The sequence below is a fragment of the Mya arenaria genome, chromosome 7, assembly GCF_026914265.1.
Source record: "Mya arenaria isolate MELC-2E11 chromosome 7, ASM2691426v1".
In the NCBI taxonomy this organism is placed as follows: Eukaryota; Metazoa; Mollusca; class Bivalvia; order Myida; family Myidae; genus Mya; species Mya arenaria.
The window spans coordinates 53,312,486-53,425,895 of record NC_069128.1 but is presented as its reverse complement, the minus strand read 5'-3'; the positions used below and the strand labels follow the sequence as shown (position 1 = coordinate 53,425,895).

At 32.8% G+C, this 113,410-nt stretch overlaps 1 protein-coding gene across 1 annotated transcript; it reads right to left on the bottom strand.

Annotated features, from left to right (window-relative positions):
* Positions 1-11,129: 11,129 nt before the first annotated feature.
* On the bottom strand, positions 11,130-95,488 carry LOC128241247 (cardioacceleratory peptide receptor-like). The gene is made up of 8 exons (XM_052958193.1): positions 95,424-95,488; positions 94,048-94,108; positions 15,077-15,212; positions 14,626-14,823; positions 13,786-13,925; positions 13,274-13,433; positions 11,946-12,074; positions 11,130-11,362 (listed from the first exon to the last, which is right to left on the bottom strand). The coding sequence occupies exons 1-8, from the start codon at positions 95,486-95,488 to the stop codon at positions 11,130-11,132; spliced, it is 1,122 nt and encodes a 373-aa protein (XP_052814153.1).
* Positions 95,489-113,410: the final 17,922 nt, after the last annotated feature.

The window sequence follows — 113,410 nt, the reverse complement described above, 5'->3', positions numbered from 1 at the left end:
GCTATTTTAAACTCTCTGCATGTACACGACATATATAATGATTGAGATATTCGATGTGCAAATAATTATGTTTTATTATGCCATAATGGCCGTCAATTTTATGATTACTTAACGTTTCAACACATGACTAAAACTACAAATTAGTGATTTATTATCGATATTGTAAAGGCAGTTTGAGTTTTTTTATTCTATTTTTCTCTTGAATTCTAAGTAAAATGACCGGCATTTTATTATTCTGATGACGAATCAACGCTTTTGCAATACCATTTTTAATCAATGTTCGTTTTTTTAAACATTACCTACAACCCTTTCAAACGATACAAAAATTGTACGGGTGTTCAGGGTATCAACAGTTAACATTGTTGTGCATAGTGTGTATTCGATAAACAAATATTATTTTTTTACCATTGAGTCATTTTTAATACATTGTTGATTATGTTGACCACGTAAAATATTGGTATAATTTAAAAGGGTGTTGCTTGTGTATATAAATAAACAGAAGCAACAAAAATTACAGATACAGTAATGGTTGTTTTTATTTGTCCAACTGAAATTAAACGTGAATTGTTTAAAATTTAATTGCTAAAATAACGTGTTAAGAATATATTTTTACATTTCTTCATATTCCTTCCCTTCTTCTTTAACCCTTTCAAATGTAACGAAACTAATATTGTGTCACAAGACATATCGTATTGAGATAAGTGTGTATTAGCTATCTATAGAAACCGTTACTTACCTGGTTGAACTCATTGGCAAAGTACGTATTATTTTCCTTCGTAACTGGCTGGTCCAGCTCACTCGAAGTGTTTGTTGTACATAATGAAGATTGATAGGGATCCACTTCCAGTAATTCGTTAGCTATCTATGTTTTCTTTTATATTTAACTTTCGATCAACTAAACTTTCCAATGGAAACAATTCCACAATTGTAATTTTCTATTATATAAGTAAATACTCAAAAATCATCCGATTACAACTTATTGTCTGCCACAAAAATGTACATATGACAGAACAGTAGCGTTTATGTGTAGCGTAATTTATTACGTTAAACACATTGCTCGGAAGGATTTTCCTAAATAAGTAATGCAACACCGCCTATTGTCTTCCATATAGATGCACATCTATATTAAAAAACAGATTATCTTTAATTTTTAGCGTTAACGAAACGCGATAAACACATTGGTCTGGAGTATTTTCCCGATCATCTGTCGCACTTGAATTATCTTAAACACTTTTTATACAGAATCTCAGAAAAAATGTATTTACCAGTTACATAATTTGTATTTATAGTTTATTCAACAAATGAACATATGCTTATATTTTAAACTGCTTTTCTGTGTCGCAAATCAGAGAGTCTAACCAAAGCGAATTGTTCAAGAAAATGGTAAGATTTCCAATCAACATATGCATTGTGAAAACTAACGTCTTTCTTATATTCATAAAATTATATTGACGTCAATTGGTAGTTTTATGGAGGGGTTTGTTCAAAGCTTTGAGGGGTTATCATGAAGGACTTTCATGAATGACTTTGTGTTGTTTGTTTGTAAAGGTAACGGGATCGACCGAGGATGGAGCTGATGAAAAAACAACAGGTGTGTTACCATCCCTGACCGAGACTGATCCATATTGTACTTGTCACATATGGATACTGTACGAGTCCATTGATTTGCTTTTATGTAAATTGAATCTAGTTATACGTTTTTTATCCGAAAAGTTCCTAAACACTCCTAGACTAGTTCCTAGACGTTAAAAACCATTGTTTTTTTATGAAATTATAACTGTATAAAATAAACTTGAAATTATATCTCAAACAGTTATCTGCAGTCTAGCAAATCAACAAATATGCTATATATTCTAATTTTAACTGTTGTTTTGTGACAAATCATTTTCACAACCAATAAAACATTCTTGAAATAAACTACGTATTAAATTGCACTAGAAGACCTAATGTACTCATCATACATAAACATGAATATTTGATTATAATGCCGATGTGTTTTTGTTTCTTTATTTCATATTATATTGTTTAATTAAACTTAATAAGTATCGGTTAACGGTTGTCAATTCGGAGTTACAATCCACTCTTTCTTAACAAATCTCAAAAAAGGAGGTCGTGTACTAAAGGCGAATTATACAGTTTTACGTATTATATATGTACCTAGATAGACATGAAGTACTCATTTAATGTAATGATGTTTCTGACTGTAGGCATGTTTTATATCAAATACCAAGCACGATGTTAACAATACAATTCAATTCATTGAATGTACATATAAATAACTAAAACATATGGTTACTGAACGATTCCTATTATAGCATTTTTAATGGGTATTACACATTTAATCCGAGACCACAGTTTTGCCAATAAATGTGTTTAAGCATACTACATCACAACATTAACTACCAATGCTTTTGATAGATATGGTTTAAATTCGTTTCTGATTGCAGAAAATATCTATAATAGTTTCTTTACTGTACGCACATATTTGTTTCAAATCCTTGTTTGTGGTGCTTGAAATGTCCTACCGACATTGAACGCGTTTCTTCAGTTTATTGATTTCAACTTAAGTTAGCATGATTTTCCATTTCATTTAATTCCTGCCTTTTATTTGCATACTTTAAGCGTATGCTTCCGGTAAGGTTTAGAATAAACTGTATGAGTAATTTGCATTTGATTTTATTTTGCACTTTAAATTGTACCAATAGCATAAACGTTATCAGCCAGCTGATTTCGTAGGCATGACTGTTTTGTATTCATAATGAATACAAATCCGTTAAGGCAAATAAGTCTAAAAAAAATATATGTTCTGTTCTTATCTGTTCTGCTAATAATGTATGAATGACTTGTCAATAGCTAATACCATTTTAATAGTTATAGTTCACACATGATATTATGCATATACAATGAACCCAAGCAAATAATTAATCACTTAAATCATCGTTGCTACCGTCATCTGTTGTTTTTTTTTGTTCAAGTCGAGCAATGTCGTGGAAGGAAAATCTGCCATTTTCTCTAAAACCAAGAATTAAGTCACCTGAGGTAGGGTCATGAAAAAATACAGCGAACTTCTTCAACCAAAATAGTCACTGATTTAAGCAGGATGAAGTTATTCCTTGACAGCCTTCGAACAACCAAATATAAACCGAATACCACTTGTATATCAACCGCTTAGTGGGTTTTGTGAGATTCTTTAACTTTGAGGAGTAGTCATTTATTTCTGCAATGTCAAGTATATTTTTGTATAGCATAGTGTTTAGGAGTATTTCCTTCCTTTGTCCATTTCAGTTTGCCTGTTTTTCGGCATCGTTGTGCAAAAGATGAATATTTACCACACAATTCGGAAAACAGTTATCTATATATTAAAGGAAACTTGGTACATATGATGACAGAAACAATACGCACTTGAATAGCAAAGCTCATAACTTTCGCCTGTATCAATGTCGAATTTTACCAATGGTAGATTGAAAAAAATCACAGTCCAATGTGTTCGATATTTGACGCTCTTGTTGTTTACTTACATAAATTCGTTGACGAGACGTATTGTATATCAAGCTGCATGTCAGCCACCTGTACTTTTATTTTAACAACAAAATATTCCCAATTGAACTATGAATCCAGGTGCAATTAAGGTATTGATCAGCTTTCATAATTCTAAAAGCTTATCAGTGCCAGTCTTAAATTCATATATTGAAACAAAGCCCATTAGCAGTGACAATGCAAATTGATATATTTAAACAAGGTTTATTGCATTTCGTTTGTAGCATTTTAGTCTTCACACATTAGATGGACCAGTTCTGTTGCATTTTATATTAAATAAACTGTACTGAAACACCTCATTGTTATCATCCTTATTCATTTGATGCTTTACTTGTTTCTATAATGAGTCTCCCATGTTCGTGGAATTTCAATAAGTGTGCGATTACAACTCTCGGACATTAACTTAGAGGAGGGCTTTAAAAGCAAGTGATTTGTTAAATAAAGGAGACTGTTTTGATCAATGTATCTATCAAATTGTGTTTGTTGTAGATGATGTGATTATTGACCGATTGTGCCCCTGGACCTAGTATCGTATGATTGTGTATATTATATAAATTCTTCTGCTTAACTAGGCTTGAAATCTGATCCCATAAAATCTCTCCCATTTCATGCACATCCACAGGTCTCGGACAGAATAACTGACAAATTTGACACATATACTGGCTTATTTCCGGTTCCTATTCCGGTTTCAGGTTGGGTTTGCTTTGTTAGTAGACAAAGCAAGATTAAAATGAGGAAACACCTGTCAAGTTTTGCATATCATGGATATAGCAATGATAAGTTTGTAAAGCCTACATATTTCTCCAATTTTACCTGACGACAAAACGCTCATTGAACTCGATAACTATATTCATAAATAATGCCGACATACGCATTATTAGTTTAACGTACTAAACACCTCCTATTAGATCAGAATATGCCCACCATTGGAAAGCCAGATACCGTTCTAGATAACCGCCTTACACTCATATCAATCTGTATTTAGACAATGTTCTAGATAATCCCCTTACCCTCATTATAACCTGTATTAACACAACGTTCCGGATATGCCCCTTCCGCTCATTATAACCAGTATTATACAAACGTTTCGGATATCCTCCTTACACTAATTATAACCTGTATTAAAACAACGTTCCTGATGTCCATCTTACATACATAATAACCTGTATTAACAAAACGTTTTAGATAACCCACTTACACGCAGTATAAACTGTATTAACACAACGTTTAGGATAACCCCCTAACACTCATTATAACCTATATTAACACAACGTTTAGGATAACCCCCTGACACTCATTATAACCTATATTAACACAACGTTCCGGATAACCCCCTTACACTGAGTATAACCTGTATTATGACAACGTTGCGGTTAACCCCCTTAAACTCATTATAACCTGCATTAACACAACGTTCCGGATATTCTCCTTACACTCATAATAACCAGTATTAACACAGCGCTCCGGATATCCCCCTTACACTCATAATAACCTGTATTAACACAACGTTCCGGATATTCCACTTACACTCATTATAAACTGTATTAGCACAACTTTCCGGATATCCTCCTAACACTCATAATAACCTGTATTAAAACAACGTTCCGGATATTCCCCTTACACTCATTATAAACAGTATTAGAACAACATTCCGGATATCCTACTAACACTCATTATAACCTGCAACAACACAACGCTTCGGATATCCCCCTTACACTAATTATAACCTGTATTAACACAACGTTCCGGATATCATCTTTAACCTCATAATAACCTTTATTAACACGACTTTCCGGATATCCTCCTTACACTTATAATAACCTGTATTAACACAACGTTCCGGATATCCCCCTTAACCTCATTATAGCCTGTATTAACACAACGCCGAGGATATCCTCCTTACACTCATAATAACCTGTATTAACACAACGATCCGGATATTCCCATTACACTCATAATAACCTGCATCAACGCAACGTTACGGATATTCCCTTTCAACTCGTTATAAACTGTTTTAACACAACGTTCCAGATATTCCCCTTACACTCATTATAGCCTGTAATAACACAACGTTCCGGATATTCTCCTTACACTCATAATAACCAGTATTAACACAACACTCCGAATATCCCCCTTACACTCAGTATAACCTGTATTAACACAACGTTCCGGATATCCCACTTACACTCATTATAAACTGTATTAACACAACGCTCCGGATATCCTCCTTACACTCATTATAACCTTTATTAACACAACGCTCCGGATATCCTCCTTACACTCATTATAACCTTTATTAACACAACGTTCCGGATATCCCACTTACACTCATTATAAACTGTATTAACACAACGTTACGCTCCGGATATCCACCTTACACTCATTAAAACCTTTATTAACACAACGCTCCTGATAACCACCTTACACTCAGTATAACCTGTAGTAGCACAACGCTCCGGATATCCCCTTTCCGCTCATTATAACCTGTATTATCCAAACTTTTCGGATATCCTCCTGTCACTAATTATAACATGTATTAAAACAACGTGCCTGATGTCCACCTGACACTCATAATAACCTGTATTAACAAAACGTTCTAGATTACCCACTTACACTCAGCATAGTCTGTATTAACAAAACGTTTAGAATAACCCCCTTACACTCATTATAACCTGTATTAAAACAACGTTACGGATAAACCCCCTTTCACTCAGTATAACCTGTATAAGCAGAACGTTCCAGATAACCCCCTTACACACAGTATAACCTGTATTATCACAACGTTCCGGATATCCCCCTTACACTCATTATAACCTGTATTAACACAACGTTCCGGATAATCTTCTTACACTCATAATAACCAGTATTAACACAACGCTCCGGATATCCCCCTTACACTCATAATAACCAATATTAACACAACGTTCCGGATATCCCCCTTACACTCATTATAACCTGTATAAGCACAACATTCCGGATATCCCCCTTACACTCATTATAACCTGTATTAACACAACGTTCCGGATAATCTCCTTACACTCATAATAACCAGTATTAACACAACGCTCCGGATCCCCCTTACACTCATAATAACCAATATTAACACGACGTTACGGATATCCCCCTTACACTCATTATAACCTGTATAAGCACAACATTCCGGATATCCCCCTTACACTCATTATAACCTGTATTAGCACAACGTTCCGGATATCCCCCTTACACTCATTATAACCTGTATAAGCACAACATTCCGGATATCCCCCTTACACTCATTATAACCTGTATTAGCACAACGTTCCGGATATCCCCCTTACACTCATTATAACCTGTATTAGCACAACGTTCCGGATATCCCCCTTACACTCATTATAACCTGTATTAGCACAACGTTCCGGATATCCCCCTTACACTCATTATAACCTGTATTAGCACAACGTTCCGGATATCCCCCTTACACTCATTATAACCTGTATTAGCACAACATTCCGGATATCCCCCTTACACTCATTATAACCTGTATTAGCACAACGTTCCGGATATCCCCGTCTCACTCATTATGACCCGTATTAGCACAACGTATTTATGCACAATGTCCCGAAAAGCCACCTTACAATAAATATAACCTGTATTAACACAACGTTCAGGATAACCCCCTTACACTCATTATAACCTGTATTAACACAACGTTCAGGATAATCCCCTTACACACATAATAACCTGTATGAATACAACGCTCCGGATATCCCCTTTACACTCATTATAACATGTATAAATAAAACGTTCTGGATAACCCTCTTACTCTCAGTATAGCTTGTATTAACACAACATTCCAGATAATCCCCATACACTCATTATAACCTGCATCAACACAACGTTCCGGATAACCCTCTTACACTCAGTATAGCCTGTATTATACCTATCATAAATCCAAACGAAATGCATATCGCAAAATACTGAAGTCCTTATTCTACTCCTGTGCAATACGGCCGTATTTCACTCTTATGACGTCATGTAATAACAAGTACAGTTGCACGATGTTAAAATGACGTTATAAAACAAAATAGTACGTCGTTTAAATGACATTTACTATGAAATCATGTGACTTTTAAGAAATCGGCATGCGTCTTGTGAAATCCGATTCCGCAAAAATACACTCGAGTCGAATACAACCCCCGGATCAAAACGCAGTACTAATAACCCAATTGTATTAACACAACATTCCAGATAATCCACTTACATTCATTATAACATGTATTAACACGACGTTCCGGATAATCCACTTACACAAATTATAACCTGTATTAACACAATGTTCCGGAAATCCCATTTACACTCATTATAACATGTATTAACTCAATGTTCCGGATATCCCCCTTACACTCATTATAACCTGTATTGACACAACGTTCCGAATAATCCACTTACACTCATTATAACATGTATTAACACAATGTTCCGGATAATCCACTTATCCACAGTGCAGTAAAAGCATTTAAACTGGACTACAGGTTTTTATAACGATCGAATTTGTCAGTTAAAACTGACTTTAAGTGCATCCTAGCAGGAGTAGAGAATGACAACATGAATGAAATGAATGCATTTACAGGGATAATCGCTGCATAATTTTTGGTGTGAATGACAATCCTGCACAAATTCCGATGGTTGTAAAAGGCCAAAATAACGAACAGTTTGATTCGAATGTTTAACATCGGTACTATGCGGGAAACAATATTGCTCTGTATGAAATCCATTGCGCGCGAGCTCATTAACCGGAAAATGAGTAATAAATGACAATGGCACGTCAAGCTCAAAACCGGATTGAAATAGGACCTTACGGCTGGTTGAAAAGTTTGAACCGCCAGTGAACTCGAGTTTTCAATAAAAGAGTGCTGAGTAAAACTAAGTGTTCTGTTAAAATAAGAAATTATGTCAAGCATTTATATATTTAACACAAACGTTTCAGTATGTTTTTTGCATACATAATGGATTGCAAACTTAATAATATTGTTTATTTGGTTATTTTGTTGAAATTATGTTGGTCCTTTCTACCAATGTCATTATATTATAAGGAAAAGCTCTTACAGTAAATCATTGTTGAAGTAAATACCATTCTTTTCAACTTAGCACTAATAAGACATGTTTGATTTCTCATTCTTTTCAGATTGTAACTATTTTCAGATGTATGGAAATGACAGAATAATTTACAATTAAAATAAGTTTATGTGATTTTTTGTAAGGACCTACTATGTGTTAGAACACAGACTTTTACATTGGAAGAAGCAGAGTACAAATGGAGACTATTAGCTATGTTCACGTTGTTTATGAAAACGTGTGTTGTGATCTACGTTCATTCTAAATCCTGAATTTAATTAATGAAATGAAAAACGAACTTACATTCTTATGATATATTCATGAAAGGATTTATCAGGGAGAGGGAAACGTTGGTTTATTGATGTTTTCAGTCAATCAACGAATAAGTGAGGGCGTCTTTTTTGCACAATTGGTTAACCAGTTTCAGATAATAATCCATTAGAGCTAGATAGTTCTTTTTTGCAGATGTAAAATTGTAATCAGGTGTTAATGAATAACAACAAGGTTTTTTTTAAGAATCTGCATGGATATTAGAAAGAGAGATAAGCCGGTAGATGGCACACACTTGTTGCAAAACTGCACCGGGATAGAAATTATATATCATGTAATATATTCAAAACAAATTTATTTTTTCTTGAAAACCACTTGGTATCAACACTATTTGCACAAGCCATACTGACCCCCAAAAGCAACCAAATTGCCAGTCTTCACAAATCATCTTATCCTTACTCGTTACATTTATTTAACTTGATGATGTAGCGCTTTAAAGAGGTTTAACACGTATATATTCTACAATATCTGAATTTTTTGGAAAATTGTTTTTAACAAATAAAATTTAAAGTTTATCGGAAATATTGACAAGAAATAACTATGCCTTACGTTTTTATATAATACAAACATGAAACACAATGTAACAATAGATAGATATTCATTTTCAAATACACTTCACATTATTTAGGTGCAAAATCTATTAAAACAGCATTTTTAATGTAGAATATTATTTCTACTGTGCATGGCTTACTTAATAGAGATGACAGTATTCGTTTATTAAATATTCTATGAAGACGTAATCCATATGAACACACTACAATATTAAGCAAACATATTTTTTATAAATATTTAATGCAAATCTCTGTTATAGAATGACATAAAACAAATCCCTCATTACATAGTTACTAGCATAACTTAATACAAAACCTATGTAAGAAATAAAGGTATATCTCTGACTTATAAGCTTTCAATTTAATGTTCTATTTGCACACAGTCTCGTGAAAATCAATGTTCAGTGCTTTAAAATTGATATGCATTCTATCAAATTTATCTTCGAAATCAGTATCATGCGTTTTAGAATATGACACCAGCTAAAAATTTAATTAAATATAACTATAAATTTCTATCTGTGTTTGAATGAGTATCCATATTCCAGTATTGAAATTTCGAATGAGATAAGCCGACTCCAGTATCGCTGTTTGCATGAGTTATGCCGACTCCAGTATCGCTATTTTGATGAGATACACAAACTCCAGTATCCGTGTTTGGAAGAGAAACACCGACTACAGTATCGGTGTTTGTATGAGATACGTCGACTCTAGTATCGGTGTTTGTATGAGATACGTCGACTCTAGTATCGGTGTTTGGATGAGATACGTTGACTCTAGTATCGGTGTTTGGATGAGATACGTCGACTCTAGTATCGGTGTTTGGATGAGATACGTCGACTCTAGTATCGGTGTTTGGATGAGATACGTTGACTCTAGTATCGGTGTTTGGATGAGATACGTCGACTCTAGTATCGGTGTTTGGATGAGATACGTCGACTCTAGTATCGGTGTTTGGATGAGATACGTTGACTCTAGTATCGGTGTTTGGATGAGATACGTCGACTCTAGTATCGGTGTTTGGATGAGATACGTCGACTCTAGTATCGGTGTTTGGATGACGAACGCCGACTCTAGTAGCGGTGTTTGGATGAGAAACGTCATCTTAAGCATTGTGTTATGATAATTCACACCGAAGCATATATCGATGTAAGGGTGAATACTTTAGTATAATTGTAAGAGTGAGTTACACCGTCTGAAGTATTGGTGTTTGGGCCAAATACACCAAATGAACTTATCGGTGTAAGCTGAGTAACGCCGACTCATGGATCGGTGTTTGGATGAATTTCGCCGTCTCAAATATCGGTGTTTGGATCAGTTACGCCGATTCAAGTATCGGTGTTTGTATGAGTTTTGCCGATATAAATATCGGTGTTAGGCTGAGTTTTTCTTGCTCAAGTATCGTTTATTTTTTATGATCTATGCTAACCTAAGAATCGCTGTTTAGCCGTCTTACACCGCCTCAACTATCGATGTTTTGATCATTTACGCCAAATTCGTGCATAGATATTTGGATCAGTTACGCCAAGTAAGTCTTGAAACGACTCCGGTCTAGAGTAAAGCACCAAATAGTCTAGCTTAGAATTAAGAACGTTGAATAATTTTGAGCATGAATAGTGTCTATATAGCACGTGGCGTATGGGGCGGGGAATTGTATGCGTGACGTTTCTTAAACATTCCTGTGAATATGGCCGTGTTAAACAGCGTGTAGATGATTGGGTTCGCGGCTGAGTTAAGGGGCGCTAGACTCTGGATGAATGTGCTGATAGCGATACTTCTCTGTGACATCTTGATGTGACCGAACACGTACAACAAGTCCCAGATGAAATATGGAGCCCAACAGAATATGAACACTGAAACAGAGAAACATAACACTTTATTCAAGTATTCCTCCCTTAACGGCGATGGAATAAACCTGCAGTGTTTTACTTTCGGAGAGAATGACTAATCAAATATATTTTATTCAAATTTTGAATTTTTTGACGATTCATCGAAATTACTATTCTTTTCAATTGCCTGTCAAAATCAGCATTTGGAATATAGCTTGCGATAACGTTCTTCACAAACACTCTTTCAGAAAAGAAATGGCATTACATTTGCTAAGAAGAAAAATTACATAACATTTACCGTACCCCTGAAATGTATAAGAAGTAATTCTTTCAAATATTAATAAAAGGGTTTATATCAACAAACTTAAGGCAAGCAGTAGGAACTTTACTAGGTGTTTTATTCTTGAATCGAACTTCACTAAAACAGAAAATTAATGTGAAGCACGAACTTATTTGTTTTATTTTGTATGTCCTATTCAGTACCGTGTTATTAAACATCCGTTCAGATGTTATGACAAAATGTTCGCTGTGCTTATTGCTCCAGATACGTGGTTCATTTATGTTAAAAAATGAACTCTTCTTTCCATTATACATTTTCAAGACTTACCTAATACTATAACGAATGTCATTTTAATCGTTTTAATTTTGGCCTTCGGAATAACTCCTCTTGAGCTTGAAGCTCCCATTGCGGCTTTGGAATGTCTATTGGAACCCGTAAAGCGGACAGTGATAGAACCTGGAAAATGAAATAGTGTTGTACGATTTTGCTAACACTTTATGAACGCATTTTGCTGCGTACCATTCAAAGACGGTGTGCTAAACATGTATTATGATTAGAAAACATCGATATATCGTAGCCTAAAATCATGCTTATTGTGTTGCCGTGTGTATCTCTTTCACTGTGTGCTTGGCGGTTGACTTCTGATCCTCGTGACTTTCAAAAACACAACGGTAGGTTTTGTCCCTGTAGTTTCCATTCAAAAGTTACAATTAATACGAAACACAAATACACGTATAAAATGTAAAAGAGTGAAACAACCTCAGCTCGATAAAAGCATGCATTTTTGTTGCGCTGTTCGTTGTGTTTATGTATTGACACTGACAAATGGTAACTGATATCTATTAGGTTTTGTTTACGTTTGTTTCTACTTTGATTCCAGGATCTTGCCATACCATATTGACCTTGTGGCTGTTTATTCAAACAACAAAAAGGGTAAAATTTCTGCCTAAACGAACATTCATATGTAAATAACTAAGTAAACAAACACACGTTTTGACAGCTTTATTTCTTATTTTCTAGAAATGTAAGATGCATTTCTAAACTTCTAAGAACATACTAAGTGCATTTAATGAATGCATCAAAGAACTCGTTTTATGTGACACAAACAGTGATAACATCAGTCAGAAAGCCAGCGTTCGATTTAATATTTCTGTTATTGCCATGCCCTAGGCAATGATGGGAAAACGCAGACACCATAAAATGAATTTGCTTAATGATACATGGTTGAAACATCAATTTTAAACCGACTTATAGTGCATTTTTTGCGTTGTTTGTAGGTATTCTCGTTCCCTTACGCCAATGTTTATATAAATGGGCGTACTTACAAATAGTACAAACTACAGCAACACGTACAATAGCAAATACTCGTATGAATACCCACTTCTGATGCACAACGTACGGGCTCAACAAACACTTTAAAAGTCTAACTACGCCGCACAATAACAAACAACCTCAATCAAAGCCGTATTTTAACATTTCTTAACATCATTTTGAAAGCTTAATTGCAACCCAAAGACATGTTTAACACAAAATTGAGTACACGAAACCATAGTTGTAGAAAATATAATAACAAATGATAACTATTGAGTTTTATGTAAATTTGAGAGTGAAAGCTTAGTTCATAATCCAATTGTTTGTTAACAATAAGTGAATACCTGATTTTGAAAGACTAGATTTCTCTGCGCAGCGCCTAGTGTCGGGGGATTTAAACTTGCTGGATTTTGACCAGATGACCACGACAATGGCGATGTAGCAGCTAGCGATGATGATGGCGGGAATTATCAACACCGCGAATGAAACCATGGTTACATAGATCTGGAAATGATAAATGCAAACAAACTTGATATATAAATATGTGCATCATTTTAACATTATCAATGTATCGTATTTTCAGTCGTTACTTCGAATATCTAAGTAACAGATGGCATCCAGTAATTATGTGTTCTTCCCTAGTATGTTTTTAATCTTTAATACTAGAAATCATTTCATTCTACATCTTTGCCAAACGAAATTAAAGTAAAGCACTAAGATAATCTCACTTTACGGCTAAGATCATTATTGGTAATGTTCCAGATGCTTAATCTATAATGCGTTTGGCAAACATCATCAAGGTGGATTGTGGTGCCTTGAGCTGGAACAATATAAGAAGTAGTTAAGCTGTATTTACCCGCCACACCCATGGTTGTAGGTCTATCCAACATTGTTCCTTCCCGTCTACAATGTCCATTTCTGACATGTACAACATCGGGGATGAAAATAGAACAGCAAAAAACCAGGCCAATCCAACAAGTATGCGGCACCGCCTCTCTTGAATAGAGAAAAAAATAATAATTGACCTGTTTTTAAATAAGATTGTTACCTTATGTTTGGTTTGGTTGCTTCGTTTGAAATGAGTCTTTGACCTATCTAAAACATTGAAAATGTATCTGGTAATAACTATTGTAAGATGTATATTTCAACTGAAAAGAGGCTAGACAAAAAACTAATTTAATTACCAGTATCCGAAAACACTATGTTGTATAATTGTCTTCTTTAATTTTACAAAAACACGTTTCTTTCTGATAAAAGTCATCAAATAAAAACGAAGGCAAACTTTTTAAAATGTTGTTCGTCAATTAAATTGCCCAAAAACTTATAATAATGATAAGGAATGGAAACAAATACTTCAAGCTATATTGAAGACTTAAGCACAGTTATAATTTCCAGTTTATCGTGCAGAGAACAGAGTCCCTTTTAATCTTAAAGAAGCAATGTAGGACACATGTTGTCTACATTATTTAGATCTTGACTGCCTAAGCGTTCATTATTTGATGTGATTTCCGCAAGCATGTTGATTCTAAATAGTCCAACTGAATCTACGTTATATACGTCCACTTTCGTTAAACGAATATTTGACAATCAGTGATGTAAAATATGTTCAAGATATATTGCATGTCACTATGACTCCAATATTACATCTGACATATGCTTTGTAATCTTGTATGTGAACATGTTGCAACGTGCTTACCGACATTGTTGATATTCATTGGTCTTGCAATTGCATCCAGTCGATCTATAGACAGCGCCACTAGAGAGTAGGTTGCACCAAACGTAGCTACACATTGAGCAAATTTGACCACCTTACAGCCAATGTAGCCCCCGTACCACGTGATTGTCACCTTCCAAATGATGTCTGTAAGTACCAGGAGACAGCCAACGGAAAGGTCTGCAACCAAAACGGTTTAAACATTTATATGCCAGTGAGACCAATATACTTGCGACAACTCTTTGTCAGTCGAGATGGACCAGAAGGCTCGTGATATGCCGAAAACATCTGTTTACTCTCTATAGCCATAAAGAATTGATAATGACATGAATAAAGGCACTGTGCCATTTATTTATTGGTACTATGATTAGCTATGTAGACTTACTGTTATTGCCCATATATTGCAATACGTTAACTAATTGTTTTAGTGTACCTGCACACACTAGGTTGATGATGAACACATTCATACGTGATCTGCGCTTGCCTGAGGAAACAATGCCGGCTAGGATTAGGAAGTTGCCGACCACGATCGTTACAAACAAGATACATAGAAACATCAGCTGTTCGGTCTGAAACAAACACAAGAATGGATCATTTCAGGCTTTAAGCTGCTTAACCTTATATATATATATATATATATTTAAATATATGTAAATCGTTACACAATGTTACATCGGACTATCTGCTGCTAAACCTGAAATATGCGTTGTAACTCGTTACGAAATGTTACATTAGACTATCAGATGTTTATTCTTAAATATACATGGTAAGTCGTGACAACGTGTTACACAGGATTTTCAGCTTATAAACCTGAAAAACGCTCATTTATCAGAAAAAAAAGGTGTATAATTAATTGATGTTTAATTGAAAACCTTTTCAATTTTAGCAAAATGATGTCATACAAACCATGACTTCATATATTTGTCCAAGCACTTCGTGAGTTCATTTTATTTTTGTTCCTATTGAACAAGGTTTATTAGCGTGAAGCGGTGAAATTATATCTTTATACACTCAAAGGTTTCACTTTTGAATTTATGACAATATGTTGTAAAGCTATTTTTAAAATAAACATCGCAGATGTTCAATATTTGTACATAATATTTATAATGATTTACGGTTTTCCAATGTATCTGGATTGGTTACAGGTCCAATCGATTTAAAACAATATCTATAACCCTATGTTACACTTGTTAAGACAATTGAATTATAGATTTCATATCGTGGAACCCCCAATCAGAAACATAAACAGTTCGTCCTCAGACTATCAGTATTCCAATCGAATAGCTACTGGACAATTTGTCATGAGATCAAGTATTATACAAAGCAATTACTTTTGCTCACGATGCAAAAATAATATCTATTATGGTAAGGCCTGGCAATTCGATCAACCCATAACGAACCACTGTATTAAGTGCAGAGGTGCGGTTAAACACCGTGTTGTCATAATCCCAATTCGTTGTAGACACAGAAAATAGTATCACTTATAATACATGATTGCTTTGTGGTTTGAGATTTTTTGGTAAAGTAATCATATATTTTGTATTATTTCTATCATTTTGTACTTTCAAAGGCAATGCATTTTTAATTTTTAATGTAGTTTGGATTTTGACATTAGAAAGGTATTTCTCTTTCAGGATGGAAAATGCATGTGTTTGAAGCAAGTTTTATCAAAACATGTCGAAGGAGATGTAGGAGGAGATGTAGGAGAAGATGTGGAGGAGATGTAGGAGAAGATGTAGAAGGAGATGTAGGATGAGAAGAAGGGGAGAAAATAAAGGAAATATAGGGGTAGATGTCAGAGGAAAAGTAGGAAAAATTGAGACTTTGGATGGGAAGTAGGACGATAAAAAGGATGACATGTAGGTAGAGATGTAGGAGAAGAAATGGAATTATATATTTTACGAAAACGTTTAACGAAAGTAGCCTGATAGCTAGATAATTATCGCGACTATTAGGTTGTTTAACGATGCAATTTGCGAACGTTTTCAGGTAATATAACGACAGGGATATGTCACCATGACAAAACAAGTGTTTGTTCGCAACCTTGTTTATAGGCAATCTATGCTCAGCAACGTAATGCTCTACTTCGCACTACTTTGTTCCGTGTAATTATTGTAGGCGGTAAAGAGTGGTTAGGTTAAAAAACTGAAAGGTTGTCTAAAGAACGTCTTCTTTGTAGTCAGCTGCGAGGGCATCACATGTAACAAGTAGGATCATCTGAAGATTAGCAACGTAGTAGTGTGATGCAAAAAGTATATTTCTTTACAGACTTTTAATCAAATCCTGTTTACGGTCTATCTAAATCAACGTTTCCGTGTCGTCAATCTAATAATTACATACATCAGCCTACACTTGACATTATTAGCTTTGTATGACGTATAGGACAATTAATCATAATTTGCCTATTTTCCTCCCGTTTTTTTTTACGAGAGTTAACATGGAAAATTGCTTTATTCTGTCTCGCTTTGAGCTACATTTGCATCTTGGATGATATATAGATGTACTATTCATGAAAATAGCATACGAAACTTGCCTACGCAGTTCCTTCGTGTTTAAATTAATAATAAAATATTTCAATAGTTCTTTATGGGTATTGACAAACGTAACACGCAGTTTAAGTGCACCGTTATTTATATGAAAAACTACAGAAACAATAACATTAGTCGAAAGTTAAAGTAATGGTCAAGAAAGTAGTTCAAGTCAAGTCAAAATAGTTGTTTATTTGGTTATCAAAGGGATCGGCCCATAAAAAAGACATGTAAAATTAATACAATTGAATGTAGGTAGTGAATTATATGACTAATGACAATGAACTGGTGTGCGTGCGTGCGTGCGTGCGTGCGCGTGTGCGTGCGTGCGTGCGTGCGTGTGTTTGGACCAGTTTGTATATAATAATTGAACATATTTACATTTGTCCTTATATTTATACTTATATATTAAGAAAACTTGATGTACGATGCATTTTATTCTGATATGACAAGTGCGACGCAATGTAAGGGTTAACGACGTTTCAAAATTGGCCATACATTTAATAGACATATACTTTCGTTTTATACATTTTTCTTCAAACCAAATCGAATCGAGGCTCCGTTTGCGAAATATATTGATCGTTATAATGTGATGCAAAATATAGTTTCGGTAATGTGCATGATGGAAATGTACCTTAAGGTATCCAGTTATAAATGCCATTACCATATTTTACTCAAAAATGTATTTTCTATGAATCTCTGATGGATCAATGTCCACTTTGGTGGCCATCGTCCATCATTGCAATAATGGTGTATATAGAAAACAGCTCTGGTACATAATACACGTCTGACACGTACTTCGTAGTTTATCGTTCGTTATATTACAATTTCAGTCAAGAAAATGTATTGATATGATTTCAGAAATATCCAGCAGACTGCGCAAAAAATATATATGTTTTTCATGCAAAGTTCTATATACCTCTTCCTCAAAAAAGTGTAATCTTACTTGTTTATAGACAATGTACGTATCAGTTTGAAGCAGTTATGAGAAACAATTGAATGAATATGTATGCTGACTACATAAAAAAATGGTAAATGACTGCGGAAAATGAGGCGTTAATATGAAAAACAGTTGCTGTGTAATTGTTTAAAAAGATATATCAGAAAAGGTTATACAATAATCAGACGTTGTCCGAGAATAAATCAGGGATATAGATATATTTACGGAGGTAATCAACCTTTACATGCACAGACAGACATAATTCTATAGGAAACAACTTTTATTGGGTAGAAGAAGTGGTTTCTTAAGAAAGGCGAACATGATCTGGTCTCGTAAAGAGGAAATTATATGAGAGGGGAAGTTTCGAGATATCAAGAAAATCCAGCCCAATCGCAATAAAACAAAAATGTACAAGCCTATTGTTTGATTTAGAATAAAATGTTGTGACTTCCTTTGAGGTGTCCGATCCAAAATTATGCTACACGTTTAATATTACCACCATTGAACGTAACATTAAAAGCCTTGTTATATGGGCATAATTGAAGGGTTCACGGCCAGTATTTAATATTGATCCCGTCCTTATGCTTAGACATGCTTCAGTGATTCCATTCATCATTGTTGTCACCTAAACATACAGGCCAATCAAAACGCGTACTTTCTAATCCTCATTTTAAATTCAATCTAAGTTGCTTATTGAATAAGGCCCCAGGTCAATAGTTTAGATCATGTCTTTATCCTACATTGTTCACATTTGTTTTCCACATGTAAGCGCTTCCAAATGATATCAACAACATTGAGGAGATATCGGGCATTTTGATAATTTCCTTTCATCAAAACACCGAAATTGCTTATAAAGGCGACGTTATGATAGGATTAAGATTAACTATACCAATTTAATGATTATAATTTTTGTATAAAGGCATAACCATGGTTGTTGTATTTTATATCAAGGATTGCCGATCAATTCTCAGCTGCGATGCGTTATGCTCACACTCATTCTCTCTGTGTCAGATATCTTGTATCATTCAATCTCTGTATTATTATGCAAATCCTTATGTCCCTATAACGGAACATCCGGACAAGCTTGACTAATACAAATGTCTTAATTCCACCTGCTTTCCAGTTCAAGATAGGAACTCATGCATTCGTTCATAAGAAATACACATTTTACTGCGTCCATGCAAATCTTTGATTTTCCAATTAAAAGTGTTAATCAGCGGCCATATTCTCCTTGTAAAGTCACCTTAACTAACAAACAACAACCTTTCAATTTGCACGTTCAGAGTCAAGCGCCTATTGTCAATATGGCTTGATTATAAGTGATTGAAATAAATATATCCATGAAATAAGTGTTCTCCATTGGGAAAATATATGTCACCTAAGCGCTTATGATTTCCTTAATATCAGGCTGACTAAATGATATTTTATAATGCAATGTTAACATTCTCAAAAATGTAATTATAATGTTTGCCGCGAGAAAAGCCAGTAAAACAATCGATACATTTATAAAACTAAGTTACAGTCTAAAGATCAGATATCTAACAAACTGTTTTTAACATTTTCCAAAAAAAGTTCTAGGCTTATCAAAATTAAAAGGTTTTTTAGAACAGTTGAAAAATATTGGTATACAATGTGATATATAACTGTAAAACTAACGTAGGCAGTCTGTACGGCTTAATAATGAATAACTGAAATAATTATCACTATACAATAAATGTTGTCCATTTATAAAATGTATATCAACTTAAAGGCTTACTCGATATAATTTCATAAGGGAACGCTAACATTCTCGGAATTGTATTTTGCAAGAACTACAAAGTGATATGATTCATAAAATGTCGTTACAATCTTTAGATCTGCTTCCGTTTGCTTTGAATTTTAATATATCATTGATATTAGGAAAGTGTTTAAGTCATATAATTGTCAATATCCATTATGATATTGCATTACAATATTAGATAGACAAAGCTGTATTTCCCTATGATCGTGGTCATTTTAAAAATGCAGGAACGAAATTCTTTATTATTCAAGCATTTCTGAATATGTATATATTTTTATTTGCAAATTACAAAGTTAAAAAATAAAACGAACTCTTTAATTGCACTCGCAATAAACAATTCATATGAATCTTAAAGCAAAAGACATAACAATATTTATGCAAAACGCTACAGAAACAAACTCAGTAGCAAAAAGTTTAAACATAAACCCGGTTAAATGGCATTGGGTAAACGCCAAAGACACAAAATCACAAACAAGAAACATAGAAGAACAGCAGAAAACCCCACAAACAGCACAGTGCATACATACTTTATATAAAAAATAGGTTTGTTTATCAAGAACTGTAGGTACCGCTTTGTAACAGTCAGTAAAATGTAAATTTACTTGGTGTTTAAACCAGTTTAGGTGCACAAACCTCACTCTTATCCCAACAATCCTTAATAAAGATAAAACGCAAAAGGTAAATCTTATCAAAGTATGCATTAACTTGAGGAAACTTATCTCATTACAAAGACCTATTGAAAATAAACTGGAGTTAAGTTTTTGTTTATTATAGTACTCGAATGTCAACAAATAGTATACCAAACAGTAATGCGTCCTTCTTCGTACATATAAAGTCGGTTGGTCCATATACATGTTCGGTGGCAGGCTGACCGGTCCTTGGTATGACACATATGATCCTCAGTGGTGGGTAATAGTTCTTATCGTTCATCGTTACATTAAATAGACGTCTTTAGTTATAATAGGAGAACATGCACATGGACATATACATCGTTAACACTATTGGTTAAGCGTACTATTAAAAAACACGAGCGATTTTCGGTGAGGACGTCTTGCTTCTTTAGGTATATGAATAACGAAATGATGTATTTTTATGATGATGATGATGATGATGATGATGATGATGGTGTTCTTTTAATAGGTTAAAGTGTCGACGAAGGATGGAGATTTTGTTTTATAACTATTTAAGTACAGATTGGTTTATGTATCGCCCAAGGATGGGGTAAATGAATTAGTTGTTTTTTTATTTAGACAAAATAAATAAATATCATCAAAATTTCTTAAAAATACTACCAAATGCCAGATGCACTTTATTTTGTAGTATCATGTCTCTGGTCCTTTGGGACTAGTAATGTTGTCTTGATGATATTAAAAACGAAAAAAAATAAACGCATTCAGCCGATCCTAGAGGTCTCCGAAAGTGTTGCGCAGTTCATCAATGTCAATTAACTGTTTCAACCAAACCTAGATTGCTGGTTTCATACTGTGTATGTATTGTATGATTTCGGATAATCTGGCTCCAAGACTGTATCATATAAATCACTGCTACATCAAGATTCTATATTTTTTCCACAGATACCGACATCAAACGTGACTCTCCATTTGCATAAAACTGTTATAAAACTCTGAAAGAGATAATATATTTAATATTAGTTTTGATTTTTAAATATGGTAATTCATTTTTGAATGTTAACATCTTAAATTTTCTAAAAATACCTCTTTTTTTCCATGTTGTACATGCATTTGAGAGAATAAAAAAATGACTTCAAATACTTTCATCAGAGCAACTGGTGCTAAAACGGCATTGACCATACTCTAAGCAAGGCATCATTAAAGACCGGAATGACTTTCTTTTAATCTACAGTTCATGATCTACACTTAATAGTTGAATGGACTTTCTCGACATAATTGAGTTTATTGATATATTCAGCAATGAAAATTATATAGCACAGGTTGTTTTATGCTTCTTGTTTTATCCAACTAGATGGTTACGAAAACTATTCGTAAAATGATAGTTTTGTCCTAAAATATTTCTATGTTTCCTTATAAAATATAAGCAAACACACATTCAAAGTTGGGCATAATCAGCTGCAATTAGGGAAAATATGTTGATATGCAAGTATTTTTGATAGTTCGATTATAACATTTCACAGATATATCGCATTACCTTAGGAGGCAGTCGTTTCATTATTTAAAAGATGTCCTCTGTTAGATTATCTATGTTATAATTATTTCATTGTAAACGGTCTCTAAACTCTTAATGATTGTAAAAATGTTCAGAAAAAATAATAACATTTTATTGCAAAATTAATGTAGCTAATAGGAATTCATTGAATATTTTATTGAGGTAAATCTATCATAAAAATCAACGATGTGTCGCCTGGGTGCCTCGATACCTCTATTTTGGTTGGTAAAAGTCGGGGCGAAATAGCAAGAACCAGTCCCCAATTTCTCAAAACATCTGAAGTCACTTATAACAGGATTAAGATAAACCCACTATTTTTGACTTTCAATATCTTGCATTTTTATATACTTCTGTTAAATGTGTTCATACTTAAAATAGTGATTTTTGTTATTATTATCACAATCAAACAATTTTTATTTATAAACAATCACTATAAGTATGTATTTCTGCTAATTGAAATAAGTAACTTAAGCCTGTTAAGCTTAAGAAGTTTAGACAAATTGGGGCCTGTATGTACGTTCCCTTAATCTGTTTATATATAAAAAAAATGTTGTTTGTTAAAACACTGCTTATATCTGGTGTATGATGACAGGTAAACAATAATGGCGGAAATACGAGGGATTGAATTGATATGCTAGTACATGTTGATTATTTGCTAAACACTGCTATGACCTCTATCGAAACTAAAACCTACCATTACAATAGCCACCTGGGCCAGTATTCAATATTGACCTTATCCTTATTCTTAGACATACCTTAGAGGTTCCATTCAGCTTATTTGTCAGCTAAGTATACAGGCCAATCAAAACATTTATTTTCAAATTCAATTGCTTAAGTTGTTTAATGAATACTGCCCCTGGTATGGAGATTTTATGAGGCAAACTAAGTTTTGACGATATACAAAGTGACATGAATATATAATAACGCCCTATGACTTATTCATTCAACAGAGCTTAGTAAAAACATGTCAAGTGTTTGATTGGTCAATCTCATTTTTCATCATTTTCAATAAAGACATAGAGGGTAATTGTTTGCTTCAGTGGAATATTATAATACATTTAAACATAACATACACCGAGTTAACTCCAAAAGTTATATTTTACGAGTGGCTTATTACTAAAATTGATATAAACCTTCTTGTTAATGCATATTATTAGAACAGTGAAATATCACAGATTAATCTTTATAAACAACTGGAAAGCAAAACATAAATGGTATATCGTTTAACAAACCTGTATATATTATACAGTGGAGTGCAATCCTCAGATACAGAATTTATCTATGATTTATTTAATCAGTTGAACTTTTACCCGACACAAAAGTTCTACGATACATGCCCGGTAAACAACCTTTTGCTAGTGTTCGATTTGTAAACATTACCGGATTCATGTTGTTGTGTATATTTGGGACATAACTATCGTTACTAGTAATCTAGATTAGTGAAGGCATTTTGTTTTGATACTTGTTCGTGTGAAATATAGTTTACATGGACATTTTGACGTGTATCAGGTTGTGTTTAACAAATTATATCGACACAACGCTAATTCTATACGTTAGACGAGATATATTTGAAGCTCGTGAACTTAAGGATAACCAATCTGTTAACGTATTAAAGACGAACCTATAGATAATTTATTCATCATAAAATGTAATGGTTTTCAGACATGATGTCCGTTTTATATCAATTGTGGACAACACTACATTGCTTAAAATACAATTTTGTTGATTAAAAGTATATAAAATAGATAATTTCATGATAAATCCTTAAGACACATGTAACATAGTAAAATTGCATTAATACAGTGAACCACTTTTTCACAAAAGCTTACTAAAACAAAAGTGTGCGGCGTCTAAAGATTCATTTTAATTGTATTATAATACATTTAAGAGAACTATGTAGCCATGGTTATTGTACTTTATTTCAAAATATTTGGCTTTGATCTATTTGCCATTGAACAAGGTCGCAGTGATGTAAATGCACTCTTACAGAAAGTGTTTACTCAAATATTCACACATAGTTGATCAAAACATACTATAGACTTCCTTATTTAGAATAGGGGAACGTACACAAGGATACATTCATCATACAAATTTTCATATTGTGAATATAAGTATATAAATATAGAAATATTCATGTCAAAGAGTTGCTGTTAATATGTAAAGGTTGCAGTATCGGCAAAGGATGGATGTTTGGTTATACAAACAAATGTACCATCCATGACCAACACGGACACATGAGAATACTGAACGAGTCTTCTAATTCTTTTATTGATTAGGGTATACCACATTGTGTTGGAGATGCACAAAAGCCAACGTAAAAAGCCATTGTTTTTTAGCATTATATAACTGAATAAGATTTAAAAACAGCCATATGAAATGTTAATCCTTTTGTTCAAACAAAACATTCAGTAAAACAGTTTTAAAAAACACTTGCAAAATAAGAATTGACGTTTTACGCTAAATCATGATTTGTGTTTGGAAACTCTTTGAAAATCAAAAAGGTCAATTAAAGATAATGTTTCATTAATCATAAGGGCTCTGAAGCAATTACGTTCGCATAAATTCCAGGCAACCCCGGGCAAGTCATTTAAAACTGATAAATGTTAGGACAAACAGACGATGACACATGAAATGCCCTAACTATTAACCATCTAAATAATTATATATTATCTTGTTCATAATATATTATCTTGTTCATAATTTATATCAATTCGTATTGCTGAATTTGTTTTCATATGTGCAATAACTGATGGTCTTTTCTATTGTATCAATTGATTTATGCACATGCGAACTACATTACCACGGTCTTTGTTATTTAAAAGAGTGTTTTCTGTCTTACGTTGACATGATCGTTTTGATATACATGCACACTAACAAGAAATGATTGTTCAAATACCAAATAACAGTTTGTGACTACATACTAAAGACTTCTTTATTTAGAATATAGGAGCGAGGACGAGGACATGTAAACGATAATAGAAACTATGACGGCAAAGGTTGTTTTTATGTTTGGGTTGCAGTATCGCCCTAGGATTGGTGATGTTTTGTAATAAAACCTAGTGTTTAACCATCCCTGACCGATACGGACACATATGGTTACTGCATGCGTCCTTTCATGATGATTTGTTAAACAAAACAATACCACAGCGACATGGCGTTTATCCAATACACAATACTAGTGTCTGTATCGAGATATGTTTACCATAATATCCTTAGTTAAATTCAAACCAATTTAAATCCATCTGTTTGTGGGTTCTTATTGTTCGAATCCTCAGTTTATATAACTTTACCTCAGTGTATATACAAGCGACAAAGGGACGTTAGCAAATACTTTAATAGAGTAATTGTGACGTAGTGAGTCCTGTAAGGATATTTACTGTATTGTAAACAACCAAGAATATCTTAAACAATCTTTTATTTTTAAATGAGTACATTTACATAAACGGTTGTTTACAGAAGTATTGCAAAGTTGTTTTTGGCGGCTTGTTTAAATGCTTTTTTCATCGCATTTTTGACCCTCAACCAAACTCAATTTCGGTGACTTGATTAGGCTTTCTCTGCAAATTGTTCAGATGAGGTCAATGAAAATCAGCATTAAACCGAAAAAGGAAAAGCAGCATGTTGACACCGTCTCAATTTGATTTGAATTCAACTTCAAGTAATACTTCCTCTTATATAAATAATCTTATTCCTTACAAGGACGTTGGTCGTTGTATTCATATTTAGTATCAATAGGAGATGATTTTGCTGAGTTTGTTACCAAACTCAGAATGCGTTCAATTTGAATCAATACTACCCTAAACCTACCATATAAATTAAACAATTAGTCTGAAGTGCTGTATGTTCAAATATAGTTGATATGCATTTACTGTTACTCACACATATACCTATAAGACCAGTTTCTTGCGTCATAGCGCGAACACGAATGATTGCTATATAATATGGAATGACAAGAGAAATTTTTCACTTTTTGAAATTTAAATTCGCTTTCTCATTCGAAGTCAAACGTCAGCGCAGCCAGGGCTGGGAAACAATTCAAATGAGAACATATCAGAATGCCGCTACACTTTGGAAAGTTTTCTAAAAAAACACAATTAAGGGTCATTTAATATCCCTTTGAAGCGCATCACCAATAAAGTAAAATGTTTATATTGGTGTAAAATTGGGAAATTGCAATTTATATTCCTCGTGAACACCAAAAAGTAAATATAGCTATTATACACAAAAACAAACAATTATCCTCTTATATTTATCTAGCTCCTCAATCTTACCGCTATTTTAAACTCTATGTTTGTATACAAAATACATAATGATTGAGATATCCGATGTTTTCTTATGCCGTAAAGGCCGTCAACTTTCAAAGGGTCCTGTGTACTGCTTGCTTCAGTCAACACATGACCCAAAATACATATTACTGATTTATTACCGATACAGTAAAGGCATTTGGATATTTTTCTTCAGTTTTTAACCTAAAGTCCGAGTGAAATGACAGTCTTTTTTAAAAAGTGAGGACAAAACAGGGCTTTTGCAATATTATGTTTCTTAATATTTTTTTTTTATTTTTCAACTCTACATAAACCACTTTCAAGCGATACAAAGATTGTATGGTTGTTCCCGGCATCAACATTTACATTATTATACATAGTATATCCGATACACAATTAATTTTGTTTTACAATTGAATCATCGGTAATACTTTAAATTGGTTATGCCTGTTGACCACGTAAAATCTTGGTATCATGTTAAATGGTGTTGCGTGTGTAAATAAATAAACGGAAGCAACACAAGTATAGATGTAGATTTTGTTTTTTTGTATTTTTCAGTGTATTTAGAATATATCTTTACATTTCTTCTTATTCCATCACTTCTTCTCTAATCCTTTCGAAGGTTATCAGAAGAATATGGTGACACAAGAAATATCATATTAAAATAATTGTGTATTTGATACCTAAAGAAACCGTTACTTACCTGGTGGAACTCATAGACTAAGTTCGTATTATTTTCATTCGTAACTGGCTGGTCCAGCTCAATCGTAGTGTTGTGCATAATGAAGATTGATAGAATTCCTGTGATTCTTTAGCTATTTATGTTTACTTTTATATTTAACTTTCAAAGGGCATCTGTACTTCCCAATGGAAACAATTCCACAATATATTTTTGTAATTTCCTATTATATAAGTAAATATTCACAGGTCATCCGATTACAACTTATTGTCTGCCACAAAAATGTACATATAACAGAACAGAAGCGTTAATGTGTAGCTTACTTTATTACGTTTAACATATTGCTCAGAAGGATTTTCCTCAATAAGTATTGTCAGTTAATGCAACACCGCCTATTGTCTTCCATAAAGATGCACATCTATATTAAAAACATATTATCTTTAATTTCTAGCGTTTATGTAACGCGATAAACATATTGGTCTGGAGTATTTTCCCGAAAAGCTGTCGCACTTAAATTATCTTAAACACTTTTGATACAGAAACTCAGAAAAAAATGTATATACATAGTTTGTATTTATATTTTATTCAACAAATGAAAATATGCTCTTAATTAAACTGCATTTCTTTGTGGCAAATCAGAGAGTCTTACCAAAGCGAATTGTTCATGAAAAAGGTAAGATTTCCAATTAGCATATACATTGTGAAAACAAACGTCATTCTTATATAAGTGTATGCATAAAAATAATATTGACGTCAAGGTGTTTATTCACACTTTTGAAGGACTATCAAGAAGGACTTTCATGACGTACTTTGTGTTGTTTTTATGGGTAACGGGATCGGCCGAGGATGGAGCTGTTGAATAAACATCAGGTGTGTTACCATCTCTGACCGAAACTGATCCATATGGTACTGCACGATTCCATTAACTTGCTTTTATATAAATTGAATCTAGTTATACGCATTTTATCCGAGAAGTTCCTTAACATTCCTAGACGGTGAAAACCATTGTTTTTTATGAAATTATAACTGTATAAAATAATTTTGAAATTATATCTTAAACATTTAACTGTTTGATAAAGCGAAACATATAGTATCAAAGAAGTATACATATCTTCAAACATAAGCATTGACTCTGTCTGCTTAATCATATTTTGTGGTTTGAAAGGCATTAATATACATTCAATTCAATTTCAGATAATGTTTCATTAATCATTCTGGCATAGCAGCACTTATTTGCGCATTTCTGATAAATTCCAGGCATCCCCGGGAAAGTCATTTAAAACTGATAAATATAAAGACAAACTAACTATGACACATGTGATGCCCTAATCCTAAGATATGTAAATACTTAAAAGAGTGTTTATATTTCGTTGATTTGTAGTGGTGTTTTATTGTTTTAATTGTGTAATGAATTAAGATTAAAAGAAAACACCATGACACAGAGTTCATTAATATAAAATGTCATTTTATTTATGAATTCAATCTTTTTTCGTTTTGTTTCATAATTTTATCTTTATGTTGTTATTGGTTTGTATTAGTGTTTATAGTAAGTTTACCTTTGTGTTTATAACGGACGATGAAATATATATTGGAAAAACAGGTATTGTTCATCTTATTTTCTTGTGTACGAAATAAACTGTAAATATTAATTCTATAGACCATTAATGGTTAATATAGATGCATGAACTACTATAGGATAATTATGAAGGTAGTATACAACATAGTTTAAGCAAATAAGTTGTAAGAGATGGCACTTTAAAATTAAATTGTCACATAATGAACCACTTATTGCCAGTAAATATCAGATCATTATAAATTGCTCAGTAGTCAATAATTGTTTAATACTCACCATAGTAATGACCTAATTATGAATCGTTTAAATCGATTCCAATGCTTTGGTCGGTCGAACTATCAAGAGATGCTCCAATTGTAATAAATTCAAATACCATTTTTAGTGTAGGCGACAGCAGTTAATTCGTGTTGACAGCAGAGGTAGGCGTAACAATGTAACAAGAAGCAACTTAGGCTGTATTTTATTTTCAAGAATAGTTAAATCAATTCAAATAACCCATAAGGGCCGGAAAATAAATAATTCCGGTGTGGAAATTGTTCTCGTTTGCATCGGAAAAATAACTACGTCCTTTTTCGACTCTTGTAATTCACAAAACCAAGTATGTACGTTTATTATAATATGTTTCTATACATTCTGCAAGATACTATATAACTTAATCAACTATACAAATTGATCAACATTTGTTTAAAATACATTTGCATTCAAATACAGATTTGATACAGTCGATGCGTTTACTTTGTTGTGTGTATGCTCACAGCAGACGCCAAGTTACCCTGCGACAAGAAGAGTGCAGATAAATCATAAAGCAATTCAAATTAGCATACGCCATCTTTTGCGCGGTAAGCTTCACATGTATGATACAACTTTTTTACTTCAACCAACACTCGTGATTTAATGTATACATTACTCGCACTTTGTTAAAAATTATTTGGATGCAGTGGGTGCAGTAACGGTATTATATATATCAGATATTATTTATACTTCAATGAAACCTACATGGATTCAACCGGTAGTTGAACATTAAAATATACACTCTGTTTAGGGGTACAGGTCAAGGGACAAAATGACAATATTTGCCTCTCAATCGAACGGCCTTTCAGCAATTGAGAACATATTCCGAACGCAACATCTTCGGATATGTTAGGATCGCGAATCATCATGTATTATATAAATTTAAAATTGTTTATCTTGTTAATGTATGTATTGTGTCAGAAGGACAAAATAAACTTTAATAAACATGTTGAAAAGAGGTCGTTTGTGATTTGTGGCCATTAGCGTTTCTAGTATACGTTAAAAGTGATATAACGTTTCAACTATAAAGTGATTAACATTTCAAGTAGTCATTAAATACTAAACTTAATAACGAGGTTTCTAACCTGATAATAACAAGCCTTTGCCTTTTTAGCATTTCGATGAAATGACCACAATTGTGATATTGTATTGATATCATGAATCATCCTTTCTATCCGAAGATTTAAGGTTTCCGTTCTGCAATAACTTAAATGCCTTTCGACCCCATAATAATTTGGTGCGATATGGATGGTTAAATTTGAAAAGGAAAGATATGTCAATATAAGACCGATAATAATAATACAACCACGATGTTAAGGCCTTGAAAGAGTGCAAATATGTTTTTAACAATATCAATTAGAATGAAAAACAAAACAAAATATGTAATCAAGTTTCTATATTTTGTTTTCATTATTTGAAACATAGTAGTAATCAGTAGAAAATACCCGTTTGAATGATACAAACATTGTAAGGGGTCCTCAGGCATCACATTTTCACATCACGACCAATGGTATGATAAATGTAAATCGTATCTATATGTATTGGAATTCTTAAAGAGCTTAACTAAATAACGCACACACGGTTAACCATATCATACATGGCGTCATGGCAAACGTGTTTACGTTATATGAATAACTGCACATTAATTTTTCAGATCCGCGGTATATAAACGGATTTTAATGGTTACACCTATAAAATATATCAATGCGCGTAAGCATGAAATATAAAAAAGACCATAAACTATTATATCAATTGTTTAAGACTTGCATAACTTGTTGGAGCATACTGTTTACTACGTAAAAAGTGTTATCGTTCCATTCGTTTTTTTAAACAATTCCTTAAAATGTTTTTTTTTTAATCTTATTTGTTATACTTGGTTTAAAGCAAACCATTTTGTAAACAGTATGGTGCAATGTATATATTGTGGTGTCTATGCATATATTGTGGTGCCATTGTATAATATTGTGATATCAATGTATATATCATGGTACTAATGCATATATTGTGGAATCAATGCTTATATTGTGGTGCAAATAACGTTTAACTTAAATTAAATTAAATTAAAAAAAACTTCAGTAATTTGACTCAATTAACATCGTTGTCAATATTTTAAAATTAAATTGTAAAAGTCATATTTATTTGGGTTAACAACTTTTTACCGAGAGAGTTCATTCATTTCTTTCTATCTATAATATCAGCTTATGGGTGAACCTGTATATACATTTTTTTATGACATTTCACTATTTAAAGAATTTAATACCTATTAACAAACCACTAACAATACTCACATGTGCCAAGGTTGACATATTTCAGATCAAAAGAGCGTACTTGCAATACGATATATATTTTACATTTTTTTCTCTTTTAAGCCCATTAAAATGGTACAAAATAACAACGGTTAAAGTATAACATAATTATATTTCGAATACCGTAAGCAAGTTTAACCTACCTGGTAGAATTGATAAGTGAGGTTCGTGTTATTTTCCTTCGTAACTGTTTGGTCCAGCTTACTGGTGTTATTGTACATCATGAAGATTGACAGGGATCCACTTCCGGTTATTCGTGAAATATGTATTCAATTTCAAACGGTCAATTGTACTTTCCAACGGATAAGTAAAAGTCATGAAACCATATAACTCCAGAATTATAATTTCCAATTATCTGAGTGAATATTTAAGCAATTGTCTTGCACATGCATGAAAATGAAACAACAACGTTTGCTTTAATTTGCAGCTTAAATATAACACGCTTAACACATCGCTCTGGAGTATATTTTCAAATAAGTCTAGTAATTATTTAACATGAGTTTATCTCAAACAAAATTAATTCCGTTATTCAAAAAATAGATTTTATCTACCTTTTTCTTATTTTTTATTTATATTGTTTTCATTGTATAAGAATATGTTTCTATCCTAATCACTTTACTGCATTTCTGTAGGGCAATTCTGAAAGTTAAACACAAACAATTTCCTATGAATATATTAACATTATTCTTTTTATTCTGCAATGATCGCCGCCTTTATATCTATGAACTAAAAGCAATAATCTCAAAACACACCTATCTCCGTTGGCCAGCTGACAGAAACCTTTGAGTGAAAGAGAAATCTGCTTCAGAAGTTATCAGTCTGTCGAGGACGATATAAGAGCTTGTCTAGAGCATTTCTAACGTTATTGGCTACTGCTGTTTCTTTTTGAAGGCAATATTATTTCTCTGACTGCAAGCCATTCCGTTTCGTTATTGAAGGATTTTTGTACGTGAAGGAGGAATATCCGCAGTCAATATTAGGTTGGAAACCATGGGTGTTCTATCTGATTCGTAATGTAATGTCAGTTAATATTGTATTGCCTTCTGTTTGCTATAAGGAAGTAGCTCCGCATGAGAGGAATTTCATAAAAATGAGTTTTGGAAACATACACATATCGCACGTTGTCCGCAACGAAAGACGGCAGAGGAGAAAACGTGGTCTGAGCTCGTGGGCTGTTCTCATTGTCACTTACTGGGATCATAGGCTGGGCTGACATATGGACTGTGTTTGCACTGTCTAATGTAATGATCTTGAATTGTGTATAATAATTGTTAATCTGAATTCATTAAATCAGTTAGGAAAATTAAGAACATAAAGTGGGCAAAATTGTCCCAGAGTTCTCCAAAGTAAACCTGACTATTTGTTTTAATATATATCATAGAATTCGTTCTAAAGATTATTTAATAAACTATTGCATACAAGTACTTAATAACTACACCCGATTGTCAAATTTTATATATGAAACGATATATGGAATATTATGACATGATAATATACGAAAATAAAATGCCAGAACCTGCTTGATATCATCTATATAAAACTATTCACTGGACAAAGTGAAGGAAACAATCCGGTCCGTAGGGTTTTGTCGAAAAAAAACTCTGTGAACTTATGAACTCTGAAATATATTATGTAAACTGTGTTATCCTTTCTCTGGCCCATTCCTTCTAAGTTTAGTCCTTGCATGCTCTCAACGAATTGATAGTAAGGGTGACAGTGTGCAGTCAACATAATAATGGCATATATCGTCTCAGTGTCAATCAAACTTATACAATTTCAATTTGCTGGTACAAAATATTTTTAACCTCAAGAGTAAGTGAATGTTTTAAGAATGTCAAAAACAGAAACAGGTTCCGTTCTTGTCAATAAGAATTCAACAACCGTCCTTTTTTAGGGCTAAAAGTGTTGAACTCTATAAGAGATATAACTGTCGATTGATGTTTGCTGTTTTTTCTTTGTTCGTCAATTCCTTTGCAAAATAAAACACGTGATGATACGATGAAATACAGCAACAATCAAGTAATCACCGATCGGTTTCCAATGAATACTTTTCGGAAATAAATTACAGTAGAACTACAAATATTTCCATATAATAAGCAATATGCATGCACATAGTAGTTTTAACAAAAACATCATTCAATGCTTTATTTCAAATTGTGTTTGATTGCAATGGTGACAGTCAACGCATTTAAATTTTATTAAACATAGCACAAAGGGCAGGACAACACATATCTTGAATAAGGGTACATTAAAAACAAAGGACATGAAACAATGTGCTGATATGCAACGACGCCTTACGGTCGATTAGTAAACAATATAAATTAATAGGGAGTTTGGTAATGCTCTATTGCGTGTAGTGTATGAAAATATTAGACTCGATTTGATTGCAACATACAATACATACCAATGTGAAATGTGAAACAATTACGTCCCTTAGCAGCAACGTTTTTAAACACAAACAATCATTAGGATTAACCAATTAACAAACCGCTAAGACTGTGAATATGTGTATTCATTTTGCATTTCCTACGTAAGCGTCGAGAAAACTATATAATGTCCATGCCATTTGAAGTCTTTCCGGATAGTTAGGCTAATGAACAAATATAGTGTATATGGAGATAGGATCATTGGATTGCATTTACACCGTCTGTCTGTCCTCCACAACTGCTTAAAATGACTCCTATTTTTCAACTTACTTGCCATTTGCAAACAAACTTTAGAGGGATGAAGATTGCGTGTTTAACATAAGGTATTACTATATTTAATCTTGTGATTTATGCCGTCGTGATTGATTAAAATATATGAACAATATGACAGCCAACAGATGTGTGAAAAAAATTGCCATCCAATAGAATGGTGAAACATATGACAGCCAATAGAATGGTGAACACTATGGCAGCCAATAGTTTTTTTTAAAAAAAAAACATGACAAGCAGGTAGATTGGTAAAGAATATGATATCCTGTAGAATGGTAAAATCATGACCGCAGGTAAATTGGTAAAAATGACAGCCTATAAATTTGGTAAAAGTATGACAACCAGTGGAATGGGCTAAACTTTGACATCAGTAGATTAGTGTAGATATGACAGCCTTAGTGAAAAATACAACAGCCAATAGAATGAGTTCAATGTCGATAAAATCGTACAAAATATGACATCCAATAGGATGTTACAGAAAGAACCTACATAAATATTGTGACAAATATCTTCTTGTCAGAAACGATTGCCTAATTTTGATATTTGCTAAATGAAAAGGCTAATTAAATATTCATACAGGTATTAAGTATAGTCTTGATGTGAAACAGTCATAGCAGTATTTTTACTATTACTATACTATTAATAACTTACATCGAACACAATTAATAAATACTTTATGAAACGAAATAAATGTGAAATATATGCTTTCAAAATTTCGATTATAAGTATTAATGATTGTCTTTGTAAAACATATAGACTTTGATTTCAAGAAAAAAAAACCGTCATATGAACAGGCAAATTTATTCATCCTCCGAGTCGGCAGAAATAAAAGTCGATAACTTACCAATATCAACAATAACGAATCGGAAATAGAAACGCATTTTCTTTGACAAAATATATTTGTCAGACTGTCTTAATTGTGTGATTAATACATAACGATGGCACATACTATCCTAAATCTGAACCTGAAACCGGTTTGATTAAAACAATATTGTAAACCATTTAATGGCATGGTCAACTACTGCCATTCGTTTCTGACGTATTTAGTTTTCTGATATCATTTTGCAGTTTGATTTATCATGACTAACAGTAAATTATATTACATTACATAAGTTCATGATTCAAACATGAATAATGAAATTCTACGTACCCTGAGAGCAGAAATTGTGACTGTGCTAAGCGGTTTCATAATAGTTTATGCTTCTTGGAATATCAACAAGTTTAAACAGAAAACGATGAAACGTTTCTCATTTGGCTCATTTACTGCTGTTTGCACTCGGAATCGTGGCGATTGAACCACTGTTGTACGCATAGTATCATCGCTATTGTGTACGCGAATGAAACAGACCACACACTCTTCAAAATACATTACCAATAACTGATGGGATTGACGCTCAGGAACGGACAGTTAAACATGAGATGATTTGAAGTTTAGAAGCCTTAAAAACAAATTTTAATTTACACCGGAGGAAATAAAAATAGTTGCCAACAACATAAAAATAATTATTATCCTATTACCCGTGTTCAGAATAAAGTTGAGTAATGCAATGATTTATTCAGCGAGCTCATTTGGAGACGTGGAAAGAGGTCATATAAAGAATATATAAGGTCAATGTTGCTTTTGCTTAAATTGAAGAAATTCAGTATCTGCTCAAGCATGTCTTGTGGTAAATGGTGTATGTTCCTTTTTTAAAATAACGTTTAGAATCGATGTGATCAAGGCCAAAGTCAGTGCAAAAACAACAACTGGATAATGTATTTTATCTTATAAATGTAGTTGTGAAATATGTTTAGTGATCACATTTGGTATATCGCATACGGAGATGGTGGAAGAAACAATGTGATGAACACAACTTGAAATAAGATATTCAAAACTTAATATCAACATGTCCATAGTTTGCATGATTTCTTCGCATTCGCACAGTTCTTGAAGACTTGTATTCCCACTTCCTGCCAGACGTTTTTTTTTTGCAACTGAACTGGCGACACCGGAAATGGAAACATCTGGCTACTGTGCGTATGTTCCACTAAAAGGACAAATAGCTGTAGTGATGTGCTTACTTTGCACTAAATCCTAGTTTGTACTTGTTTGAAGATAAAACAACGGAAGGTCTTCATTAGCACTTTAATCCCAGTTGTAAATGAAAAGTTACAATAATGGATATATCAGTTTGCAGTTTTTTGAAGATATAAATAACAGAAGGTCTTAAAAAGTACTTTAATTCTATCTTTAAATGAAAAGTTACAAGTTTATAATGATTTATTTGATTTGAATATTTCGGAGGACATTAAAAGGATCGCCAAACTCACATAATTATGACTATTTTGAGATTGACATCCGTTTAGTCTGGCGAGTAAATAGTAGTTGTTCGTCAACAGAAAACACACCAGCTTCAAATACATTAAGGAAGGAAAACTTGTATGAAGATCATTATAATTGAACAAAATCAGAAACAATTATTATGTTAACTCTTCAAATATCAAACATAAGGCAATGTCGAACTTGTTAGATTTTACATTAATATACCGTAAACGGTCCAAATGCCAATGTTTTGAAATTGCTCATAGTCAGTTTAAAATGGTTTAAACATAATTAGAAACTTGTAAGCCATTCGTCTGTTGTCACGTATCATTAAAATTTTGTTCCCTTAAAATACATTATTCTAGAATGCGAATAATAAAATAGGTTTTCTATTTCAATATCATTAGATTATTTCACCCGTATTCAAACTGCGGCTATAAAGTGTGTTTGAAAATGATTTATTACAATCTAGAAACAAACAATGGATATTGTGCTTGCTAGAAGCAGTGAACACGTGTTTGGCCAAACCAAAACGTTAGCGCCAAAATATAGTCTTCGGGTGGATGAAATGTTTATTAAGTCTTTAATTTAGACTAAGTCAGAGGAGTTGCACTGTAGCTCCGAAATGATTTGTTCGTGTTCATGTGAGCACTGTATCTTGTCTTTGAGCACTTGAAGTCATTTATCAGTTAATATGATTTGTTTTACTTTATTCCTTCATTTTTGAAGTGAATGACGTCACCAATTTAGCCTTTGGTCTATGTTCGCAATTATTGATAACTGCTGGGTATGTGTATTCATTAAAGGGTTTAAACCTCTAATTAACTCGTGTTTCGCAGACATGTTCAATGCTGTAACTCAAAATCTCATCGATAAAGATATGTTGGTACATGTGACGACTGTCTGTGTTGTATGTACGTTGCCTCAAGTTAAGTGCATGTTAGGCCATAGCCTTGTGCGTTAAAGGGTATTTATTGAATGGTGGGTGTAGTTTTAAATCATAAACTCAAACATGAGATTGGCAAACTGTGTTTATTCCATTTATCATCGAAGAGTTTTGTCAAATACTTGGTCTAACAGATACCCCTTTTATTGAGAATGCAATCCACGATTGGTTGAGGTGTTTATTTCATATATTACCATATTTGTTGTTTGCAAGTCAGTTAAACTAGGAGTACCACACGTGTACATACATGCACACTCTAAGGTTCTTCTCATTATATGAGTATCAGTACAATACACCGCATTGCATTGACAATAAACTTATTTTGAAAATAGTATTATTATATTAAAACAATTGAATTATGATATTAAAATTACAGGACAAATCTACCTTTATGTGGGTTTGTTCATTTCAAGTTCAAAATATGTACAAATACAAAGTACCTAAAAGTTGCATTATTTGCTTGCGCACGTTTTATTTTTGTTTTGTTTTAAGCTATGACAGGTCATTATTTTACCTAAGTTATGCACAACGTATAATAGCATCTTAAATTTTATCGGAATAATAGCTCGTGGGACTCGAAGACGTTGTAAAGAATAGGTCGGGTCGAACTGTTCACGCACTCGTAACGATGGCTGTTAAGCACTAAAACGACATTCGTAATACATGAGTTATCTATTATTTTCATTATGTATTAAATGAATATTTTACTATCAAAATCGATTGCATTATTTCAGAATTGCTTTTTTAATATGTTCATGTCGGCCAGGAGAAGTAACTGATGTATAGGGTTTGATTATCATCACATAATAACCCGTAATTCTTAGTAAAATGTCTTGAATACCATTACGAAATATATATTCGGAAGTGTATATGTTATTCTGTATGACGCTAAAGTATTTTATTTGTTTATTTCAAAGAAATAATTGAACTTGTCTAAAGTAATATTTCAAAGCGAGACTGAAAAATTAATATTCATACCAAAGCTGTTAAATAAAAAATAACTTATATTAATGCAAAACAACACACTTACACCCGAAAGAAGTCAAAGAGAAGACTTAATTATTTGAGTGTATGGACAATATTTTTGTAAGTTCTAATTTTAGATGTGAATGTTTACGCACTATCTATCGTCACACTGTGTGTTAATGACATTAACCGCTGATGTGACCTTTGCTTCGTTCTGTCCTGCGTGTTGCAGAAGCTGGTTTTATGGTGTGGTTTTCGTCAAATCTTCGTACCAGACAAATAAACACATGTCAACAACACAATGGCAACCTTCATAACAATTTGTATGCATCGGACGATTATATGTGCGGGAATATTATGACATTGACAACTTATTTGGCGTGACAGATATCCTCAAAGAAATATTTTATCCATTGCGATAGGTTCACAGCACTTACAGGCGTTTATAAATCTACAGGGAACTCTAAGTAACAATGGAGTAATCTACAATCTGATTAACAACTGTTGTCAGCTCCAAGCCCATATTCCCATTTAAGTAAGGCGATAAATGTATTGGAAATAAAAAAGCAAATTAGCCTAAAAGAAAGAATATAGTCACATGAGTGGGGTAAATGAAATAATGCCTGAAAAGCCTTAGGGCAATGCAGTATTGGTACACATTAGTGTTGAAAGGACCGCCAGTTAGGTTTCTTACAAGAATATGAAGTAGGTAGTGCATATTCTATTTAATGTTTTAATATTCATGTTCAGTAATATTGTTTATATCACCTGCTAGAGAAATATATACGACTCATGAATTGTAACTGATAAATGCAACACAAACTGTCTTATTCGTATAGAGTCATTGGGTATTGTAAGTAAAGTAAAAAAAAAAATGCCTTTTGTACTCAATTTCAGACTGCATCTGATCTTTTTATATGCATACCTTTTATTGGGGCATCTGAGAATATTCATTCAGCAAGTGACGATAAACTTTCGGTATAATAATGTTATGCTAATCAAACCTTATGTTATTGAGAATATTATTGGAGTCACGAAGTATCTATATAACTCAATAGTTATGTTGTATGTATTGTGTTTATTTGGTGCTGAATATCGATCGCCGGCCAAGAATTTAGAGGAGGGTGATAGAGGGAATTTTAAAAGGAGCAAAACTGCTGGGTGTGTGAGAACTATCGCCAACATTAGAGATAATGTTCGCATAGCAGTAATAAAGTGGAAACGACAAGGGTCAAACTAAAGTACAGAAGGACTTTGCCTACAGGGGACAAACTTAGATACTGGACGACCTTGCCTACAGGGAACAAACTTAGATACTGGACGACTTTCCCTTCATGGACCAAACAAAGTAACCGGACAACCTTGCTTACAGGGGTCAAACTAAGTAACAGGACGACTTTGCCTACAAAGTTCAAACCTATATACTGGACAACTGTGATTACAGGGATCAATCTAAGTTACAGGACGACCTTGCCTACAGGGATCAAACTAAGATACAGGACGGCTTTGACTACAGGGATCAAAAAAGCATACAGGACGGCTTTGCCTACAGGTAACAAACTAAGTAAGAGGACAGCCATGCTTACCGAGGTTAATCTAAGTTACAGGACGAACATGCCTACCGAGGTCAATCTAAGTTACAAAATGACCTCGCCAATAGACACAATATTAAGGCCTGACATACAATAGACAAGAAACTCGTCTTTGTCATATAAAAACAACATAACATACTGTTTATGCATGCATGATATGTTTCATTAAGACCATTCATCATCGGAATATAAACGCATCCAGTTGCCAGGATAACATATTTAGACGAACTTGGTAAACAAGAGAAACACGAATCAACATCGACAGACTACAAATGAATACAAACCGAGTAATAATAAGAACATCAATAATTGGAATAAACACCAGTTGTCCAAACAAAGCCAAAATGTGGCAGTGTGATTGCCTTAGAAGATATAATCTCTCAAATGCCGACTACTATATCCTAATAAGGAACTCTTTCGTAGCATACGAGCAATGTGGATATGCAAATACACTCAATGGTACAAACTAATTGAATTCGTTCAATGCATTTGGGATAAGAAATCGAATCGCTGTTGTATTCGTGGTGTATAATGCAACCAGGTATTTGATATGTTTCGAGTGGCATTTATACCGTATAGCTTGATGGGCGAGTTGTTGTGAGCTCCAGTCCCGACAACTGCCTGTATATTAAGAAAGCTATGCAGTCGTAATATAACTCAGATTGTACGATGATATGGTCATTTGAAGGACTGACCTTGTTCCCCAAAACTGAAGGAAGAGATTAAAAAACGGAACCAGGTATTCAATATCTATATAATGTCACGTGGTAGAATATCGTACTAAAGAGCGACAGGCCATGGCTTTGTTTTCAACCAGATGTAATGAGCAATGTCTGTGGCATTTTGCACTGACATATTGGTGTATTTGTGTACAATGGGCAGACTAGGCTCATAAAATATTTATCAGGAGCGGGTCAAAATGGCGGTTCAAGGCAGTCTTGCTAAATAAATATTGCACTTTTAATGGCTTTTAAGAAAACATTTTATCCTGATATTGTATTGGTGTATTATATTTGTCTATTAGTTAAATTATATAACAACGTTGCACAGTTATATCACCAGAACTAGCCACGCCAAGCACGGGTCGACACTGTACTCATATTGCAATATTGAAAATTATTGCGCATACTAATCGTTTGAAATAGTCAGATTTACTCTGATACGTGTGAGTCGAAGGTCCATACCTATGATAAAACAAAACGTTTGGGAAATAGTGTCTAACAAATGTAATATCAGACTGACTGCACTTTAAATATATCCCGACCGGTTGTCTTGTACCTTGCTTGACAGCAATTCATCAGCAAGAGATACGCTGTATTAAAAATTGCTCGAGATAACATGATAAAACAACTTCATCAATCGTAACTACTTTGCAATCTCCGGCAAGCTTCGGTAAAGACATCGTAAATATTTTTTAAGATATACGAAAATGTGATGAAATATCGTAATCTTGTAACAAATCATTTATCGATTCGTGTCTTAGTTACGCTTTACAGAAACTTGAAATAAAATAAAAAGAAAAAGAAGCTTGATACTCTTTGCCATGTGTTCAATTTGCAAGATACATTAAAGGCTGAAAACACAAACAACACTATTTTAATATGGGCGTCCCTATGTTGGACTATTTTTGAAGACCCGTATTAATAATTAATTATTATATTTGGAACATAGCCGAGTCGTTCCGATTGCAACTACATGAGTTCTTCTTTATAATATTAATAATTCGGGTTTTGATGCAGTATCAATTACCTGCAATACGAACATATGTCTATAAAACAGTTTAATACATTGCGTGCCTGCGTTAAAATACATCTTCTTAACAAGTCAAAAATCTGAAGCTATCCGATGTACAGTTATGTCAAATTTGTATGCCTAGTTACACATGTTTTTTTTTGCACTATTTGATGCATATTTAGAAAACCACTGTTTAAATGAATCACCAAACAGTGCCATTAATTGACTTAATGTCATTCAAGCCAGATTTTGAATAAATGTTTCTATCATGACGTACTTAGGTTCATTTAAGTTATTAACAAGCTATACCATCTATAATGATAACAAAATCAAACCATGTCATAAATTATCAAAATCAAACAGTATTGCAAATGGTTTGATTGACAAACAACCTCATTCGTAAGTCGTCTACTTTAAATCCAATCCCGACGACGTTTAATCTACAGTACCCTCCACAACCTGTTATTACGCGTCTCGTACATAAATTCAGTACGCTATTTTTCCTACACTTTTTCGTGTTAGCTTTATATGATGTATAGGGTAGTTAATCACACATTTCCTCCCGGCATGCTTGCAACGGCAAGAATGCGCACTTTCGCTCATTTATCTTGTTTGTGCTGCATTTGCATATGTTTATCACGTCTTTCGAGGAGGGATAGACAATCCGTTACAACATTCCTCGCAGTGTTATTGTATTGTTATACTAATTTGACGTCCATTTGACAAATAAAATTTTACTTTTAAAGTACCTTTTATGTACCTGCTAATTACCCTTTAAAATGACATTTTTTTCATTTTTTTTGTATGATTATTTATTTCTATAACCACTGTAAAAATAGTAATTATCAATTACTTCTTTATAAATGCAATTGAAATCGACGCCAAATATCTTATTTATTTTGAGTAGGTTTGCGAAAAAATATTTGCGCATGCACATTAGGCTACTGTATGAAACGGTATCAACAAACTTCTAACACGGATATTTTTTTGAAGTTTCCATATTTGGGTTCAAACAATTTCATTATTGACCAAAAACTACAAAGTATGCAATATCGAATATGAAATATCAAAACATAGGATTGGGCTGGAAGATGGTAAACAACTTATTTTCTGCTTTCAAACCTGCACTTTTCTAGACGAAGGTTCAATTGGTAAGAAACAAAACTCTATAGTTAATCAGTGTTTTCGTCGAATTATTGCTGATACTTTATGGGGTGTTTTATGACAAATTCGTATTCTCAATACACTAATACCCAAGGTTCGTTCGTTTGAAGGGGTTATAAACTATTCGGATAGGCTAAAGAAGAAATTGTTGAATGTGATTGGATACTTAATTCCCTTTGATGTCGCAAAGTGAATTGGTTCATACGTACGCATTTGTAAATAAATCGAAAAAAACTGTCCAGTGCTTTTTTGTATTCAATTAGATACATCTAATGACGCAAGCATTCCGTAGCATATTCAATACAGGCATTGATATACACAAACCTGAAAGTGCGTTATATAAATGAAAAAAAAGAAACATATGTTTTGTGGCTGATGTCTAAAGGAAAAGTCTTCAAATGCAACAACATGCTGACAAAGTGTTATGCCTTGTACATATGTGTTATATAAACACGTACATACATTCAAGGAAAGTCGAGTTCAAATGACGCAACAATAATAGGTTCGCTACGTTATATTTGTTCACCATGGTGTTTTTTTCTCGTATCAAAGTGATGACTACTTAAAACAAGAATTCAAAATATGCATAATGGCGTTTTCGAAATTTCGATTTATAATGGAAAAAACATGTGTAACAACCCATTTATTTCATCTAAGCATCTATAGTATTCAACGTGTCGTAGATGTATTGTTAATGTTGCGTCTGAATGTCGTGCACTTTTTTGTCTTTTATTTGTATAATATGAAAGTGGTTAATCAGGAACTCACATGAGTGAGCTATTTTAAGATATATAGGATTGATTATGCCAAATTACCCGTTCTATAATCCCGGTGAAATCACTTCTATCTGAAAACCAGTATGTATTCTTCGCTATCTTATTAATCTTGCCAACTATTATTTGCTCAAGTACTGCCGATATATATATAAAGTATGTTAGTACATGCATTGATAAGCCCGATCCTGGTATTATGGCGATTTTCTTTAACAACTACGAAAACACAAAATGTTAGTTTCGAAACTGAGTCTTTCGCTCAATGACCTTTTGAATGAGTATTTGAAACTAAAATGGTACAATCTTGCAATTGAATTGTCTTTAAACTTTCGTAAATAAACGTCATGTTTATACTCATCATCAACGAGTATTGTTGGCTAGCAATTTTTACATATATAGCATTTTTAACTTGATGTAGGTGAATGTGTAGTTCCGGTTTCGGTGATATTGGTCTATCTCTGAGTATGCAGTTGAAACCAACTATACACAACGCTGTTGTCAGGCTAAAGCTCATAATTCCATTTATCAAATACTACAAATGTCGCAGTTATAAAGGAAAAAAGCTCGAAAGCAGCAAAAAGTCACTGGATAAGGCATGCAATGGTAATGCCGAGACTGTGTTTAACAAACTTTTAACTAGATCAAGCACAAATAATAAAATCCAAGACGTCCTTCAAAACATGAGTCATTAGATCTAGCATAATGAATTTAATCCGAAACTTCCTTCAAAGGATGAATCATTGGATCGAGCATAATGAAGTTAATCCGAGACTTTCTTTAAAACATGAATTATTGGATCAAGCATAATGATGTAAATCCCAGACTTTCTTTAAAACATGAATCATTGGACCAAGCATAATGAAGTATATCCTAGACTTTATTTTAAACATGAGTCATTGGACCAAGCATAAGTGAACTTAATCCGAGACTTTCTTTAAAACATGATACATTGGACCAAGCATAAGTGAACTTAATCCGAGACTTTCTTTTAACATGATACATTGGACCAAGCATAAGTGAATTAATCGGAGACTTCCTTCAAAACATGAGTCATTAGATCAAACATAAGTGAACTTAATCCGAGACTTTCTTCAAAACATTGGTCATTGGATCAAGCATAATGAAGTATAACCTAGACTTCCTTTAAAACATGTGTCATAGGATCAACCATGATAATGTAAGACCGAGAACGTCTTGAAATAAATTAGTCACATGATCAAGAATAATTGTTCCGAAAAACACAGTGGTCACTGGATCGTTGGTTATGGTAAATTATTGAATCATGCATTGTGTATTGATTCTTGAAATGTTTTCAAACAAATAAGCCACTGGGTAAAGCATACATTAGTGATGCTGGTAATGCTTTAAAACAAATAAAACAGTAGATATATCTTAGTGTAATCATTCTGAAAATATCTTTAAACAAATGCCGGGAACAGGTTTGAAACAAGTTGCCACTAGATCAAGTATAATGAAGTCATGATAAGAAAGTTTGAAAAAAAATCTGGTTAGATCATTATCTGTATTTTGAGGTTTATTTAAACAAATAAGTCATTGGATAGGTCATAAAGAAGTAAGTTATGCAGGGAACATCTTCAAACTGGGTCGAACATAAAGTCGTAAGTTCGAAGAAACCTTAAAAACATTAGTCAATAAATCGTGTATGTAGAGATTATATCGAACATATCTTTAAGCAAATTAGTTACTAGATCAAGCAAACTGTAGGTATTTCGGTATTGTCTAAATACAAGCAATTCACTGTATCAATTATGATGAGAATATCCCGAGAGGTATTTAAACATTACATTCAATGAATCGTGCATGATTTTATGATGCCATGGACATCTTACAACGGGGAACAAGCAAATATGCCAGGATAAATTATTTAGAAGCATTTAATTAAACAAACACACTACATAAGATACACAAAATGCCACTAAATAACATAGACATAATAGAAACATATTAAAAATGTAAATACAAATATCCATGATCAGAATAAATGTATGCCCATGTACCAGAATATCTTATTTAGAGCCTAACACTGACATTAACAAGGGACACAAAATGCCCCAAACAACACACTAATTTTGATATCCGAGAAAGCGGAGAACCATGATAAACCCCATTCGTCTTTGGGACCATTAACTGAAAAAAATACTGTAAGGAAACACGGAAGAAAACGTTTAAAGCAAAAACAACTACAGTCGGTGAAAACATTTGATCGGTGTTTAAATTTCGTGAAACCAACAATCCGTTTTAGATATTCAACTGAAAATGGTTCAGAGGTTATAAGATACATATTGAACGAGCATGCAAGTCTCTGGTTCGACTGAAAGTGCGTTGAGATTTTCACCTCAGAACACCATTTAAAGTCTAAAGTACAGTCCATTTTAAATATATATTAAAATAGTTTTTTAGGAAGAACTTAATCTCACATCAGACTTCCTGATAATTACAGTTCTATTTCTGTCAAAACATATGATCACACAGAAATTCTCCCCGTGATTCATCTTCTGTAGATAGCATTCACAAACAGTTCGTTTGATCTTATATCAATGGAATGTCTGAATTGCCTGCCTGTCATTGACACACTCTTTAATAAAGCTTGTTCTTATTGAACGGGCGACGATGATGTTTGTTTATATTTTTTCTGCACTTCATGCTTAGCAACGCGTACTTATATTCGACCATTTATCATAATAATAAAGAGAGAATGAGAATTAAAACACCAATAAATTATTATTATTGTTATTGTCATTATCATTATCATTATCATTATTATTTTTATCATTATTATTATTATTATTATTATTATTATTATTATTATTATTCTTATTCTTCTTCTTCTTCTTATTATTATTATTATTATTATTATTATTATTAATAATAATATTAATAGTATTGTTATTAAAATTATTATTACTATTATTATCGTTATTATTATTATTATTATTATTATTATTATTATTATTATTATTATTATTATTATTATTATTTATTTATTATTATTATTATTTTTATTATTATTATTATTATTATTATTATTATTATTATTATTATTATCAAAATTATTATCATTATTATTATTATTATTATTATTATTATTAGTAGTAGTAGTAGTAGTAGTAGTAGTAGTAGTAGTAGTAGTAGTAGTAGTAGTAGTAGTAGTAGTAGTGGTAGTAGTAGTAGTAGTAGTAGTAGTAGTAGTAGTAGTAGTAGTAGTAGTAGTAGTAGTAGTAGTAGTAGTAGTAGTAGTAGTAGAAGTTGTAGTAGTAGTAGTAGTAGTAGTAGTAGTAGTAGTATCTTTATTAATTTTATAATTATGATTATAATTATCATTATTAATAGTAGTAGTATCATTATCATTATTATTATTATTGTTATTGTTATTAGTATTACCATAATTATTATTATTATTATTATTATTATTATTATTATTATTATTATTATTATTATTATTATTATTATTATTGTTATTATTATTATTATCATTATTATTATTATTATTATTATTATTATTATTATTATTTTTATTATTAATAATAATAATAATACTGTAAAATTTGCGAGCGCCTCTGTCAGTAATGATGTTTTGTCCATAAAATAGCATACTTTACAGCTAATTCTTAATTCTTGGTGTTCTTAATCATATTGTATAAATAACACTAAATTGATACTAGTAATTATTTACAATATGAAAAAAAAAATGTTGCAAGAAATTACGCCATTACAAGACGACTATTTTTGGCGTGCGTTTTGCTCTTTCACCTCACTAAATATCAACCAGAAAGTTCAATCACTCTGCATGATAATAATGCTGGCAAAGAAAATCCTCCAGAAATCATGCTGAACACTGTGCAACATTCAACGGTAGTCAATTCTATTTCTGTGGTTAATGACAAACTCGCACTAACAACAGAAATGGATTCTCTCTTTGCCGGTGCAGCTCTAAACATCCAACAGTGTTTCTTTAATATCAGCATGAATTAAATCCATTAAACACGTGGCGATTGTTTGTAAACACTCGTGATCTCGAACCATGTCCTGTGAACTGTAGTATATGACTAGCGGACTAATTGTTACATCATTAGATAATAATTGGCGACTAATCCATGTTTATGCGCTTTAAAAATCGTGTGGTATTTTCATGAGTATTGAATTGATACTGATGTATTAAAATGCAATTACTTTGACTATAAACATAACTTTATTGAATAAAAAAACAACATTTTTTGGCAAATTTAAACATAGGTACCTACTGTGCTGGTTTCAACAGTGTTAAAACGGTTGTCTCCCTTTTTTAAAAGGAATCTGTTAATTTGGAGGTAATTTACCGTGTTTTAATTAACAAAGTAACATAATAAATATAATACAAGGTTAGTGCCGTAGATACAGAAATAACAATCAAAATGTTCTCTTGTATTGCTATTTCGCACGTCCAGTTAAGTGCTTGAGTATTGGTTCTTATTCTGAATGAACGAAATAAAGCTAGACACATTAGTTGATTTTGGTTGAATCACAAAACCCTTAATCATTCTATCGATTTGTAATTAACAGAATGGCTAGAAGTAATAATTTCGTCTGCAACATGTTACGGTATCAAATAGAATTTACTGAGGAAAATAATTGTTGGCTGCTTCGAGACATTTAACAATTCCTTTTTGAGCCATTTAGTCTTGTTTATGACCCCATTGTAATTGCCCGAGGCTTATATTTGTTCACCTATAAAGGCACGGTGATAATTGGATCAGAACACTGATCAGATGTTTTCTTTGGGAACATTACACTGCAGACTCCATTTAATGCCATCATACATTGCATAGCGGTAAATTGGACTTGAGGTTTACTAGATTTAATTATCTTTAATTTAAGGAATATCAGTTTAACAAGAAATCTTCGCAGCCAAAGGCTTTTTATTAAATAGTTAACAGAAAAGATGTCAGCTTCCCTCATTGTTGATTTTTGCACAATACACCAGAGCCTCATTTCAATAAAGATCTTAAGGCGTAAGAATGTAACTTTCTAGGCTTAACTCAATTATTGACGCTCTCTGGGTTTTAATATAAATATCGTACAGCTATAAATCGCATAGATTATGTCCGTAACTTTTTTTTTTGAAACCAAGCAGTCTAAGGCAGCGTAAGGTTTTCGACTAAGATATATTATTGAAACGGTGTCCTGTATCACATTAAACAAGGGAGTTGAGTAGGGCGCAGATATTGATGTACATTCAATTTACAACACCACCGGGACCAAGTAAGAGTATTTGAATTGTTAGATTGTTGCCAAAATAGCATGTAAGCAGACTGTCAAGGCTTACCATTGCACCAAAAATTTGCATAATATACAATACTTTATTTAGAAAAATAAAGAACACAACCAATGGCGTGAGCGTTAGGCCAGTAATATTCTGAGCAAGTGATTTGAATGTTAATTCTTTTGTAGTTTACATCTTCTTATGTTAGGAATCTTCAAAAACTGTAGGAATATAATGTGCAACTAACATATAGAATCATGATGTTGAAAAAGTAGTAGAACATTTTTTTTTCGATAAATTGAACAATTCCTCTCAAATCCGTTTGCGTAAAACACCTATTAAGTTTTCAAAACAAAATAGGCGTTTTGAACAATTTGACTGAATGTATAATGTTAATTCTACATTTTATCATCCTATCCATGTACTTTTCCATATTCAATTTTGAACATACAAATCCGTATCACGATACTGTGGTTTTCTGGTCATGTTTCGGGCAAGGCGTCAATTAACTTCTTTTATGTTGCTAATAGTAGAGTGACAAACATAATATTGGAACCAGTCTTATTTTAGATATATAACATTAACTTATTTTACTCAAACCAGCAGCAGCATGTAAATGTAGTTCAAAGAAACATGAAGAGAAGCACGAAGCTGAGAACTCTTCGTTCGATCATTATCTACCAATTACTACTACGCATGCAATATGAAACACAACATGCCGTGATGAAAGAACAGTAAAAATGCACTTCTGTTTGGAGTTTTTAGCGAAAACAAGAAATTTAGTCTTTGCCTTAGTTTGAAATTCATGTTTTAATTGTTTATAAAAGTCACCAGGGTAGACATTTTGTGCATGATTTGATCCATTAAACGTAAACGATCTCACACTGAATAAACCTTGGAGTAAACAAACAAGACTATTGTCTGAATTGTAAATATTTCCTCGTTCTACGGATATTTACGAGCGGGCGAAAATTTATATTAGTAGCATTTCAAGGTAGAAAGGAAGCGGTGGAAGGCGATTTGGATATGTTTTTATTAAATTAATTCTGAAGGCGAGGGAAAAGATGTATATATAATTAACATCATGTATTTGTTTCAAAACACATTTTTCTTTGATGTATGCAAGTTTTGTTAGCATATAATCAATATTTATACAAGTAGAGCATGAAACCAAATCCCCAGAGCAGTAGTCTTACATTGCCATTTGTTATTGTTAGTTAGGTAAAATAACTTATGCTCTTTGTACTCAGATTTAAGACTGCATCTTATATTTTTATTCGTATTCTTTTTATTGGGACATCTGAGAATATCCATTCAGCGAAGGACGATACATTATAATGTTATGTTAATCAAAACCTTATTTTTTGTGAATGTTATTGGAGTCACGAAGTATCTATATAACGCAATAGTTATGTTGTATGTATTGTATTTATTTGGTGCTGAATCTCAATCCCCGGCCAAGAATTTAGAGGAGGGTGATAAAGGGAATTGAAAAGGAGCAAAACTGCTGGGTCTGTGAGAACTACCATCAACATTTGCGATGTTGACCTCGTCGTATCATTAATATAGTGGGAAACGACAAGGGTCAAACTGAATTACAGGACGAACATGCCTACAGGGGACGAAGTTAGGTATAAAAGGACCTTGCTTTCAGGGATCAAACTAAGTTACAAGACGACCTTACCAACAAGGGTCAATCTAATTACAGAACGACCTTTTCAACGGAAACTAGGTTAAAGCCTAACTTACATAGACGGAAAAACACGTTCTGTCCTTAAACAAGATAACAAACTGTTTATGCATGCATTATATGTTTTATTAAGACCATCTATCATCGGAATATACACACATTCAGTTCCCAGGATAACTTGTGTTTAAACTAACAAACAATAGATAAGAGAAACATAATTCCACGAATCAGCAAAGACAAACTATAAATAGTACAAATACAAACCGAGAATTAATAAGATCATCCATCATTGAAATACACATCAGTTGTCCAATCAATGCCCAAAAGTGGCAGTGTGATTATCTTAAAAGATATCATCGCTCAAATGTCGGCTTCTATATCCTAATTTGGAAATTATTCGTAGCACACGAGTAATGTGGATAGGCAAATACACTCAATGGTATAAACGAATTTAATTCGTTCAATGCCGTTGGGATAAGGAATCGAATCAATGTAGTATTCAAGGTGCATTATGGAATGAGGTATTTGATACGTTTAGAATGGCATTTATTCAGTTTTGCACGAAGAGCGAGATGTTGTGAGCTCAAGTTCCGACAAATGCACGTAAATTTATTAGATAGCTATGCAGTCGTATTATTATTCACATCGCAAGATGATACGGTCATTGAAAAGGCTGGCTGTGGTATCCGAATTATTAGGTTGAGTTTCAAAATGGAACCGGAATTTAATACCTTTTATAGCAACGTGGACGAATGTCCGCCTGTATAGCAATAGGTTGTGATGAGCTCGATTCCCACCAGATGTGTTTAATTATGTGTGCAGTAGTTTGCATTCGATGTATTTATGTCCAATGGGCTGACTAAGCTCTTGTAGTTGGTATCAACATCGGGTTTAATCCGGCGATACGAGGCCGTCTTGTCGAATAAATTTTGCACTTAATATAACTTTCAAAAAACAGTTTTATCGCGATGTTTCCTAGTTCTGGTGTATTTTATTCGTTTGAAAGTTAATTTATATAACTTTGGTTCAAGCACGGAACCTCACTGGATATATTGCTTGCAAATTGTTTGAAATATGGTGAGTTACTCTGACACGTGTGGTTCGATTTTCATATCGGAAAATAGTGTCTTACAAGTGTAATATCAAACTGACTTTACTTAGAATATAGCTCTACCGATTTTCTTGTTCCATGTTTGACAATCAATTATAATAAACTATACGCTTTAACATAATACCGACATTATATGACTTAAAACACATGTTTCACGATTTGATTACGGGTTATGTAATATTTTTGAAGACCCGTATACATTTTGTTGGAAAATAGCCGTGTCGTTCCGATTGCCAATGCTTAAGTGCTCGTTTATAATCATTAGCTCGGGTGATGATGCAGTATCAATTATTACTTATTGATACGCAATGTGAAAATGTCTGTCTGTAAAAGAATCATTTTAGGCTTACGTATCATGCCTTTGAAATAAATTGCGGCCGAAATATTTTTAACTTCTCTCTCGGCTTAGCTTTTCACTGTAGGGGATCAAAGTCATGTGCGTTATTTAATATCCATTGTATTCAAGCAATATGTTGTGTGTAATCGACTGTTTACATGAGTCAATAGTTACAAAATAACGACTAAAAACGGTTTACAAGCATAACAAGTGACGAATCTCTCAAAAAAGGTTAAAACTAAATTCAGAAGGGACGCTTTGATGCAACAAGAAATCTGCAAATGTGCTGAGGAGTTACCTTAAAGAAATTGTTTAAAAATAATTGTTTAAAGCAGTTAACTGTTGTTGTTTTTCTTAATATAACATTTATTGACTGTGACACTGGGGATGTATATCACAATACATTTTTTCCCTTTTTTGCATAATTATCTATTTTTATAACCACTATAAAGATATAAATTATCAATTACTTGTTTACAAATACAATTGAATTCAACGCCAAACATCTTTTTCTTTCGCGTATAATTGGGGGATTAGATTTGCGCATGCGCACCAGGCAATTGTTTGATACGGAATAAAAAGCATAGTCTCATACGGATATTTTGTTCAAGTATCAATATTTTGGTACAAACATTTTTCATTATTGACAAAAAAACATTTTATATGAAAACATAGGATTGGGCTGGAATATGGTAGACAAATTAAGAAAGTCCTTTCAATATTTAATGGTCTCAAACATGCACTTTTCTAAACGAAGGTTTAATTTGTAGGTAATAAACTCTATATTTGATCAGTGTTCTCGTCTAATTATTCCTGATACTTTATAGGGTGTTTTATGATCAATTCGTATTTCCAACACTCAAGGTTCGTCTAATGGAGTCATAAACACTTCGGATAACCTTAAGAAGAAATTGTCCGATATCTTTGATTCAAAGTTCAAACATTCCTTTGGTGTCGCAGCGTAAATTGCTGCGTACGAGTGCATTTGTTAAAAAATCGAACACAATATCCAGTGTTTTTATATTCAATTAGATGTACATAATGACACAAGCATCACCTAGATCAGTCAATACAGACATCCATATACAAGCACGTACTTAGACGTGCGTAATATAAAATCTCAAGAGCATTGTGGCTGATGGATCTGAATGAAATCAAACATAATGATGTTGAGAATAATGCCTTGAACATGTTTCAAACAACATGCCACTGGATCGAGCATTCTGTAGTGATACCAATAAAGTTTGAATAAAAAAAACAACTAGTTCGATCATTTTGTATTGTGAGACTTTTTAAACGAATTAGTCATTGAATAGATTATTATGAAGTGATCGTCTGCAAACTGGGACGAGCATAAATTGGTAATTCCTAGGAACCTTTAGAACATTAGTTAATGGATCGTGCATGGAGAGATTATACTGAAAATATATATAAGCAAATTAGTAACCAGAACAAGCATACTGTAGTTATTCCGGTACTGTCTAAAGAAATTAGCTCACTGGATCGGACATTATAAGTTTATACCGAGAACGTATGGAAACATAATATTCAATGGATGGATAGAAAATGAATTTGTGACATCTAAGAACGGGGAACAAGCCCATATGCCAGGACAAATTAGGTGGAGGCTTTAGTTAACCAAACACACATTACATAAGATACACAAAATGTCACAATATAGACATACTGCAAATACATTCAAACTGTCAATACAACTATCCATGATCGGAATAAATGTATGCCCATGTACCAGAGTACCGAATTGAGAGCCTAACTAAAAACAATGATGTTTTGCTATCAGAGAATGCTGAGAACCATGATAAAACTCACTAGTCTTAGGAACCATTCGCTTTTGGGACCACTAACTGAACAACCACACTTTAACGCAAACACGGAAGAAAAAGTTTAAAGCAAAAACAGCTGCAGTCGGAAAAGGAATGTCTATCGGTGTTCAGCCTTTGTGGAACTTAACAAACCGTTTTAAATATTCTACTGAAAATGGTTCAGAGTTTGTAAGAGACATTTTGAACGAACATGCAAGTCACTGGTTCTACTGAAAGTGCGTTTGGATTTTCTCCTCAGAGCACCGTTTAAAGCCTAAGGTATAATCCATTTTAGTTATTTATTAACAGAGATTTTATAGGAGAGTATAATCCTACATTAGACAATCTGACGATTTCATTGATGTTTCTGCCATACAAAATAAGTATGCGGATTTTTTTTTCCGTGATTCAAGTTCTGTGGATAGCGTTTACAAATAGTTCGTTTGATCTTATATCAAGGTAATGTCTGAAAAGCCATTCTGCCATTGGCACCCTCTTTATAAAAGCTTGCGTGCCCTTGCCCATATTAAACGAGCGACGATTATGTTTGTATTGCTTTTTTTCTGTACTCAGTGCTTATCAAAGCCTATATGGATATTCGGCCATTTATCATACTAATAAAATTAAATTTATCATTATTGTAATTATTATTATTATCATTATTATTATCATAATAATTATTATTATTATTATTATTATTATTATTATTATTATTATTATTTTTATAACAATTATTAATATTCTTCTTCTTCTTATTATTATTATTATTATTATTGTTATTATTATTATTATTATTTTTAATTTTTTTAATATTATATATTATAATAATATGACAGCATATTTCACAGCTTATATGTAAATATTTTATGCATTATTATATAAACAACAAAAAGAGGGTCTCTCATTGTTCGACATTAGTAGTACGTTTTGGTCTTTCCTACTCATAATCATGATGTATAAAACACGCTTAATTGATACTAGAATGTGTTTCCGGTATTAAGTTTTGCATGAAATGACGCCATATAAAGACGGCTATTTTTGGCGCATGTTATGCTTTTTCGCCTCACTGAATATCAGATCATATCCAATGAATCCCTAGTCATCAATTAATTGTTTAATAATACCTACCCGAAACATTTTACAATATGCATGACCTACTTGATATAGTAATTATTAAACAATAAAAACTACATGGAATTGTTTTGCAGCCATAATAGTATTATGAACTTTGTACTTATTGAAAAAAAAAACTAGGAAAAGCAACGGTTTCTCAATCAGATTCCATAAGTTCCATATAAAGACTAACAATCCAAATGTTTTTTTTGTATTGCTATGTCGCACGTCCAATTACGTGCTTGAGTATTGGTGCTTATTCTAAATAAACGAAAAAAAGCTAGACACTAGTAGCTTTTGGTTGAATCACAGAACCCTTAATCATTCTGTCGATTTGTAATTAATATAATGGCTAGAAGTAATGCGTTCGTCTGCAACATGTTACGGTATCAAATTGAATTTACTCAGGAAAATTATAGTTGGCTACTTTGAGACATTTAACAATTCATTTTTCAGCCATTTTGTCTCGTTTATGACCCCATTGTAATTGCCCGAGGCTTAAGTTTGTTGGTTTATAAAGGCACAGTGATAATTGGATCAGAATACTTATAAGATGTTTTATTGGAGTACAATGCACTGTAGACCCCATATAATGCCTTTATACTTTGCATAGCGGTAAACTGGACTTAAGGTATACTGGACGTATTTATATTTTAAGGAATGCAAGTTCAACAAAAAAATCCTCGCAGCCAAAGGCTTTTCATTACACATTTCACAGAAAAGGTGTTAGCTTCTCTCATTGTCAATTTGAACACAATACACCAGAGTCCAATTTCAATAAAGATCATAAGGTTACGATCGTAACTTTCTAGGCTTAACTCCGTTATTGAAGCTATCTGGGTTTCAATATAAATAGCTTGCGGCTATAAATTGCATTGATTCTGTCCGGAACTTTATGATTGAACCCAAGCACTCTTAGGCAGCGTAAGGTTTTCGACTAAGATATATAATTGAAACGGTGTGCTGTATCAGATTAAACAAGCGAGTTGAGGAGGGCGGAGATATGGATTTAAGCTTAATTTACGACGCCACTGGGACATTTAGCCATCGGCGTCGGACCCAGTAAGAGTATTTGACTTGTTAGTTTGTTGCCAAAAGTGCATGTAACCAGTTCGACTGCAAAGTATCCTACCATTGCACCATAAATTTGCCACATATACAATACTTTATTTGAATTAATCAAGAAAACAACAAATGGTGTACGCGTCAGGTCAGCAATATACCGACCAAGTGCTTTGAATGTCAAATATTTTGTAATGTACATACTTTTAAGTTAGAAATCCCCCAAAACTGTAGAAATAGGTTGTGCCACACACACATAGAATAAACAATATTGAAAAAGTAGCAGAACATTCCTTTAACTGCATATACAGAAATAACAATACAATTGTTTAATGGTATGGCTATGTCGCACTTCAAATTACGTGCTTGAGTATTGGTGCTTTTCTGAATATACGAAAGCTCGACACGTATGTTGAAATAACTTGAATCACAAAACCCTTAATCATTTGGTCGATTTGTAATTAATATACTTGCTAGAACTAATGCGTTCGTCTGCAACATGTTAAGGAATCATATTGAATTTTCCTGAGGAAAATTATGTTTGGCTGCTTTGAGACATTTAACAATTCCTATCTCAGCCATTCCGTCTAATTGATGAAACCATTATAATTACCCAAGGCTTATGTTTGTTGGCCTAAAAGGACACTGTGATAATTGGATTAGATGTTTATATTGGGGATCAATACACTGTAGACCCCATTTATTATCTTTATACTGTGCATAGTGGTAAAATAGACTTAAGGTTTACTGGTCTTAATTATCTATTATTCATTATCAAGGAATGCAAGTTGGTCCAGAAATCATCGCCGAAGGTTTTTCATGAAACAGTTTATATTATAAATAAGCTCAAATAGCATACAATGGTAATACCAAGACCGTTTAAAACATATTAATCACTGGATCAAACATAATGAAGTAAATCTGAGACTTCCTTTAACCTAACCAGAGTCACTGGATCAAGCATAATGAAGTACATCTGAGACTTCCTTTAACCGGAGTCACTGGATCTAGCATAATGAAGTACATCTGAGACTTCCTTTAACCAGAGTCACTGGATCAAGCATAATGAAGTAAATCTGAGACTAACTTTAACCAGAGTCACAAGATCAAGCATAATAAAGTACATCTGAGACTTCCTTTAACCAGAGTCACTGGATCAAGCATAATGAAGTACATCTGAGAGTTCCTTTAACCAGAGTCACTGGATCAAGCATAATGAAGTACATCTGAGAGTTCCTTTAACCAGAGTCACTGGATCAAGCATAATGAAGTACATCTGAGACTTCCTTTAACCAGTGTCACTGGATCAAGCATAATGAAGTACATCTGAGACTTCCTTTAACCAGAGTCACTGGATCAAGCATAATCAAGTACATCTGAGACTTCCTTTAACCAGAGTCACTGGATCAAGCATAATGAAGTACATCTGAGAGTTCCTTTAACCAGAGTCACTGGATCAAGCATAATGAAGTACATCTGTGACTTCCTTTAACCAGTGTCACTGGATCAAGCATAATGAAGTACATCTGAGACTTCCTTTAACCAGAGTCACTGGATCAAGCATAATCAAGTACATCTGAGACTTCCTTTAACCAGAGTCACTGGATCAAGCATAAGACTTCCTTTAATTCATGAGTCATTGGATCAAGCACAATGAAGTAAATCCAAGACTACCTTAAAACATAAGTCATTGGATCAAGCACAATGAAGTAGTCCTCACTTCTGCGAGTTCCGGATTTACCACTTTCATACTATAAAAGTAAATAACAAACAAGTGCACGACATACACACAATACATTAACAATACATTGACGACACATTGAATACTATAGCGCATCTATATTATAAATCTAATGAACGGGTGGTTACACATACTTTTCCATTTTGAATCGAAGAATCGGAAACGACATGATGTATATTATTAATTCTTGTTTTAAGTAGTCATCAGTTTGCTAAGAAATATAAACACAATGGTGTACGAGTATAACGTAGCGAACCTATCAATGCTGTGACATTCGACTTAGACTTTCCAAGAATGTATGTACGTGTTTATACAACACATATGTTCAATGCATAACGCTTTGTCAGCATGTTGTGACATTTAAAGACATTTCCTTATATTACGCACGTCCAACTACGAGCTTATTTATAGATGTATGTATTGACTGAACTACAGAATGCTTGCGACAGTAGTTGCATCTAGTTTTAATATCGTTCGCAACAATGTACGCTGCGACATCAAAGGAATTTTTGAACATTGAATCAAAGATAACGAACAAGTTTTTCTTAAGGCTATCCAAATGATTTGTGTATTGAAAATACGAATTGGTCATAAAACAGCCTATTAATTATCAGGAATAATTGGACAATAACACTGATCAAATAAAGAGTTTTATTTTCTACCAATTAAATCTTCGTCTAGAATAGCGTATATTTGACAACATAAAATATGGAAAGGACTTTCTTAATTTGTTTACCGTTTTCAAGCCCAATTCTATGTTTTGATATTAAATATTCGACCTTGCATACTTTGTATGTTTTTTGTCAATAATGAAATATGTTTGTACCAAAATATGGAAACTTGAACAACAAATCCGTATGAAACGTTTGTTTTTATTCCGTATCAAATAAATGCCTAGTGCGCATCCAAATCCCAAATAATACGCAAAGGAAATAGGATGTTTGGCGTTTGAATTAAATTGCAGTTGTAAAAAAGTAATTGATAATTTCTATTTTCACAGTGGTTATAGAAACAAATGATTATACAAAAAAGGGGAAACAAAGAAAGAAAAATGTAATTTTTTAGGGTATAAGCAGACATATAAAAGGTACTTTAAACGTGCATAATTTATTTTCTTATATGGACGTCGAATTAATGTAACACTACAACGGCACTGTGAAGAAATGTTGTAGCGGGTTGTCTAATCTTCCTTGAAAGACTTATTAAAGATATGCAAATGCAGCACAAACGAGCCAAATGAAGAAAGTGCGAATGCTTGCAGTTGCAAGCCTGCTGGGAGGATAAGTGTGATTAACTTCCGTATACATCATGAAGAGCTTTACCAAAAAAATGTAGGAAGAGTAGCGTGCTGAATTTATGTACGTGACGCGTAATAACAGGTTGTGGGGGTGGGTGTATAGATCAAACGTCGTCGGGATTGGAATTAAGGTTGTCGATGTACAAATACGGTTGTTTTTTCATCAAACCATTTTCAATTAATATGCTAAATTTTGATGCCGTATGACATGGTATAATTTTAATATCATTTTAGATGGTAAAGCATGTTAATTACTTATATGCAAGATATATGAACTTAACTACGTCACGATATGATTATTTATTCGAGATTGGGAGTGATATAACATTGTGCAATCATTTTAAGTCCAAATGCTAATTAATGGCACTTTTTAGTCATTGTTTCATACATTGATGTTCTAAACATGCATAATACAAAATACCATGTGAACCTAGACATTCAATTGTGATATAATTGTATATCGGCTAGCTTAAGATTCGTGACTTGTAAAGTAGATGAAATTTACACAGTAATGTAAGCCTAAAATTGTTTTTACAGACAAATGAATTCGTATCGCAATTTAATATGTAACAAATTCACAATAGCCCGATTGTTTTCAACAACACACGAGTTTTCATGCAGTTGCAATCGGAACGACCCGGCCTTTCTCCCACAAATTTAATACGGGTGTTCAAAAAACGTCATTGCGGCGCCAATGTTTTTTTTCAGTTATCTTGCAAACTGAACACATGGCGAAATGTATCAAGCTGATTTTTTTTTTTTAAATTGAATCTCATTTCAAATTTCTCTATATCGGTCGTTAGGCCATGAATCGAAATCAATCATTTTAGTTCAAGATAACGTTATCGTCATCTTCAATCTAATTAATGAAGTAGATACGTAAGCATGCCGGAGATGACGTAGTTGTAACAAATAGTTTAGTGGGTGACATAGCTTTTCTTCACCATCTTTTCACGGTAATTTTCAAAACATAGCATGCGGTTTAATCAATAGTCGAAACTAATATAAAATGATGCCGATATGATAGTAAGTGTTAAGCCGAAAACAAAATAATCTCCATATCATGTCGGTATCATGATAAAGCGTACAGCTTGCTGATAACTGGCATGGTACAAGAAAATCAGAAGAGCTATACTTTAAGCGTAGTTAGTCTAATATTAAAATTGTAAGACACTATTTTCCAAAAGTTTTATAATATTCGGCATGAACGTTCGAACCACACCAATCAGAGTAAATCATACTAATTCCAGTATGCACAACAATTTTCAAAGTTGCAATATGATTCCATTGTCGATCAGTGCTTGCAGTGGCTAGTGATATAACTGGCAAGTTTTGTGCGCAACAAAGTTATTTGTATCAACTAACAGACGAATGCAATAAACATATGGAATATGAAATGTAAGGAAACAATTGTTAATTGAAAGTCATTGTAAGTGCAATATTTATTTGACAAGACCACCTCTCACAATCGGCTTAAACTCGGTATTGATACAAACTTCATGAGCTTAGTCTGCCCATGGGACACCAATTAAACGATAAAATAAGAGCAAAATACTTCAGACATTGCTAAATACATCTGGTGGAAATTTAAGCCATAATATGTCGCTTTATTAAAGGATATTCAACCACGTCACTTTAAAAGCTAATTTAAAAGCGAGACGGTACAAATCTTACGCAACAGAAATATTGAATTCCCGGTAACATTTTGAAACTTATCCTTATATTTCGGAGACCAAGGCCGGGCTTTATAATTACCATATCATCTTACAATGCTAGTTATATTACGACTGCATACCATTCTAATAAATGTACGTGCATTTGTCAGAAATTGAGCTCACAACAGTTCACTCTTTAAGCGGTACGGCATAAATGCCACTCTAAGCATATCAAACACCTGGTTCAATAAATCTCCAAGAATACTACATCGATTCGATTCCTTATTCGAACGGCATTGAACGAATTCAATTAGTTTATACCATTAAAGTGTCACTCTTATTCAAAATCAATGCATACACATGTATCACAAACATCAATTTTGACTGATAAACCATTAACTACTAACTAAGTAATGCATTTATTGATAATATTAATTACTGATAACAAGATTGTAACCGTGTATTTAATAGCAGAAAGCACAAAAATATTAAATGATTGGTGAATGCTAAAAGATTTACTGTGGTCTACTATAGTCTTATAAGGTAGAAATACCGTGTTTAATGTTCGTTTCTTTCAAATTAAACTCGGTATCTTTCATAAGAACCATTGTTTTCGACAGTATAAATCATTTTTGGAACATTAAAACAATATTTTTAATTGTTGTAAATCTTATCTGGGAGTAAGACTGCATCTTTAAGAGTATTTGCATATCCACATGACTCGTGTGCTACGAAAAAAAATCCAAATTAGGATATAGAAGCCGAAATTTTAGCGTTATATCTTTTAAGATAATCACACTGCCACTTTTGGGCATTGTTTGGACAACTGATGTATATTTCAATGATGGATGTTCTTATTAATTCTCGGTTTATATATATTTGTAGTCTAGTATGTTGATTCGTGGAAATATGTTTCTCTTATTTATTGTCTGTTAGGTTAACCAAGTTCCTATAAACAAGATATCCTGGGTACTGAATGTGTGTATATTCCGATGATGGGTGGTCTTAATGAAACATATGAAGCATGCATAAACAGTATGTTATGTTATTTAAGGACCAAACGTGTTTTTCGTGTAATGTAAGTTAGGCTTTAACCTTGTGTCCGTTGGCAAGCTCGTCCTGTAACTAAGATTGACCCCTGTTGGCAAGGTCGTCCCGTTACTAAGTTTGATATCTGTAAACAAGGTCGTCCTATAACTTAGTTTGATCCCTGTACGCAAGGTCTTCCTTTAACTTACTTCATACCATGTAGGCATGTTCCTCCTGTAATTAAGTTTGACCCTTGTCGTTTCCCACTCTATCATTGCTACGACGAGAACAACATCGCAAATGCTGATGGTTGTTCTCACACACCGAACAGTTTTACTCCTTTTCAAATTCCCTCTATCGCCCTCCTCTAAATTCTTGGCCGGTGATCGATATTCAGCACCAAATAAATAAAATGCATACAACATAACTATTGAGTTATATTGATATTTCGTGACTCCAATAATATTCACAAAAATAAGGTTTTGATTAACATAACATTATGACACTGATAATGTACATGTATCGCCATTCGCTGAATGGATATTCTCAGATGTCCCAATATAAAGAATACGTATAAAAATATAAGATGCAGTCTTAAATCTGAGTACAAAGAGAAAACGTTATTTTACTTAAATAACAATAACAAATGACAATATAAGACTACTGCTCTGGAGATTTGGTTTCATGATCTACTTTTATAAATATTGATAATATGATAACAAAACCTTCATACATCAAAGAAAAATGTGTTTTGAAACAATTACATGATATTTATTATATATACAACTTTTCCCAAGCCTTCAGTATTAATTAATAAAAAACATATCCAAATCGCAAAATGCTACAATTATAGTTTTTAGCCCGCTCGTAAATATCCGTAGAACGACAAAGTATTTACAATTCAGACGATAGTCTTGTTTGTTTACTCCCAGGTTTATTCAGTGTGCAATCGTTCACGGTTAATGGATCATTTCATGCTCAAAATGTCTACCCTGGTGGCTATTATAAACAACTGAAACATGAATTTCAAACGGCGATACATAAGGCAAATACTTAATTGCTTGTTTTTGCTTAACACTAAAAAATATAGAGCAAAACTATTTTTTTACTGTTCTTTCATCACGGCATGTTGTGTTTCATATGACATGTGTTGTAGTACATGGTAGATAATGATCGACTAGAAGACTTCTCAGCTTCGTGCTTATCTTCATGTTTCTTTGAATTACATTTACATGTTGCTTCTGGTGTGAGTAAAATCAGTTAATGTTATATATCTAAAACAACACAGGTTCCAATGTTTTGTTTGTCACTCTTCTTTTAGCAACGCAAAAGTAGTTAATTGACGCAGTCCTTGCCCGAAACATGACCAGAAAACAACATTATCGTGATACGGATTTGTATTTCCAATATGTATATGGAAAAGGAAATTGATAGTATAATAAAGTGAATAATTTACATCTAATACAGCCAGTCAAATTGTTCAAAACGCCTGTCTTGTTTTAAATACTAAATAGGTGTCTTAAGCAAACGGATCGTACACAATTTTAAAGGAAATGCTCAATTTTATCGAAAAAAATGTTCTACTACTTTTTTCAATATCATGATTCTATATGTTAGTGGCACAAACTATTGCTTCAGTTTTGGGGGAGTCCCAAAATAAGAAAATGTAAATTACAAAAGAATTGACATTCAAATCACTTGCTCGGAATATTGCTGACCTTACGACTACACCAATGGTTGTGTTCTTGATTTATTCAAATAAAGTATTGTATATGAGGCAAATTTATGGTGCAATGGTAAGCAGTTTGCTTACATGCTATCTTGGCAACAACCTAACAAGGAAATACTCTTACTTGGTCCCAGTGGTGTCGTTGATTGAGAGTACATCCATATCTCAGCCCCTTCAACTCTCTTGTTTAATGTGATACAGGACACCGTTTATATTTTATATCTTAGTCGAGAACCTTACGCTGCCTAAGACTGCTCGGGTTTAATAAAAAAAGTTACGGACAGAATCTTTGCGATTTATAGCTGTACGATATGTATATTAAAACCCAGATAGCTTCAATAACGGAGTTAAGCCTAGAAAGTTACGATCGTAAACCATAAGATCTTTATTGAAATGGGGCTCTGGAGCATTGTGAAGAAATCAACAATGAGGGAAGCTGACATCTTTCATGATAACTGTTTAATAAACAGCGTTTGGCTGCGAAGATTTCTAGTTGAACTTACATTCCTTAAAATATAATTAAACCAGGTAAATCTCCTGTCCAGTTTACCGCTATGAAATGCATGAAGGCATAAAATGTGGTCTGCAGTGTAATGCTCCCAAATAAAACATCGGATCAGTGATCCAATTATCACTGTGCCTATATATTTCAACAAACACAAGCCCCGGGAAATTACAATTGTGGTCATAAACGAGACGAAATGGCTGAAAAAGGAATTGTTAAATGTCTAAAAGCAGCCAACTATAATTTTCCTCAGTAAATTCAATTTGATACCGTAACATGTCGCAGATGAACGCATTACTTCTAGCCATTATATTAATTACAAATCGACAGAATGATTAAGGGTTTTGAGATTCAACCAAAACCAACTAATTTCGTTCATTCAGAATAAGAACCAATACTCAAGCACTTAATTGGACGTGTGACATAGCAATACCAGAGAACATTTTGATTGTTACTTCTGTATATTCCGTAGCCAAGCCAGATTTACTTTCTGCATCCGCGGCACTAATCTTGTATTATATTTAGTATGTTACTTTTTAATTAAACACGATAATGTACCTCCAAATTAACAGGTTGCTTTTGAAAAAGGAGGGAAACCGTTTTAACCCTGTTGAAACCAGCACACACTAGGTACATATGTTTAAATGTGCCCAAAAATGTTTTCAAAACTTTTTAATTTTATTCAATAAAATTATGTTTATAGTCAAGTTAATTGCATTTTAATACGTCAGTATCAATTCAATACTTATAAAAGACGATTTGTAAAGTGCAAAAACATGGATTAGTCACCAAACATTATCTACTGATGTAACAATTATTACGCGAGTCACATACTCCAATTCACAGGACAAGTGCATATTTCCTCTTTATAGAATTCTGTGCATCGGCAGATTTAATGACAAACTTCATTAAATTTTCCCAGCATATTAAAATGGTAAATATCCAACCAAATACCTGAAAAAACTGTCAACAATGTATACTTTCCTTGTGTCAAAGATAGTTTGATAAATATTACACATGCAATATCTCAAGGGATACGTTCATTGCGGAAACAGAGGTGTTGAACTTTTACTTTGCACAATATGGTTGATATTGCCGCAACTAAAATGCATGAACATGCAAACATCATTGATTTAATCTTCTTCAATATACCTTAATAAGTTTTAAGTGAATACCAGCTGCCAATAAATTGTATTTGCTAACCCGAAATAAAAAGTATCACTCTGATTAAAATGCAATGGCTTCGTCCATTCAAGTGTGTTTTTTGTGGAATATGCCATCTCAATGTATAGTCAGTTTCAACTTTGTCCTTGTAAAAATCAAATGAGTTTTGTATGGGACCATTCCTGTTGATACTTAAAAATATAATTATCGTGTGTTTTATATGTTGACATTAAAACGTTTAGTTTTATATGTTATTAAAAATAGTAGCTTTGACTGAAATAGTATATGGATATTATTATTCAAATTTGAACTCAGTTATATTATAGGTGACGTATGGTATAAGTATCAGTACAGAGAAATTATTAGTTTACAATTAAACCCTCTCAGCATAATATTATATTACACTTAACTTATTCGCTATATGGCCTTAGATAAACCATTACGTAATTCCATTTCAACTTATCGGGACCACAAAATCAACAGACATGGAATATAATTTCTTGTCTTTAATTACATAACACTATGTAAATAAATTCAAAGTCAGTGTGTAACAACATATACATGTATTTAAAATTAATCAAATCTTTAATGTCAGTGTTGAAGAGACGTGCAAATTTATTAAAATAACAACAAGTCAACAAAACCACACTCTGGCAATAATGTATTTTTTTATCATATTTGTTATAAGATTATTTTTTTAAACCAACCACTCATCATTTATACAAAATGTTCTTTATTAAAACTTTTTTTACAATAAATGCAGTCCTGTGTCAATATAAAAAAAATGACAAATACATTTTTTTTTATTTTCCAATCGAGCCATTCACTGTCGAATGAATAGTTTATAAAGAAAAGTATTAATAGTTAAGTTTAAATATAAAATGACTTTTTTGGTACATTCCAATTAAAAACAATAATCGAACTAAACATTGTTTCAGCATGACAAGTGGTATTTATTATTTATTTTATATAACACTGTTGGTACTACCCATTAGTATGTAAATTTAAATTGCCAGAAAAAGATTTAAGAAAACAAATCTGATGAAAAATATAATAATTAACAATAAACATGTAGTATTTAACCATGACAATTAAGCCATCTGGGAGCAGCAATTTGAAATGTCTCCTATTCCTCTCATGAACTTTTAAGTTCCATTTTGTGGTGTTTCCTAAAAAGGAGTCTGTCAGATGAACTTCAGATGTCATCCAGTGGCTACAGTCTGAAGAATAGTAATATGAATATTTTAAATCATAACAATCATGTATTTGCGTTTAGGCATTTGAACATATTTAAAAAGTAGATGAATGATATTTTTGCCAAAGAAGGGAACGCCCCTTTAATACACCATGAAAACTAACCTATAAAAGTGACAAGAACTGTAATGTCAAATGTTGATTTCAATGTAACATAATTCAATTTAGTCTCTATAATACTACAATGTCCATTTTTAAACTATTCAATAAGAATAATGCAGAAGTATGGAACTCCATGCTTTACATTTGAATGTTTGTGTAAAACTCCATTAAAATGTTTCCATGTCCCTTAAGTGGAGTATTCAAGACAATTTGACATCAGGCAGTCAGACAGACAGACAAACAAACAGATATTCAACATCCTACCCATAGCATGTGGTAGGGTAGGCATCTTAATAATTCCTATAAAGTATTGCTCTCACTTTATTATATGATATTTATGTTCATTGTCATTAATGAAGGTTGAATTATGAAGAAGCCAATTATTATATATAAATATATATATATATTCTTTTATTCAAATGACTGTACTGAGTATACTGCTATATGTTTTGGAATATGTTTTTAATTTCACAATATAGTTTTGTTAACAAACTAACCTGATAATGCTATGTATTACCTCACTGCTCTTGATGTATTATATCTGGTGTCGGTTTCATTCCCTACTGCAGCAGACATGTGTAGAACTTATCAAAACTGGTTCTTCCGACTTTGGCTGGTAAAACCACTCAACTGAAACATAAATTTATTATATACAATATGAGATAAATAATGCATCTATCTTTTTATCTATGACATGTTATTTGAAGGATACAGTAAGGTCTCAAATCTCAATTATGCTTACTTTTACTCATTTATATCACACACGCAGAATGGTTAAGATTCCTTGAAAATGACGTCATTGCTGTCAACTCTTCTCAAAATTTAAACGCAGTTTATTTTAATTGTAAATATGTGCAAATGAAACAAAATATGTTTAAAGCGATGGTATATATATACACAGTAAGGACAAGACCTGCAAGCAATTGTTGGTCTCGACCCAGAGCCTTGACTTGTGTAAGCTTATGGAATAATATGCACACAATAACAAGGTAAATATCGTTCTCAAAATGCAGCATGTTATCACTGTTTTTGTTTCAAGGTTTCGTGGATAAGTTTCATGCATAAATTGGGTCACAAATAAGAAATTGACTTTTTCTTACCTCTAAAATCATGACTATCATGGATATCGATGTTATACCATTTGTTTTCTATTTAGGCAGAAACCATGTGTCTGTAAAATCGTCGAAATAAGTTGGGAATCGAGCATTTTATGTCTGGTCCGCCATCTTTGTTTCGGATAAGTCAGTTAACCGTACTCCCAGAGGTCGGTTAAATTTTGGCCAACGATTATCGTTGATGATGAAGATAAACATGACGTTTATCTACGAAATTCTTAAGACATTTTAACTGCAAGATTATACCATTATAGTTTCAAATTCTCAATCAAAAGGTCATTGAGCGAATCATTCAGTCTTTCTGAAGAAATTAACATTTTGTGTTTTCATAGTTGTAACAGGATCGTACATATCAATATATGAACTAACATACTTTATATATATCGGCAGCACTTGAGCGAATACTAGTATTCAGGATTATTAAGAGAGCGAAGATTACGTCATTACAGGCTGTTTTTCAGATACGAGTGATTTTACCGGGATCTAAGAACGGGTCATTTGGCTTAATCAAGTGTACCCTTTATATCTACAAATAGCGCAAGTTCCGGATATACCACTTTCATACTATAAAGGTAAATAACAGAAAAGTGCACGAAACACACACAATACATTAACAACACATTGACGACACATTAAGAACGATAGCGCATTTATGTTATAAATGAAATGAACGGGTGGTTACACATATTTTTTTATCGGAATGAATCGAAGAACCGTAAACGACATGATGTACATTATTAATTCTTGTTTTAAGTAGTCATCAGTTTGCTACGATATATAAACACAATGGTGAACGAATATAACGTAGCGAACCTATCAGGTTGTAATATTGGACCTCGACTTTCCAAGAATGTATGTAGGGGTTTACATAACACGTATGTACAAGGAATAACGCTTTGTCAGCATGCTGTTGCATTTAAAGACTTTTCCTTCAGATCAATCAGTCACAAGTGCTATTTTTCTTCTTTTTTTATATTACGCACTTTTAAGTTTTGAATGTCTGTATTGAATGAGCTACGGAATGCTTGCGTCATTAGATGCATCTAATTGAAAACAAAAAAGCACTGGATTTTTTTATTTATTAACAAATGCTTTCGTATGCACCAATTCACTTCAAAACAATGCGACATCAAAGGGAATTAAGTATCCAATCACATTGAACTTTTTCTTCTTTAGCCTATCCGAATAGTTTATGACCCCTTCAAACGAACGAACCTTGGGTATTAATGTATTGAGAGTACGAATTAGTCATAAAACACCCCATAAAGTATCAGCAATAGTTCGACTAGTAACACTGATTAACTATAGAGATATTTTTATGACCAATTGAATCTTCGTCTAGAAAAGTGCATGTTTGAAAGTAGAAAAAGGTTGTTTACCATCTTCCAGTCCAATCCTATGTTTTGATATTTCATATTTAATATTGCATACTTTTTTTCAATAATGAAATTGTTTGTACCCAAATATCCGAAAATATCCGTGTAAGAAGTTTTTTGATTCCGTTTTTTAAAGTAGCCTTATGTGCATGTGCAAATCTTCTTCCGGCAAACTCTAAAAATAAATAGGGTATTTGGCGTCGAATTTATTTGCATTTATAAAGAAATAATTGATAATAACTATTTTTACAGTGGTACCAGAAACAAATAATTATACAAAAAAGGGAAAAATTGAATTTTTGTAGAGTTATAAGCAGATATATCAACCGTATTTTGAAAGTGCATTTTTTTTCATATGGAAGTCATATTAGTTAATCGGCACTGCAATGGAATGTTGTAATGGATTGTCTCATCTTCTTCGAAAGACGTGTTAAACATATGCAAATGCAGCACAAACAAGCTAAATAAAGAACGTGCGCTAAATTGCTGTTGCAAGCCAGTTGAAAATTGTGAAAAACTTCACAATACATCATACAGAGCAAACAAGAAAAAGTGTAGGAAGAGTAACGTACTGGGGTTATGTTAGAGACGCGTATAAACAGGTTGTGGAGGCTGCTGTAGATCAAACGTCGTCGAGTTTGGATAAGGTAGTCGATGTACAAACACGGTTGTTTTTCCATCAAACCATTTGCAAAAATGTAAGAGTTTGATGACTTATGACATGGTATGATATTAAAATCATTTTAGGTGGTATAGCTTGTTTATTACTTATATGCAAACTAAACGAACTTATCTACGTTATGATATAATATTTATTCGAAAACAGTTTGGCCATTTTTTTATTTCTAAACATGCATCAAATAGTAGAAAGTACCATGTTGACTAGGCCTACAAATATATATTTGATTTGATATAATTGTACATCGGATAGCTTAAAATTCTTGAATTGTAAAGTAGATGAATTTAAACGCAAGAATGCAATGTAAGCCTAATATTGTTTTAACAGACGAATGTTTTCGTATCACAATTCAATAGATAATTGATATTGCATCAAAACCCGAATTATTACAATTATAAACGCATTATCACGAATTTGCAATCGGAATGACTCGGCTATCTTCGAACAGTTATGATTACTTCTTAAAAGGGTCTTCAAAAGTTGTCCAACATAGGGACGCCCATATTAAAAAAGTGTTCTATGTGTTTTACAAAAGTAGTTCAACATAGGGACGCCCATATTAAAAAAGTGTTCTATGTGTTTTACAAAAGTAGTTCAACATAGGGACGCCCATATTTAAAAAGTGTTCTATGTGTTTTACAAAAGTAGTTCAACATAGGGACGCCCATATTAAAAAAGTGTTCTATGTGTTTTACAAAAGTAGTTCAACATAGGGACGCCCATATTAAAAAAGTGTTCTATGTGTTTTACAAAAGTAGTTCAACATAGGGACGCCCATATTAAAAAAGTGTTCTATGTGTTTTACAAAAGTAGTTCAACATAGGGACGCCTATATTAAAAAAAGTGTTCTATGTGTTTTACAAAAGTAGTTCAACATAGGGACGCCCGTATTAAAAAAGTGTTCTATGTGTTTTACAAAAGTAATTCAACATAGGGACGCCCATATTAAAAAAGTGTTCTATGTGTTTTACAAAAGTAGTTCAACATAGGATCGCCCATATTTAAAAAGTGTTCTATGTGTTTTAAGCCGTCAACGTAGTTTGCAAATTTACACATGGCGAAGAGTATCAAGCATTTTGTCTTTTAATCTTAATATTAGTTCAAGTTTCTGTAAAGCGTTACTAATACACGAATCGAAATAAATAAATTTTGTACAATAATACGTCATCACATTTTCGTATATCTTGATTATTTACGACGTCTATCCCGAAGCTTTCTGGAGATCACAAATAAAATAAACGATTGATGAAAATGGTGAAATTACTTTTTTTACCATGGTCTCTCGGTCAACTGTCAACAAAGCGTATCGCTTGCCAATTAATTGCTGCCAAACATAGTTCAAGAACACCGGTATAGACATATCAAAAATAAAGTCAGTCTGATAATACATTTGTAAGAAACTTTTTTCTAAACGATTTTATTATTTTTGGTATGAACGTATCAAAAATTATCACACTATTTTAAACAAGTTGTATGCACAATATTTTAACTGTAGCAATATGATAACAGTTTCGATCCGTGCTTCAAGTGGCAAGTGATATAACTGGCAAGATATGTGCACAACAAAGTTGTATGATTTAACTAATTGATGATTAAAATACACATAAAGAATGTAAAATACCAGGATACAATTGATTATTGAAAGTCGTTATGAGTGCAATATTTTTTACAGCCTTGCACCGCCATCGTAAACCCGGTATTGATACAAACGGCATCTGCCCTTTGAACACTAATTCAACGATAGTATGCGTGTAACATACCGCATTCATTGTTAAATTCAACTGGTCGCAATGAACAAAGACATTCTAGCACGCCATTATAAAAGCTAATTTAATAGCGATACAGTGACGCTTAATAAATATTGAATACCCAGCTCCATTTCGAAACTCGTCCTCGAATTTTGGAGACCAAGGCCAGTCCTTTAAATGACCATATTATCGTACGATGCGAGTTATATTACGACTGCATAGCTTTCTAATAAATGTATGTGCATTTGTCCGCACTCAAACTCACAACATCTCGCTCTTCCAGCTATACGGTATAAAATGCCGCTCTTATCATTTACCTGGTTGCATAATGCTCCAAGAATACCACATCGATTCACTTCCTCATTCCAACGGCATTGAATAAATTCAATTAATTTATACCATTGAGTGTATTTGCATATCCACATTACTCGTGTGCTACGAACAAATCGCCTTATTATATGGTACCCGACATTTGAGATGTTATATCTTCTAAGATAATCACACTGCCACCTTTTGGCATTTTTTGGACAACTGATTTATATTCCAATTGTGGATTTTCTTATTAATATTCGGTTTGTATATATTTGTTGTGTGTCTATATTGATTCGCGGCATTATTTTTCTCATATTTATTGCCTGATAGGTTTACCAAGTTCCTCTTAACAAGTTTTCCTGGCAAATGGTTGTGTGTTTATTCCGATGACGGATGGTTTTAGTGAAACATAGCATGCATAACAGTCTGTTATGTCTTATTACGACAAAACGTGTTTCTTATTTATTTTATGTTAGGCTAAACCTTCTGTTTGTTGCCAATGTCGTCCTGTATCCTAGATTGATCCCTGTAGGCAAGGTTATCCCGTATCTTAGTTTGACCCCTGAAGGCAAGGTGGTCCTATTACTTGAGTTTGACTGCTGTAGGCAAGGTTGTCCTGTAACTTTGTTTGACACCTCTAGGTAAGGTCGTCCTGTACCTTTGTTTGACCCCTGTAGACTGTAAATTTGTTTGATCCCAGCAGGCAAAGATGTCCTGTTATTTGGTTTGACCCCTGTAGGCAAAGTCGTCCAGTAACCTATTTGATCCCTGTAAGCAAGGTCGCACTGTAACCTAGTTTGATCCCTGTCTATAATGTCGCCCTGTAACCTAGTTTGACCATTGCAGGCAAGGTCGTCCTGTAACCTAGTTTTACCCCTGTAGGCAAGGTCGTCTTGTAACCTAATTTGATTCCTGTAGGCAAGGTCGATTTCAGAACGATTTTCTTTGACAACGTCATTAATATGCAGAGTGATTAAATTTTCTTAGAGATATTCAGTGAAGTGAAAAAGTAAAACGCGCGCCAAAAATAGTCGTCTTTAAATGGCGTAATTTCTTGCAATACTTTATGATGGTTCATACAGAAAATTCTTACTAGTATCAATATAGCGATATTTAGGCATCATGACTAGAAACACCAATACGTATGAAGTATGTCACCAATCGTGCTTTCGACCAATCAGATACCCTCTCTTTTGTAAAATATTTACATATTAAGTGTGAAATATGTTATTATATGGACCAAACGTTATTATTGACAGAGGCGCTCGGCAATTTTACAAAATAAAACATAAATAAATAAAAAAAATAAAAAAAAAAATAATAATTATAATAATAATACTAATAATAATAATATTAATTTTGAAAATAATGATAATAATAACAATAATTATAATAATAATTATAATGATAATAATAATAATAATAATAATAATAATAATAATAATAATAATAATAATAATAATAATAACGAGAGCAACAACATCAACAACAACAACAACAACAACATGAAGAACAACAATAACAACAATATCAACAACAATTACAAAAACAACAACAACATCAATAATACTAATAGAATAATAATAATAACAATTAAATAATTCATTGTTGTTTATTTAAATTCTCATTTTCATTTTTATTAGTATAATAAATAGCCAAATATAATGTACGCGTTGATAAGCACCAAGTGCAGAAAAAAATGAAAAAGAAACATCATCGTCGCTCGTTCAATATGGGCAAGGGCAAGCTTTTATTTAGAGGGTGTCAATGGCAGACAGGCAATTCAGACATTACATTAATATAAAATCAAACGCACTGTTTGTAAATGCTATATACAGAACTTAAATCACGGGAAGAATTTCTGAATGATCATATGTTTTGACAGAAACAAAACTTTAATTGAAGCCAGAAAAATACTTTAAATAGATGTTTAAAAAAGACTGTACTTTAGGCTTCAAATGGTGCTCTGAGGAGATAATCCCAACGCACTTTCAGTCGAATAAGAGACTTGCATGCTCGTTCAAAATGTCTCTGACAACCTCTGAGCCATTTTCAGTTGAATATCTATAATGGATTGTTAGATTTCACGAAGGTAAAATACCGATCAATATTTTTCGCCGACTGTAGTTGCTTTTGTGCTAAACATTCTCTTCAGAGTTTGCGTTAAAGTGTCTTTGTTTGGTTAGTGGTCCCCATGACGAATGGGCTGATGGTCCCCAAGACAAGTGGGTTTTACCATGGTTCACCGCTTTCTCGGATAGCAAAACATCTTTGTTGTTAGTTGCGTTTTGTGTCTCTTGTTGGTGTCAGTTAGGCTCTCAATACTGTACTCTGGTACCTGGGCGTACATTTATTAAAATCATTAATAGTTTCTTTATAGATTGGATATATTTGTAGTCTGTCTATGTAGTTGTGTATCTTATGTAGTGTCTGTTAGGTTAACCAAATGCCTCTACACAATTTGTCTTGGCATAACTGCTGGTTCCCTGTTCTACGAAGGCCTCGGCATCACAAATTCATGCTCGATCCATTAAAACTAATTTTTTCAGAAGTTCTCGGTATATACTCATCATGAAAGATCCAGTGAACTTCTTGTCTTTAGACAATACCAGAATAACTACAGTATGCTTGATCTAGTTACTAATTTGCTTAAAGATATTCTCGGTATACGATCCATTGACTTATGTTCTTAAGTCGTCCTCGCAATAACCCTTTTATGCTCGACCCAGTTCTCGGCATCACTTCATTATGATCTATCAAATTACTAATTTATTTTAAAAAATCTCAGAATACAATTAAAGCTCAAACCAGTATTTTTTGTATTCAAACTTTCATGGCATCACTACATTATGCTGGATCCAGTGTCTAGTTTTTTCAAACATATTCCCGGCATAACTTTATTATCTTTAATCCAGTGAATAATTTGTTTGAAAATGTTGTAATAATTCATACATTGACCTCTTTTACACAATACAAGTAATTAACAGATACGTGCACGACATAAAGACAATACATTGACAGTACATTTGCAACACATTGACTTCTACAGCGTATTTATCTCAATGATATATTAAATATAAAATGAACGGGTTGGAACACAAATCGAAAAACACAATAGGTATATTATGAATTTTCGTTTTAACAAATTATCAGTTAGCTACGATAAATAACACTTTTGTGTGCGAATAAAACGTGATGAGCCTATACCTCTTGCGACATTGGACCTCAAATTTTCAAGAATGCATGTATGCATGTCTATAATAAACGTATGTACAAGGCGTTTTGCTTTGTCAGTATGTTGTAACACTTAAAGGTATTCCCTTCAGATAAATCTGCCACAATTTCTCTGTTTTTATACTGTGCACATCCAACTACGTGCTTATAGATTGATGCCTGTATTAACTGAACTATGGAATGATTGCCTCATTAGTTGCACCTAATTAAATATAAAAACACTAAATATTTCTTTCGATTTATCAATAATTGCATTCGTATGCACCAATTTACTTTGCGACATCAAAGGAAAATATGTACGTGAAATCAAAGACAATTTCTTCTTCAGCCTATCCGACTAGTTTATGACCCAATTAGACGAACCTTGGGTGTTTGTGTATTCAAAATATGAATTGGTCATAAAACACCCCAGAAAGTATCAGCAATGATTGGACAAGAACACTGATCAAATATCGAGTTTTATTTCTTACCAAAATAATATCTTCGTCTAGAATAGTACATATTTGAAAACATAAAATATGGAAGGGATTTCATAAGTTGTTTACTATCTTCTAGACCAAACCTATGTTATGATATTTCATCTTCGGCCTTGCATACTTTATAGTTTTTTTTCAATAATAAACTAACGTATGGACACATGAACAAAACATTTGTATTAGACTCTGCGTTTTTTTTACGTATCACACAGTAGCCTAATGCGCATGTGCAAATATGCTTTCGCAATACTAGGCGAAAAATATAGGATGTGTTGCGTCGAATTCATTTGATTGGAAAACAAGTAATTGATAATAACTATTTTTGCAGCGGTTTAAGTCACAAAAAGTTATTCAAAAAAGGAAAAAAAAAAAAAATGTTTTGTAGAAATATAGATATAGAAAACGTATTTTAAAAGTGCATATTTTAGTTTACTTTCTCATATGTACGTCAAATGAGTATTATTAAAAACGGCATTGCCAAGGTATGTTGTAACGATTTTCTTATACCTCCTCGAAAGACATGTTAAACATATGCAGATGTACCACGAACAAGTTAGATGCAGATTGTTGTTGCAAGCCAGATGGAAGGAAAATTACCATTTACCTCATTCAGAGACAACACGAAAAAGTGTAGGAAGTTTAACGAAAAGTATTTATGTTAGAGATGCGTTGCGAAGGGTGTTGTCGATTAAACGTCGTCGGGATTGGATTTAAGGTAGTCAATGTACAAATACGGTTGTTTTTCCATCTAACCATTTGCAAGTATGGCAGATTTTGAGGACTTATGGCATGATTGCAATATCATATTAGCTGGTAAAGCTTGTTAATTAATTACTAATATACAAGATAAATGAACTTAACAATGTCATGAAAGAAACAGCTATTCGAAATCTGAAGTGAATCGACATTTTTCAATATTTTAAAGTAAAAAAAGTCAAGGTCATTTATGGCACTGCATCAAATAGTACAAACTATCATGTATAACAAAGTTGATTGTACATCGGATAGCTTAAGATTCTTGAATTTTAAAGTAGATGAATTTTGACACAGGCGTGCAATGTAAATATTTATGCGAAAAGCTACAGAAACAAGCTCAGTAGCAAAAAGTTTAAACATAAACCCGGTTTAATGGCACTGGGTAAACGCCAAAGACATATTACATAAAATCACCAACCAGAAACATGGAAGAACAGCACAAAACATCACAAACAGCACAGTGCATACATACTATATATAACAAAGCTAGGTATTGCCTTGGAACGGTCAGTAAAATGTAAATTTACTGGGGGTTTAAAATTACTGGGGGTAAGCCTAGAATTTATTTTACAAACGAATGTTTTGATCTAAATCTTTTTTCAAGTTACTAAAACAAACAATGCTTAATTAATATCCTTAAGCATGCGGGAGATCACATTGTTTCGATCGATGATATTGGTGACATCTCTTATTTACTTTGTTAAATACTTTGCTTATTAATTGCTTTCAAACATGGTACAAGAAAACCGGTAGATGTATAATTAAAGTAAAGTCAGTCTTAAATTATATTTGTAAGAACATATTTTTCAAACTATTTGTTTTATTTTTGGTATGAACGTTTGACTCACACGAATCAGAGTATATCAAACTATTTCAAAACGTTTGTATGCACAATACCGTTAAATGTTGCAATATGATGACAGTGTCGATTCGTGCTTAAAGAGGCTAGTGATAGAATTGGCAAGTTATGTGATTAAACTAATTGACGAATAAAATACACAAATAGAATGGAAATATCAAGATAAAATTCATCATGGAAAGCCATTTTAAAGGGCCTATTTATTTGGCAAGACAACCATCCTAAACCCGGTATTGATAAAAATCTTCATAAGCTTAGTCTTTACATTGGAGACACAAATTCAGATATTATAAGTGCAAATTGCTGCAGGCATTGATAAAACATCTGTTGGATTTTTAACAAACGACCTCTCGCTTTGTAAAAAGGCATTCTACCATGTCACTGTATAATCTTTTTCAATAGCAAGACAGTTTAAGTAACGCTCATCAAGCGATATGGTAAAAATGCCCTTTATAAATATCAAATAACTGGTTGCGTTCTACACAACGAATACCACATCGATTCGATTCTTTATCCCAACGGCATTGAGCGAATTCAATTAGTTTATTCCACTGAGGTGTATTTGAATAACCACATTACTCGGGTGCTACAAGAAGGTTCCTTATCAAGATATAGGAACCGACCTTTGAGCGATTATATATTCTAAGATAATCACACTGCCACTTTTGGGCATTGTTTAGACAACTGATATATGTTCCAATTATGGATGTTCTTATTAATATTCGGTTTGTATACATTTGTAGTCCGTCTATGATGATTAGCGTCATGATTTTTTCTCTTATTTATTGTCTGTTAGGTTAACCAAGTTCCTCTAAACAAGATATCCTGGCAATTGGACGTGTTAATATTCCGATGATGGATGGTCTAAATTAATCATAACTTGCATGCATATACAGTCTGTCATGGTGTTTGCTTTATGAAAACGTGTTTCTCGCCTAATGATTGTTATGTTAACCTTGTGTCTGTAGGCAAGGTCGTTCTATGACCTAAATTGACATCTGGAGGCAAGGTCGTTCTATAACCAAAATTGACCTTTGGAGGCAAGGTCGTTCTATAACCTAAATTGACCTCTGGGGGCAAGGTCGACCTGTTACTTAGTTTGATTCCTGTAGGCAATATCCTCCTGTTACTTAGTTTGAGCTCTGGAGACAAAGTCGTCCTGTTACTTAGTATGATTCCTGTAGGCAAGATCGTCTTGTTACTTGAATTGACCTCTGGGGGCAAGGTCGTCCTGTGACTTAGTTTGATTCCTATAGGCGAGAGAGTCTTGTTACTAAGTATGACCCTTGTCGTTTCCACTCTGTTACTGCTACGAGAACAAGATATGTTCAGATGACTCAATAGAAATTATACGAATAATAGATCAGCTGCAATCTGAAATTGAGTTCAAAGAGCTAACAGTATTATACTTTACTTAACACAGCCAATGTCTTTTTAAGTTTTAAGAATAAAACAGTTTGTGTTGCATTTATATGATATTATTCATGGGTCGTAAAAATTCCTCTAGCAGGTGCTATAAACAATACTACTGAACATAAATATTAAGCATTTAATAAATATTGACTACCTACTTCAAATTCTTGTATTAAACCTAACTGACGTTTCTCAGATAAGATTTTCTAACACTAATATGTAACAATATTGCATTGTCCTTAGGCGTTTTAGACATTATTTCATTATCCCCACTCATGTGATTATACTCTCTCTTTAAGAGCAATTTGCTTTTTTACTACCGAGTCATTTATCGTCTTTGTTAGAGTAAGAGTATTGGCTTGCAGCTGAGAACAGTGAGTTGTTAATTAGATTGTACATAACGCCATTGTTACTTGGAGTTCCCTATAGACATATAAATGTAATTTTGTGCTGTGAACATATCACATTGTATTAAACACCAAAATAGTCTTCACATGACAATATTCCCCGCACATATAATCGGCCGATGTATACAATTGTTATGACAGTTGACCTTGTGTTGTTGACATGTGTTTTTTTCTTGTTTTGTAGTAAATGTTGGTTTGACACAAAACACCTTAGATCCAGCTGTTACAACACGTAGGAAAGTACGCAGCAAATACCACACGAGCAGTTAATGTCGTAAACACACATTGTGACGATAGTTAGTGCGTAAACGTTCACTCTTACAATTGGAACGTTCGAACGAAGCCGGCAAAATAAGTATTTAAAAATAAGAACTGATGACAAAGTCTTCCCTTTGACTACTTTGGTGTTTTAGTGTGTTGTTTCGCGTTAATACAAGTTTTTTGTTATTCAACAGCATTTGTATGAATATCAATTTCATAGTCTCGCTGATGAATATTTGTTTAAATAAGTTCTTGAAAATTCATAGATTGACGAATGCTTCAATTTTGTTTTTAGCTTCAATTATTTCTCTGAATTAAATAAATATCATACTAAAGCGTTATACAGAATAACATATTTACTTCCGACTCGTAATGGTATTCAAGACCTTTGTCCAAGAATAACGAGTTGTCATGTGATGATGATCAAACTCCATACATCAGTTACTTCCCTTGACCGATATGGACAAAATAAAAAAGCAGTTCTGTAATAATAACAATGAGTTTGATAGTGAAACGCTCATTGAATACATAGCGAAATAAACAGTTTAATAAAAAGGCATTGGAACCCACGAGCTATCATTCCGATAGAGTTAAAAGTGTTGTTATACTTTGTGCTAAGCTAAGGTAGCAATGATTAATAATTATAGCTTTAGAATATCAAAACACTGTGCGTAAGCAAATACTGTAACTTTTCGGTACCTTGCATTTGTATATGAATATATTTTGAACTTGTCAAAAATTTAACAAACCCACTTAAAGGTAAATTTTTCCTGTAACTCTGTAAATTGCATTTTCGAAATTGTTTTTATATCTTCAATTGCCAATGCAATGCGATGCATGGTACTGATACTCCTTTATTTAAAAGATATCAAATTGTGCATATATGTACACATGAGGTACATTGAGTTTAATTTGTACTTGCAAACAACAAATATTTTAAGATTTATAACTGAAAACCGCAGATTGCATTCACAATCAACGGAGTATCTGTTAGAATGACATTTAACAAGACTCTTCGGTAATATATGAAAAGCATTCAGTTTGCCGATGTCTTTTTTGCGTTTATAATAAAGACATTAAAAACTACAGCCATCAGTTAACAAAGACCCTTATATGCACAAGGCTATAGACAAAAATGCCCTTAAAGAAAAAGAAACCTTGACCCAATTAAAACCTCATACGACCCTTTCCAACGTCTCCAAATGAGCTCACTCAATGAAATCATGCATAACTATTCTTAATTTCTAATTAGCGTTACAGGTTAATAGTGTTTTTATGTTGCGAGACAGCTTGTTTAAGTTCCATTGGTGCAAACAAACTTTTTTATTTGAAGAAGTCTGAGTTTCAATTCAACACGTGCTTCACCGACCGTTGCAAAGCGTCAATCTCATCAGTTATTGGTAATATTTGTTGACGTGAGTGTGGCCTGTTTAATTATTATACGCAATAGAGGTGATGTTATGTGAGTTACACTCTGCCAATAAACGAGTCTTACAAACACAATTTAAATTCAGATTTGGATTTGATTATGTCAAAGAATATGGACGCTGAACTCTTTTTAGACGAATTTCGGTTGTATTATTATACACGATAGTGATGATGCTATGGTGTCTAACACTTTGCCAATAATCGAGTATTACAAACACAATTTAAGTTCCGAAATGGATCTGTATATATCAGAGAAGATATAAACACTAGCGGTGATAAAAAACGTGATTCTTTATAGACTCACTATTTCACCATCCGACATTAGCTTTAGCAAACGTTACTCCCTTGTAATTCCAATATGGCAGTTATGTCGATATATCTCTGTTTTATATGTAACGATATATGAAATATATGACATTATATGCAATGGATATTTTGTTTGGTTATTGGTAATATCATGGAAATTATTTTCTTATTTTTATTTTCCAACGTTTGAATCAGACGTAAGCTAATCATTGTCAAACGTCGGATGAATGGAATTGGATCTTGTTTTGGTGTATATTTGGTTTATCTGTTTGTGTCTTTAGTTCATTGTCTTTTGTGCCCATGCCGTTCGCTCTTAAACAAGGCTTATGTTTAAATATACGACCTCTAGGCCTATCCCTGTATTTAAAAATGTTATGAAAATACTGAAAAACCCGATCTTTTTTGGTTTATGCAATTTGACAAAATTAGCTTCAAATCCCACAACCCAGCAGCACAACCCTCAACTACAGCAGCACAGCTCCCAGCAGGACAAGAAAATATTATAGATACTACAGTAGTAGGTATAGATATGTGATACATGTTCCAATACAATAAAATCAAGTGATTTAGAGAGGCCGTCGATTGGTTTAAGTCTACATTGTAGCAGATTCTCTTCATTTGTTACAATGTGAATTTAAAGATATTATTTTATCCAATTATTGAAAAACTATGTATGCCATTTTATTGTACATAAATATTCATCAAGGAAATGAAGATAGAATCTTGAAATATAACACACAATGGCCGCATCGATTGTCATTTTCATTGTTTTGTAGTCAAGGCACCTTTATCTTAAATATTGTCTTTCTGTGATTAATCGTTATGATACATCCGAATAAATCTGTTCATTTTCCTTTTTCTTTAGTTTTTAACGGATGAATAAGTTCTTATGTATTGGATTTTGCACGACAATCGTCTTGAATTCCAACAAGTAATGCATCAATCATTTTCCGGAAAAACACATTGATTACGTCATTTTGTCGTTCGCGTCTCTCGCAAGGCTACACATCACGTCTGTTTTAACTGACAAATTGGGCTGCTACAAGTGTTAGCGCTTCTCTTTACTCTACTTAAACAGGAGTTAAACAAGTTTGGGCAATCAGTTGTCTGAAAAGCATAGACCGACGTAAAAACTAATAATCTTACAGAAATAGCAGTGAATACAACTGATTGCTTTTGACAATCGAACAAAACGTTATTCAGACCGAAATTTGCTTCCCCGGTTTAAGGTGCAGATATTTAGTTATTATGTGGTGATAAACCCTCAAACTTATAGATATTTTAAATTGCTAAGGTACTATTTTCAACTGCATTCGAAGTTTTGTATTCGTTTAAAGCATGTTAACCGACAAAGGTTTAAAGGCACTTTGTAAGTGAATGTCAAACCAATTTTCTTCTAGGGAAGTACAATTTGTTAAATGCTGATGTTTGTGTTGTATCAATATCGAACAATGGAGTGAGATTTAGGGCTCTATAATAAATACAGAAAATAGAACGAGTACATTTGAATTTGTACAACAGTTACATCTATGTATGGTTAGCTATGTTAATATCCGCTGAATATTAAAATATATGTTTGAATACTTGCATTTTGTTAACTTGTACGATTATATATTGTTAAATGTACACATATTATATTGACAAAATTTGGTTGATGTTGCAAAATGACGCAATTGAAAATGGACATCTTATGTTAAAAGCATTTTTCCATGCATATTTAACAGATATTGTTAACACCTAAATAACGGAAATTTGATCAATCATTTTCCGGAAAAACACATTGATAACGTCATTTTGTCGTTCGCGTCTCTCGCAAGGCTACACATCACGTCTGTTTTAACTGACAAATTGGGCTGCTACAAGTGTTAGCGCTTCTCTTTACTCTACTTAAACAGGAGTTAAACAAGTTTGGGCAATCAGTTGTCTGAAAAGCATAGACCGACGTAAAAACTAATAATCTTACAGAAATAGCAGTGAATACAACTGATTGCTTTTGACAATCGAACAAAACGTTATTCAGACCGAAATTTGCTTCCCCGGTTTAAGGTGCAGATATCTAGTTTTTATGTGGTGATAAACCCTCAAACTTATAGATATTTTAACTTGCTAAGGTACTATTTTCAACTGCATTCGAAGCTTTGTATTCGTTTAAAGCATGTTAACCGACAAAGGTTTAAAGGCACTTTGTAAGTGAATGTCAAACCAATTTTCTTCTAGGGAAGTACAATTTGTTAAATGCTGATGTTTGTGTTGTATCAATATTGAACAATGGAGTGAGATTTAGGGCTCTATAATAAATACAGAAAATAGAACGAGTACATTTGAATTTGTACAACAGTTACATCTATGTATGGTTAGCTATGTTAATATCCGCTGAATATTAAAATATATGTTTGAATACTTGCATTTTGTTTACTTGTACGATTATATATTGTTAAATGTACACATATTATATTGACAAAATTTGGTTGATGTTGCAAAATGACGCAATTGAAATTGGACATCTTATGTTAAAAGCATTTTTCCATGCATATTTTACAGATATTGTTAACACCTAAATAACGGAAATTTGATGTTAAAATTTGAATTAATAACGTAACAATAATACCATGAAAATTACAGGGTCAAGCCCAGTGGTAAATAAACGCAATAACCATATGCACTTGAATCTTAAATATTGATATCTGGTTTCTTAATCTATAAAATTAGCTATATCAAGAATTTAATGACCTTGACCATGGTTTATAATAGCCTATTTTATTGATGCAGTTATAATGTATAGTGTTCATATAAACGTTTGTTCCGATCTGCTTTGTTGTACAAATAAGGTAATACATACGTCATAGCCTTAGTGTAACCATTAGCCTTGTGTATTTTGTTTATAAATAGTATTGTAATAATAATACATTTTATTAAAAAGCTTTTACATGATACCAAATTGAATGAATTAGACTCTAACGTATTTATTTGAATTTCAATGCTAAAACATGTTGTGGAAAATTGGAATCAACTTGCTATATGAATATTTTACAGGACACACATGTGAAAAAGACTGATGTCATGATTACAAAAGGTCGCCTAAAATAGTGCAAGTATTCTGCAAGGGTCACTGGCAAAAGTACACGTTTTATATATTTTCTCGTTGCCATTGTAACTGTAGCCGCATAAAATGCTTATAATATCGTCTGAAATTCACAGAAGGCAACTCGAGAGGACTCACGCCGACGGATATTTCATCAGATATAAAAGTGCAAAGCACTCAACCCCTAGTTTTAAGTTTTAGATTTGCAACAACTCTGTCTTTTTGTTAGTTCCACAATTTGCTAATCGATTAGCTAATCGTGTTCTGGTTATAGTGTAAGTAAGGTTGTCAAGTTTAGCGAGAATCTAGTCTCGATTGGCGACGCCTATTTCTCGTTTGCGGACGCAATTTTTTGGAGATAAAATGCAAACAGTTCTGGCATCTACGAACATTAACAGTAAGGATTAAAAGTTGTACTGTTATTCCCTATCAAATGTGATATTTGTCGACTTTAGATAACTCATTTAACCGTAAACAAGGGATTTGCATCAAAAGGGAAACAATATGGTGCCCTATCTGTTGACAGAACCAATTTGAGTTTGTTTGTGCACGCCAAGGTGAAAATGGGAATGACTGAAAACAAACCACACACATTTTCTATTGTATGTCCATAACAATATATATATATATATATATATATATATATTCATCTGACAACGGACAAGTTTTTAAAACCAAGACTGGTTTCGTACTTTTATGGAACTAAATTGTTCAAACTTTGTTCATAGATCAAAGCTTGACTCGCAGTTTCTTAAATATGCATGTCTTATTTGATGATTTCGTCATCATCAAATAAATATATATTAGAAATCAACATTTCATTTATAGTTTTATTATTAAATGGAGTTTTGAAAAAAAACAACACTTTCCAACAAAGAGGAATTACGTGTTTTGTCACGATGTAGTGTCGATGATAACTCATCTCATAAATTAGGCTTTATTTTTATTAAACACACCAGTATCTTGGATGAAATAATATCATTAGCTCCTATTCAGGGCAGTCTAGTTATTTATCGAGATACTACTGACTACGGGAAATTTAATCTTGAAGCGGATTATTTAAAAACAAAATAACACTCAGATTTTCAACGGAGACACCTGCTTTTGGAAATGTGTTTGATAACGTCTTGGGAATTCAAGGTATCAATGAAGTTAGCACGTGCTGACCTTCATCGCTTTTTGTGACAAATTTGAGCCTCTGTTATCTGCACAATTTTGTTAGGCAATGTACTCTTACTTCACAAAGTGTTCGCAAAGTCTCAACATGCTAGACGTATATACATCAAATGGGTAAACGGTTAATTAGATTTTAGTATCGAAAAGATTAATTACGTAATTTTCAATGCAGTTATTTCAAGCAGTGTCGAATTTGCCTCGGATAGTGATATCATGGAATAAATGTGTGATTTAAAATATAACAGCGACCGAACATGATTTAAATTGATTGCTTAATTGAATAACAATATCTACATTGTTAAGTTAGCCTTAAAAAGAGCATGACTGATACTTTGATGATGAACAAAACATTTCAAAAACATCATTTATGTTTTTTCAATTGATCTAGTGACATTTATCATTAAGCATAAATACAGGTTTCGACGCTTTAAAATGCATTTATTATCAATATATTATTTTGCAACCGGCTTTAAAAAAAGCAATGCAATGAGACAACATATTTTTATTTCTCTCTATTAATCTCAGTTGAACGAAAAGCAATATCGTTTTAACTTTGGATGCGTTTGAATTTCGTGTGAACTTTCGTAAGGTGTAATTAATTTTTATATTAATATCTTATCTTCGACAAACTTGAAATTAGTAAAGACAACCACATTTATTTGTGTACGATACGGTTTTTTTTACCTATTGAACGAATTGGTCACTCACGTCTTATAATGGAATTGATAGAAAGTAAATATTCAAATTTACCCAAAACATAATGAATGTTACTGATATAGTATGTGTTAAGTACCATTAAGACTTTACTAATTTGGGTAATATTCGGCTCGTTGATGTACCTTCTTAATCGATATCATTCATTGCAAAAGTTCTTTTAGATTTCAGGTAAACATTTATCCACATTGTATTCGGATGTATTTTAAATTGTTTATATCTATTATTATAACTAGCAAAACTTCGAAAGAAGACAACGGGTAATATGTGTTCTACCGTTCTAATGGTCGAGCTTCGATCTATGATCGAATAAAACTAAACAATAATGCATTTTTGTCAAGCTTCGGTATATAACTCAAGTCAACAAACCGTTAATTATAGAGTGTCGAGCTACTGCGACCCACACACACTTGAATATTTGATCCCATAGTTTTTATATTATTTTAAACGATTGAAATAAAAGTATAACAAAATGTTGAAAAAATATGAAAATATTATAAAAAAATATTGTTGCCTGGAAGTCTATATAACGTTCGATTTCTTTTGAACTAAAAAAATAAATTACTTAATGTATAATGTACTTTTGGTCATTATTTTACGCGTTTCAACTTTGTTTTCAGACCTGTTCCGGTCAATGGGAAGACAGCCAATTGTTGAAAGGTATAGCTCTTGGGTGTTAGGTCATGTGCTTTTTCTCACGATCAATTTGTCCAATTCTCCGTTTCATTGAACATTATTTATTGACCTTAATGAAAAATCCAACTCCCCCAAACGCCTGATTATCAGCCCAACTGGCTCTTATATTATTATCGCAGACATTATCTTCCAATTGTAGGAAGGGTTGTGCATGATTACATTAATAAGAATCTATTGCCGACGAATAAGCATTTGTAATTTTTCCTTATAATGTTTTTATTTCATGAGATAGGAATATAATACTTAACACTTGCATGTCAATGTATTAAATATGGGTTCTTGCTATATTGATCGAGGTTTTAAGCCCTGTACCAAACTGTCATTTTTTGATGATTTTTACCTATTGTATAAGTTCTAATTCATCGGATCTTGCACAGTTGTTGTCTTGAAGTCTAAACAGTAATGCATCTATAAAGGCATTGATTGCCTTCATTTTGCCACTAGCATACCTTCCATAGTTATACTTCAGGTCTGCTCTTACTGACAAATAGGACCACTATTCTGATTATTATTCCTCAACTTAGAAAATTTGGATTGTACTTAATATTCAAATCATTTAAGTACTACAACACAAACGTTATTGTAATGACATAAAAGGGATTTAGTTCGTTATAAACACTTTTACGATTTTGTCTGAAGATTCAATGGAAATTAGCTGTAAATATAGCTCTTTGTTTGATCTTCATCATTATCGTGATTTAAATAAAACCATTAAGAAATATGCATTATTTTCAATGTATTGAACAGAAAATATACAGACGAAACCATTGCCTTTACTTTAACTGAGATAACTTTCTAAAATATATTGAAATGTCGGTAGTTTTGTTGTTAGATATAAAACTGCTATTATGGGTTGCCATTCATATAATTCCTGTATTTTTAATGGTAAGATATCATGTGGGTTTGTGTTATTAGCTTTTAGATAAATTGTCTTTTAAGTACCGGAACAATACTTTAACGTGTCCTATTTCTTCAAAATGAAAAGTTATTCGACGATTGAGTTGTTTGTTAAATAGGAGAAATCGTGTTATGCAGTTTGGAAAAAACGTATTTGAAGACCGTTTTAAGGAATAGAAAGTTATAAAAAATTGACCCAAAATCGAAACGTCTTGACAAAAATTCTCTGTCTTACATATATTACGACAAAAAAGTCAAAACGTCCGCAGAAAATATCGGGTGTCATTTAAATAACTTAACATAAGCAAAAAACGGGCGGAATAAAGCAATGTGTATAATATTATGTCCTAGTATATAATGTTTTCAGTAACTCTTAAATACCTAGCTTACTGTATCAAAATTCATCAATTTATATTACCTATTCTGACATGCACTTATATATAAAAGTTATGGACACTGAACTATTTTTGGAATTGATTTGTATTGCCTTTGAACAGAATTGAAACAAATTGAACTCATGTTTTTCGTGCCTTTAGTGTTTCCACGCTTTCCACGTTTTCATTTTCGGTGTGGAAGGTGTACAATTACGAGTCAGCTACACTTTGTACAATTGGACGAAGAGCCGGCTATTCATCCCAACTATATCTCTTGAAGGTGTCCAATCACGACTTAATAAAGCTTTGTACAAAGAAGGCCTAACAACAAATTTCCGTTTCATTTCTTCTAGATATTTGCGTAGCTCCTTTTTTCTGATTCCCTCGCTATATAACCTTCTGACAAAGCTATCCGATATTAAGGCCATAGCTGTACATTTATTCAATGAAGTGGAAATAATACGTTATATCTTAAGGTCAAACACACGACAGGTCTGTAATAAAACACTTATTTTGGAAATAGGTCATAGCACTTCTTTTACACAATGATAATTAATTTTGCCTCAAGGAAACTGCAGATAGCAACTCATTTAGCACCAAAGGCAAAATTTCGCCATCTATTTCGCTGCTTTGATCAGACCATTTCCTTGCCACTTCGAAAATAATGGCTTGAGGCATGTAAAGCTTAATGGGAATCATCCCAATGCAGAGCCAATGGCTTTTCTAATTGTATGTCAATTACAATAGTTATCGCCATTACATTTAATTGATCTGATAGAACCAGGGACTGGTTTTCGTTTTTAGTCTTTTTGGATTAGTAAACTTATCTATATGCTGTATTAAATAAAGTCAAATTATATTATAATTTATAAGGAATAAGTGGTATATTACAGAACCATAAAGAAGGATTTTCAATCAGGAAACATGATTTATGTGGATTTAGTGTCAATTGTTTCTATATTATCTAATTAATTATATTTTTTTTTTTAGTAATTGAAATAATTCTCGGATAATTATTCGATAAAGGAGATTGAAAATATATCGAACACTGTTGTTCTATGGCCTTGTTGAGAGGATATTTAATCTGGGAGCGGAAATCTCGCCATAGGCTCGTGTTCATATTAACAATTAGATATTCAATGGAGACACTTGCTATCGGAAATGTGTCTACTGATGACGTAGGTATTAAAGGTCTTCATGTTATAAACAAGTGTAGGCCTTGCTTTTTGTGACAAGTCAGAACCTTTTGTTATCTGCAAAATGCTGTCAGAAAGGCTATCAGAAACGGTAGATTTGTCAGCCTAGACCTATACTTCTGTCATGAAGACATACAGTCTGTCAAAGTAGACTTATATTTCTCAATGTTAAGTATAAGCGATAGTTTTTATAGTGTTATTGCAATTAAAATTGATTTTTCACTATAAAGCATACAGATACTAACAACATTAAAACAGCTCTGATAAATGATCATTGGACAATTGATTTGGTTTTGATAACATGTGAAAACTTTTAATTGTATACATTACAATCATATACCACCATAAGATAAAATATAAATATTTTTATGAACGAAATAGTCTACTGTTCTCTACAATGCTTTTAACGAATCACTTTGGTTTAAGTGATTTCTAAAATACGGAAGAGGGTTGCCAATTTATTATAAAGTGTTTTAAATTACAATATTACAAAATATATATTAACTTATATGGGAAAAATGAAGTTATAAAACTACGTATATGTTAAAAAAGAAATCAAATCATATATCGATCAATTGAGGTACACTTAAGATCTATAGACGCAAACATACTTACATCACATACGCAAACACCAAAAACAAACTTTTACCACATACAACAATACAAACACCACAAACAAACTATACCTCGTAAAATTGTTTTACCGTTAATTGATGCGAGTATCACCTTGGAACGGCACGTAAAAAATGATCACTGGAACTCGAGTCCACTGGTGGCTTTTATTAGTAAGTATGGACATAACCTCACTTTTGTTCCATCATTTATCAATTATTTATATATCAAACTGTATAAGCCTCATCAAACCACGCATCAACTTGAAACATTAACTAATAACGTAGATAATAACATATAAACTAGGTAATTAATGTCAAGTACTCAACGACCGGATACCAGCATCACCTGTAAACGAAGGAATCAAGCCGGAGCAACATATTGAGTGCTTGCTCCTTATGTAAGATACATTATTTAAAGACAACCATCAACCATAGCTCGCCTTAACAAGGTTTGGAATTAAGTCTTCGTATAGTCTTACAATGTAATCTAGCTTCAAAGGCTATTGAATCATATTAAAATGGATATTAATGACTTCCTTTTTAGTGCATTTCATAAAATCTATTTTGAGAAACCATTGTAATATTCCTATTGTACATAATGGAAATATATTCTGCATCCGGAAACTAGACAGAAATCGAATTTCATTTTGCAGCGGTTGGGAATCGATACTCTGCCTCCGGTTACAAGAGCTACCATCTCATTTCACAAATAATATTTCGGACAATTCATTGTTTAGAATGACCAAAAATAGCCTTTTGACTTTTAAATTAATTTCTCTTCAATTTATGCAATTCACCGACTGGATTACTTTTCAACGTGTTGAATTTGGATTTAACTAGCAGCGCAGTATGGGGGGGGGATTGCACCCACAAAAAAGGGATACATTTTGAATCAACTTCGATAGAATGTCGGTTTAATAACGTTCTGGCCATTAAACTTATACTTAAAATGTGTATTTAAGAACACAGAACATTTGTAAACGTTTGAATGAATATAAAAATACATATAATCTTTTGCAAAATGGTTCTAACATCAGCTAAATATGACTACAAAATGATACAAGTAAAACCAGTTTTTGATGAAAGGTTTATGACTGGAGATGTGCTTAATGCGTTATAATTAGTTAAACTCTTGTATTTTGCCATGATATGTGTGATTGTAACAATGATGAACTGTATATGTTCAAGTTAACATTACATATTCGGTTTTTAAAGGAAGGGTTATTAGATATGCTTATATAATATGACTACGTAAAAAACAGCTACATTAACACACTTCAGGGTTTCGATTCACACAAAGCTGAATCTTTGTTACCTAGTGGCTCCGTAATAATTTAAAATGATATATTTTTGAAAAATTAAAGCAATACATAAAACATATCATAAACAACATGTCTTTGGCCTTTAAAGATTACACAAGGATAAGTTCACGTCCGAATTCCGTTTGAAAAACGAGATAATATAAAAACGGCAATTACCTTGTATATCAGTGATGATGCATTTTACATAATAGTAATTTGAAAGCAAGTAACTACTAAATGTTACATATATTGTTAGCACCGTTTTGAACATATTTGTTTGCTCATTACAAATAAGTAATAGTTGTTATATTTCTTCTAATTGTAAAAGGAATAAACACTGTTTATATCAGACGTGGATGCAAAGGTAAAGGACAGATTTTCTTCTTTTTGTCTTAGCTATATTAAAAAGTGAAATTTAACTGTCTAGCTGTCCATTATGTATCACTTTGCGCTCTCGTTATCATATGGTTTTTTTCTAATATAAAGGAAATGCCATAGAGGTTTTAAGAACCTAATTATACTACAATCACATTTCAAATGTAAGTACAAAACAGATTCGTTTCACGAGCGTACTTTTAGTATTCTCGCTGACAAGCCACCGGTCAATTTGTCTGGGAATCAAGGTTTGTACAATGCAATTACTGTTGCTCATGATGCCAAAATGGTTCCTATTACGGTATGCCCTTATACGATGGAAAATGTTAAACCATCCATTAAATTGCGTGCAGAGGTCGGGTTAAATCTGTGATGCTTTTCTAATTTCGTAGTCTTCAGAAACAAGAATAAAACCGATAAAACATGATTGATTGTATACTTTCAAATAATGAGTGACATGATTGATATGTTGTTAGATTGTTTAACTTTAAGCATTGACACAGTGTATATCGTCCTATGGTATTGGAGGCATTGTAAAGGGATTGGTAAGTGAGGCATTCACATCTAATTTGGAATATTATATTCGCACTACCCTATATAAGTTGTTTTGTGACTTAATTTCTAATTGTTTTGCAAATGGGTTGTGTGTATACACAATCCATCAAGACTGCAACGCCAGGTGAAATAAATTCAGGGATAACATGGCGGCTACGTGAACCCATATTGCCAAGGATATCTTCCAAGGTTACACAAAATGTGTCTTAATTGTAAGAATGATATTTTTCAATTCATTGTTTTCCACCGTGTCAGATAAGATATCTTCAATATACTTTTGTTTTCAAATGATGAATCACAACATTAATCTGTTGTTATAACGTCTTATCGGTGACAGATTGTCTATCGTCCCGCCCATTTGTCTTTTTAGACTGTGTTGATTACAGTAAAATGTTCAAGACAGGCATTGAATCGGCTTTATACATTTCCTTTTACATCTGCTCTCTTCCCACAACAGGTTATTTTTGGACTATTTTGAATTTATATTTGTTGCAACAAATGATATAAAAAAGAAAACTTACTTTTAGCTTGTTCATTGAATTGAAACAACTCCCGTATACAGACCTTTATTTGAACTCTAATCCGAGATGGACATAAATGCTACATTCTTCTTACACTGGGTGTTTTTATCGCCCATTCGTGTGGGCATTTGCAGGGTTAAAAGAATCTTTTACGATCAATTTCTAGAGTTAATGAAAAATGAAAACACGTGTAGCTTCATTTAACTAGTATTATGTTGGCATTCTAACCTAATTTCCTTGTTTTATAAATGCTGTGCTTAATTTTCCATTGGTTTTAATTGTATTCAATACTTATATTTGTACTTGGATATCTTAAAATACAGTTTTTAAGTAACGTTTAATTGTTGGTTTTTATCTTTGGTAATTGTTAATACCTACTGATGGTCTTTATAGATGGTTTGTTTGTAGCTGTTATTTTTTATCATGTTAATTTTCAATTATGCTATACTGTATGTATGTACTCGTAATATGTTTGTTAAGGACTTTTGAGCGTGTGCATTTTGAAATAGAAATGCTGTTTAAATGTGGTATAATAATAAAAACAATAAAAATAATAATAATAATAATAATAATAATAATAATAATAATAATGATAATAATAATAATGATAATAATAATAATGATACTAATAATTAGAATAATGATTACATAACATGGCAAGCCTTGGCCAACATAGGATAAAAAATGACATTATATTGTAGTTTTTTTAGGTTTTTTTTGCCTTTGGGGTGAGAGTTGGCAAACATTGCAAACAGTGCAAAATATCGAAATGATATTTTTCGATGTAGGAATTTTTATTTTTTTCATTTAACTGATCAATGTCTGTAAACAATTGTAAAGCATACAATGAACATGTTTTTGCCAAAGTAGGCTTGATATTATCGCACGCCTCCATAAAGTTTATGCCAAACAGGCCTAGGTCATGAAATGACGTATCAATTTGTATAATGACTCGAAACAGTTATGTTTGACTAGAGGTTTGAGCGATATGACTAACAAACAAATAGTTATATCGATATAAGAGTAATATGAGTATCAATCATTTTTTATTAATTTATTATTATTTTTTTTTTTTTTTTTTTTTTTTTTTTTTTTTAAAACAATAAGTAAATCAATCAAGTTTTGCTTTTTTTCACAATCGAAAGCTGTTTAGCTTTAGATGCGTTATAAAAATAGCACTAATTGATCATCGAATGTATTATTAATGCTGTTTTATTCGAAATATAAACGACATACGTTTGAGTACATAAAGCTTGTTTGTGAATTTATGTGTGTGTCGTTTGGAGGCAGTGATCCTAATCTTTGAAAAAGCTATGTAGCGGAGATATAGTTAATTATGTAAGTACAAATACATCCATTGTGGAACTCATTAGTCCCAACATTTATGGATGAGAATATCTCAAACGATTTAAATTTGCATGTAAACCATAATTGTACCTTTTAAAACTGTATTGATATTGAACTGCCCGCTGATCTTACCGTGAACATGCGGCGTTTTCATTATGAAAAGTAGGTCTCCGATTGTACTTCAAAACCTTCTTTCTAGACGTATTCACACGGTTTTTGTTATTCCATAGTCTTGGCTAAACATCGTGTAAAAATAACCTTCAAAATTTAAGACAAAAAAAATGCCTCGGATCATGATGTTATATTGTTTAGCTGTTATCACAAAACATCGTTGATAATTCACAAAAACAACTTAGATTAAGAATAAAATTCTTACTATAAATGCAAACATAAACTTTCGTTTCCAAAATCAGAAATTTGATTATCATAGATTTATCATACGGATGAATTACGAATAAAAGTAATTATTTATACGTCTGCAAAAGCTTATATTATTAATGCATTAGTTCCTTCCTCGAATGTGATAGTAAAAATTGGCAAAAGTCTGGTTTATTTCCAAACGTTTTTCCTCCAGTAATACATAACATGGCAATACCTGCATTGATGAAAATCTGTCCACAGCAGTAATGTCAGAAACCAGGCGGCATGGATGCATTCTGAAATACAAAAAAAAAAATCTGTAATTTGTGCTTATCTTACATATCCCATCTACAAGTGATTTACACTGAAATCTAAACTATAGTAACACAACTTCCTTATGACCAAACATATTGCTATTGAGCATTAGTACACTGTATGACTTTTTTATTTTGTATGTCATGTTTCTTTGCCCCAATTTATGGAAATATTTTATAACAGGTTCAAGCTTTTTAAGACCGTTACGCTTAAGATTTATCGAGAAGCTGGGGTCTTATGCACCAGTCAATTGTAACCACGCCCCCCCCCCCCCAAGTCCGGAGGTATACAGGGGATAGACGGGGAAATGCGGTGGTTTTGTCTTCGCTTTAAATATAGCGGATAATGGGCCTTACCTAGGGTCCCTGGGGTGCAGGGGCATTTGACGGGGATCTTACCATCTGTTCGTCCCCACAGGTCGGGGATTTTAGCCAGGGTTGGCTGGACCAAATGTCAAAGTCCCCACTAATCCCCGGACCTGGGGGGGGGGGTACAATTGACTGGTGCATTATCGCATGCAGATTTGAGTGAATCGCAGAGAGTGTTTACAGTATTTACAAGCAGAAATTTTGACACAATGGCAACTTTATAACAAACTTGACCATGAAATTGAGTGTGAGCAAGCCAGTACAGTTTGACCATTCGGGTGAAAAACTACTAAATGGCGATGTAAATTGACAAAATGGAGTTGCAACTAATTTTTAAAGGTGCAGGTCTAAGAAAAGGCATGACGATCTAAATATAGAGGTGCAGTTGTATATTAAAGATGTGCACATCCATCTTAAATATAGAGGTGCAGTTGTATTTATGTAAGAGATGCACCTCCATTTTAAAGTTTTAAAATATATATAGAACAGAACGTATGAATAAAGAATTGCACAGCTTGATAAGATACAGGTGCACCTGTAAAGTAAGTGTATTTTAGTAACATTGATGATTCTCTCACAAAGCCATGTTGTTTCATTGTAAGGGTATGGCAACTCTCACTAAGTCATGGATGTTGTTTGGAAGTATGGTTCGCCTTCTCCACACCCTGGACTGACTAATTAGTTACAATATTTCACACGATCTGTGGCCCACAGAAAAACCATCAACCCGCATTTGCCGATTTGTCTTTCAATCACAATCTTGCACTCTTATGGTGTCAGCCTTCCTCTCAACACGTTCAGTCACAATCTCTCATCTCCCATAGTGTTGCTTGGCACGAGGGGTCACTCGGCACGTTTTATTTGCAATCTTTCACACAATCTGTGGATCAAAGCAAAACCATTCATCTTTACAGTCACAATATCTCACAGAGCCATGGTGTTGGACCGCAACCGTCCATTTATCTGTTCAGTCATAATCTTGCACTCCGCCATGGTTTTTTTTGGCAGGAGGGGAAACCCCTCCCGCACCCTCCCCTTCCAACTTCTTAATTTAATAGCATCTGTCACAAAAAGTGGTGTTGCATTTCAGTTACCTGGTATTTGGACTGCAGTTGTGGCCAGTCGAGCTATCTGATTGGGGCGATTCGGTCCCTTGGGTGATCTCTTGGTCTGAGAATTATAAAAAATGTGTTTGTCACTGTGTACTCAATGATACATATAATAAACAAATAATCCACTTTTGGTCGTATATTTTTAAATATTAAATATTTTAATATTACATACAATCTTTATCATTCACATGGTGTCGGACCGCAACCGTCCATTGATCTTTTCAGTCATAATCTTGCGCTCCGCCATGGTTTCACTTGGAAGTAGGGGAAACCCCTCCCGCACCCTCCCCGCCCAACTTCTTAATTTACAGAAGTGGTGTTGCATGGCACAAGAGTTCACCTGTCACACAATTCCTGTATATCTTTTTAGTTTCAATCTCTCAACCAGCGTGTTGGTAATTGAAAGGTGTTCCCATCTTTTGATCTCAGTCAAAGCATCTCACTCATCCATTGTTGAGGTTCACAGGCGGTACACCCCATCCATCTTTTCAGTGACAATATCTCGCTCAGCCATAGCGATTTCTGAACTGGTCATTCGCATGTCATAAGTTTATGAAATTGATATCTTCATTGTATGATTTACTGAAAAGTGGTTTTACATTTTTACAAAATAATCATACTGTACCTGGCTGACGTGACAAGCTCTGCTATGTGTACCGGTATAATCCATGGTCGTAATTAAATCGGTAATCCAACAGGAATTAATTCTTCGAAATTTCTATCCGATCAACAACTGTCAAACATCTAAATAGTATTGATATTGTAACGCCTAAAATGAAAACTACTAACTGTCAAATGTGACCTTCGTATAGAATGGTAAACAATGCGTGTGAATATCTTTAAAAAAACAAGTGAAAACAAAGTATATATCTCAGACAATCTATAGAAATTTGTTTATTTGTCTTTTTGAGTTTACCAAAAGTATTCATAGTATTTGCTTATGAGCATATTTTGAATTATTTTAATAACTATTGGGGCGCTATTTCGCCGCATCTCATAGTTTAAATGACGTTGGTGTCCGGCATGCACGCGCTCAATATAGTTTATGAACAGTATGTGCAACTTTTGAACGAAAGTAGTGCTATGTGTGACCGTAATAGAGCCCTGCCGACCTTCGCTCGGTTTAGAGCCCGTATTATTTATTAATCACATCACATTTCATAACCATTTAATTATCAGCTTGTTTAACATGTACTCTTTAAAGCCATTTTAAGTATGTAATATAAGAACCATTCACTAAATTATCTATGTGCATTTTTATATGCATTCAAATTATTTATAAATACCACGTCTTCTCAGATATTCATATAAATGTACTCGTTTAATGCACAATACTGTCGAATTTGGTTAACTATTTATTGTTTATTCGTGGGCGCAATTACAACATGCTGTGCTCATAATTCAAATCTAATAACAAGACGTTGAAGCATAATCAAATCGGGACATTACAGCAATTAAAGAAGACAATGTTAAGGAGAGAAATTAGGTTACCTAAATTAAATAAATCTTTTCACAGACCCAAAGTGAGATTGGTTTAAATGCAATTTAATTTATATTGATTGTAAAAAAGCTGGAAGCTGATACGAATCTCTCGTGAGTTCGTTTCATGGGCAAACGCCAGTTTAGTGTCCTTCAAAGGCCGAGAGAATGTTTCCCTGGTGAAGATCGACCCAAATATCTCAGATGTGACAGGCTCACATCAACAAACACGGCGCACCGTCTGAAAGTACTGCGCTGACAATCACAAAAACACAGTATTATTTAACAAAAAAATACAATTCAATAACAACAACAACAACAACAAAAGGCATACTCTTACTTGCATATAACGTTTATTGTTTAGTACCTTTTGAAGACTATACAGTTGCCCTTAAATTAAAGAGGTACACATATGTTTTTAGAATCCTGATAAAAAGAACGTTAGGAACAAACTTTAGAAACCTTTGAGCATCTGTGTTTGTCTCTATAACTTCAGTAGAACTAATTAAAGTGAAATCCTGCGATATGCACCTTGGCTGAAGGGTTAAAACTCATTATTGTTGCCCATCTACATTTACCATTTCTGATATGTGCTACATCGGGGCAGAATATTAATACAGAGAAAAATAAGGCAATGCAAACAAGTATACGACATCTACTCTTAGCAATAGACGAGCTATTTGTTTGGCCCACTGTTTCCCCTCTACAGTGGTAAAATAATAGAACAAGGCATAAACAGGCCATTCTGACTAGAAAATGACCCGTCTCTCGAGAAACAATAACATATATCAACTTGTATTAAGGACACGTTCTAGTGTTGAACAGTCGAAGGCAAACTATTAAAAACAGCAATGCTTAAATATATAAGTAAATGCCACAACAATATCCATGTAATTTTGTTTAGAGAACATTTTAGCGGATAAAATGTAAGGCTAAATATGGGTCATGTAAGGTTATAAATGAAATGTTTAAAAAAACGCTGTTTGAAATAACTGCTTCTGTGGTTTCTCAGAAATAACTTTTATGTACTGCACTAATGAGATAAAGAATCATCTAATTTATTACTATCCATGCATATTTGAAGTGAGGTTGCTATTTGCTTGTCTTGTAAATATAATGTAAATGGTAACGTTTTCCCGCTTTTCATTAAACATTATACAACAATTTCCTAAACAACTTTTGATGTGTAAGGAGGCTATAAAGAGCTCAATGAACCTCTGATGGAAAGGGTACAGTACGGTTAAGCGTTTTTTGATGCTAAAATGCATTCACAGTTAAACCATCTTTTAAACAATAGAGAAAAAGAAAAAAAAGTTTTGTTTTTTTTCATTTTAAAATATGGCCTAAAACAAAAATAAAATAAAGATCTCTTAACAACGCATTTGATGTGTTATATATCCTTTTTGTGAACTGGGATTCAATTAATTGAATTGTATGTGTTTCCCAATTTGTTAATAAAAATTTAATCGACTAGTACATCGGTTCCATTGTACTTAAAACGCTCATTTGTAGAAGTCGTCAATCTTTGTTTATAAACATCAACGTTTTTCTAATAGCACACTTGAAAGGAAAACAACTGTCGAAGGATGCATAATAATTAATATCAAAAGTTTTATTAATCAACGTTGCTGTCTTTGTGGTGCCAAATATTACAAGCCTAGAGCCAATATAGCCCGCGTGGCATGTGCTTGTCAAATTCCAATGATATATTACCGTCAGATTCAGGATACAGCCAACAGAAGCGTCTTGAAGACAGACGGATTTCCTTTGATAGTAACAGTATTTTTTATTCATATTTTTATTTTAATGTTTTCGGTAGACTTTTGATAAAACAGGGTGTATGAAAACATTGCTTCAAACAGCAAGTTTATCAAAATTATTCTTTCACATTTTTCACATTTGCCATATTTTATTCCGTTTCTCTGTGAGAAACGAACGTAAACGCACACGGTTCTGGGAACAAAATCCAATGACAGCATTAACATTTTAACAACACTAAGCTCTTTTTGCTCTGTCATTAAACGATTAAGATTTCAAAGCATGAAATAAAAATATAACTGTGTTTCATTCTGCTTTTTTCATGAGCACCAAAAGTCAATTACTCACAAGTGGCCAAGCCAACTTTTGGTTCTTACTTTGTGAAATGTATTTCTGTCTTACACATTTTGTTGTTGATTTATACGTTTATGTATGATTTTATACGTTTATAAAGTTTTTGTGAAGCTTGCATGTCTTTAATTAAGAATTGGCTGACCTTAGTCAAGCACCTTTACTCGACAAACTAAAATACATTAACAATTCATTGACATAAGTCATATATTTAACTCTACCAATAGAACGGTAGAACACCAATTATTGGTCTACAAAGCCTGTTTTCGAATGGTTGCTTGAAAAAGCAATAGAAAAATGTTTGCATACACTCTTAATACTTTGATGATGATTTGTATAGATAACGAGTCGAATATTACAAATATTAGAAAATCCTCAATCCTCAGTAAATTCAGCTTCTAATAGAAATCTGCATTATTCAGAGGGTATAGTTTGAATACGGTCGATGTCCTTTTAATAACTATGCTAGACCACAATGCTAATAGTAAAACGTGTTCAAGATAAAAGTGTACTCAAATTAATGTTTATTAATTTTGATAATAATGGGTAATGTAATGGTCGTTATCGTTTATAGGTGAACAATTCTTTTTCCGTTTACGGTAAAAAAACAACAATGCTTACTGCACCCAAAATACTAACGAATCCATTATCAAATTGGTATGTTTATCTTAATGTTCTATGTACAGGTATGGTAATTTTCTCTTGCAGTCCTATGTATTTTAAAACCGGTCGAAAAATCCTAAATCGGTACGCATACTCGAAAATTTATTTGCTTGGTTTAAATAGTATTCATTTTGTTATTTATACAATTACGTTGAAAAATACGGCTAAAATTGCATTTTCAGTAGGACAACAAACATTATGTTTAGAAGAATAATAAATGGCATTTTACAACCGTTATGTTTGTAGGCTTTTTACACCTCAAAGTTAGATGTTTTCAGCTTAATAGATAGGAGTAAGGTATGCCCATGCCCAGTTAAGAGGTTTTATGTAAAGGTTCACAATGGTAGAGAATCATAATCCATTGTCGCTACAGCAGAGAGCGCATCACTTTCATAGTAGAATGGTTATAGTTATGATTTATTGTTTCCTTTTTTCCTGTTAAGTTGATATTCTTCTTAAACGTACTATGAAACACATATGTAATCTATTCATTTCATAGCAAAAAACCTGGTGCGATATATTTTTGGTTAAGTGCAGTAGACCTATGAGTTATACATGACCGTTCTTATAGCCCATAGCATGTCGATATAAGCATGCACATGGATCTTATAGAAAACAAAGGCGTTTTAATTAAATATTCTTCACTGTATAAGTGCCAAATTAACAATATGATATTTGTACCATTTTAAAGAGTCTTGTAGCTATCGGTATGCCTTGCGTTCACGTTTCTCTTATTTTATTTTAATTTTAAATGTCATTAATGCAACCGCTTCCATTCAAATGTTCTTTATTGTAAGTTATGGTAGAATCATTTTATAGTCTTCTAGATTTTCGAGACTTTGGTTACATACAGCGGCCAAAAATACATTGCTGACAGCATAGGTTCAGATAGGGAGTCTTTGAATTGTCACAACAAATGAAATTTAAACCGTATTTACTTTATTAAGACTTTAAATTCCTAAGTCTTCTGCAGACACATTAGCGAAAGCACGTGTCTCAGTTCAAAATCCAGTTGTGAATCTGTGCAATGAACCGCTTGAAAGATTTCCGCTTGCAGATTAAATCTCTGCAAAGCCATAGTTCAAAGTTATGACACGAAGACTCTTCTGGACGAATGGTAATATTTTAAAGCAAGATATCACTGTTAAATATATTTGCAAGCAGTTATCCAACATTGATCTTAAAGTTCTTACAATTAACTTCAAATCTAATAATTAAAATCAGTTGAGATATATACAATCGAAACTATACCCTGATAAATTCCGATTAGTGCTTGTTTTCTGTTTGGAAGTTCCAAATTGTTTTTGCAAACACAATATGTATAATATTGGAATGTTTTAATATATGTTTATCAAATACTGACTAAATATTACCTATATAACTGGTACTTATGGATCTGATTTATTCCACGAATATTCAATATTTTGTGATTTATTACCTTCTAAGGATTCAACGGAATTGAACTGGCCAGTATTCATTGTACGAAGAGATTCTACACATACAAGAGAAAACAACGAGTCGTTACATGGGCATATTGAAGATATAAATCAAGATTGAAATCCTGAGTTGTCGTCCCATTGTAAGAAACCTCATTGAACCTCAAGAACTATTAAGTAGTGGTCTTAACTTTACTGAGTAAACTTCTTAGCCAAATGGAAACATAACACAACAGAACGGAAGTTTTTTTTGTAGAATATCATAAACCTGATAATTATACACGTTCCATCACTTGATTGTTTTTATATAGAAACTCAAAATAGTGTCATATACAATAACAATATCGTTACAATTGTAATATTCGTCTCAAAACATTGGCTTGTAGCCACACAAACTTGTCAAAAATCGCACATGATACGGAACTATATTAAAACATTCAAAATCGTCTGTATTAGGCCATTTTTTTATTAATTGGTTAACGGATTTATTTGAAAAAATGTTGGACAGGTGGTGCGAAAAAAGGATTTCGTACTCATACTTATTTTTTTTACAATACAAGTACATGCATTTTTCATAGCGTTTGTGGCGAAACCCAAAACCAAAAGATCAAAATAACAACAAACAGGAAAGACATGTTCATAGATACATATGAATGGCATTTCAAATGCTTAAGTATGTTTTGATTTCTTTGCAACACAATGTCTTCAATGCCTCAATATTATAATGAATATTGATATGTTCAAATGCTCACTTTGTCATACACATATGTTTTGCTTTACAGTCCAATTTTCTCTCCTACCAATTTCAAATTCAAATTAATGTAATCATTATATAAGCATTTTATACACTTCCACCTTAAAGCTGCACTCCTACAGATATACCGTTTTTACAACTTTTTTGTTTATTGTCTTGGAAAGGGGAAAACTGAAACACGTGACATGTTGTAGTAATTCTCTTTGACAGTTACAATTCATTTTACGTGTAATCTTGCGAGAGACGCAAATGACAGAACGAACCTAACCAATGCATTTCAGAGAATGATTGATGCTTAACTCTTTGAAATTCTAGACGAATGTCGCGCAAAATCAGATAAATTAGAACTTATCCATCCAGCAAAATCCACAACAAGGCAATAAACTGTTTGATTCAGACGCTAAACATCCATCAAATGCATGGGACGCAATCAATTATTTGGCGAATTAACGTACATATTTGTATTGTGTATTTGTAGAAGATCTTATGTTTGTTTATTATGCAATTATTATGTACGAATGAACGGCATGAAAATAATTCAATAATTGTATTTAAAGGTATATTTATAATTACATTTTAAAGTTTTTCATTGGAAGACGGAAGGTCCGCTAAAATGCACACTTAGAATAACTGACGGCCTGAATTCACGTGACTCTGAATAGGAATTAAATTCATAGAGCTAATTCTACAATTTACTGACACTCCTACTAGTGTTGCTGCTGGTTGTGGGATAGTGTGCCAAAATGTGCGTAAGTATATCATATCAATTTTAATTATATTTTATTCATATTCAATCAGTTTATAAAAAATATTCTGAATACTTTGACGATGAAACTAGAATTTAAACTAGAATTTTGATATCAATACAATTTTAAGTTTCATCTGTGGGAAGCCTTGAATACACCAATGGAATGAAAAATAACTGCAGCGTATCTTTGAAAAAAAATGCATAAGGTACTCTGAATAGTATTCCTCCGTCTGCAGATAGAGTTTGGATCTCTAATCATTGAAGTACATGGGGTTTACCTATTAGTTTATTATTATTTGTTTTATTATTAAGTTTCCTCAAGTTAATGCATATTTTAATAAGATTAACCTTTTACGTTTTTTTCTTTATTCAGGATTGTTGGGATAAGAGTGATTTGTGCACGTAAACTGGTTTAAACCCCCAGAAAATTTACATTTAACTGACCGTTCCAAGGCGGTTCTAACAATCCTTGATAAATATACCTAGGTTTTTTATATTGTTTATTCACACTGTGATGTCTGTGGAGTTATGGGCAATTGTTCCATGTTTCTTGTCTGTGATTTTTTTGGTTTTGTGTTTTATTGTTTTGGCGTTTACACTGTGTCATTAACCGAGGTTTTTGTTTAAACCTTTTGCTACTGAGCTTGTTTCTATAGTTTTTCACATACGTATCAATTACTAAGGTAAGGACTAACTTTCAGTTTTGAAACTTAATATTGAGCAAGCCGATATCATGAAGTACTTTGGGGATTCGTTTTTTCATTCGTGTGATGTTGTAATAAGTGACCAGTGGGTCAGAAATTATACCATTAGTTGTTGGTTTTTGGCGATAGAGTCAAAGGCACTGTTATGTTATTTTTACATAGAAAATTACTTACTTATTAGAAACGTGAGTTAGGAATAATGTGTATATAGTCAAATATCAAATTGGCAAGCTTATATGGGGACCTAGGTTGGGATCATACAAGGTTCATATATGCGATAAACGTTGAAAATCAGGTTCTTCTCAATGGTTTGAATTGCGAATGGTATTTTGTGGTGCAACTTAGTGTATAAACGTACCTTGAGATAACTTAAGGTGTTTGTTGGGTCAAGGCCAAAGTCAATGGTACAGAAAAGTGGAAAAATGTTTTATAACGATATAATTTATAAAGAATGATGTTAAGTAAAACGTCGTGTTGCTTAAAACAAATTGACCATCCCTATGTTAATTTAGACATGCAAAACATAATTGTATAAAATGTCCTGATTGGACATGGTTTCTTGGGGTTCTGGCACGAGCATATTGTTTTCGATATTCCTTTGGAACTTAAATTATTCTTAATCATGAATAACACAGCATACAGAAGCCTTAGCTAGTGCTCGCTGCTTAATGTGAAAGATTTTAGATGAAATCACACTCACATGTTTGCAGACAAAATATTGAGGGTCTTTTTAACAATTTTATCCCATATGTGTACTAAATGTTACTTACCATCTTGATCTTCAGTGATGTTTATGCTTTGGCTTTAGAGGACATTTTAAGGACTCTCGCATAATTATTGTCCAGTTTGACATAGCCTGGCTGGTAGATGGTGGATGTTCGGTTAACGCAAAACTCGATAAACCAAAACTGTATGAAGATTTTTATGATGAAACATGAACAGATGAATAGTATATCTAGTTATTATTTCCACGTAATTGAAGTTTGTTACCCCAAAAGCCAGATGTTTGGCTATTTCTTTGTTTTGGTCCAATTTGAAATTTCAATACAGTATTAATATTGTACAAAACTGGCTTGCCATTATACATTTTATCATACCTATTTCACATCGTGTCAATCTAAATGGCGAGTCGTAGACTCCTTACAACCTACCACAACACTAAACATTAAAATAAAACAGGTTTTATTTGCGTTAAACCGCTTAAAAAGAAACAACACCGCGAATAAGATTGTTCCGATCTGTCGATTAAAATTGAATTTAATTGTAGCCATGAGACATAAAGGAATTACATTATAACGTTTATGAATGGATTTGAAGTGAGGCTTAATGCATTAACGTTTAAAAATCAAGCCAAGTGCCGGTAGGGTTCCGATCCACTTTAAATTAACCATCATTTAAAAAAACACCTAAGCAAGAATAGAAACATTGATCATTTAAACGAACCAATATTGCTTCTAAGCGTTTTACTCGCCATGAAGCTCTCAAATTAGATTGTTAGAAAACAACGTTATAATCGTGCGCCGAAAATAACATATAAAAACGGCTAAATCTTATTCAAGGTTATATCATGCTGGAATAAATGGCAAAACTTTAAGGCAACTTCCATACTTTGACGTAGTGATATGCGATGTAATAATACGCTCCATACATAAGATGCTCCATCAAATACTTCACTTTGTTTTTTTCGTTATCATATAAATGTTCTTATGTAAACGTTATATTAGCTGAAAGATGTTTCAAGACTCTAAGTTTATTTTAATCACATTCCCTATTTAGCGAAAATACAAAACAAATCTGTATACTTTCAGTATTCTCTTCGACAAGCCACCGGTCAATGTGGTTGGGAATTAAAGTGTAGCAATGCAATAACAGTTGCTTGCACTGCCCAAATGATTCTAATAACGGTACGGCATTGTACCTTGTAGAATTTTGGACCATCCATTAAATTGCATGTAGACGTCGGGTTAAATCTGTGATGCCTTTTTCCACTTTTGAACCATACACGAAAAACTACAGATTTTGAACCATACACGAAAAACTACAGAAACAAGCTCAGTAGGCAACAGTTTAAACATAAACCCCGTTTTGTGGCTCAGGGTAAACGCCAAATGTATAACAAGGCTACGATTATGAAAACTAAAGACCACCGCTTTCAGTCTGTGAAAGACTGGAAATTATGACAACATTAAATGGAAGTGCGGGGGGACGTTTTGACACCTAACTAAAAGCGATAAAACAAAATTGATAATATGCTTTCAAACAATGAAAGACATGATTGATCTGTTTTAAGAATGATATCATTAAAGAGTTGATTCAGTGTCTATCATCCAAGCCTTTCATATTATGAATTCCATTATTGATATGGTATTTAAATGTAAGACTTTTATTGATGATAGAGTGTCCATCCTTTCATCCATTAGTTTCTTCCAGACTGTGTTAATTATCGTTACATTTTAATTACATACATTGCATTGATAGAGACCAGACAAACTTTGCATTTGCACAGAACTTTATTAGAATTTAAATCAGAGACGAAAATAAAATGAAATCAAACTTTATCTCTCAGTGTTTTATCAATACTTTATCACAAACATTATTCACGAGCTTTTGCTGGATTGGGAGTATCTTGTACGATCAATTTCTAATGTTGCACAAGAATGATTTCACGTGCAGTTTCATTTAACGTGTAGAGTTTTGACGTCTTACTTTAATTATTGTAATAAAGCTCTGTTAAATTTGTTTTATCGATGTTTCATCATAATAATGATAATAATATTCATAATCATACTGATAATGATAATAATAATAATAATAATAATAATAATAATAATAATAATAATAATAATAATAATAAAAATAATAAATATAATAAATATAATAATAAATGTTAGTGTTTTTGTTCAGAAAGTGCTCACATTTGTATGCGAACGTAGCCTCTTTTTGAAATAATAAGTCATTAAAACTATGTACAAGCCCTGCGCGCACTTTCGTTTGCTTTTGGTGTGAGAGTGCGCAAACATTTATAAACAGTGCAAAATACCTAATACTTTTTACAATTTTCTTTATTATTTTTATTGAACTGATCACTGTCTAAAACAAATGTAAAGAATAACATTGTTTTCTTCTTAAAAAAGGCATGAGAGGATCGCAAATCTTCTTAAAATATGCCACAAAGGTCCAGTCAAGGTGAAGTTACGTACAAATTTGTAAAATGGCTGTGTGAAAGCTAGAAACAGATATAGTTTTTTGAGCAATATTCCTTACAAACAAGTAAAGTAAATTTGACGCTTTTTAGAGTAACTTTCAAATTTATACAGGCCTTAAACGAGCGTATCAGATATGTTTTTATAATGGAATCTTCAGGGAACGAGCCAAGTTGGCAGACGACCTTGAGCAGCAGCATACGGTTAACACCTAAAGGGGAAACGCAGAATGCTGCAAAACAACATAACAGACTTCAGATCCATAAAAACAATTTATCAATCAGACCATTCATCATTTGAAAATATACACCCCCAGTTGCCAGGATACCTAAGGAAGATAGACATATAGCAAATGTATGGAGACCGTGTATCCATCATTGGAATTTACAGCGATTGTCCAAACATTTCAAAAATGTTGCAGAGCGTAGATCTTAAAAAGTATAGTTTTAAACATAACAGGCATATGCATTTGGCAACGAATATTTTAATGACTTTAAAAGATATGAGCACGAAAAGAAAATGATAGGTTGCAGCTCCGATTTTTGAAGAGGTTACAGTTCCATATTTAGGTTGTCGTCTGGACTGCAAATTATGTAATGTGATTGTATCACTGATATTGTTAACAAGCATGGAGGAATTGAAATGTGACAAACTGTTTTTATTTTTATGAATTAAAAATATATATATATATAAATATATATATATATATATATATATACATATATATATATATATATATATATAGGATTATTGAATAATATCACGTTTAATATATAAATAAATAAAAATGTTAAACATCCTGATATTATATACACGTTGTGTAAAATATCACGTTTAATATATAAATAAAGAAAAATGTTAAACATCCTGATATTATATACACGTCGTGTATATAATATCAGGATGTTTAACATTTTTATTTATTTACTACCGATATATTATTATGTAAATTATTATGGATACAACTTTTCTCCAACCTCAGATAAGTACATCCAATAATTTAACCATGCTAGATATTCTTATCTTGCCCACAGGCAAAGATAAAATGCCCGTATGGAACTCCTTTTTAATAGTCACCACATTGTAATTACCTCCCTTGTTGAAGACTGTCGTCTGTAGCATCATGGAAACCTTGTCTTGTGGTAATATTCAGAATGCTAGTTAAGTATTTCTCGCTTCGAATGCCACCATAAAACAGTTTTCACGCACCATTCAAGAAATAATGGTTCACTCTCCTTAGGACTATTTAAAGACCGATTTTACTATTGATTTAATCGGAATCACTGCGCGCATATCCATGACAACCACGAATTATCTCATATCCATACGCAATTATTTTCACTATGCACAAAAGAGTTCCAGCAAAAAACTCATTTTTTATTAATTATTTTTAACTGAGGTGGGAGAAAAAGCATCCATCATAGCCGCTCGCGTAAGAAAGGGTAAACCTCGTTTCCGCAAAACACCCTACGCTCGGGTCGGAATGAATCTTACACTCTCGGCAATGGAAGAAACTTATTATCTTTATCCTGATCAAGTGTTAAAGATTTCTTTAGTTGAAGTTACCTTTAGGTTAACACAAGGTTTAATAAATAAAAAAATACCAATCACTTGTTTGGTATTTGTTCATTTAAACAAAGGTGGTCTCAATTGGTCCGAAGGTGTTCAACACGGCGCATTAATCGAAAGCTAACTCTTCAATATCTTACATCATATTTTTTCTAGTACTGATATTAAGTCAGGTAATGCATGTTCATGACACGGAAGGATTATAACAGCGACGAATGCAGTTTTATAATTAAACAATGAAGGAATAAGCTAGGTTTTAACCACATCATCCTGCGATTAAACAATATTTTTACATATAAAATGCATGTTGACATTGAAAACCGGTCGAGTTTAATTCGTTGATCTTGTTCAAACGCAAGTAACAAAGTTAAACGTTATACTTAACTAAAATGACAAAGATTGCCTTTCATGAGTTCTGCTTACATGAACTGGAGACCAAATATGTAATACATGTAATATGTAAGGAGCGATTTAAAAGTTCAAACGTAAATGGGTAATACATATACAAGCTCATATAGGAAGTTGCTTTTGACATGCACCAATCGGCATTCTACAACAATTAACACAAAATGTTGATTGATTAATATTATAACACACACATATATATATATATTAAAGCTAAAATATCAAATGTAAGAACGACATCAGCATAACATGAACTTTTTATTATGATATTTACAGTGAAAATGGATATATTTGTCGTGTTTTTTTTGTTATGAAAATGGCACATGAGTCTTTTCCGATGATCTTTGTTGGAAGCTGTTTCGACAAACTTCATCTAGCCTTTTCCCAACGTACACCTAAAGTTTCCCTTTGTATTGCATTTCTGTCTGTGGGTGCTGTCGCTTTCTTTCTGCGTGAAGCCAGTCTTGACCTCACCTTGTGATCAAACGAATGCTCACTGAACACTTCTTTTGTTTTGTTGTATCGCTGCCATTTGTTTCGGTTGACTGTTTAGATATTCTGCATTCATTTCGTTTAGGTTGATGGAGGGAAAGGCTCTCTTATTCGTGTCATTGGTCTAAAAGATAAAAATACATTCCATATGATATATCAAAAATTGCAAAACATCGATTGAAACGTCATACAATAAAAGTATACTGGTGTGCAGATTTTATCACAGATAATGGTTTAACAATTCAACTTTAAACGTGTAATACATCAATTTGTCACAGAAAACAAATCATTAATGATGGTAACCTTATAAATTTGTAAGCAGAAAAATCAAAATTATAAAAACAGCAGTCTCGATGTGATTTTCAATGATTTTATAATTTTAGATGATGTTATAACTATGTAAAAAGACCAATGGTATAGAAAAATATCAGTTGAGTTTTATGGGAACCTATATGTTTTGCTTGAACACTAAAACTAAGTCAAAGAATCTGCAGTCCAGAGGGCAACCTAAATATGGAACTGCAACCTATCTCTTCAAAAATCGGAGCTGCAACCTATCATTTTCTTTTCGTTCTCATATCTTTTAAAATCATTAAAATATCCGTTCCCAAATGCATGTGCCTGTTATGTTTAAACAAAACTAAAGTATTTTATGCGATTTTCCCAAATTATAACCTCATTTTTCGCTAAATCCGAGCCAAAATGATAAATGGAACTGTAACCTACCAGTCGGATTTCGTACATTTTGGAAACATTGCCGAAGTGTTCTCGAGAACGGTTAAAGTTTCAAGGAAAACATGGGTATGCTAATACAAACTAGGTAGGTGGGCATATGATAGGCTATGTTAAAAATTAAAGAAACTATTATAATTATATGTATTACCTTGATTTTCGGCTCGAGTCGACCGTTTTGGTGACGCCATCTTGCACTGAAACCTACCATTTGGTCACGTGGATTCCCCGCCGTGATCATTCAAGGTGCGAAAAATAGGATGCAACACAGTACTGAACATTCAGAATGGCGTTCAATCATATACATTACCAGCAACAATCATGAGTCAAACTCTGTGGGACAAAAAACTATTGAAATCGATCGTCTTGCTACTCATATTCGCTCACTCAGCGTTTTATCGAACTATCAAGACACACTGAATATATTTTCTTATTTGTCACCTTACATTATTTTTGAAAATAAAAAGAATCATACCCTTGGAATCAGTACCTGCGTTGAGTCCATTACAAATATCTGTGCAGCAAAGAACATACGTTTCATTTTAAAAGTGTTAAAATCAAAAGATGATCGGTAACTTTGAAATAATAACCAAAACACTCAAAGTCGCACAAAGCATGCCATATTTTGATTAAGAAAACACAAATGGTTTTCAAATACCAATAAAACACATTTAAAGTTTGATAAAGATAAACATTTCTTCAAACATGTGGCAATGTTTCCCAATTGCTTTGATGAGCGATTTTAATTCGACTTATTTGAATTAATATATCATAACAGATTTGCTTACCAAGCACTACCATTAGAGTGTAGACAACTTAAATATAGCCTCAATATTCAAAACGTATTTCTGATTTATTTCATTATGATTACAATTGCACTTTGAATCTTATAGAAATCACCTGTAAATCAATCAGTACAGAGGAGGTAAGTAAGTACGTGTCCTGTTCAACCCTTTTTGGTTGGAGGTAAAATCTTGTACCACTACACAGTTTGGTTGGAGGTCAAATCCCATACTACTCAGGGCCATTCTCATACTCATACTGCATTAACAGTGCCTAATCTATGTATCTGTATGTGTGCTCGATTTGTTTGTCACGTGACTTTGAGTCAACTGCCTACATCACATGATAACTATTCTGGAACACAAGTATGTGATTGACGTAGTATACAAAAGTAATGTAATTAGTCTCGAGTGAAATAAATTTGTATGACCAGGATGAATTATTCATAATATTTATATGGTAAAACATACCACTTTTGCTTATACAATACAATAGATAATTTATTCTTGCTTTATAGCCTAAGCATTCTTAAAACAGTTGCGGTTTGATTGCGACTAATATCAATTGTAAAGATGCTTTCTGCTTTAAAAATGCACCTTTGCATCGGCCTTAGAGATAACATTGTTTGCAGAATCGCTTAGTTTTATTAAATACTCTTAAAGATTGACATTTTTAATATACTATCTTTATTTTTTGCCTCAGAATCAGCTTATTTTAACATCAATGCTTTCATTCCAGCATTTTAAGATAACTAAAAAACAGACCGCAATTGTTCGAAAAACGGCCGTAGAATTCAAATTTCTAAAAGCATTATAACGCCTTTAGCCACGAAACCTCAAATTTCGACCATCACTATTAAAAACTGCGATCTCATCTTTAGACAATTTAACGTTGAAGCAAAATTGCCGGGGAAACATGCTAAATGAAATCAAGATGGTCCCACAGCGCTGACATTTTGTGAATCAGAAAAGGCTGCACTCTTAAGTGCTAAGTACAGGATATTCATTTTGTTCCTTTGGAAAACACTACGATTGCAAACAAGAAACCTAGGGACATTTGCTATTTAGTCTTTTCTTAATATAAAAGAAATGCGGCCACATGCAACTGCTACTTGAAACCAGATAGTTATTACTAAGTACCAAACAAGTTGAATTAGACTTAGCGAAAGAATTGACTCATTGTCACTACAAACCGCAGATCGCAGGAAAATACAATTTGGCTATTTAAACCGTTTATTGTTCATTTCAAATTTACGCCTTTACGTTATTGAAAGACGTAAAACATCTGATTTTCAAAACTAGCTTTTAGCCACTTAACAGAAACAAGTGGCCCGAATTATTGGATTGTTCGGATTTGTCAGTTCAAGTTGACTTTTAGTGTAGCCTTGTGAGAGAAAGGAATGTCTTAATAACAATATTAAATGCATTAACAGAGATGCTTGATCCATTACTGAATGAATTCAGGAAAAACCTCGCGCATGATTTGATCGACCAGAAATTAACCATCCTTTTACAAAAAACGACAAAACATGAACAGTTTGATTCCGACGTGATATATGGATCACTTTAGAGTCACAATATTGCTCCTGGGGATACTAATAGCCCATTACGGAAAACAAACCAATAGTATTGAACTGAACATGTTAATATGATATTAGCTCATTACGTAAAATGAAAACCTTATAATAGCGAGCTGAACATGTTAATTTGCTATTAGCTCAGTACGTAAAACAAAGCCTTATACTAGAGATCTGAACATGTTTGTGTACTATTAGCTCATAATGTAAAACAAAACCCTTTAGTAGGGAGCTGAACATGTGTATCGGCTATTAGCTCATTACTTAAAATAATACCTTGTCGTAGGGGACGATAGATAATAAAGTGCTCAAAAATATTGCTTACTCCACATTAAATCACATCACATTGGATTAGTGGCCAGACATTAAATTCATTTTGACAAATATTAATTTAAAACAAGCAAAACAAAACAGCATGATAAACACACAGTACCACACAATAGAACACATGCATAAGGATATATTTTGTATTGAACATTAATTATTGAAACAATCATTATCAAACTCGATATAATTAAACGTATTTTAACGAACATGGATGATTTTGAACGAGTCAATATTGCTCCCTATTAGAATAAAATATTACCAAAGGGAACAGACAATAATAATTTACATATTTAAGGACGGTCAAAACTTATTCAAGTAAAGTTACATTACATTTGATTTACTAGAAGGAAATAAGTCATATTGAGCCATTTGATTCAACTTGTGCAACAATATTGGATGATAGATATAAAGTCTAAATGTATCACACAATGTCACACATACACTACAGTATAAATTGGTTTAAAGAACAGCTTTTTCAACATATCGTATTCAAATTAAACTTATTCAAGATATAGCATAATCATAGTATGCACTGTTGTAAAAGAACAGTTGACAAGTGATAAAAGCTCAAAATAAAAGTTACGAAGTAATAAACCAAGAAGCTTTTATAGTTGATCTTGCTAATGTAACACTGTATAATGTACATATAAATGCCCGTTAACTGTCAGCTTAAAGATTATGGTTGTTAAACCATTCTTTGATGAACCATTAAAAGGCAATTAGTGAATCCCCACAAGTTTGGAACTATTTCCCTACATAGTAATGGTGTATTGCTAACCTGATGATTACCCTGGCACAACACTGAGTGGAAATTGACGTTGTT

Bases quoted from the DNA above. Each gene is read 5' to 3' on its own strand.
- LOC128241247 (XM_052958193.1), bottom strand. From the start codon at position 95,488: ATGGCGGAGTGCAAGATTATGACTGAACAGATAAATGGACGGTTGCGG. The intron at 94,109-95,423 runs GTGAGATATTGT...TTTGTATTTCAG, and splicing joins CGGTCCAACACCATGGCTCT to AATGCATCCATGCCGCCTGG. The intron at 11,363-11,945 runs GTAAGTCTTGAA...TCTCTGTTTCAG, and splicing joins GACATTCGTTATAGTATTAG to TGTTCATATTCTGTTGGGCT.